This window comes from Hakea prostrata, chromosome 1 (genome assembly GCF_041222555.1).
Source record: "Hakea prostrata isolate BN-2017 chromosome 1, UWA_Hpros_2, whole genome shotgun sequence".
Lineage (NCBI taxonomy): Eukaryota > Viridiplantae > Streptophyta > Magnoliopsida > Proteales > Proteaceae > Hakea > Hakea prostrata.
The window spans coordinates 26,274,113-26,418,291 of NC_142600.1; the positions used below are offsets into that span (position 1 = coordinate 26,274,113).

General features: G+C 38.2%; 8 protein-coding genes and 1 long non-coding RNA gene across 11 annotated transcripts; 8 read left to right on the plus strand and 1 right to left on the minus strand.

The window, feature by feature from the left end:
* Nucleotides 1-29,967: 29,967 nt before the first annotated feature.
* On the plus strand, nt 29,968-30,473 carry LOC149028504 (uncharacterized). Its single transcript, XR_016172193.1, has 3 exons — nt 29,968-30,013; nt 30,139-30,225; nt 30,411-30,473. It is a non-coding gene; the product is annotated as an uncharacterized LOC149028504 (long non-coding RNA).
* Nucleotides 30,474-34,376: 3,903 nt separating this feature from the next.
* On the minus strand, nt 34,377-39,890 carry LOC149028505 (peptidyl-prolyl cis-trans isomerase CYP19-4-like). The gene is made up of 6 exons (XM_089154484.1): nt 39,821-39,890; nt 39,652-39,699; nt 38,032-38,055; nt 37,672-37,933; nt 37,516-37,546; nt 34,377-34,526 (listed from the first exon to the last, which is right to left on the minus strand). The coding sequence occupies exons 1-6, from the start codon at nt 39,888-39,890 to the stop codon at nt 34,377-34,379; spliced, it is 585 nt and encodes a 194-aa protein (XP_089010610.1).
* A 3,040-nt stretch (nt 39,891-42,930) lies between these two features.
* On the plus strand, nt 42,931-51,014 carry LOC149028506 (mediator-associated protein). Its single transcript, XM_089137191.1, has 5 exons — nt 42,931-43,141; nt 45,956-46,112; nt 46,245-46,323; nt 46,448-46,531; nt 50,073-51,014. The coding sequence occupies exons 2-5, from the start codon at nt 45,987-45,989 to the stop codon at nt 50,489-50,491; spliced, it is 708 nt and encodes a 235-aa protein (XP_088993317.1). The 5' UTR covers nt 42,931-43,141; nt 45,956-45,986; the 3' UTR covers nt 50,492-51,014.
* A 1,858-nt stretch (nt 51,015-52,872) lies between these two features.
* On the plus strand, nt 52,873-63,918 carry KAPP (kinase associated protein phosphatase). Its single transcript, XM_089137201.1, has 13 exons — nt 52,873-53,129; nt 54,955-55,144; nt 55,297-55,449; nt 55,602-55,777; nt 55,878-56,036; nt 56,548-56,688; nt 56,767-56,828; nt 57,560-57,695; nt 60,379-60,473; nt 61,313-61,428; nt 61,523-61,652; nt 62,621-62,675; nt 62,761-63,918. The coding sequence occupies exons 1-13, from the start codon at nt 52,998-53,000 to the stop codon at nt 62,920-62,922; spliced, it is 1,707 nt and encodes a 568-aa protein (XP_088993327.1). The 5' UTR covers nt 52,873-52,997; the 3' UTR covers nt 62,923-63,918.
* A 1,921-nt stretch (nt 63,919-65,839) lies between these two features.
* On the plus strand, nt 65,840-87,451 carry LOC149028508 (methyltransferase C9orf114 protein). 2 transcript variants are annotated; one of them, XM_089137218.1, is made up of 11 exons: nt 65,840-66,221; nt 66,312-66,359; nt 66,551-66,727; nt 66,839-66,905; nt 67,949-68,013; nt 81,504-81,582; nt 81,933-82,048; nt 82,516-82,595; nt 86,153-86,222; nt 86,685-86,762; nt 86,879-87,451. In XM_089137218.1, exons 1-11 carry the CDS (start codon nt 65,985-65,987, stop codon nt 86,942-86,944), a joined length of 1,083 nt encoding a protein of 360 aa, XP_088993344.1. In that variant the 5' UTR covers nt 65,840-65,984; the 3' UTR covers nt 86,945-87,451. The 2 variants fall into 2 exon arrangements, with proteins under 2 accessions (XP_088993344.1, XP_088993339.1); XM_089137213.1 differs by having other exon boundaries at nt 65,843-66,221; nt 86,855-87,449.
* A 3,966-nt stretch (nt 87,452-91,417) lies between these two features.
* On the plus strand, nt 91,418-95,042 carry LOC149028509 (uncharacterized). 2 transcript variants are annotated; one of them, XM_089148608.1, is made up of 5 exons: nt 91,418-91,598; nt 92,626-92,994; nt 93,086-93,190; nt 93,289-93,360; nt 94,628-95,041. In XM_089148608.1, the coding sequence occupies exons 1-5, from the start codon at nt 91,557-91,559 to the stop codon at nt 94,823-94,825; spliced, it is 786 nt and encodes a 261-aa protein (XP_089004734.1). In that variant the 5' UTR covers nt 91,418-91,556; the 3' UTR covers nt 94,826-95,041. The 2 variants fall into 2 exon arrangements, with proteins under 2 accessions (XP_089004734.1, XP_089004743.1); XM_089148617.1 differs by lacking the exon at nt 91,418-91,598 and adding an exon at nt 91,716-92,100 and having other exon boundaries at nt 94,628-95,042.
* Nucleotides 95,043-108,667: 13,625 nt separating this feature from the next.
* On the plus strand, nt 108,668-116,700 carry LOC149028510 (chloroplast stem-loop binding protein of 41 kDa a, chloroplastic-like). Its single transcript, XM_089137227.1, is given in 9 exon segments — nt 108,668-108,931; nt 108,933-109,095; nt 109,193-109,314; nt 110,012-110,114; nt 110,947-111,085; nt 111,389-111,666; nt 111,917-112,842; nt 114,280-114,435; nt 116,218-116,700. Coding segments are annotated over 7 exon segments (1,215 nt in total). The 5' UTR covers nt 108,668-108,704; the 3' UTR covers nt 112,100-112,842; nt 114,280-114,435; nt 116,218-116,700.
* A 2,985-nt stretch (nt 116,701-119,685) lies between these two features.
* LOC149028511 (putative ATP-dependent DNA helicase CHR12) lies at nt 119,686-131,887 on the plus strand. The gene is made up of 3 exons (XM_089137238.1): nt 119,686-119,775; nt 125,200-125,568; nt 131,134-131,887. Exons 1-3 carry the CDS (start codon nt 119,758-119,760, stop codon nt 131,353-131,355), a joined length of 609 nt encoding a protein of 202 aa, XP_088993364.1. The 5' UTR covers nt 119,686-119,757; the 3' UTR covers nt 131,356-131,887.
* LOC149028512 ((-)-germacrene D synthase-like) lies at nt 131,468-133,225 on the plus strand. Its single transcript, XM_089154514.1, has 3 exons — nt 131,468-131,590; nt 132,555-132,803; nt 132,932-133,225. The coding sequence occupies exons 1-3, from the start codon at nt 131,468-131,470 to the stop codon at nt 133,223-133,225; spliced, it is 666 nt and encodes a 221-aa protein (XP_089010640.1).
* Nucleotides 133,226-144,179: the final 10,954 nt, after the last annotated feature.

The following is a 144,179-nucleotide window of genomic DNA, read 5'->3' on the forward strand; positions in this document are numbered from 1 at the left end:
GGCTGGTTCCCTTTAAAAGGGAATTGGCCCATTTGCTCTCTGTGTTCACGGGACGAAACGGCTGGTTCCCTTTAAAGGGAATCGGCCCATTTGCTCTCTGTGTTCGCGGACGAAGCGGGCTGGTTCCCTTTAAAGGGAATTGGCCCATTTGCTCTCTGTGTTCACAACGAAACGGGATGGTTCCCTTTAAAAGGGAATCGGCCCATTTGCTCTCTGTGTTCACAGACGAAACGGGCTGGTTCCCTTTTAAAGGGAATCGGCCCATTTGCTCTCTGTGTTCATCCAGACGAAACGGGCTGGTTCCCTTTAAAAGGGAATCGGCCCATTTGCTCTCTTGTGTTCATCGGACGAAACGGGCTGGTTCCCTTTAAAAGGGAATCGGCCCATTTGCTCTCTGTGTTCATCAGACGAAACGGGCTGGTTCCCTTTAAAAGGGAATCGGCCCATTTGATCTCTGTGTTCATCAGACGAAACGGGCTGGTTCCCTTTAAAAGGGAATCGGCCCATTTGCTCTCTGTGTTCATCGGACGAAACGGGCTGGTTCCCTCAAAGGGAACCGCCCGCTCTCGGGCTCTGTGTTCACAACGAAAGCGGGCTGGTTCCCCTTAAAGGGAATCGGCCCATTGTCTCTGTGTCATCGGGACGAACGGGCGGTTCCCTTTAAAAGGGACGGCCCATTTCGCCTCTGTGTTCACAATAAAGGGGGCTGGTTCCCTTAAAAGGGAATCGGCCCATTTGCTCTCTGTGTTCCATCAGACGAACGGGGCTGGTTCCCTTTAAAAAGGGAATCGGCCCGTTTGCTCTCTGTGTTCATCGGCCTCAAGGGCTGGTTCCCTTTAAAGGGACGGCCCATTGCCTCTGTGTTCACATACGAAACGGGCTGGTTCCCCTTAAAAGGGAATCGGCCCATTTGCTCTCTGTGTTCCCAGACGAAACGGGCTGGTTCCCTTTAAAAGGGAACTGGCCCGTTTCGCCTCTGTGTTCATCAGATTACAGGGGCTGGTTCCCTTTAAAAGGGAACTGGCCCATTTGCTCTCTGTGTTCACATACGAAACGGGCTGGTTCCCCCAAGGGAACCGGCCTCATCGGAACGGCGGCCCAAAAGGAACCCCCATCCCCTCCCGTGTTCCCATACGAACGGGCTGGTCCCCCTAAAGGGAACGGCCCATTTGCCTCCGTGTTCCCAGCCGAACGGGCTGGTTCCCTTAAAGGGAGGCTTTGCCTCCGCCCCTCTGTGTTCACATACGAAACGGGCTGGTTCCCCTTAAAGGGAATCGGCCCATTTGCCTCTGTGTTCCCAGACGAAACGGGTTGCTGCCGTTTAAAAGAGAATCATTCCCTTTGGTATGTGTTCACATAACAAAATGGCGGTGAATTGATTTGGGTTCGTAGTCAAATTAATATGTTCCATCACACTGTTATAGTCACTGAAATTATAAATTGAAGACTTACAGTAATGTTTAAAGCCACAGATGTAACACTAATAAAAGGGAATCAATAATTTAAAAAATTTAAACCATATATGGGTTGAATTATGTGTTTCATCACCGCTTAACTCTCATATGGACAATATATATCAACGTATTATATAATTGATTCGGTACAATATCATACATTAGAGGTGAACTTGTTTTGACAACTACTTCCAACCCTTCAAATACATTGTGATAAGTGTTTGACATAGATAGAGTACATTTTTTTGAAATAAAGTACTGAACTACCCATCCAGTTTACTATTGTCCTACCGTATATGTTACAGTAGTGACATTGAACGTACGGGGGTTAAATGTTTCTTGAATAAAGTACATAACAAGAAAGTAAGAATAGCCAAACACATAAGAACAAAATTACAAGATGTTCCAATGTAATTTTGTCCAACAGTCTTTGATTTTGCCGTTGATGATTAAGGGTTCGCCTTGCAGCATCCAAATTCATCGGATTGCGACGTCGGTCGTCAAATTTTGGTGGCAATCTCACCTCATGTCCTCGACTATTCACACTTTCGTAAGACGTTGAAGCTGTAGAATGTACATACGTTGCTGCTTCACTGCCACACATCTGATCTACCCAAATAAAAGAAAATGGATGCTTTACACCATTTGGGCACCTATAAAATCTCCGACCTGGATTTTTTTGTATTTGAAGTGAGGAGCAACATCCTCCTTGCCCGCAATAGCATAATGGAGTGGGTTGCTCCATACTTGTAGATGACCCATCTTCACAATAGCATCCACCCATTTCGCTGTTTCGTATCACTGAACTGCAGCAAAATGAATATTTGAAAACACATTAGTTATTGAGTTTTATATAGACCTATACAAATGTTGCCCCTTTGCGAAGACAATGTATTATTTTAAACGCAGACTTTCAAGTACACATATACGTAGATATTGCGAGTAAACCCAGTGTGAATTGTTACAGGATAGTAAGAAGCTGAAACCAAATGCAACGGGAGTTGGTTTACATTATTCAAAAAGCATACAGATTCACAACGGAAAGTAAGGGAAGATTGTTTGTACCAAAAGTGGATGTGATTGGCTCTGATATTGGTAGACTCATAATCACAGGTATCAGGAGAAGTGAATTCCAAGTAATTGTTTGAGATAAATTACACAACAACTTGAACCCTCATTGAATGTGATATGCTAGATTGGCCTCTATTGAAGCATTTAATTTTTGGTCCTGCCCTCATTTACCCTGAAATCCACTTCAACTATGTACGAAGAACATAAATACTAAACCAACAAGGGGAAGTTTAAGAACAACCATGACGGGCATGAGTGAACTGGTTTATAATTATTAGTAATTTTATTATTATTATTATTACTATAAAATTCATCCAGAACAAAAACACTTTTTTTACAAATTTTAAACCTACCTGACTTTGGTTCATACTGATTAACTTTGTAATCAATTAAAAAGTAATGGGAATTAAAGAATGCTATGTACAACTATGCTGGTGGTACTTAATAAAACATGCTATTTTACAGCAATTCCCATACACCAGATTCCATTTACTGAACAACACCCAAAATAATTTAGGTTAACATTCCAGAAATTCTCAGATAAACATGTGGATTGATAAGGTAAATCTTACCTGTTAACTGAACAAAATATTCTTAACAAGTGAGACACAGAAGAAGCAGGAAGTAAGAACTGCAAGGAAAGATGGAAGAGTCGAATCTGGAAACTGTGGAGAGTGTTTATTCTTCTTCATAACCTTAACACCAGATACCTGGAACGTTTGCTCTAAAACGTTCCGACCCCTTCTTCATAACCTTAACACCATTCTTCTTCTCCTTGTATATGGTAACCGGGAATATTTCTCTTAGCCTCCTCGTTGCTGCTTCTAGGGCTGAAATCTGCAACTTTGGTGAGAGAGAGGATACGATTGAACTTGATAATTCAAATGGAGAAGGAAACATTAAATGAGCTATTTATTTGTTGTAAATATGGGCTAGGCCCAGGCCCATATGAATCCTGAATCAAATTGTTCATGTGTCCACATACTGTGAACTCTATTGAGCCCAAATTTAGTCCAGCCCTGCTCTCTTTTACCCTCATCAGACTGGCCGACGGTGATTCGATCAATTTGATTGGGTTTCACTAACCATGGTAAGCCACTATTACAATGATGTGAACAAAAAAATGGCGCCAATCTGGGGAGCCATTACTTGTCAGTTGTCACCTCAGAAGCAAAATTGCAATTTTTGGTCTTGGTTTCTGTATAATGAAAATTTTCTTCTCTGTCTGTATAAGCACATTAGTGATTTTCCATTTGCTCTCTGGAATCGATTGAAGCACTGGTTTTGGTTATCTGGGTAAACTTGTATTCGTTGAAGCAAAAAAGAAGTGAATGCAATGGGTGGTTATTCAGGTGTCACTCTGGATTTGGAAGAAAGTTTTACACAACAAAATCGTAGATAGTATCAGCTGCTCTCACGTTTCTCCCACAATATTATTCAAGTACCACTAAAATCTTAACAGAACTCCATTTGAGCCTCTGTTTTGAAGCAGAGCAAGACTGTAACAACTCAGTGGTGGCGTTTACCTCATTCAAATTGCAGTTGGTGAGTCCGATCATTTTGTTTCTGTTATTTGGTATAGAGAGTGGCTTCGTTGTGATATTTGAATAACAAACGCCACTATTTATGCTGCTCATATTTATATTTGTCTTTAATCCACATATTATGAAATGTGACCCATGAAACTTCAAATATCCATTGATTCGTTGGTCCACAACATGCCCAACTTTTTCACTTCGTCTATTCACATGAAATGATTGGACATGAAAATGATGTGATTTCTGGACAATAATATATGATGTGATATATATATATATATATATATATATATGGCTTGGTTTAAGGATTAAGAAGATTAATTTTTTTTCGTAGATAACAGAAGTAGACCAAGTTGATGTTGCATGTATTAGTTTAAACATCACTTCGTTTAGTTAACATTGAACAAAATGATATGGTTTGTTATTTGATTGAATTTTATATATGTGTATCCTATTTTATTGATGTTGAATACACATATACGTTTGCACCTAGTTGTATTTCCGTCCAGATCTTATTCTGACCATTATTGGTATGTTATACTTCCCTGCAAATCTCGTCATGACCAACAATTTATATATATGTTCTGTGGGAATTGTTTGTATGACCATTTTGTACAGTGTTTTAATTCTTTGTATGACCGTAAATTGTATCAGTAGGATTGTTTATACATCTATTTGGATTTTGTGTTCAACATATCTGTACTGGTTATTCTACTTTTACTCTTTCTACAACCCAATTTTGTCTACTACTATATCATGGTTAAATGGTTATATTGTAGCTGAGCTACCATTATAAAGGAAATTTCTCATATTAGATAATTTGATATTTATAATTCTCATGCATTTCCATATTTATTGTGCACATTACATATGAAAGCGAATGACTTCTATATTTTCCTGGTTTTGGGTCCATATGTACTGTGTAAGTCGTTGTTATTCAGTTTATTAAATCAATTTGTGATACGATTTTAAATTGCACCGTTGTCTCATCGACTTAATTACTTATGAGTTTTATGCATCGGGAAATTTGTGTTCCCGGATGTTGTCATGTCATATTGTACCTTAAGGCTTCATCTTTGTTGTTTATGAATCTTAAATCTTCGGGCCATTCCTAACTTTTATTAATGTGTACTTGTGGTTTACTATGAAAGTTTCATCAAACAATGGATGACAATGTGACACCTCGATTAGGCATGGAATTTAAATCATTTGATGAAGCGTATGACTGTTATAATAAGTATGGGCGCATGAGTGGGTTCGGTGTTCGGAAGAGTTATTTACAGGGAGCACGACAGATAAGAGTGTCATCGTGCAACGCTGTTTCTTGTGTAGTAAAGAAGGATACCGAATAGAAAGAGAGGGGAAAGGGAAACAACATCGTCCTGAAACTAGAACAGGCTGTTTAGCAAGGATGATTGTAAAAAGAGATCATGAAGGACGATTAGTAGTTGACAAATTTGTGGATGAACACAACCATGTTCTTCATGTTGAAGAAGCTGCACATTTGATGCGCTCCCAGCGTGCAATATCAAGTACCCAAGCCACGGAAATAGCAATGGTGACAGAATGGAATGGGAACAAGAATGACATTTAATTTGATGGGTTTGCAAGCGGGGGCAATGAAAATCTTGGCTTCACAAAGAAAGATTTGCAAAACTATTTGAATAACAAACGGCAGCGTGATTTGGCATATGGGGATGCCGGGAGCTTGATGCTATACTTAGACAATCAATGAAACTTAAACCCTGCATTTGTTTATTCTGTACAGATGGAACCAGTGAGGACAAATTGACTAATATATTTTGGGCTGATCCACAGATGCAATGTGATTATCAACTATTTGGTGATGTGGTTGTGTTTGATACTACCTTCTCGCACAAACAAAGAAAATAGACCATTGGGTGTGTTTGTGGGATTTAATCATCATAGGACTCGGTCGTATTTGGAGCTGCCTTGCTATATGATGAGACCACCGAGTCATTTGTATGGTTATTTCGAACTTTTTTTTGGAGTTAACGGTGATAAGAAGGCAATTACAATCTTCACTGATCAGGATGCTGCAATGGCGAGGGCACTAACTGAGGTTGCACCTAATACACGCCATGCATTGTGCACTTGGCATCTATTGCAAAATGCAAAGAAACACCATGGATATTTGATGAGTGACAAGTCACGGTTCTTCAAAATTTTGAACAAATGCATATACCATTATACAGAAGTTGATGAATTTGAATATGCATGGACCAATTTAAGAGAAAATCAAGGGGTTCTAAACACTAGTTGGCTAGATAGAACATATGAAATAAGGGAGAAATGGGCATGTTGTTACATGAAGAACCTGTTTCACACTAGGTGTGAGGAGCACACAGTTGGCTGAAAGTTTTAATGCTGATTTGAAACAATGTCTTGGCCGCAAACTTGATCTTCTAAGGTTTATGAGACATTTCCAGGATGTTGTGGACGCAAAACGTGCTGAAATGAATTGAAAAAGGAATTTGATGCACGTAACGAAGTTCTTGGGGGTGCACATTCGTTGAAACCTATGTTGAATCAAGCTTACCAGTTATATACTCCAACTATATTCAAAGAGTTTTTGAAGGAGTTTGAGTTGGTGGATAGTCACGCTATCAACAGCCAGAATGTCGCAAATATGTATGTTGAATATGTGATTTTGAAGGCAGATGCAACTGGTTCCTTTACAGGGAAAGCATACAGAGTATTGCGTAATACAGAGACCGAAAGCGTAACATGTAGTTGTAAGAAATTTGAGACTGTTGGGATCTGTTGTGCCCATATGTTAAGAGTTTTCCATTATCTCCAACTCATGTGCATTCCGATAAAATATTTTTTAATGAGATGGAGAAAATCAGCCCGAGATGTGCACATACTTGACGGGACACGAAGAGAAGGGGTTTCAAGGTTTGAGGCTGATGGAGAAGTAAGTTGCTTACAGCGAACTAGGCTAATTACTCCGTCATTTTTGAAAGTCATTAAGCAAGCATGTGAAACAAGTTTTGGTTATAACATACTATGTAAGTTTCTGAATGGGATTGTCAACGATCTAGAACATGTAGACGTTCCTTCACATACTGACCAACCCTCCGAAGTAAATGGTGAAGCGTACAGAATTTTACAGTTAAAACCAAAACAGTCTCAGAAAAGGGGATCCGAAAAAAGAATCAAGCCCTGGCATGAAAAAAGTAAAAAGAAGAGGACTGTTAACCTAGTTGAAGGACAGGGCTCCATACAAGTATCATTGCCAGAGTCTGATTATTTGTCAATGTTTGACGGCTATAACACATGCTCAACTCAGGTAAATTTATTTTATTTTTCAGCCAAACATTGATATTGTTCATATAATTTTACTGATGTTGCACAATTACTCTTAACTATTTGTGTTGTTGGATTATACAGCACTTACCTTCCTCCCAATATTCAGTTCAACTTGGTGTAAGTACTGATAATTCTTCATCTAAGGTAACTGCATTAAGTGATAATCTCTCCTTTCTATTGCTCATTTAAGCAAATAATTTCAAACTTATTATTTGCTTCTATTTTGTCGTTGGATTATACAGCACGTACTTTCCTCCCAAAATTCAGTTCAACTTGGTGTGAGTACTAATAATTCTTCATCTAAGGTAAATGCATTAAGTGATAATCTCTCGTTTCTATTGCTCATTTATGCAAATAATTTCAAACTTATTATTTGCTTCTATTTTGTCGTTGGATTATACAAAGACGTACCTTCCTCCCAAAATTCAGCTCAACTTGGTGTAAGTACTTGATAATTCTTCATATAAGGTAAATGCATTAACTGATAATCTGTTGTTTGTATTGCTCTTTTATCTTAATTTCAAACTTGTTATTTGCTTCTATTTTGTCGTTGGATTATACAGCACGTACCATCGTCCCAAAATTCAGTACTGCGTTGGTGACATTTGAGGATGCAGAACGAGTGTCTCATTTTCAGACAATGAGGGACATACATGGGTTTATCATATTCAAACATTTTGTATTCCCCTTTATTTTGTATATGGATAGTGGTAGTACTTTGTATCAAACAATGACGGACATTATCTGTATCATTCAACTATATTGGTTACAACACCACTTTTTTTTTTAATATGCATAGTGGTAGTACTTTGTATCAAAGGATGAGGGACAGTATCTGTATCATTCAACTATATTGGGGTTGGTTCACAATTTTTTTTTGTATATGCATAGTGGTAGTACTTTGTATCTAAGGATGAGGGACAGTATCTGTATCATTCAAACACACTGTTAAAGCATTCCGATGATCTTTCGGCCTGGAATTTTGGTTACATCTTATCCAGCTTAGCAATGTCAGCAAAATAAATTTGATATCCAACAAGCTAAAGGAAGCACTCATATTGATTTTAAGATTCTTGATCCATAAAAGATAAGTAGAGTGGAGGAGACATCATGTCATATTGTACCATGTCTCTTCATTGAATAAAGGGGTTGGTTCCCTTTATAAGGGAATCAGCTCATTTGGTCTCTGTGTTCACAGATGAAATGGCTGGTTCCCTTTAAAAGGGAACCGGCCCGTTTCGCCTCTGAGTTCATCAGATTACAGGGTCTGGTTCCCTTTAAAAGGGAACTGGCCCATTTGCTCTCTGTGTTCATCATTTTAAAAGGGGCTGGTTCCCTTTAAAAGGGATCTGGCCCGTTTCGCCTCTGTGTTCATCAGATTACAGGGTCTGGTTCCCTTTAAAAGGGAACTGGCCCATTTCCTCTCTGTGTTCATCATTTTAAAAGGGGCTGGTTCCCTTTAAAAGGGAACTAGCCCGTTTCGCCTCTGTGTTCATCAGATTACAGGGTCTGGTTCCCTTTAAAAGGGAACTGCCCATTTGCTCTCTCGTGTTCATCATTTTAAAGGGGCTGGTTCCCTTTAAAAGGGAACCGGCCCGTTCGCCTCTCGTGTTCATCGGATTACAGGTCTGGTCAAAGGACCCAGGCGCCCATTGCTCTCTCGTGTTCATCATTTTAAAGGGGCTGGTTCCCTTTAAAAGGGAACCGGCCCGTTTCGCCTCTCGTGTTCATCGGACATAGGTCTGGTTCCTTTAAAAGGGAACGGCCCATTTGCTCTCTGTGTTCATCATTTTAAAGGGGCTGGTTCCCTTTAAAAGGGAACTGACCCGTTTCGCCTCTGTGTTCATCAAATTACAGGGGCTGGTTCCCTTTAAAAGGGAATCGCCGCCATTGCCTGCCTCTGTGTTCATCGTAACAGGGCTGGTTCCCTTTAAAGGGAGCTGGCCCGTTTCGCCTCTGTGTTCATCAGATTACAGGGGCTGGTTCCCTTTAAAACGGAATCGGGCCATTTGCTCTCTGTGTTCATCAGACGAAAGGGGCTGGTTCCCTTTAAAAGGGAACTGGCCCGTTTCGCCTCTGTGTTCATCAGATGAAAGGGGCTGGTTCCCTTTAAAAGGGAACTGGCCCATTTGCTCTCTGTGTTCATCAGATGAAAGGGGGTGGTTCCCTTTTAAAGTTCCTCAACGTATTTATAACTCTCAACACAGAAGTGGAAAATGGAGTGATTATGTTTGAAGTCTTGTTTCAACCCCAGGAGTTTTGATGGAAAGAGGGAGTATCTTATTGATTCCCTTTTCAACGGAAACAACCATATTAATTTAACGGATCACAGAGACTGGAGGGGTTAGTTCGTTTAAGAACGGAGCAATGTTAGTGTTAACTACACAAGTTTAAAATAAATTCCATTTCCGAGTTCATGCGTATGAAGAAATAACACAACGCATTTAAGAGGAGGAAAAAAATTCCATTTCCGCGTTGACGCGTCTATCACTATAAGCAAAACATACAATTCTATGGAGAACAGAATTTTATTGCAAATAAATTTGAAAAAAATCGGACAAATCGCTTCGAAATTAGACAAGGTAGTCAAAGTCTCATGTTAATGCACAGCTTTCATCACTCGCCAACCATACGAATTACCAAACACCACTTGAACCTCGTAACAAACCCCAACTCGCCTAAAATTACTTCATACATTCCGTATGGGGAGATAAACTCAATCAACCTATCTCATTACATTTAATCTTAGCTTAACAGAATTTTGGGTGTGTATATGGATGTAATCCATGAATTCCACACATAGTATATTCAAATATCAAAATATAAGAAATATCACACATAGTATACTCAAATATCAAAATATAAGGAATATAAAGAAACAAAGAATCGGGAACCTTACTACAACTTGTTATCTGTCTATTAAATAAGCATTGTTCTAAGGATTGAAACAAAGAATCCCATTCAGCAAAACATCCAAATTAGATTTAATCTGAATAGTCAACCTATTCGTATTCAGATGCGGATCCTTCAGCCTTCAGCAGAAGGTGGTGAGGAGTCCGGAATATCCGGGATGCCCACTTATTGGCGACTTGATCCACGCGCCGAAGAATCTTCCGCACATGTCTTGAGATAATTGAAAATTTGTTCTCAACACGCTCAAAATCATCTCCATCATGTATGGATCAACAGCAGGATGTGCTCCTACACCTGGAGGCTGCACTCCTACATCCGCCATCTCAAGATGGAATTTTTTTCCATGGATTTTAACTTCATTGTTCTTCTTCTTATTCTTCCCACTTTCACAATCCTCTCCCTCAAGATCAATCCCATAGGTAGTAAAGATTTGGGTAAGCAGCCGACCATATGGGAGAGCACGATTGTGGGCATCTTTTGCATACTTCATCATTCTCGAGAATAATGTACGGCATGTTGAGCCGCTCTCCCGAATGAATGCAATGGGTGACATAGGCTTCAAAAGAACTCAGCCGTTCACGGTGACCTCTTCGTGGGATAACGTTGTGTTGCACTATGTAAGCAATTGCATGAGGAATTGGTTTCAGGTCCTTCAACTTCACGCTGGTGTTACCCATGTAGTGAACCATTATATCACTATAAGTCCGACCAACATCAATGAGGTGATCAAACTTCTTCCTAGGCTCCCAAAAATATAATTGTCCTTCACTTGAGACTCCTAGCCTTTCACCCACCTCATGAATATTCAAGGCAATCTCCACCCCTTTAACATTGGACAGTGGCATATAAGTTTCCCTCCTCCTCCTTGAATCTCAAATTGGAATAAAACACTTTAACCAACCGGTAATAACACTTAGGAGGTAACTTTAGGATGTTATCCCACCCAATCTGCTTAAACCTATCTCGCTACACCTCCTCTCTCGAAAGAAGGGATGTCTACATCCCTTCCTTCTTCTATACTTAGCTTATTAATCGGAATAAATGACGCTTTTGCTTCGTCATCCACCAAATATGAAGCCTCGCCTTGCTCGTTGCTTTTGTTTCCCTTTTTAGCCCCTTTGGCCTTCTCGTTGAGTGGTTGCCTTAGGAGCCATTTCCAAGTGAGACTTATGGTGCTTTTGCTCGCATAGATGCAACAAAACATATTAGCTAAACAACATATTATTAAGATGAAACTAAAGTATAACAAAACAAATACTAATTATACGAGATGAGAGTCATGAGACAACATTAAAGAGAGAACACAAACAATCTAAGCATGAAAAACATTCAGTCTAGACATTAGTTATTCAAAATTGGATGCCAACCATTGGCCTGGATTGAAACCTAGCCCGAACAAGTCATATTATAGACAAACATTTCCACGCCCATGTGCCAAGCGTCCACCCACACTCAACACATCACAAACACAGGGAAATAACCCTCTAATGTTAACACAAAAAATGCTTCAAATGTACAAACCCTACCAAGTTAAAATAAAACCCATTAACACAAAAACGGGTTTGATCACAAAATTATCAAAGTGAAGTACTTTAAGTTCTAAACATTAACGAATGAAGTGATAAAATATCCACAGATTGCATAACAACATCAGCATTTGAGTATCTTAGGCCGAGGCCCCACTTCTTCAAGGATTCCACATGATACTAAAGGTACATCACTATAATTTGTAGGTCATAAAACATTTATTCGCACTTATAATAATCTTAACCTAGGCCAAAGTACATCCACAGCATCATCACCTATCAAAAGCAAATAATAAAGGAAGTCCAAATCACAAAATCAGTATGACAACAAACAACCAAATTATTAAATGCCACAATATCATCAACATTGCTCGTCACCACCATTTTTATTGCTCCCCCCATTGGGAAACCAACTTATGTTTGCCCAATAATGGATGTTATCATTGTTTCAAATATTCTGTTTTCAAAATTTATTCATAACCTCGTCATTGTAAATGACTCCATTGAGAATTACGACACTCCACTAAATAGTTGTATATCCAAAATAATAAAATGCATTGGTTTGAACAATGAATATGCTAAAGATAGGATCTTATACGAAGGTATGCATTAACAGTAAATCAATTATACTATAGCCATCGACATGAAAGGACTTCATCCAAATAAAAATTTCGAATATGAGTGCATGGGTGATGACCAAGGTCCCTGGGAATGAAAACCACATATATCTCAATATTGTCCTACAGAAGTTGCATCATCAAAAGGTTCAGTCATTTCGCTGAAGGGCAAGATGGCAGGATAAACCGAAATTTCGAACCTTGTTAGTAGCACACATCAAAAGCCTACATCTTTTTCCCCCTCTCTCTCTTAACCTCTTTAATTATGAGGTATGTCCTTGCTAGATGAGCTAATCCCTAGAAGTTAAGACATTTACATCAAGACTTAAATAACTTAAATAACTGTAAAATTTTTCCAATTTGCAGAAATTGATGGAAAGATTTCCAAGTGCCTAATCACAATAAATAAGTCAAGGTTTTGCATCCAACAATCTCAACAGCTTCTTGCTTTGTGCAATACAACAGTTCAACTACACATTCAAGGAGGCTGAGATAAAAGTATTCCCTATTAAACAACACACACTTTTTTTGATTCTATTCGAGAAATGCCAAATACAACCAACAAACAACAAAAGAATGGATACAGCCCACAAAGGGGTTTCTTCTTTTTCTGATAGAGTAACAGACAAGGGCCAGAAAGCAAAGATGTCAACCTATACATGAATACATGAAATGCAGTTAAATAGACCCCATAAGGAGGCCATGAATTTACATAATACCGTAATGCGAAAAACAAAGACACCGCCCACCGCATACAATTGGATCCCACAAAAGTATGTATATCCGCCCACCCTTGCTCGAAGTATGCTAACGATTTTGACAACCTCGGTTTCCATGAAAATGACATATTCCAGTTGTTCACAATGATGCCTACCTCTTCTTATTAGGTAATTCAATGGGAGTAAATTTGGAACCAGAATTGACTTTTTAAAACAAAAACCAACAAAAACCAAACCAAATACAATTCATTATAGATTCAGTATCTAAGGCAAAAGCCAAACCGTAAAGTACTAAATTACTTATTCCCTAACCAAACCATGAAGTATAGTGATTTTAAGTAGAACATACCAATATATATGTTATAAATATGGTCTATTAAACTGTATAAACTCCAAATAGAACAAGAAACTGTTTATGAATCCAACAGAAGTGTACTGAAACCAAACCTACTCAACACACTTTTTGTAAATGAATATGCGTGGGTTGGGAGGAGGAGCGGGGTTGTGGGTTACGCCCATTGACAAGACGCAACACGGAAGAAGCCCGAGAAGTTAGATAGGGTGTTTGAGAGAGAGAGAAAGGAGGGATGGGGGAGCAACAATAATCTTGCACGAACCTTGTGGCGGGACCGAGGATTGCAGGGGCGACAAGGCCAACATGATATTCTTCTTTGAGGTGGATGACAAGGGTACAGATGCCAATGGAGCATCTATAACTAGTGCTTCGGTCAAAGACACAACGATGTCTCATAAGGTAGAACCGATTTCTTCGGAGGGAGAGCTGAAAATTGAAATTGCAATAGATCCTACGAGATAATTAATAGCAATATGGTCTTCCCGAAGGAGAGTAAAGGCCGGTGACTCGCTGGTGTCACAACCTACAAAGAGATAAAAACACTTGTATCGGGGGAATCGGCAGCAGGGGCGGTGCAATCCGGAATCGATTGACCTCAACACTTTGCAATAAATCATTTGCAGTCCAACCTTCTATACAAGACGCTAGAGGGTTGTTTTTAGGGATACGTAGGGAGTCACTGAAGAGATAAGGCCCTATGGAGCAATGTCGTGGGGTAGCAGCTAATCATAAGCAATGGTAGAGTGGCCATGCATTGTTTCTAGCCATGGACAATGACTCGCTGGCATTAACGGTGTCGGTGGCTTCCCCTACTCGACTCTCCGATAGGGAAGGGGTGACAAGTAGGCGGGAGATTCCGAGTGGGTCTACAGCAGTGAAGGGAGTGGTTCAGTGGAGGTACGGGGAGGGATTAATGGATTTTACGGGAGGAATGGTTTGTAGTGGCATCGGGGGCCAAGGGACTAGGGAGGAACAGTTAATTGCCAGCCTTTACTAGAGCAAGCAAAAGCGGGGTGGATCAAAGACTTCATAGTAACGACAATGGGGAGGAAGGTTTTCAAAAACGATTCGGGTTGAAGCTCCAACCTTCTTTTTCCTAAATAAGAATAGAGGGAGGCAAAAGTGAGGCGGCAAAGCCTTCCATACTAATTCTCACATACAACAACTTTGGTGGAGCTAATTGTGGCTTTGTGCGAGTGAAATATAAAATTTTAGACTAATTCAACCACAAGTCGTACTCATTTAGGAGGTCTAAAAACCACAAACAAATTATATTTGTGAACATTGTAATCGACTCAACAAAATACACCGTCAATCGCTTAAACTTAGGTCAAAAAATGAAATCCACATAAAAGAAAACACAATGAGAAAATCATTAACACACGTATCTCGAATCACACTCAAGAAAAGTAGAATAACCTCTACAACTTAACAAACTAACATAGACACAAAAGTAACCACTTCTATATTTTGAGAAACCAAAGCAGCCGGAAGTGAACAATTTCAAATGAACAAAAAAAAATTAAGAAGAAGCAAAATTAGACCGAAAACAAGCAAAGCAAAGGAAATAGAACTTGTTAGGGATAAATTCGCAATCGATACAAAGACCCAGGATGATACAGCTCTATTCCACTCAAACATTCTCGACTTCTAAGCCCGATAAGTTTTCTATTCTTTGGTGGAAGGGCAGGGAGCAATACAAAGGTGAAAACAAATCCTAAAGATTGCAAAGACAAGTGAACCACATTCCTTCAACAACATGGTTAAACAAGACACCACATTAAAGAAGAATAAGAAAAATATCACAAAAGTAAGAGATCTTGGAATACAATATATAACAACTACTACTTGACAAAACAGGTTTGATCACTATCAACTCATATTTAAACATCTCGTAGAACGATGGCAATCAAGAGTGGTAGGAAAGGGCTGTCATTCAAAGGCTGGCACCATAAAATTTTATTCATAGAAACAACCTAACCATGTGCATCAACCATACATAATAGAATTGGCAGCAAATCTCTCGGGTATCTCAAGATAAGCCGATCAAAGCTTCTTTCGGAAGGGACCACAATGATGCTCCATTAAAGATGATGCAGAAAATTATCCCCAAAAAGGTAATCTGTACTTTCGAACATTTTAAGTTGGCTAATCACATTCAACATGCAAATCCAAACTAATTGGCAGCATAAAACTTCATCAATAATACCAACTCAAACTAATTGGCAAAGATAAAACTTCATCAAGCCGCAATAGATGTCTGTCTCTAAGGAAAAGACTGTTATGCTAGTCATGCACAAGTGTTATTGACATACTTTTAGAAAAGGAAATGTGCCACTAACCACACCTATCAAACAACTGACCCAGGGGTAAACTTGTTCAAGACAAGACTTACAATAAATAGATAAACAAATTGCACCAATTAAACCCACTTGAACAAGGAGACAAATGACAACCCAGATACACCCAAAGTGACCCTTCATTATACAAGGTCACCGTTCAAAATAGCAGCTCGAAAAATTTAAACTAACCATTCTCTCTACAGGATTTACCAATTGAAATGAGAACCATTAAGACACTCTAAAAGTTTACCCAAATGCATCAATTTTATGCAAGACACAGTAAAGGTGCTAGTGTAATTGGATTTCGGATTCCATTTACAACAATAATAGAGTACCATATGACCTAGTGAAAACCATGACAATAGTTTTGGATGTACAATATAGATTCCAACCTCGTTGTCCAAAGAGATGATGAACCGATTATAAGTCTCGAAGCATGGCTATGTTTTGGTTTTTCGATCCAGGTTAACCATTGCATTCCTTCCTATGCTAGTGCATCTTCATGAAGATCAACTTGATTTTCTAATCAACTTCTTTGGGGGTAAAGGATCATCAAGGGGGAAGGATCATCACGGACCGGTCTCCAAATGTGGCTCGGGATTTTGATGAGTCAAAAATGCCTCCAGAGAAGACAAGTCAGTTTGGTGGGGAGTGATATCGTAGAAGAGGCATTGCTTCCTTATTTCCGGGTGGTTTTATATGTTTCTTTTTCATTGTACAGTCTACTAATGGTCTGCACCTACGCTTGAGAATATTGAATCATTGGTATTATGACTAGTATTTGTTGTCTATATTTGGAGTTCCAATATCCATTCCACACATTAGTGTCATTATTTGACTTACAAACTTAAAGTTACCTTGCATTGATAAGGAATCCTTGTTTGATCAAGAAAAACATTAATGTCTATACTTACAGTTGAAGGCTAAAAGAACAACAACATTAAACCCCTCCACAACCCCACAAAAAGGTAAAACAACAAATACTAAAAGAAACCGACCAAATCAAGTTATTACAGAGCATTTTTCATCTTTAATCAACGACCAAATCAGGGTTTCGACCACATCATCAGGAATTTCCATGGTAAGGGTTTTATGAGTTGGTTATTACCTTTTTGAAAGAAGAATCGCAGAGACGAGACGAGACGAGACGAGACGAGACAATACCAGTAATCTGAAATCGATTTCTCTAAATCGCAGATGGAGCTTCTCCGTTGCTTGTTCTTCTTCTCCCGCTTCTTCTTCTTCTTCTTCTCCGCCGCTTCTTCTACTTCTCCGCTGCTTCTTCTTCTTCTCCGCTTGCTTCTTCTTCTTCTCCGCTTGCTTCTTCTTCTTCTCCCGTGGCTTCTTCTTCCTCTTCGATCTCAACTAACGATGCTTCTTACGGAAGCTTCGGAGTAGCCAAAAAACGAAAACACCCTAACAGGTCTTCTTCTTCTTCTTCTCTCCTACGATTTCTCTCAGTAACTTCAAATCAGCCAACAACGAAAATAGAAATGAAAATGAAATGGGCGGGTTGGTTTTTAGCTTCGTATATTTGTTACGATTTTGAACTGGTTGTATATACGGTTACCGTACAACCGTATATACGTATAGGCTGGTAGTATGTAATACACCATTAATAACATATACTATACCCAGTCGAACCGCCCAGATGGACCGGTTGGTTTGCATCAGACCGAACCGAACGGATGGAACTCGTTCACACGGTAAACGTATATAGGTAAAGGGTTTTTTTCATTATTTAATGAGAAGGATCATCCGAGCCGAGTCCGACTCTCCCCCCCCCCCCCCCGCCCCCCCTCCCCACCGTGCGCGCTTTGCACTCCTGCAACCCACAAACACAAAAATAAACAAAAAAATTAAAAAAAAAAAAAACGGGCCGGTTTATGTGGATTTTTTTAAAGAAGGAGAGGTGTTAAATAAAAATAAATTTTTTCACTACAAACAAAACCCACCCCCAACCAAAAACCCCCCCCACAACCAACCCACACTCCTCCCTCTCACCCCCCCGCGAACCCACCCAACCCCCCCACCCCCCTTTATTACTTTTTTTTTACATCAACCAACCCCACCACAACACAACACACCCACCACCACGAACACCACCACCCACTCTTTGTGTCTGGTGTGTGGGGGGGGGGGGGGGGGGGGGGGGGACCCCCGCGCCGCGCACGGTCCCTAGCACTACCAAAGCGCCTAGACAGCGAGGTGGCTCCTTGACAAGTATGATCCATGCCCAACTTGGAATAACCTACGAGGAAAGCCGGACGAAAAATGCCCTGCTAAACATATCACCAAGTTGACTTTTAGATCCAATAAAAGCCATAGTAATATCCATGGAACAATATTTCCTTGAAACAAGCAAAATTTTCCATTTTGAAAATGTCAAAACGAAACTTGTGGACACCGAAATGAAATCATAGGTTTTCATCGAAACTCGAGAAATTTTGTCAGAATTGCTCGAAACGTGCAAAACCTGGTCGAAACCATTCAACCAAGTGGTTTTTTTCACTTAAAGTCATGAGTTTTGATCGAAACTTTGGGAATTGCAGAGTTTAGAATGAAACCCAAGCGGAACCTTAAGTTTCAACCCTTTGTTTTCTGTTTTCTCTTTTATTTAGACCTTTGTGAGCCCATTTCAAGTGATTTTAAGCCATTTTCTTCCTTCCTTTGGGCATTGTTTGTTTGCAATTGTGGGGTGGAAAAAATAAACATGTGAGACCCATATGTAGTGGGGTGGGGGAACATGAAAGAAAATGACAAGATTTTGTGGAAAAGATTCAAATGCGGGTCCCACTTTGTTGTTTTTCACATTTTTTCACAAAATTCCACCTATTTGGTGGGATTTTGAAAAGGGATGGGGTGGAAAAGTTAGCATGCCACCTCAGCAAACAAGTTTCCTTAAATTAAGGAAGTTTGTTTGCCAACTTTCCCAGCCTAGTGAACCAACCAAGCCATTCTTTGGGATTTCATGGAAAAGTTAATTTTTCTAATTTTTTCCCACCCACTTCAGATTCAGCAAACAAATGGTGCCTTAGTGATTTCTATAGTTCTTGGTGGCTATTTTAAGGTTTTTTTCAAGGCAATCAAAATTTCTCCAAATTTTTATTTTTTCTTGTTTCATGCTCAAATAGTGTTGGATTCTTTGGAATTTAATATATCTTGTCCCTAGTAGTTGGATCTACAAATGTATGTTGTTAGATTTAATTTTTGAACTGTGTTATTATTTCTTTATTTTTCTGATTTCAAAAATTACCTACAAAATTATATTTTTCAAAATAACTTACATATACATGATGTAGTAGGCTTTGTTTTGATGTTTGTGAGACACCATCACTCAATCTACGTTATGAGTGTCCAAGTTATTTTAGGTTGCTTAATTTTGATTTCATGTATTTAATAGTTACTAATAATTAATATTTTAATTATAAAAATATTTTTTAATTAGCAAAAAAATCCCCAAAGTTTGGGAACATTTTAGGTTATAAGTAATGTGTCTTTAGGCTAAAATTAGTTACTTTGTATTTGAAGTTTTGAACTTAGAAGTCATATATTGAATGTTAGTTTATAATGTATTTATCAGAAGCCTTTCTATATATATTATGACTTTGAATGGCATATCTACATTGATTTTTTTTAAAGCAAAATGCATGTGTTGATGTGTTATTTTTTGCTCTAATTAGCTTATATGCAAAGTCTCACTCCCAAAATACTCCCTAAAACCTGTCAAAACTTGTTGTCGTAACTTGCAGGAAAAGAGTCCCAAGTTTCCTAGGTTTCAACTTAAACTTTCCATTTTCAAATGGTCAAAACCTGAGTTTCTCTCAAATTTTCTTCTATGGTAATATCACAACATCCAATCTCTGAAATGGCCAGTGAATTGGCAATTCTGTTTTCAGCATTAACACAATAACACTATGATAATTCAGATGTATCATGGGTTTTTTCATTTGATGAATTTGAAATTGGTTGTTGTTTTCTTACTCCAGTGACCAATGTGTCTGGTCTTGGTCCCATCTTTGGGCATGGAAGCCTATGTATCTCTTTGCTTTTAAATCTATTATTTGTTGATTTTCTTTTAAATGTCAGATATTGGGAGGTTCTCGATTGCATAGTAGTTTTTTCGTATGATTTTCATCTGGAAAGGGAATCCGTATGCGTGTCTACGAATCAAGTCACCTTAGCCCAGTTTTGTGCATCTATAAGTGGTGTCAACAATACAGACAAATTCAGCAAACAACACGGCAGATTGTCCTGTTCAATCGTGTCCTGAAAATGAAGGATACAAATATGTTCCTGCAGCTCCTTTAAACTGTTCCTGTGCAGCACCACTTTGGGTTGGATATCGGTTAAAAAGTCCTGGGTTCATAGATTTCCGTCCATATGAGATTCTGTTTGATCATTACTTGTCCTCAGGCCTTGAGTTGGCTCTTTATCAGCTGGCCATTGATACTTTTATCTGGGAAGAAGGCCCTTGACTCAGGATGTACGTGAAGTTGTTTCCTGTTAATTATACATTTAACACCAGCGAGATCAAGAGAATCAAGGGCATGCTCACAGGTTGGAAAATTCTTGACAGTGATATATTTGGACCATATGAACTTCTCAACTTCACTCTCTTGGGACCTTAAAAGAATGGTACGTAAGCTGATAAACAAGAAATAGGCTTAAGTAATTGATTTTGTGTCTCGCTTCCTAGGGGCAGATTTGGTGACTGGCTTTACTTGAAGTACACAGAACTTTAGTAGGTAGCACAAATCCTCCGGTTCTGTAAAAATTGGCTAGCACTCGCATGACAGTAAACATGGACCTTGTGCAGAACATATCCATTCGTCATTCCTACCGAGGAGAACCCTAGGTCTAGAATGTTCCTGTTTGGTTAGTACTGGGCATTTGAGCTCCTGTCCTTTTTCCTTTCCTGGAGTTTGTCAGACTTATCTTGTCATCCAAAAGCCAGTGTGCTCTCTCTCCTCTGCGGGAACTCCATTAGGCCTTTGGACACAGTGCCTACAGACTCCAATGGTCACGGTGTCTACATAAAAAGTCTTCTCTTGATGTATCATTAAGATTCTTGGCTAAAGTTTGATCAAAACTTTAATCTTGTGGTAGTATGATGTGATTGAGCATTATCATTTAGCATCTGGTCAATGATTGTTTCCCTTCGTGGCCAGTGAATGTTGCTAGCCCTATCTCTGGGCTAAGCAAGGGTGCGCTTGCCGGAATTATATTAGAGGCCATTGCATGTGCTGCTGCATTAGCTGCGATTATTCTTCTCCTTATAATGAGAAGAGCTATGAGAAACCAGCAGGCATTGACAAGAAAACGCCAATGTGAGTATCTCCATAAAGATTTATAAGTTCATCTCAAATGTTTTGATTTTTTAATTGTGGTATCTATCCTATTAAGGTGATCATGGATCTTGGAATAGATAATAAATTGCCTTTTGTATTGCTAAATTAAAAGATTTTGCCTTTGGGTGGAGTGTTGTGGGTTGATACATTGTAATCACCTGCGCTTAATAGCTTGAGCTTTTGGACAAACAGTTGTAACAATGTATTGAAGTCAGTGATCGCTGGTAACTATGAGGGGTTTGTGTTGTTTTAGGTTAGGACTTGATGATACCCATTAACTTCGCTTATGAGGTAATGAGTTTAGTGAATGTTTAGCAAGTCTTGAAACAACATTCTCCAACTTGTTCTAATTAAAAATGGGTATGGTTGATCTTTATATTACATTGTTCCCAATCTCGACCCTGCTCATTGTTATATCAAGACTGACAAACATGAGTATGCAAGGCCCATAATAAGATTTACAACATCAACTAATTAATTCAAAGTGCCCACCACAAGTATCTCATGGCATATCTCTTGACATCAATAAGTCCAGTGTCTTATATAACAATTTTAGACCTGGAAGAACCAAAAGTTATAACTAGAAGAAAGAAAAGAAAAAAAAAATTAAATAAATAAAAAATGAAGAAACAAGATTTTGAAAGCAAAAAAAGGAAGAAAAAGAGAGAGAAGAGAGGATAGGGATAAGTGATTGGTTGTCCATAGCAATATCTATCTGTTGGTTGTGATTGTTGTCAACGAAGTGCTTGGTTGTCACTGGGCAACACAAGAGAGAAGAGAAGAGAGGATAGGGATAAGTGTGGCTATCTATTGGAGAATATCCAATATTTCCATTCAATAGCATTTATTTTTTATTTTTTGTTAAAAAAAGAAGCTTAATATTTACTATTTTACCCTTAATTTTGTGGTATGCCCATGATACATACATGGTACTCATTTAGGAAAAATTAAAAGACAATGATGAGCCATATGATTGTATAGTGAATGATTTCTCATTCAGTTGGCTATAGTTAACTTCGTCATGAAATAAATGTGTGTAATTCATTAATATTCATTCTACCTACATGAAACTTGAAGTACAAAAATTGAGAAATCAAACTTGAGAAATCAGTATACATTTTTTATTTTCATATAGAGTTTGTATGAACATAAGTTTGAGAAATTCTGAGGGATCGGAGGAAACCAAGAAACAAGTAAGTTCTACGCATGATTTATGCGTGTAATGATGTTTTACAATATTACCCCTCCCATAAATATAGATGGAATAACTACACATGCATGGATAAATGAGCTGATCTGAAGATCTGCAGCAGGACTGAAGAAATCCAAATAAATGTTCAGCTATGATCATATGAAGTTTCCAGAAATATTATGCTTTTGGAATTCGTTGGACTATTTTTAAGGAGCACAATAGCCTTCAGCACATAGCTAGAAACACAGACATAACCTTCGCTAGTAACTATATGAAGTATCCATAGTACCATTAAGTATCATAAACCGTGACCGTGTTTCTTCTCTTATCCATTGGCCCCAAATTTATATAAGCTAGCGATCAGTATGATCTACATCGGTCCTCCAACCAAGTGATGATGGGAGCTTCAGTATATCACACCAGTGTTCGAGGAGATAAATTTACCCTGGCTAGCAATCAGTATGATCTAAATCAGTTCTCCAACCCAGTGGATAATCAGGGAGCTTCATATATCACACTTGTCAGCTCATAATATAAACTTCACAATATTTTCCCATATTTCCACTGTCATCTGGATCTTATATAAAATAAATAGCCAAACTAACTACAGTCAAGTCGTAATGGTGTATAGACCAGTACACATACTGGTGAATACTGATTGCAGGTGCCAAATCCAATTATGGTCTTGAGATCATTTCTAGCTAATTAGTCCTATAAAGACATTCAATCCTTTAGTTACCAATAAGGCCTATAAAATCCTCATTATACTACACCTAATATTTTCAAATGAAATCCTGAATTATAAGAGCATTAATTTATTCTCCAACTATCAAATAAGCTTTTCAAAAAACAACATCCAAAATAAATAAGCCACTCCAAACTTAACCAGAACTCAAGAAGAAGAAAAAAAGGGGGGGGGGGGGTGGGGGAGTACTTCAAAGTTTGAAGGTTTTACTCAGCCAGAAATATAAAAAAAAAACCTATTTAATTCAAATCAAATTTCCTTCCTCTGTTAATGACTAAAACCAACATAAATTGTTCGTGTGCAGAGTGATTGGTTTTCGACATTGACAACAGGGAGAAAACCTATTCTACAAATCAACCTTTTGCAGAACTTTGATAATGCTTTTAAATCTCTATATATAGATTAGTTAAAAGTTAGTTTTTGTTATCCCTTGCTTTTCTTGCTGTTACTTAAACTCTGGTTACCCCTTGAGCTTGCTCAGCTGGTTTAGGACAATGTGCTTTGGCCACAGGGTCCCAGGTCTGAGTCCCCATGAGTGAAGTGTCCCATGGGTATGGAGACAGTTTTGTGTAACTGAGGGGGCCTGAACTGTAAAACCAGGCAGGTTCAACGGTTTTTTCATCCACCAAAAAGTGGGGTTGTTCGAAATCTAGTTGATTGCATATAAGAAAACTAATAACTAAAATAAAAATGAAAGAGAGGGTAAAATAAGAATTATCTTCATTTGATAGAGTATGTACCCTCTAATGGTCTTCTCATAGTTCCACCAGTGACCAGTATTGAACACAAGTACATCTGCATCTTTCCACCGTGCAGAGCTCCAATCCAGTTGATCCACTTTTAGGGTTGTTTTTACCTTCCCTGCAACTCTAGCTGGTGGACGGCCATGCAACACAAGAAATGGAGCTCTGTAATACTCCACAGTGCAGTTGAAGTCCCTGAACCTAAACGACAAGAACCCATTGTGCTTTGTGATTGGACTACCATTCACTTCATAAATTGAATCCTCATTAGGAATTGCTGCTGAGAGCAGACAGAGCATGGACTCCCATTGATTTCTACCAACTGAATCACCAACAAATACCAGCCTTCGGTTCCGAAGCTTCTCCAACATTTCCTTTTCGTCAAATCTTAAGAAAAAAAGGGGAAATCCAAGTCGCTACTTAATTGCAGAGCAAATCCAGAATCTCACGGGTAAAGCTAACCAACACAAGAGAACACTGAAGAATTGTTCAGACAAAATCAAGAACTGGACAAACTAGGCGTTTACTTTGGACGATCAGTCTCGGAAAAATTCAGAGAAAATTCAAAATTTTACAGACAAAGCTAATGATTTCTACACAAGTACAGAGAACTAGATAAAAACGGTGACAGAAAGAAAGCAGGAAAGTAAAGAAGAAGAAGAATTATCCAAACTAATGGAATGAAAGAAACACCTGGAAAGCACGAGGTTGATTAAAACATTACACCGATCTAGTTTGGAATCCTGCTTCATGCTAGTATTTATAGAATAAATATTGATTCTATTGGTAATTAGACTCTCTTACAAAGGCCAATTACACCGTTAGATCGTAACTAATCTGATGGCCTATATTAGAACATAAGTTGAGTATTAAATTAAATACCTCAACAATAAGTTGGATATAACTTGAGTACCTCAACTTAAGTTGGGTATAACTCAAATACTTCAAATTCTTCTGAGCGAAGAAGAAAATTGAAAACTGAAAAGGTATACATTTGAGAAATAGGAGAAATGTTGTAGGTCTACAGTTCTACAGTTCTACAGTTCTACGACAGATCCATCCAACACCCTCGCCGACAGCCCCAACTGTGTCGCAGGCCCTCACGTTGCAGAAGACCTGGTTTCCTTTCATGTCTACTCCTTTAGTTCTTTTCTTTTCTCGAGCATGATCGCTTTGGGTCTCAAGCAAGCCATCAGGATCGCAAGGACCAATGGAGGCCCAATCATACTTCTACTGAAGTATCAGCGATGTCGAACCAGGCGAACCCAACGAGATTTCGTTCCTTGGTTACTACCCATACATGCCTTTCGTGTTTATCATGCTAGCCTTTTATTTCCTACTCCAGCTGTTATATATTCTAACGGATCCGTGGCTATAAATGTCAGACTACAAGAGAACTGTGTGGTGCATGCGTTAAGCTCACAACAAGTTTTTTGGTTGCGACATGTGTGCGTAGATCAAAACTAAGTGTTTGTGTGTTAAAACAAAGAGAGGACCGGAGCCATATATGGGATCTATGCTATAGGTTTTTCTTTTTCTTTTTTCTCTTTGTATTAGTATGGAAATTAACAAAGAAGAAGCATTTTGCAGGTTTATGGTGCTTCTCAAAATGATAGACTTGAAAGAAGAGGTAAGAAGGATGCTAAGGGCTGATGCCAATGATCCTGCCAAGAAGTTAAACTTGATTGATTCATTGCAACGGCTTGGTGTGGCATATATACCATTTTGAAGGCGATATAGAGGAGGTGCTACAACAAATGTAAGACACCCCACCTGATGGTTGTGTTGGAAACCATCTTTATACAATTTCTTTGTGGTTTCGACTAATGAGACAACAAGGCTATAATGTCCCTTGTAGTAAGTACTATATTATATACTCCTTAAACATCCTTTGACTGTTTGGAATTAAGTAGACAACCATCTGCTTCAATACTACTTAACTATGATTAAGCGTCGGACCACCGTGCAGGTGTTTTCAATAGGTTTATAGATGGCAAAGGTAGCTTCAAGGAGGAGATAATTAAAGATGTGCCTGCCTTGCTATGCTTGTATGAAACTACGAATCCAACCATGCAATCTGTGTCTTTTAAATTAGTAAGTCTTACAAGTCATAATTACAAGGGAAGATGGCTTCTGCGGTCTAAAGGAGCTCGCCGTTGTCCACAATCATGATTTTATGTTTGGGGCTCTCGAACCACTCCCCCTCCGATTCAATTTGTCTAAGGATTTCCATCCCATCAATGACTTGGCCGAAGACCACAAATTTGCCATCCCACCTGAAAAAGTAAATCATTTAAATCATGTATAAAGAAATTAGCTTGAGTTGAAACTATCTTATTGGTCGATCAACACATAGTGGATTTTTCAACCCCTAAACAAAGAGTAGATTGACAAGTGTTTTTCATATACAATTATCTATAGGCTGTAGATCTTAATACAAAATCCCATCAAATATGTGGGGTTTTAAAAAGCAATGGGGTGGGAAAATTGGGCTGCCACCTCACTAGACAAGCTTCCTTGAATTGCTTCTTTGATTCAAGGAAACTTGTCTCTCACTTTTCCACTCCAAACAACCAAATATTCTACAATTTTGGGATTTAAAGGAAAATTAAGAAATTTACACTTTTTTCAAGAATTTTTCCACCCTTTTTTTTTCACCCACCTTTATTCAGCAAACAAACACAACCTAAAAGTTAATCCAGAAAGAGAATTAAATAAGATCAAACAGCTCGATGGAGAGAGATTAACCTAGTGGCAGTGGCAGCTCTTCATCCAAAGAACTTACTAGGAATATTATATTCAAAGAGATCAAATAGGAAGCTTCCACTAGGTGTTCAAAAATAATACCTTTATCCCATTGGTTTCCTTCAATATCTCAATTTTATTCTCTTAATTTTCATCATCATACTTAGCATCAAAGTTGGGGAGAAAACTGAAAAAAATAAGTCAAATGAATGGAGATTAGCTTGAGCGATAATTTTTTATGAACAAACATCACGTTAACAATGTTTATGAACCCATGATTCATGAAAAATGCATGATATTTTAAACTAAAGAAATCAAAACACTTGACTTAATACAAACAAGAAATTATATGGATAATTTGTGCAGTGATCTGTCACACAACAATCTTCATGGACCTATTCCTAGTAACTTTTCGGGTCTGCCTCATCTCCAGATATTGTGAGTATACTTCAGATCTTCTTTTCCTTTATTTAGTCTAGTAATATTTGTTGACATCATTTACAGCTCATAGTTCAAATAGCTTATTTATCTGGGTTTATTTAGTAACTCATTTCTTGTTGCAGTCATTAGAAAATAACTCATTGAATGGTTCTGTTTCATCCACTATCTGGCAAAATGGGAATTCCAGTCATACTGAAACACTTACTTTGTAAGACTTCTATACCACAAAGCACACTTCTCTTTCTCTACCACTGCCTTTTCTCTTCTCTTTGATGTTAGTGTCTTCTGTATATTACCAAGAATCAAGGTCCCATGTGTTACACAATCATGTATTAACACTTGATGTTGACTAGAACTCTTGCTGAAACTTGGTATTTGCATTTCTTTTTTCAGGGATTTCCAGAATAATGAACTGACAAATATTTCTGGCAGTCTTGATGTCCCTCCAAATGTCACCATCAGGTTGGTGTCCGAATTTGCAACTGGATTTATTAACTGCATGACTCAATCTTCTTTAATAATGGTTTTTCTGATTTCAGGTTGTATTGTCATGGGCTTAACAGAATGCAAAATAGTCCTACCAAAAGCACAAACTATTAGTTGGACAGACTCAGATATATGAGGAGACAAAATAAGGCTGGGTTAGCTGATGAGAGACTATTCTCCCAATATTACCCCTCCCATAAATGCAGATGGAATTACTACACATGCATGAATAAATGGAGCAGATCTGAAGACCTGCAGCTGGACTGGAGAAATCCCACTCTGTTAGCATGAAGATATCCATCCCAAAAGCTAGCTCAAACCATTAGGTGGAGAGACTCACGGGTAAATGAGGGGGCATGGAATGCCATGGGACTAATCTCCCAACAAAGAATTGATGTTCCATGCCAATACAGAATCCGCAAGGAAGAATAGCAGCGGATGGATAATAAAAATCACAAAAACCTTCCAAATAAATGTTTAGCTATCATATGAAGTATCCAGAAAATATTATGCTTTTGGAATTCGTTGGACTATTTTTAAGGAGCACAATAGCCTTCAGCACATAGCTAGAAACACAGACATAACCTTCGCTAGTAACTATATGAAGTATCCATAGTACCATTAAGTGTTCATCACGGCTACAAGGTAAACAGTAGCATCAACTCACACACACAAAAGGAAAGTGCAGTATGAAAAAATAACGTGCTTTCCTAAAGTATTTGAATTATACAAAAAACCAATGACACAAGTCATCCAAGATCAACATATTGAACAGGCAAAAACTTCTCTTCATCTGCCAGATTGAGATAACAATTTTGTTATCGCCAATGCCGGTCCATTTCCCCACTGTTTCAATTGTAACCACAACATCCGTTCCTAAATCACCTTACCAAACACAACTCAGTTGCCATCCAACCTGTTAGAGAGTGGGGTAAAAAGGCAGATTAAAAGGTAAATCATTTAAATAATGTAAAATGAAATTAGCTTGAGTTGAAACTGTCTTATTGGTCATCAACCCACATTGGATTTTTCAACCCCTAGCTAAACAAAGAGTAGATGAGATTCACCACACTTACCAGCCAGCTGAGTCTAAAGTGATCAGGAACTGGGAACCGCAGGTGCTACCTTCACCGGCATTTACCATTGAAAGAATCCCTCTTCCACTGTGCTACCTTCACCTGCCTTGCTATGCTTGTATGAAACTACGAATCCAACCATGCAATCTGTGTCTTTTAAATTAGCAAGTCTTACAAGTCATAATTACTACCTTTTATAGGAATTCATCATGGAAATTAGGCACCAAGAAATAAATTCAACACAATCGCCTAAGAAAGGATGTGTATGGACAAACAATTTTTGTCAAACAAATAATAGAGAAAGGGAAGATGGCTTCTGCGGCCTAAAGGAGCTCGCCACTATCCACAATCGTGATTGTATGTTTGGGGCTATTGAACCAGTTCCCCTCCCCCTCCGATTCAATTTGTCTAAGGACTTCCATCACATCAATGACTTAGCCGAAGACCACAAATTTGCCATCCCACCTGAAAAAGTAAATCATTTAAATCATGTATAAAGAAATTAGCTTGAGTTGAAACTATCTTATTGGTCGATCAACACACAGTGGATTTTTCAACCCCTAAACAAAGAGTAGATTGACAAGTGTTTTTCATATACAATTATCTATGGGCTGTAGATCTTAATACAAAATCACATCAAATATGTGGGGATTTAAAAAGCAATAGGGTGGGAAAATTGGACTGCCACCTCACTAGACAAGCTTCCTTGAATTGCTTTTTTGATTTAAGGAAACTTGTCTCTCACTTTCCAACTCCAAGCAACCAAATATTCTACAATTTTGGGATTTAAAGAAAAAGTAAAAAATTTACATTTTTTTCAAGAAATTTTCCACCCTTTTTTTCCCACCCCACCTTTATTCAGCAACCAAACGCAGCCTAAAAGTTAACCCAGAAAGAGAATTAAATAAGATCAAACAGCTTGGTGGAGAGAGATTAACCTAGTGGCAGCTCTTCATCCAAAGAACTTACTAGGAATATTATATTCAAAGAGATCAAATAGGAAGCTTCCACTAGGTGTTCAAAAATAATACCGTTATCCCATTGGTTTCCTTCAATATCTCAATTTTATTCTCTTAATTTTCATCATCATACTTAGCATCAAAGTTGGGGGAAAACTGAAAAAAATAAGTCAAATGAATGGAGATTAGCTTGAGCGATAATTTTTTATGAACAAACATCACGTTAACAATATTTATGAACCCATGATTCATGAAAAATGCATGATATTTTAAACTAAAGAAATCAAAACACTTGACTTAATACAAACAAGAAATTATATGGATAATTTGTGCAGTGATCTGTCACACAACAATCTTCACGGACCTATTCCTAGTAACTTTTCGGGTCTGCCTCATCTCCAGATATTGTGAGTATACTTAAGATCTTCTTTTCCTTTATTTAGTCTAGTAATATTTGTTGACATCATTTACAGCTCATAGTTCAAATAGCTTATTTATCTGGGTTTATTTAGTAACTCATTTTTTGTTGCAGGTCATTAGAAAATAACTCATTGAATGGTTCTGTTTCATCCACTATCTGGCAAAATGGGAATTCCAGTCATACTGAAACACTTACTTTGTAAGACTTCTATACCACAAAGCACACTTCTCTTTCTCTACCACTGCCTATTCTCTTCTCTTTGATGTTAGTGTCTTCTGTATATTACCAAGAATCAAGGTCCCATGTGTTACACAATCATGTATTAACACTTGATGTTCACTAGAACTCTTGCTGAAACTTGGTATTTGCATTTCTTTTTCCAGGGATTTCCAGAATAATGAACTGACAAATATTTCTGGCAGTCTTGATGTCCCTCCAAATGTCACCATCAGGTGGTGTCCGAATTTGCAACTGGATTTATTATCTGCATGACTCAATCTTCTTTATGTTGTGATTGAACTGTAATTCACGTTGAGCCAAGCATCTTCAAAGCTGCTTACTAAATCCTAAGTAACAATAATCTGGGCTTTGTAGCAGACCCAAAACAGGTTAGAACAGTACTGAAAATAATGGAGTAAAAAAAGAAAAAAATGAGAACTGATTAGAAACAAAACCTTTGCTCAGTTGAACTGTAAATCACTTTGTTCCATGCATCTTAAGAGTGGCTTCCTAATTGACAGTCATCTGGGCTTTGTAGCAGAACCAGAGCAGGTTAGAGCAGTGCTTCAAAATAAGCGAGTATAAGTTAAAAAGAAAGAGAATCAGTTTGCGGTACTATGTGGATGTTTTTTAAAGAGCAGGGAAGCATGGTATTGAATAGATAATGAATCCTTTAGGTTCATCAACAAATACATCCTACACTAATATAGGACCCCCCCCCCCCATCCAGTACAACTGGATTACACTCCTTAAATTTCACCGTGGATGCTAAACATCACCAAGTATGCCTAAGTATACTTAATTGTCATTACATGTACCAAACATCACCATACATAACTATATCGCAACACTCTTCTGGTGGAACATAGACGTCAATCCATGCTATAGTTGTCTTGGTGTCTAGGCAATGAGGGGGGGGACAAGGGGGTGTGGGAGAAAATCAACCAGACATGGCACCTAGGCTACAAGGCGACGACACCTGGGTCCCTAGCACTACCAAAGCGCCTAGACAGCGAGGTGGCTCCTTGACAAGTATGATCCATGCCCAACTTGGAATAACCTATGAGGAAAGCCAGACGAAAAATGCCCTGCTAAACATATCACCAAGTTGACTTTTAGATCCAATAAAAGCCATAGTAATATCCATGGAACAATATTTCCTTGAAACAAGCAAAATTTTCCATTTTGAAAATGTCAAAACGAAACTTGTGGATACCGAAATGAAATCATAGGTTTTCATCGAAACTCGAGAAATTTTGTCAAAACTGCTCGAAACGTGCAAAACCTGGTCGAAACCATTCAACCAAGTGGTTTTTTTCACTTAAAGTCATGAGTTTTGATCGAAACTTTGGGAATTGCAGAGTTTAGAATGAAACCCAAGCGGAACCTTAAGTTTCAACCCTTTGTTTTCTGTTTTCTCTTTTATTTAGACCTTTGTGAGCCCATTTCAAGTGATTTTAAGCCATTTTCTTCCTTCCTTTGGGCATTGTTTGTTTGCAATTGTGGGGTGGAAAAAATAAACATGTGGGACCCATATGTAGTGGGGTGGGGGAACATGAAAGAAAATGAAAAGATTTTGTGGAAAAGATTCAAATGCGGGTCCTACTTTGTTGTTTTTCACATTTTTTCACAAAATTCCGCCTATTTGGTGTGATTTTGAAAAGGGATGGGGTGGAAAAGTTAGCATGCCACCTCAGCAAACAAGTTTCCTTAAATTAAGGAAGTTTGTCTGCCAACTTTCCCAGCCTAGTGAACCAACCAAGCCATTCTTTGGGATTTCATGGAAAAGTTAATTTTTCTAATTTTTTCCCACCCACTTCAGATTCAGCAAACAAATGGTGCCTTAGTGATTTCTATAGTTCTTGGTGGCTATTTTAAGGTTTTTTTCAAGGCAATCAAAATTTCTCCAAATTTTTATTTTTTCTTGTTTCATGCTCAAATAGTGTTGGATTCTTTGGAATTTAATATATCTTGTCCCTAGTAGTTGGATCTACAAATGTATGTTGTTAGATTTAATTTTTGAACTGTGTTACTATTTCTTTATTTTTCTGATTTCAAAAAGTACCTACAAAATTATATTTTTCAAAATAACTTACATATACATGATGTAGTAGGCTTTGTTTTGATGTTTGTGAGACACCATCACTCAATCTACGTTATGAGTGTCCAAGTTATTTTAGGTTGCTTAATTTTGATTTCATGTATTTAATAGTTACTAATAATTAATATTTTAATTATAAAAATATTTTTTAATTAGCAAAAAAAATCCCCAAAGTTTGGGAACATTTTAGGTTATAAGTTATGTGTCTTTAGGCTAAAAATTAGTTACTTTGTATTTGAAGTTTTGAACTTAGTAGTTATGTATTGAATGTTATGTTTATAATGTATTTATCAGAAGCCTTTCTATATATATTATGACTTTGAATGACATATCTACATTGATTTTTTTTAAAGCAAAATGCATGTGTTGATGTGTTATTTTTTGCTCTAATTAGCTTATATGCAAAGTCCCACTCCCAAAATACTCCATAAAACCTGTCAAAACTTGTTGTCGGAACTTGCAGGAAAAGAGTCCCAAGTTTCCGTGAAGTTTCCTAGGTTTCAACTTAAACTTTCCATTTTCACATGGTCAAAACCTGAGTTTCTCTCAAATTTTGTTCTATTTTAATATCACAACATCCAATCTCTGAAATGGCCAGTGAATTGGCAATTCTGTTTTCAGCATTAACACAATAACACAATGATAATTCAGATGTATCATGGGGTTTTTTCATTTGATGAATTTGAAATTGGTTGTTGTTTTCTTACTCCAGTGACCAATGTGTCTGGTCTTGGTCCCATCTTTGGGCATGGAAGCCTATGTATCTCTTTGCTTTCAAATCCATTATTTGTTGATTTTCTTTTAAATGCTGTATATTGGGAGGTTCTGACTGCAGTAGTTTTCTGTATGATTTTCAGTCTTAAAGGGAATCCTGTATGCATGTCTACGAATCAAGTCACCTTAGCCCAGTTTTGTGCATCTATAAGTGGTGTCAACAAGACTGACACAAATTCAGCAAACAACACGGCAGATTGTCCTGTTCAATCGTGTCCTGAAAATGAAGGATACAAATATGTTCCTGCACCTCCTTTAAACTGTTCCTGTGCAGCACCACTTTGGGTTGGATATCGGTTAAAAAGTCCTGGGTTCACTGATTTCCGTCCATATGAGATTCTGTTTGATCATTACTTGTCCTCAGGCCTTGAATTGGCTCTTTATCAGCTGGCCATTGATACTTTTATCTGGGAAGAAGGCCCTTGACTTATGATGTACATGAAGTTGTTTCCTGTTAATTATACATTTAACACCAGCGAGATCAAGAGAATCAAGGGCATGTTCACAGGTTGGAAAATTCCTGACAGTGATATATTTGGACCATATGAACTTCTCAACTTCACTCTCTTGGGACCTTATAAGAATGGTACGTAAGCTGATAAACAAGAAATAGGCTTAAGTAATTGATTCTGTGTCTCGCTTCCTAGGGGCAGATTTGGTGACTGGCTTTGCTTGAAGTAAACAGGACTTTAGTGAAGAAAATCTTCATTTTTCCTTTGCCCACGAAAAAGATAGACATCTACAGGAGATTCATTTAATAAAATCTTCATTTTTCGTCTGCCCACCAAAAGGATAGACATCAAGAAGAAAAAGATATTCTAAACATGATGGCCTATTTTAATAAAACTTAATTGAGAATATAAGCTTCTAAAACATGGCCTAAATTTTGGACAAGCGGTCACCTGGACCTCATGCTAGCGTAGATTTTTTTTGTTTGGGTGTTTTATGAGTAGTAAAAAAGAAGCAATAGAAAAATAAAGTTAGAAGAATAAAACGTCCAGAAAAGCTCAGTAACTCGAATCATAATTTTTAATGATGCAGGTATAAACTACTTGAAATTTTAACTATATCCAGTACTGATGATACTCTCTATATGTTCATTTTATTTTACTGTTAAAATTCAAGGTATTCGAATACACAGTAAAGCAAACTTGAACGACAAAAAATGTAATGAATAGAAAAGTTTCCCTCTTCAACTATTATTGCAACAAAACAGAACCTGCGAAGAATATAAATGGCACTAGACACAAGTCTATCAAATTTCAACATATTGAATAGGGAAAAGCCCCTCTTCATCATCTGCCACTGCCACGCCACTATCCACAATAATAATCTGGTTATCCCCTATACCTGTCCATTGTCCCACCTCTTCAATTTTATTTAGTACATCAATTCCATTAATCACCTTACCAAAGAAATTTGGAATCATTTCTTTTCTTTATACAAATCCTCAGATCCTCTTCCCCCTTATGACTTTCTAGAGAGCACCCCACAATGCATTAGTGACCAAGTAAATGATTCTCTTTGTAGCCCTTTCACAAATGAGGAAATTAGAAAAACCTTATTTCAAATGAAGGGCACTAAAGCCCCTGGCATTGATGGTCTTCCAGCTCGATTTTTTCAGAGGAATAGGGACACCATTGGAAATGATTTGGTTCTTGGTATTCAACACTTCTTTGAGGGGGGCCATATGCTTAGAAGTTTGAACAAGACTGTGATTACCCTCATTCCTAAGAGATCTAACCCCCAAGATGTATCCCATCTAAGACCTATTAGTTTATGCACTATCCCCTACAAGATAATTGCCAAGTGTTTGGCTAATCGCCTAAAACCCATCTTAGGGACCATTGTTAGCCAAACACAAAGTGCTTTTGTCCCGGGGAGGGCCATTTCTGATAATGTGTATTTGGCCCATGAGTATTTGCATTTCATGCGAAATTCAAGGTCGAAGAAGGGGTATATGGCACTTAAGCTAGACCTTTGCAAGGCTTATGATAAGTTAGAATGGTCTTTTATTGAGGCCTCATTGTGGAGGTTGGGTTTTGCTGAGAAGTGGATAAGGTGGACGATGCAATGTATTACCACTGTTGAGTATCAGCTTAAGATTAATAGTGATTTGACTGAGAGAATTATTCCTCAGAGGGGGATTAGGCAAGGGTGCCCTTTAAGTCCTTACATATTCATTCTATGCCAGGAAACTTTTAGTCAAAGATTAACTTCTAATATTGGGTTTCAAAGATTACCTGGATTTAGAGTGGCTAGACAGGCTCCAGAACTGAATCATTTGTTTTTTGCTGATGATTCCATGCTGTTTTCTCCTGCCACTATTCAGAATGCATCATTAATTAATGTCTTATTGCAGAAGTACGAATCGGTATCAGAACTTCACATCAATTCTGATAAGTCCAAAGTGCTCTTCAGTTCTCATACTCCAACTAGTACCAGATCTGAGGTAATAGCTATTTTGGATATCCAGGAAGTGCACTCACATGGCATCTATTTAGGTCTTCCTACCACCTTTGGTAAGTCAAAAGCTCGGACTTTCTCCTTTATTTTGGATAAGCTTAGTGCAAAATTGACTGGATGGAGGAAAAAGTATCTTACACAAGCAGGTAAGGAAATTTTAATTAAAGCAGTTGCATGTGCTCTTTCCATGTATACTATGTCTTGTTTTTTAATTCCTCAAGATCTTTGTAATCGGATCCATCAAAAAATCAGACATTTTTTGTGGAAAAACAATAAGGGACAAGGAATTAAATGGGTCAATTGGGAAACTCTGTGTAAGAGAAAGGTGGATGGTGGTTTGGGTTTTAGAAATTTAAACTGTTTTAACAGAGCCCTATTGGCTAGACAAAGTTGGAGACTCCTCACCTGTCCTGATACCCTTTGGTTTAGAATTATGTCAGCAAAATATCTGCAAAATCAGGATTTGTTAAGGGTAGAAATACCTAGGTCCTGCTCTTGGGGATGGAAAAGTATTCTGGCTGGAAGAGATTTGTTAATTTCAGGAATTGGGAGGAAAATTGGCAATGGGCAATCCACTTTGATTTATAGAGATCCTTGGATTCTCTCTCTTCCTACTAAATGAATTATGAGTTCTCCATTACATAATGGTCCTACCTTAGTAGGAGAGTTAATTGATTGGGATACAAATACATGGAACAAGAATCTTCTTGATTCCCTATTCTCACCTTTTGAGGTGCAGGAAATTTTAATGTTACCCATTCTATCCCAATCTACTTCAGATGCTTGGTTTTGGACCAAACAAACACAAGGAAAATTCACTGTGAAGTCAGCCTATTTCCTTAGTTTAACATTATCTCCCGAAGTGGGTAACATTGCCTCTCCCTCTTCATCATCTACTTGTTGGAAAGAAATTTGGAAGATTCCAAATCTTCCAAAAATAAAGCATTTCATATGGAGGGCGGCTAGTGAAGCTATTGCCACAAATAAGAATCTATTCAGCGGACATTGTAGCCCTTCCCCATTATGCTTGTTATGTGCCTCTTCTGTGGAATCTACTATGCATGCTGTCGCTCTTTGTCCTTTTGCAAAAACTTGTTGGAAGGTTTCTCCTCTTAGAATTGATGTGTCTGAATTCTCGGGTCTATCTATGCATGATTGGATTAACTTTATACACTCCAAGTATAAACACACGAATGACTTGGAATTAGTAGATATGATTTGGAGTACACTTTGTTGGCTTATTTGGAATGCCCGCAATGAATTTGTTTTTGAAGGGAAGCAACCCCATTTAGAAGGATTGATGAATCGTTTTTGGGCATTATATAATGAAGTGCAATGTGTACAGTTGAATCTTTCATATGAAGAGATTGGACACACAATATCTGGCTCCAACTCACTAGATGTTGATTATCATTTTCAGGTTTATGTGGATGGCGCTTGGGATAAACAAAGTAAGAAGGGAGGACGAGGCTGTATCATCTGGGACTGGCATGGAGATTTCCTTGCAGCAAGGGCACATTTTGGTCTTAGCATGTCGGTAATTGCTGTGGAATTAGAGGCGATAAGGGATGGGATTTTGTTGGCGCAATCACTTCAAATTACCAAGCTGGTTATCTTCTCAGATTGCAAAGGTGCAATTGAAGCCCTAAATGGTGGGAGTCATTCATTAGACTGGACATGTTGTTGTCTTGTTGAGGAGATTTTGAAGCTTAGGATGTCTTTTGAGTCTGTGTTTTTTACTTTTATTAGTAGGTCCAACAACACTTATGCAGATTTCATTGCTCGTGGGGCTAGACATTTTAATATCTCTAAAATTTGGTGGAATTGCCCCCCGTATTTCATGTTAAAGAAATCTTTTTTTGCCTCCAAGGATTTTCAGCTGTAGAGCTTTATATAAGCTTACTTTTGGACGGAAAAAAAAAAATCACCTTACCAAAGACAACCTGGTTGCCATCCAACCTGTCAGGTTAAAAGCAGATTAAAAGCAGGTAAATAATGTAAAATGAAAAAATCATGACTATGAAACTGGCCACATTGGATTTTTCAACCCCTAAAGTAAGATTGGATGAAATTACCACACTTACCAACTAGCTAAGTCTAGTGTGATCAGGAACTGGGAACCACAGGTGCTACCTTCACCGGCATTTACCATTGAAAGAATCCCTCTGCCACTGTGTTTCAGTTTGAAGTTCTCGTTGGAGAAATCTTCATCATATATGGATTCTCCTCCGCTTCCGTCACCATTTATAATGTCACCTCCAGAAATCCTTGTTCCAGAGTAAACCTCGTGGAATCTGCTACCTTTAAAGTGAACAAGTTTACCACTTTTCTTACCCGTATACTCCCCTAAAACAAAGAAGAAAAAACTTCTAATACAAGATTCAAGCACGGAAACATCTAGGACCACAAGCACTGAGGAACACACAGCTGGATAGATGGGATACCTGTACAAAGCCCTCGGAAATTCTCTGCCCATCACAGAAAGAATATTTGAAAAGATTAGTTTCTATTCATGCATTGTATTGCAGACTATGTTGGTATTCCTCTAGATTTAGAAGGTCATTTGAAATTGACTTTTGCAGATTGTTTACAGCAAGGGGAGTGGATATTTCCGTCAGTGGACAATGCCAAATTTCAAGAGGTAATCTCTCTTATTATGTTATATCCTGTACCTTGTGCTGGTTTTGTTGATGTTTGTCATTGGCAAGGTTCAGTGGGGGGAGAGTTTAGTTTTTGATCGGCATGGGATCTCTATCGTAGAAAAGGAGAACAACTAGAATGGGCTAAAAGTATTTGGAAGACTTCTTTGCAACCTAGACAACAAGTTTTCTGTTGGAGACTTTTTCATGATAGGCTACCTGTTGATGCCTTGTTGACTCGGAAAGGGATTATGCTGGCATCTCGTTGTAATCTATGTGGTAAAGCTTCAGAGGACATAGGACATCTCTTTCTTCACTGCTCATTTTCACGTGGATGTGGAGAAGCTTTTGCAGCAAAGTTTGGTTATAGTTGGACAGTAAAATATTCGATTATAGAGTCGTTCAAGGCTTGGAAACACCAGGCTTCACAGTCTCCTTTCTGATCGCTTGGATTAATGGATGTTGTTTGCTTTTATACTTTCTTTGGATGGTCCGCAATCAAATCCGGTTTGAAAATTTAAACTTCAGGACTGATGAGGTGATGAGTTTAATTTTTTCAGACTTAGTACAGTTTGACTTTAAAATGGATGGAAGAAAAGTAACTCCTACCATTTTTTCGGATGCAAGAAAACTGGGCCTTCACTTCTCTGTTTTTAGTGCTGCTCCTCCAAAAGAAATTGTTTGGTGTCCTCCTGCTGTAGGTTGGGTTAAACTAAATTTTGATGCGTCTTCTTTAGGCAATCCAGGAAGGTCTAGCGGTGGAGGAGTCTTTCGAAATGAAGTTGCTGCGGTGGTTTTCAATTTCAGTATTTTTTTAAATGTTAAAACCAACTTTGAGGCTGAATTGGAAACTTTCATTCACGGATTACGTTGGGCAAGGCATTTACAAATTAATAAGCTTTGGGTAGAAAGAGATTCAAAAGCTGTGGTGACTTTAATACAGCAGAAGAAAATACCTTGGTATATCTTTCATATGTGGAGAGAGTTACAAGAATATTTGTTGACTATAGATTGGAAGATTTCACATTGCTATCGTGAAACTAATACAGTGGCAGATTTTTTGGCAAATTCGGCAGCTAGAACAGGAATTTCTGATATTAACATTCCTTGGTCAGCTTCAATCCTTAATGAACTTGATATGGATGCCTCTAGACGTCCTAGATTTCGTTTTATAAGTTAGTGGTTTCTAATATGAGCAGGAACCAGTGAGGAAGGGTGTATTGGGGGCAACAGTTGTTGCGGGTAAGGGAGGTTGTTTCTTTATACGGTATTAATTGATGTATTTTTAATATTTCTTCTTCGCTTAATATAATGATCCTTTTAGCTGAAAAAATTATAATAAGAGCCTAAAAAGGATAGCACCATGTAATCTGTTGTTTCCAGATTTTAGTATTTCAACATATATACATGATCAGACAAACATACCTGCGGTTTTAGGTACTATTTTCCCAAAGAGGCCCATGACAATACGACCTGAAATCAGAAAAACCATGATGGCATCCTATCAGCAACTAATTCACCAATCGCATTTAACCAAAAGAGATTATAGATCTGTTGACAACACGTTAAATAACAAGAAAACAGAAAAACATACCAGCACGCTTTCCATTAATCTCAACATCGAAGTATACTTTGTGAGTTACTTCCGCTAAGCTTTCGTGCATCCTTTATTTCCGCTAAGCTTTCATTATTCGTCTTTTTTGTAGCCAAAGAATAGCCAATACGATAAATCCATTAGTAGAATCTAATTTAACTGACAGTTCATGTCAAACCAGGCAACAGAGCATTACATGGGAGACGAAAGATTATCTCTAACTAGGATTTCCTTTTTCTTTTCTCTCAAGATAAAGCAAGAACACATCATCAGCCATGACCAAGCTTGGAGGACAGAAGAAATCTTGAAATCATGGGACTCAAAACTTGTATCAAATTAAGATACACTAGAAAGAATAGCAAAAGCGAAACTGTGTAGAACCATTTACTCACCTTATTTAATGTACCATCAGTCGCATCTAGTGTTGACAGAATCTCAGTACTTTCCATTTCAATCTGCAATAGAATGAATCCCGATAAAGAAAAAGGGAAAAGAAATCTTGCAGAAGAAAGCAGATAAAGAATCGAATTTCGACTGAGGTTTTTCAAATTCCGACAGGAAGAACTATGAAGGTTCTTCGTGCGGGAGAGATGAATGGAGACAACAGTTAATTGTTTAGTCACATATCTGCTGAAAGTAAAGCCTACTTATCTAATGTGTGATAGAACCGAAAGAGGAAGCAAGGAAAGCAGGGAATGGAAAGAGAAGGGAAGAATACCTGAAATGCGCAGTGAAGAATGGAGCAGAACGTCTCCTCTAGCTTCTCCCCCTCTGAGCAACCAACGCTTCGTGTAAACTCCTCACACTCTCGATCGAGTCTTGATATGAAGCCAACGAAAACAAGATCAAACATGGAGTACATCAACTGATCTTATATTACCCCATAAATGTAAACGAGATCATATCAAGTGGGGACCACTTGCTCAACTGTACAAACAGAATCAGTTGAAAGAGTCTCCTATTCACTGTCAACTATAATTTCTCATTCTTTGATAGGCTTTTTCAAGTACTTCTTATTTGAATTAAAATAATAGAGAGAAAGACAACCCATATAAATTATGTACAAAAACAACAATCCTAAACAATTCTACTTAATGTTTACGTGGCCATGTGTTTTTATGGAACCTCTTGGTTCTTTAAGATTCATGGGAAGTTCCAGATAATATTTTATTTGGGTAAATATCACTTACCTTCCCTCTTACTTGGACAAATAGCACTTACACTCCCGATTAGTTAGATAATATTACTTTATCTCTTCTCTTACCTAGCAAATATATCAAACACCTGTTAATTTTTTCGGTTAAATTTAACTTTTACCGTTAAATATTTTTTCTAAAATTCCAAACTACCCTTGGAAAGACAATGCCAATTAGCCTACTTTTACAAAGAGTCAACAACGTATGTCGCTACGTGTTCCTTGAACTTCTTCTTTTGCCTAGAGCAATCTGTCGGTGAAAAACGTGAGCCAATGATCGACAATGAATCCGGTGGTTGATGACATGAGTTTTAAGACTTCTGGAAGAAAAGCAGCCTCGTTTCCTTTCCTCTTCTTCCCTAGTATCTTTCTCACTCTTATGCGATGCAGAGAGCCAGAGATTAACGAGTTGAACCAAAAGCTGTAATGGATTGCCCGAGAAAGTAGGATTTTGCTTGGGGGGGGGGGGGGGGGGGGGGCGGGCCCCCCCCGGGCGCCCGCGAAGGGGGGGAGGGGGGGGGTGAAAAAAAAACCACCCATTAGAGGCAAGGCCAAAAAAAAAAAAAAAAGAGGGAGGGGGGGTGCCGGGGCGTCTCCCCCCCCCCCCCCCCCCCCCGTTCCTCTCCGTCCCAACCCCAGCTATCGAAATCTTCTTTTCATACCCCTCTCTTTGGCTTGAAATCTCCGCAAGTTCTTCACCCGGGGGGGGTCAAAAAGGGGGGGGGAACACCCCCCCGTTGGGGGGTTGGTGTGGGGGGGGGTTGTGTGGGGGGCCCCCCCCCCCCCCCCCGCTGGCGGGGCGTTCCATGAGTAAACGCGGGGAAGAATCCCGCCCCCATGATCGACGAAACGGGAAGAATCTCAATCGCTCCATGATCGATCGATGCCAAGAAAAAGAAGAAAAAGAAAGGTCTATATGTAATTTCGTTTTTCTTACTACTATTCTAATATTTAAGATGACTCACCCGAATGGGTTAATCCTACCTCAACCTATAATCGTTCTTCAAGCTTGGCTAAAACCCAAATGGCCAAACCCTAGCCACCCTGCCACTTCTCTGCCCGACAACCAACCGTTATTCCTTGGTCTTAAACTTCTCTGTTCTTAGATTAACCCTTGACAACCATGACTAAAGATCTCTATGGCTTTTTCTAAGCTGTTCTTGGCAAAGTTCTGTACTCGCTTGTGAGATTGCGAAGGAGCGGAAGAACTTGAAGTCGAAAGGTGCGGGTATAGTAGAGATTCTGTTTTGAGCCCCCAAGCAGCCACTGTACTTGTTTCGTTTGGTTGCTACAAAACCCAGGTATTGTTTTTTTGTACCATTAATTCTTTGCTTTCGGTGGCTTAACATTGTTTATCTATCTGCTTGAATGATGTCCTTACTCAGATACCTTCTTCTGTTAGTTGCTGGTTGTGTTACTTTGTTCTTCACTCAGAACACTTGTTGTTTTTTAATTTCTGTAGAACTGTTCCATGATTTGAATGTGAAATTGATTATGTGAAGTTGAGAAGTATTTTATGAGCTACTAACAGTCAAAAACAGCTCGTCAAACTGATTAAGGTAATCTTAACACAATAAACAAACCCAAAGTTATATGTTTCACCCGTGTATTATAGATTTATAGTATTGTTACGAACTCATAGGCAATTTTCCTAAATCTTAAGCCATCACAGTTGTTGCAACTTGGTATACGTCTTCTCTCTCTCTCTCGCAAGGTGTCAACTTGGCTGGCCGCATCGACCGGCCCGCGTGCCTAATGCCGGACCGTTTAAAATCCGGTCCGGTATGGCGGTTCGGTTCGGTACCGGTTTCAGATGCACATAACGATGGTACATAACCGAACCGGATCCGCACCGAAAATCATGGTTAAATTGTAATTTTACACCAGGCTCCAGTTTAGTTTGCCCTAGGGCTAGGCTGCGAATCTGCAATTCTCATTCACGCTTCGCCTCTTCGTCGTCTTCGAGTCTTCGGTGTCTTCGCTCATCTCTCATCTCTCAATCTCTCATCGTCTTTGTCTCACATGACTACATGAGTCTCATCGTGCAGATCAGAAACCGTGAGCCTGAAAATTGAAGTTAAGGAGGACTTGCTTGGGAAGCTGAAAACAAAAGTCTCATCTTCAATGTACGCTTTCTTCTTCCTTTACTATGTTTCTCCTTCTTCTCCTTCTTCGCCTTCTTGAATGATTCATGTTGCTCCTGGTTTCAATTTCATTTCTTTCTTCTTCTTTTTTTTCTCTTGGGGTTACTGACAAGATTTTAGTATCACCTGGTAAACATTACGAACCATTCGATTAAACGTTATCCGGCTTTCCTTTCATCAAACTTCTAAGAACCATTCGAGTCGCACTTCAACATTAGTTGGTTTTTGGACTTGCCCGTACAATAATGAAAGCTTTGGGTTAAAAAATAAAAATATTAAAAAAATTCAATGTTGTGGGGGGAATGATTTGTATGGGGTAGATTTTTGAAGTGTAGGTGTGGAAACAATATTCTCTCTCTTCTCCTTGCTAGTTGTCTGCCCTTATTTTTAATATTTAACCTACCATCTGAACCCTTTCGCTTGTTCCCATGAATCCCATCTAATTCAATTTGGGTTTCTTCAACGTACAAATTCACAGAACCATACACAGAAGTCTAGGAGAAAGATTTTGGAAGGAGAGAACAGAACAGTTTGGTTAAATATACCACTCTACTAAGGAAATTAAGGTGGTTGAGTTGATTCTCCAAGTAGTTTTAGGTGGACCCAACAACCCTATCTAGAGTGCGGTCAGATATGAAAAGGCTTATTGGGTTAGACAACTCCTTGGATGCATTGATGTACATAACAAAAAGAAATAGGGCAAGAGGACTCTCTCTGATAGAACTCTTTTTTAGTGTCCTGAGTCTGCTGATTTATAATGAGGTGAAATATCTATCTCGTCTTGTGTTCTAGTGTTTCAATATATGTTTCATTAACTTCCACATATAGGTCGCATTCTTAGCCAGAAAATTTTATTGTTTAATTTTATAGTTACTTAGTTTACGTCTTACAATCCATTCTTATCTACATTAGTATACGGTAGAAAAGTTTTTTCTGCATAAGGTAAAACTAAGTAAGCAAAAGACATCTAAAGTAACATGGATTGGAGTTGGGGACTGTATTTCAAGATCCCCTAAGAGGGTTTTTCGAGTTGTTTTAACTCTAAATCATCTTATAAGAGCATAAGGTTCTATCAATCTCAACTCAGCATGGCTGGAGATGTACTTCAATTTGAGGCTTTAGACAAAGTATGTCATTATCTTGTCTAAAATTGTGAACTTCATGGAAACATCACAGCACAACATCATGAGATGCGCTATTGAATAATTGCTCCCATGCACGCTTTTCTGACTCTTTTGAGTCACCTTATGGAAGACCTAGCTCATAAAATAATAAATCTCCTTTTTCTTCTACATGGAATATGCCTTCCCATAAAATGAAATTTTTTTATGGTACTCAATTCTAAATGAAATGTGGTGGATTCCTTGAAAGCAAGCTAGCCTTTGCACCGTGTATCTGATCCATTAATAGAGTTGTTATATATGTGCAAATTTAACTGTGGGATATGTCGGCTTCTGTTTCCCGTTGATCCCCCTTTTGAATGGGCCTAGACTGTTGTTCAGTGGATTGTTGCAGGTTTTACTTGCTAAAATGATTATGCTTACAAGTCATTATGTTTGATTTATACTTCTTGACATCTGGATGTGCAGCCATAGTAATTTCTACTTCTGTTCTAGATAGTAATCATTTCTGTGCCTGAGAAACCTCTAACCTAGATGATTGACACTGATAATTCTCCTTTTCTAGTCCTCTTGTATCTGCTCTTTTCTACTTAAAATGTCTACTCTTTACATTTTATCTATTTATTGTAAAAAATAACACAGTCGATTAAAGCGGTAAAAAATAAAGGGTAATTTGGCCATTTTGAAATTATCATGGGAGAAGGAGAGCTTATAGTTCACTTTCTTGAGGGAATCGGAGGTTAAACTTTTGAGAGGCGAGTAAGAACAAATAGAGAATAAGTACAGGGGTGAGATGAAAATTTTCCCTATTAGATTTTATTTAGTTTCTATTTTACTTGTTTCCTAAGTTCTAAATGTTGGTTCCTATTTTAGCATTCAAGTATGTGTCTGATTATAAAGCTTAGATCTTAATATTTAGTTGTAGTAACTACCTTTCTCTTTTTTTTTTTTGGTTTGTTTGTTTGTTCATGAGAATATTACCTAGATCAGCAAAATATTCTCAGCCCATAGTTTCTATATTATATGCAACTTGGAGAGTAAGTAATAGCACCCTATAAATACGTAAGAGCCTCTTCTCAGCTGACAGATTTATGAAATTGGTAACTGATGCTTTGCTTTGAGTCTATTATCTCTATTGAGTAATAAGAAAGGTGAGAGAACCTTGCTCTTGAGAGCTAAGTCCATCTATCCCCATTTCCCATCCTCATGTCTTTTTTCTGTTTGTTACTTCTAATTCTCTGAGTTGTGGGTTTAATTGGGGTAAGTCATCCTTGATCTTGGCTTTACATTAAGAAAAGGAAGATCTCACCCCTGAACCGTCGCTTGATTCGTAAGCATAGATTGTCTTTCCTTTAGCATAAGTTTGAGGTTTAATATCTATCTAAATAACCCTTGTTTATTTCAACGTTTTTCATTCAGTTCAGGGTATTTGTAACTTTGCATACTTATTTACCCCCCAAAAAAGAAGAATATATTTTGGGTTTATTATTATTGATTTTGTAACTATAATTTACAGCATTCTAGTGAACACATTTTTTTGCAAAATATAGAAAAAGCCTCAGTTACAGCAACACATATTACTGCAATGTTCCTTTACATTGCATTTGATATTATCGTACTTTTTTCTTCTATAAATAAATGAATAAACTTGACTTATATTTATTAAATTTTCCAGTGGATCTGCTGATTTGTTGAAACCAGTGCAAATGGGTAGTATTGAAGAAGGTTACAAACCTCCTGTGGAATTTCAAGTGGATTCCAGGGAACCTCTTGTTGACATCTCTTTGACGGATTCAACTGAGCTTTGGCTCATCCAATGGCCGATTAATCAAGTAAAAGTTTCCTTTATAATCATAGTTTTTTCCTGTGAGGGTTGTTGAAAACTTGAAATCAGTTATTTTATTTACTGTGAATACTGATTTAGTTGTCATCGATCTTACTCCATGGAATTGCTGGTTTTGTAGCCTCCTGATTTTGATGGGCAAGAAGTGTCACTAAAGCTCCATCATGATGGACGGTTAGGCAGCTTTGAGAGTTCCTCAGGTAAACACAGCTCATGTTGAACAGCAAAGAAAGACTCAAAGAAAAAATAGTTTTCTTTGTTTACTCATGATACTTGTCTATGGATTCTTTGATAATCCTGGTTTAATGTTATGAGTTATGACAGGGAAATCATATAAATTGGTTAGCTTTGCAGCGCAAGAACCAGATGCTACAGTTTTCCAGTCATCTCATTCAGATTCAAAAGTTGGTAAGCATTAGTGCTGTCTTCCTTTTCCCTTTTTCCTTCTTCTTTTGGTTGTTTTTGTTCTTATATGGTTTTAACTTACGTTCATTTATATTTATTTTATTTGCTATTCAATTCATGTTTTTTTGTTTCCTTGTTGAAATCTGGATTTCACTTTGATTATTGAAAATGAAAAAGATAGAGAGATGGATATTTGTATTGCTTCTGAAATGCTTCCGAGTGCAGTCATCGACGTTATTGACATGTGCAGGGCCCAAAAAATTGCAACAAAATTCTTTTTTGTATCAATGTGAGTTTTATTTCCTTTACTGACCATAGAAGATCAAAGAGGGAGAGAGAACCCTTGAGTTGACAGGTATTGTAGTTGTTTAAGATGTAAATCTTGAAAAGGCAGCCCCTCTTAACTCCTAATCTATTCGTTTGGGTGACATTCCCTTTTGTGAAGTCAATTCCCAAGGGAATAAGGCATTGATGGTCTAGAATGGTGGAGCCTGCCTGAGGAGATTAGTGTGGAACAATTGAATTTGACAAGGAACTCCTCAATTGACTAGGTAATGAAGACTGAACCCAGGGTTGCTGATGGCCTAGCTGAAGAACTGAGATATGTGATTGAGAATGGGGCAAGAGTTGCTCCAACAAGGATACATCTGATGAGGTAGTGAAGGTGGTGGGGGGCACTGGTGTTAGTATTTTCAATGCTGCTGGAACACTGGATGGGCTTTCTGATAGTTTCACTCATTTTAAAAAGGAGGTGCACGAAAAAGGATTGTTGCTACAAATCACTGTTGGAGTGACTTAATGGAGTATAGGGAAGCAGAGACACGTGTTTCATTGTGGCTTTCTTTTTTTTGGAGTGAAGGTGGGTTCGGGTGATGAACTGAGTAGTAGTTGTTGTAACATAGAAAATAGCTCAATTAAGAACTACTTTATATCAGGATCAATGATAGGTTGCAGCAGGGTGCACATGCACACATGCAAATTAATTGTATAGTTGAACTAAAAGGTGGGAGAAGATGGATAGAAAGATGCGATTGGAATTTCTGTCCTGGGTCTGCCACGAAGTCCAGTATATCTTTGTCAAACTTTTACAAAGGCTGCCTATTTAATCCCTTGGGATTAGCTCACAAATGAAGCAACAACTAAAGGCCTAATAATCCAGCCTTCTAATCATGCAGTAATAATCAAATTAGAAACTATGCATGGCCTAGGACAGCCCTAGACTAGGGTATTCTACAAGACAAAGGATCCTAAATCATGAAGGGAGTGGGTTTGGACAGCACACATTGGATTCCACACTTAGAGAACTAAAGGAAATTAAAATCCAGCAAAGAAAAATACAAGTACCATGCAAAAATCAAACGTAAAGCTTAAGGAATGAACAAACTAAATCCATTCATTCAATCCACAAGACTAGATAATGGGAAGAGGGCATTGCATCAAAGAAATAAAATTTCAGCAACAAATGATATGCTTTATTAATCCATTGGGGTTCAAGATACATAAACAATATTAATCTCACCCAAACCAAAACTAAGCCCAACCCCAAACACCAATAAGACTGACAAATAATTCTAAGAAAAAAACTGTAACCAGCAGCAAGTATGGAATGGCAGAAATAAGAATGACGTAATATATGTTGCACTAGGAACAGAACAGCAGTACTATGTCGCAGCAGACAATAAGGAGGCATAGAAAACGAGGGAAAGAAGAGCAGCAAAGCTACGACTGTCGTGGGATATTTCTCGGAGAAAGAAACAGAGAGGGCTAAGATAACTGTCGATTCTATAAGAAGTGAAACTGATTTTTTTTTTGGGTAGGGAGCAAAGAAGTTACGAGAAGAGAGGGAAGAAGAAGAAGAAAGAAAGAAAACTTTTCTGCAGAAACAGAGCTGCCGTGGGGATGGGGAAGGAGGAAAAAAATTCCAGGACAGAAAATATAGTTTCTTTGGAGAAAATAAGTGTAGATCTTTGTAGAGGAGAGAGGGGAATTTTTCTAGTGGGAAACAAGGGTGAAAGGAGGGAAGAAAACTTACCTGGAGAGAGAGGGATGAATTGGTTCCGCGAGGTGAGAGAGAGAGCAGCAAGTTTCTTCTTCTTTTAATTCTTTTCATTTGTGCCTTCCTCTTGTGGCTTGTTACATACTTAAAAGGAAATAAATAAATGAAACTACCACAAATACCCCCAATAACTCAAGGGAATAAAATAAAACCTAATAACTCGTAACTGTGGAAAGAAAGTCTAAAGTACCCTTACAAAACAAAATATGAATACTAATATATATATAAAAAAAGGTGGCATGCGGACCACGGTCCTAAGGTTCCAAATGACCCTTTCTAGTAGCTGAACCACAGGGAAAGGTTCCGCTGCCTCCGCCTCTAGTAGAAACAGGTGGTGGGCAGTCGTGGTGTGATGTCCCCATCAATGCAGCTCGGATTTGACAAGTCATAAGGCCAGCTTTATTAAAAATCTTACAGCTCTTTTATAATAATCAAATCAGAGGCTGGTATAACCCAGTTCGGTGACAGCCCAATATAACTTTTTCTGATGGGCTGTAGCATTGTTAATCGGGGAAATATTATGGTCTACATCAAGTAGTGGTTTTGATGGAAAGTGTCACAAGTATGATCTCACTGCCTCTCGTCTTCACTTACACCCCATGAGGGAGTGATATAGCATATACCTTTATTGAAGGACAGGACTGCCTAGTATTTTCAGAGTAGTTTAGCCATTGTGTTGGACCCCATGATAATGGAAGTAGAACATGTTAGTCTTGATTCTTGAAATTTGGCATATATGAACATGGGAGATCAGGACACAAGGAAACATCTATTCCCTGGAGAATTCTTAGACTTCTAGCTGTATCTTGCAGCTACAGGCCTATTTGATATTTGTGAGGATTTCAACCATACTGCATATGTACCATGCAAATAGTTTCATGGGTTAAATATATTAAGTTTTGCTGTTGAAGCTTCTTTCACTGATCTGTAAAAATTAGCAACTTCTTAGATCCCTAAATAACTTGTGTCAGTTTTGCTGGGCTGCATTTGTCTATGCTTCAGACAACAATTTGCGTTATGCTGAACCTTTATCCATTGCCTCACTATTTTAAAGGATTGGGAGAGCTCTTGCTTACAATTTTATCTATCAACTGTTGGGTACTGTTAAATATTTTACCGTGAAGCCTAGTGGTCTAAGCTAAAGATGTACACGTGTGCAGTCTCTCTGCAATGTTTGATTCATTAAATTGCTTTTTTTTGCCCCCTGACTAAACTCCCTTTTGGTTCAAACTTGACATTTGACTGGGGAACTCCAAGAGTTTATCTGCGTCCAAGTTTTAGGTCATCCTGACCTGCCACATGGTGTAGCTAATTGTGCTGCCCATAGATTCCATGGTGGGATTGGCCATCCAGCCTGCGTTGCCCTTATCCTGTTGGTTAAAGATACCCAAGAAAGTATTATTATCATAGTTTAATGCATTCTGTTTTATCTTTGCCTTGCAAAGTATTGTGGAATGAAAAGTTTATACAAATTTTTGTCTTATGCAGTTGGAAAGATATCACGGCGGGTTTCTTTAGTCCATTACCCTGAACCTGCAGAGTTGGAGAAAAAATCCCTTTCTAGTCATCAAAGCCGATTGAGTCAGAGATCAGGGACTTCCTCTTATGTATCCCATCCTATGTCAACTCCAACCCATAGTCGGAAAGAGAGAAGCCCACACTCGAGGAGTGGAATGTCACCTAGTACTGCAACACCATCGCTTGGTAGTAGACAAAACATTTCATCACTCACTGAAACTGAGGTTCCATCACAAAGTGCAAAGAAAAGGCGTACTGTGGAGTCTACAACATCTGTGGACAGATCAACTAGAGATTCGGGAGCAGGTCGGATTAATGTTACTTCTTTGGGTTCTGCTGACAATTCTCATAAGAGAAAATCAAAGAAGATGATTAAAGATGAGCAATGATTCTTATTTCCCCTGTGTCCTGCATGGTGACAATGGAAGGATAACCTATGTACCTTGGGGCTGTGAAGAAAAATGCTTCTCGGAGGGAGCTGAGCATTGCAGTGCCCTGTTTATTAAGAGGTATGTTATTTAGGTGGTTCCATCTTCAGTTTTCAGTTGTATCAGATGATCTCGATGGGAGTTCATGTTACTTGATACCAGTATTCTGGTGAATCAAGAAGAATTTTGTTGCTATGGTGGAATCAAGAGTAATAGCAAAGACGCCTGTCTTATTGCCTGCAGTTTTATTTAGGGGAATACATGTTTTGAAACATGTTTCTTGGATATATTATTCGGAGTTGTCTCTTCTACATAAAAGAGAAGTTTGTATTTCTTTCAATGAGAGTCATTAATCATGCTATGTTAGAAGATGCATAATAGTATTGTTAATCACTTCTCCGGCTTCCTACAAGAATCTGATCCCTCTGTGCTATTTGGAGTTCTCTTTCTAGGAGTTAACAAATTGAGCTTATTCATAACCCTATAACATACCCTAAAAGAGGTGCATGTAATCATATAAACAATGAGTCGGGATCATCTTCCCGTCGGCTTCCCGACCACAAAAACAGTGGGGGCCACGGGTGAAATTTTGAGTTTTTTCTTTTCTCAAAAAGTGTCTTTCACCTGTGGGCCCCACTGTTTTTGTGGTCGAGAAGCTGATGGGAAGATGATCCCGACTCATAAACAATGGGTGCATTTAAAAAGGGACAAAATATTCACACAATTTACTCAAGAAGAAAATATAACAAGTATTAATTGAGTTTTTTCGAGAGAGGACTTTTGTCTTTCACCCCTTCTAAATTAGGCTGCTTCTCTACTCTTGGTTTCTCACCCCTAAGGCCCTAACGTTACGAAAGTGGTAAGAGTATCATGTGGCACTGGAAAATCTTACCGAGATGCAAGTTTTCTTTTGGAGAATGATTAATAAAAGTTTATATTTGAATTGTGTCGTTTTTTGTTGGTTAAATTGTTCCCCTAATGCGATGCTGAATAGAAAAATATCTTAGCAGAACCTTACAAGTCTTTTGGGCCCCCAAAAGAAAAAAAGAAAAGAAAAGGCAACCTTGCAAGTCCTTTGGCATTAGCTTCTTCATTTTTCCGGTAGAACTGAGCTTCGCTTGGGCCTATTTACATGCACCTTGACTACTCCTCAGGAGGTAGATATTACATATATAATTGTGGGTGATGCATCTGGATTTTGCTGAACCACCACCAGAACCAAGCTTCGTGCAAAACAAAGTTTGATGCGGGTCAACCTCTGTGGTTCGAAAGTCACCTCCGACGATTTGCAATAAGTAACACTTAAGGACTCTCTGAATGCATAGAATTTTTGGTTCATGGTATTTATAGTGTTTACCTCTAGGAGATGACTGTGGGATATGATGGGCTAAAGGATCTAGGTATACTGTTTGTTTTCCGATGGGAATCCATTGGATTTTTTGTTTTCTATTCTGGGTGGATTTTTTCCTTAGTCAGTCTCTTACTTTTGATGATTCCAGGAATTCCCATATTTATGGGATTCTATCATCCGGTTCTTTTGGGGAAAGGATTTCGTTTTCTCGTTAATGTATTATTCTAGGCCCGGTTGGGCCATTGGGTCAACCAACATTAGTCGGAGGGTTCCCTCGACTAGGTTAGGCATATTTTTGGGACTTCGTCCTTGGCTTGAGGGAATTTAACCTTTGATCTTCCTTCGTAAAATGGTTGTTTTTTTTCGCTTCTTCTTTTTCCTTTCCCAATTTAGCCTTTTCTAGTAGTTATTTTTCTTCCGATATTCTTGAGCCTCGTGCCGCTTTGGTAACATGGAAGTCTAAGAAGTGGGCCGGCGGCCGGCCTAACGCTACCCGATTTTAAACCATTGAAAAATTCCAAGGTGTTCGGTAGTTTCGGTTCACCTGAAAGATCTTCATCGTCACCCACACACACACGCAGTTTAGTAAAACAAAAAGTAGAAGACGTTCCAATTACGTCACGAGCAAGTGACACGTGGATCGGTTGCTCTACAGCATATGGCCATATCAACGGTTGTAATTAAACAAAGCCAATCATATACATGGAGGCCCACAAATTTATTTACTAGGACTGGAAATCGTTCTTTATCCGTTGATCCTGCGGTTAACAACGATTATTCACGTAACGAAGCTCCCATCGACGGTTGTAATTTAGTTATGTCCAGGAAAGAAAAGGAGAGTAGCGTTGTATGTGAACATAATCATACGGTCCAAACATCGGACATGCATGTATTCGTCATCATCGATCATACATGTAGATGTAATGACATGATGATTGCTCTCTCTCTCTTGAATCTTGAAATCAAGAACTCGAATCGATCAATTATTATGGGGTTAGTATAAGTAGTAGCGAGTCTTTAATTGCTGAACTCGTTGAAAGGTTAAAAAACAAATGCGACCAGTTCAAAGCGCCCTTCTCGGCCTTCCTTTCTTCCGTCCTGCCTTTCCACGCTGCGATGGCGATGGCGATACCACTGAGCATTGTCGCTCTGATCGTCCTTATGCTGCTTGTGATCGTCGTTATCATCTTATTGGCCTGTAAGCCATGGCGTTTCTTCCACACTCCTTCTCGAGCTCGCACAATCAAGGTAACATAATCCATTTTACTAAAACCGGAAAGCTTATCTTCCCATTTCCTTTATTTTCTTTGATTCTTTTAGATCTCCGCATTTCTTCAACTTTTCCCCTTGCATATCTGCTTCCTCTCTCCTCTTCTTTCTTTGTCTCTCATTTTGCTCCCCCTGCGGTTTTGATAATTTGTTATGAAATGCATTTTCCATTCTTGGAGAAATTCGAAATGGAGTTTTTCTGATGATATCGGCGATTGTTAATGAGGAATGTTTTGAGTTGATTTCATACTGGGGTTTTCAGGATTAAACATAGAATTTGGTTGCTGCTGTTATCACGACTGAAATCGATGCTTTGCAATTCGCATATGCACATTATTAACCAATATTAGAGATTCGCACAGCACTTGATTCCTCCCTGATTTGAGCTCCCAATCTACTGTCTGTTCTTTCTTTTCTTGCTTGCATTTGTAACCGTGGATATCCTTGTATTCTTCACCGCGAACCCTACTTGCTGGTTGAATCTATGTTGAGTTTTCCAAAATGGCATTGCTGATATTAATTTTAGTTGTTTAATTCCTAATTTTCAGTTGGTAGCCTCTACTGTCTGTTCTTTCTTTTCTTGCTTGCATTTGTAACCGTGAATATCCTTGTATTCTTCACCGCAAACCCTACTTGCCGGTTGAATCTATGTTGAGTTTTCCAAAATGGCATTGCTGATATTAATTTTAGTTGTTTAATTCCTAATTTTCAGTGGGTAGCCTCTACTGTCTGTTCTTTCTTTTCTTGCTTGCATTTGTAACCGTAGATATCCTTGTATTCTTCACCGCGAACCCTACTTTCTGGTTGAATCTATGTTGAGTTTTCCAAAATGGCATTGCTGATATTAATTTTAGTTGTTTAATTCCTAATTTTCAGTGGGTAGCCTTTTAATTTTTTGTGTACAGCGTATCATTGACATTGGTCGGTTAATTATGTTGGATGTTATCATTCACTTCATTCGTTGTGACTTACCAACCGGGGCCGTACAGGCTAATTTAATATCTAGGAGGTTAATTATGTTGGATGTTATCGTTCACTTCATTCGTTGTGACTTCCCAGCCGGGGCCATACAGCTTAATTTAATAACTAGGAGGGATTTGGAGAATTTAAAAAGTGAGGAACGGGCTTTAAACATTTTTAAGTTGCTGGTTTCAGACTGAAGAACCATTCATTCCTGCAGAACAGATTTGGTTGAATCCTTTCTTAGGTAGGACAAGTTTTTATTTGAATGCAATGTGGATCTTTCCGTTGACTCTGAGAAATCCTTTTCATTTTTCTTTGATCAGGAGAGGCAGGGTCTAGTCCAAAACTAAGAAATAGAACCCCTCTAAGCCTTAAGAGAGTCTACTGGTATTTTTCCAGACAAGAATTCTTTCTTCTTGAGCAGTTACTTATTGGAGTTCATAAAGTCCTTGTGGAATCATCCTTTGCAAAGAAAATGTAAATGTCTTCCAGCTGAAGCATTGCACATCTTTTTTTCTCATTCTAACTTTATCATGTACAAGTTTTTCCTTGTGACCCTGGGTCTCACTGTGAACATCTACCTCCTTTGGCTGTAGTTTCAAATTTCTATTAGGGAATTACTGTTTCCATCTTATATGGAGGTACATCAGAGTATTACATTATCTGTTTATCGGTTGGGTTATACGCAGAAATCATATTTGCTAACTAGTGCTTGCTGTACATGTTTTATGATTGAATTTCTTAAAAGTTCCAACTGTAGGAAGAAGTAATTTCATGAGACATGCACACCAGCGTTTACTCTATGACTGACTATGCTGTTTCTTGGTTCTTTTCTTTTTAGGTTGGTGATTTAGAAAGGCCTCTCATTTCTGATGATCCAAATTTGGACCAAAATCAAAGCAATGAATTGGGAAGAAATTATGTTTCACAGGGGTCACATCTTCAAACTGAAGGAAGTTTTGGCTCACCAAGAGCACATGGCCTTGTCTTCAAACACAGACTTCCATCAACTGATGAACATTTGGCTCTAGGCACGTTCTTTTTCCTGTTGTGTTCTTTTTAAAGATTATCCTTATGTTCAGATGGCATTTTCAGCCATTCTGCTTTCTCATTCAAGTGGCAAACAACTGGTGATGCTGAAAATTCTCTTTTCTTAATCAACATGCTGCTGCTTTGCTTCTAGGTATAACTTCTGATCTGTCGGAAGATGTTCTGGTTGGTCAAACGCTAAAGCGTACACTGGTGTCGAACCGCTCATTTGAAGAAAGAAAGAATGCTAGAAAGGAAGAACCAAATTATGATCTCTCAGCCATTTCCAAGTCTAATGGATATCAAAGTATTCTGTTATTCCTTCATCTGGAAAAGTCACTAATTTTGTCTTTTGAATTGTCTTCTTTGTGTCATCTGGTTTTCTTTTGTGTTTATTTGTTTTCAATTTTCTCTGCAAAATGTAAAACATGTCATCCTATCTTTCTGTGAGAAGTGCAGGAAGCAGCCTGACTCTGGAAGTTATATCTGGCGCTTCTTGTGGGCTTCGCTTCTCATTACAGTCAACCAATGCTTCTAAACTTCCACTGACCCTTGGGAGAGTGCCTCCCAGTGATATGTTACTGAAGGACACAGAAGTATCAGGAAAGCATGCAATGATAAATTGGAACTTAAATGTAAGCTTTTGCTTTCAAAGTCAGTTTGGATTGCATGCCTTGTGAAACTGTTGGGCTTTGTTTATGGATTATTTGCTGTTTCAATTTGTACATTTGGCAGACACTGAAATGGGAGCTTATAGACATGGGTAGTCTAAATGGAACCCTTCTGAATTCTCTAGCGATCCATCATGCTGGTTCTGGTAGTAGACAATGGAGTGAACCTGTTGAGCTTGCAAATGAGGACATAATAACTCTTGGCACAACATCAAAAATACTTGTGAGTAAATATTTCGGTGTGGGAATTATGGTTTGACATGCTGATAGAATTATAACAGAATAGTGTCAAGTAGATATAGTGACACTTTACCATTCTTTTCTCTTTGTTGTCCTTTTGGATGAGAACACCGGTTGCAACAATATTAAAATGTTGTAGGGTAACTGGTGGTTTTGTCTTTTAAGGTTGACATGTTATGGTTTGAGTTGTTTCCTTTTATTGTATGATCACTCATGGTGCATAGGGGAAAGCATCTGCTGCCATGCCATGTTCATACTGTACTATTTATTAGTGAGTTGAGCTGGTTTGAGAAATGAATCTGGATTCCATTCGACCTTTTCTTTAAGTTTATTTTATTATGCTTATTACAATCTTGCTGGACTTCAGGTATAAGTTTACCCATTTTCAGTTTTTACCTTTAGTTTTTTGTTATCTGGAATTTGCTATGTATTTTCTTCTGATTCTTCCATTTGTTTAGTTTTGGCTACTTTTTAATTCTTTTTTCCTCTCGCAGGTTCACATTTCTCATGCTGAAAAGAAAATCCCCTTTGGGGTTGGAATGGCATCTGATCCCATGGCCCTCCGTCGAGGAGGGAAAAAGCTTCCCATGGAAGATGTCTGCTATTACCAATGGCCTCTTCCAGGAGTTGAACAGGTTCCAATGTTAGTTTTATTGTATAGATTTTATTCATTTCCTCAATGAGCTAATACCATTTAGGCTTATATTGTGCAGTTTGGACTTTTTGGGATCTGTGATGGGCATGGTGGAGCGGGAGCTGCCAAAGCTGCTAGCAAGTAAGTTTTTCTTCCAACTGTATTTCTACTTTTTTTTCTCTTTCGTAAAATGGTTAACAATTTGAGGAATGTTAGTCGTGGGATATATTCTATGCTGTGGATGTTAATTTTTTTTATTTCACTTATAGTTCTTGCAGAAGGTAGGAGCATTGCCCATTTAAACTTAAATGAGGTCTCAGATTTGCACTGCTTCAGCTACCCAGAAACTGTAGTCCAGTTTTATTCTTTGCTCTAAGTTAGATGCAATTAATGCATTTATTTATTACCAAAAGTGACCCACAACATTTTGATGCATTGGTACTGCTATATTTCAAATATGTGATGATTTGTGTATTGTTGCTATGATATTTGGCAGATTAAGCTAACAATGGTAACATATAATCACTTTGATGTTATTCAAGTTTCACTCACATTTGGAATTCAAGTTTCAATAATGCGAAGTTATTTTGTCCTCCAAATGTGCTCAACATGGTTAGACAATTTCTGGTTTCTGGTTTTGATCAGAATCAGTGTAAATAACTGATCAATATGAAAACCATTATCTTTAATAACATGCTTTTCGTTATCAATGATGCCGTTTGGTTTTCTTCCATTATTGTAAAGGTCCCAATGTGATTTTTATGTCTGTATAATAAAAACTTGCCTCTCACGTTGTCACTAGTTTAGTGATCCTCATATATGGTATCTTTAGTTGTTTTAACTATTAATAGGCCTAGTATTTTGATGTCCAGGATGCTGCCTGAGATGGTTGCAAACATCTTGTCAGTTTCAGAGAAAAGACAGAGAGTTATTTCCCATTGTGATGCTTCAGATGTGCTTAGAGATGCATTTTCTCTCACAGAAGCATCTATGAATCATCAGTATGAGGTTTTCTCCCCTATCATTGCTTTTGTGAATATTTTTGTGATAGATTGGATCAAAATTTATGCGTGAAAATATGTTTGCCAATCTGTTGACATGTGTTCGCGTCAATCTTCTTTTTTTTTTTTTTGCCCTTAATTTCCGCACCACCCATATTTGGGAGATCCAGTTTTAAAGCTCTCATAAATAACTAATACAGAGGCATAAGAAATTTGGAACTATAATTACATGTGTTGCTGATGTGTTTCTGCTACTCGCAGCTACTAAAATCTATAATTCTCTATTCCTGCAGTCTTCTTGGAGTTAATTGAATTCATATAACTTATCACTTATCTTCATTTAACCATGGGTTTTTGTGCTTTCGGATAGTCATATTGGCTACTGTTGGTTGAACTAATATAGGCTTGGAATACTAAATAAGGTAAAAGCAATTTAAAAAACTTATGGTATGGCCATGTTCTTTCGCATGTAGATTATGTTCTAAATTCTTTAGCTCTGACACACAACTGCAGCACCCATTATAGGGCTCCTGTTGTTCAGAGACTGAACCAGAGATTACTCTGGGGGGTCAGAAATGCCTATCCAAGTTGGCTCAAAGGTTATGTTCGCATTTCGGCTTGTACACCTTGGTTGAATAAGTGTAGTTTATTTTTCTTTGAAAAGATAAGGTGATTTTATTGGGGGCCAGAGTAAAAAAACCACTAAACATCTGGACTGGGAGAAACAAGAACACTGAATGTCTACAATGTAATGCAGAATTGGCCATCTGCCCGGAAAGAGGGTGGGGAGCCGAAAAAATCTCACAACTGTCAGTCACATCTCTCCCATTCCCTTTACGAGCTATAGCATCTAGTGAATGATCATCTGTTGCTCTGGCTTTCTGAAACCAATATGGTAGCTTCCAAGGATAGTTAAAGTTTATGGACACCCACATTGTCATCAAAGCCAATTCCCCCATGTTGAGGCATGTCCAAGTCTGTTAGCAGAAATGGTTAACTTGAAAAAGAGTTCCAAATTTTATAATTATAGGACCCTTTTTTTAATTGGGCTTGGCATACTCTTTGAATTCCCATTGGACCAGATTACTGAAGCCACTCCCATGATCCCATCAAACAATCACATAATGCTCCGTAACTTTCTTGTTAATTGATCTTATGTGCCTTTGCACATTGGATGGCAACTTGTGTTCGTCTCTTTAGGTTTATGATACATGGTGATAGCAATTGAAGTGGTTAAATGGGCCATTTGTCACTAATGGGGTCAGTTTTGTACAGTTATCAGTCAGGATGTTTTGCTTATTATATAGATCCATGTTGGTTTCAGTTGCTAAATTATGTAAAGCTAAGATAAAAAATGACTTAGCTCCATCTAGCTTACAAATAAAAAACTTGGACGGAATTAGTAGTGTATGGTGCAATGACCAAACCAGACAGAAGCTCAATTAGTTAGTGTCATTGTCTAGACATCAAGTAGAAGAAATGCGCCTCCAAAATCTCATTCTATCCCAGTTGATGGATTTTGCAAGTTCTGGCTGGTTTGCTTGAAGCAGCAGCAGATAGGTTGCCTGGGAGTCATTGAGTGAAGTAAGCGCAGTTTGAAGGCATTCAATAGTAGCAGATCATGGTGGATAAATTCAAGTACTTTGATAGTCTTCTTGAGTCTGGATCCTCTACCCACATGGGAAGGAAAGATTCCAATCCGCATGGTTGGATTCTTGACACTTATCGGATCCAAAGTCCAAACACAAAACCCTCGTTTTTAGGAAAGGAGAGAGAAGATTTGGTTCCTATATTTTTGGAAGAGAAAAGATTTGGTTCCTACATTTTTGGAGTTATCCTAAAAAGGTGATTTTGTCTTTGGATTGGACATGTGTCAAGCATCCAACCATGTGGATTGGAATTTTCCTTCTCTATGTGGGTGGAGAATCCGAACTTGGTCTTCTTCAATCAGCACAACAACAGTCCAACTCCTTTGCTTCTCACAGCATTAAATCTCCTGGAAAATATTGATTCGAAACTAAGAGAAATTTAATGTGCTAGGCTTTATAGCCACATGCGCAAATACTAAATCGAAACTAATCATATTAGAAAGTAAATAAAGGCTAGTAAGACTTCGGTCTTCCCCATCTGCAGATGCAAGAAAATCCCACCAAATCTTCTAGTAGTATTTTCATTGAGACCCAAAGAAGGAGCTGTGAGTCTGTGACACTGTTCGTGTTTCTGTACACATGAACAGTATTTTGACACTCTTACATTGTCTGGTTTCACTTGGCCCAATTGGTCCAAGTGGGGCTGGTTTAATTCTCCCCAGATTCAAAGAAAGTCTGTTTTCTTCTTTATTTTCTTTCTGTGGACACCCATTTGCTTGTTTTATGCTTTCCCCTTAGTTCTTTATTCTGTATATGTTGGTTTCTCCCCTTGCCCAGCCTTTACTTGTATAAGTGTAAGCCGTTAATAATTTTTCTTTTCTCTCTTTCTTTCTTTCTTTCTTTCTTTCTTTCTTTTTTTTTTTTTTTTTTTTTTTAGGGGGGTTATTATTCACCATCTTTTCTAGGATCCATGTAACTGAACCCTATTAAGTTGGGACAAGGCTTGGATGTTGTTGTAGTATCTTATCATCAAGAAAATTTTGTGCTTTGGAAGTTTTTAATGGCAATGTTTTACATATTTTAACAAATAATTCCTTTTAGGGGTGCACTGCAACGTTGCTTCTGGTATGGGCCGATGGCGATGAAGAGTTTTTTGCGCAGTGTGCTAATGTTGGGGATTCTGCTTGTGTGGTTAAGTATGTTATCCTTTTCCCTTGACTGAGCGTTAATGTATGTTTGGTCTTTTACTTAAGCACAGTTTGTTTGGTGAGTTTGTAGGCGGAATCTTTGTGCCTGTTAAGATTCTTTAGTTATTATCTCATTCATTAATGAAATGAGTCCATTTATGTGTATGTACCTTATTTTTCTTGGAGATCATATACAGCTTCCTATATCATACCTATTTGGAGCATTTGCTTCTTTTTTTGTCATGTCTTTTTTTGAGGTGGGCTTAACCTATTAGCTGGTTCTGTTTGTTTAGAATTTGTTTCTTTACCTTAGCTTCTTGTCACTCATCCAAGACTTCAAATTTTTTGCTTTTATGTCTGCTCTTTGGAGTTTTCAAGAAAAAGGTTGAGGTGGTTGAAAATATTTTTATATTTCCCTTATAAGGGTATTCATTTGTGGTCGAAAGTCTAATAGTAAATCTTGTACCAAAAAGGAAAAGTCATGCCATTAAAAGTATTCTGCATGAATACTCATTAACAACTAGAACTTAGTTGTTTACACAAGATGGTGAAGATCGTCAAGTGATCCATTTGTACTTTCAAGCAACAATCGAACAAAAAGTTCCAGAGTTGCACTTAGGGAAACATCGGGCAGCAGTTCTAGTCAATTCAGAAGTGAATGTGCTGGGGCTTCTTAATAGTCTGGACTGTGGAATACTAAGTAAAAGGCATTCTCAACTGTGCTGCTGCCTCTGTGTGATATTTTATCAAATTTCCGAGTTTCACTTCCATTAATATGGTTAGAGTAATAGAATAATTATTGGAGTTATTCTTACATCGACCCATAAACTGATATGTTTTTTTGGCAGCATTGACAACAAGCAAATCAAGATGACAGAAGACCATAGAGTAACTAGCCAATCTGAAAGAACTCGCTTGAAAAACACAGGAGAGCCTCTGAAAGATGGGGAAACCCGGTTATGTGGTGATGCTTCAAGTTCTTGTATCTCAGGACAGGTTTCATGGCTTGCATCATTGATCATCCGTTAACCGTGTAAACCTTTGACTATTTCGCTCAGGTCTGAACCTTGCGCGGATGCTTGGAGACAAATTTTTGAAAGAACAGGATTCCCGCTTTAGTTCAGAGCCTTACATAAGCCAGGTTGTGCAGATAGATAAAGCGAGCAAGGCCTTTATTCTAATGGCAAGGTGATTTCAGTTTTGAGTCTTCTGATAAACTTCTTTGCTTCTGGCTTTAATTATGGAAAATATTTTTTTTTATAACCATGTGGCCTAGTACTGCCACAAGACTAAGTTTACTTCATCATTCTTTGGCTCGTCTTGGTTCCTGCGCAATATTTCTTTGCTTCTGGCTTTAATTATGGAAAATGTTTTATTCTTGAGCCCCAGTTTTGCACATTCAGTTATAATGCCTCTTTTAAGACTAAGTTTACTTCATCATTCTTAGGCTCATTTTGGTTCCTACTCGATATAAATGTAGATGGAAAAGGAAAAAAAAGGAAATGGAGACCACCTGGCAAATCATGAACTCTGGTTATCTTGTTACTGTGTTGGATATCTACATGTTAGGTTAGGCTGGACTCAGGGAAAATCCTGAGCTTTTTTCTGGGATAAATATAACTATTCTGAAGGGTAGTTACAACTTAAAGAGTTTGAACCTGATTTGCCTAGTAGGGCCACGGCTGCAGCTGTTATTTCCCTTGATTATTCTTCTGGATTTTGGCAAAAGAAAAAAGGCTTCTTCTGGCTTATGTGTTAGCATTATATTCTTGAGAGAGAATTAGTTTCATCTTTTGCTTTCCCATCCAAACTTCCCAAGCCTATATTATTTTGAGTTTATACTTTTGAAGTGATTGTTCTTATTTGGATATTGTTTCCCAATTTTTATTTTTGAAACCATAACCAAATCATAATACTTCCTTTTTCTGAGCCATTAAGTATGTTTATTTTCTTAGCTTTTAACCTGATTCAATGCACAAGTTTCCATGACTAGATGAAAACAATATGCTATATGCATCCTTGAATGTTTGCCCTTGATATTTTCCATTATAACTTTGATTGCAAGTTGAAAGTAGGGGAAGGGGCTGAATTGTTTTCTGGGGTGGGGAATTGGTAGTATAAAACTCTGATACTCTGTATTTTGTGCTAATCTGCAGCGATGGCCTGTGGGATGTCATTAGCATCAAAAACGCCGTACAGCTTGTACTACAGGTATGAGTGCTGGATGGGTTCTTAGTCAATTGTTTACCATAGGGTCCCTGATGTTTAAGTCCTGACAAACTGTGTGGATGCACAGATGAAGGAGAGAGATTCTGGTGACAAAGAGAATTTGGCGGAGAGGATAGCAAATTTGGTGTTGAGTGAGGCAAGAAATCTGCGGACAAAGGATAACACATCCGTTATTTTCTTGGATTTCAATACAATCACTAGAACCGCTTCTTGTAAAACGGATTCTTGAACAGATGGTAACCATGCTTCAAATTTTAGCAGTAGTTGCCGCTGTCTTCTTTGATTCTCATCTCTAGTCAATGCAACCATAGAAAATATGTGTTAGTTTTGCCTCTGCTTGCTCATTTGTCTTAGCTGAGAGGTGTTGATAACAAAATCATGAAGTGACTTTAGGGCAAGGAAGGTAGTTGAATAGGGTGAGTCTATTAATTTGTGTTGTTAAGTAGGGAATCAAAGGGTTGCAGGTTAATTCAATTAACTCTCCACTCCCATTTGAGACAATACTACAGACTACAGTTACTAACTCATAGATCAAGATCTATCACAGCGAGATGGGAATGAAGTTGACCTGAAGTTGACCTGAAGTTGACCAGGCAGATCATGAAAGCAACTGCCACATAGAGATGAGTGCAGCACACCGGCAGCTTAATCCAATCATGGTGCAGATTCAATGCAATGCAGTGTAATTATGTAAATACCTTGGACCACTCTGCATTTGCAGTTCTTTTTAGTGATTCAATTGATGTTCTATCTTGCATTTTGAATAGTGGGAAGCTTGGATGTGGTGCTTAATCTAGGATAGGCAAATGGTTCGAGGATGATTAAATTTTTTTTTCTTTTCCTTTTTCATTCTTGGGTGTATGAATCGAAGCTGCCACTTGCTTCATTTGGCCAAAACATTGCTTTGTATTTAATTTTTATATGTATTGGTTATGGACCAACAGTGCTGGTGGGCATGTTGGCTAATTAGGGCTTAAATTATCTTAACATGCTGTCAGTTTCGTCATCTTCTAGTCCAAGGAATTCAGTATAAGTTAACTGCACTTGCAATGCGAATGCAATGATTTTAAATTGGATCAAAAACTAAATTTTGTTTGAAGAAACAATTTGACGAGTCATAAATTTGAGTCTTGCGATATTTTAACTGTAATTTTTAGGGTGATAGCCGTTCAAGTTTTATATTTATCCAAGATGAATGAACAGCCAGAATCTGCTTGTTGTCATCAACCAATGTAGTAGAGAAGACGACGAAATCTTGATATCATTGGACAGAATTTGGAGCCATGGTTTCTTACGGCGTGTTGTCTATGAAAAGTCCTAGTATGGCACACCTTCCTGGCTAAGCTTTTATGGAATCAATATCAACCAGCTGAATCTTCATCTTGTTTGTCCTTTTACTGGGGAGTGGACCATTATAGGGGTGTAAGCCTGATAATCCAGAGATTGATAGAGGTTTGTATTCTCCTCATATATTTTCATCTTGTATTAAGAAAGGAGATTTACTTTCGTGTTTTGACAAAATAAGTCTTATGGGAATCCTCTTGTAGTCCCCTTTTAAGTTTTTTTTTTTTTTTTTAATGTTGGTGGAGAAGTGTGAAGGAAAACACAAATTCTTTATCCTTTAGAGGATTTATACAAATCCAAGGCATGGTTTAGTTGTTTTTTTTCTTTCTTTTCTTTCTCGGATAAATAGGCTGAGTCTAGGGCTAAGTTTTGTAGCTAGAGGAATGGGTATTCATGGAAATCATTGTACCTATCAAATGGCTTCTGAAAACATATAGGTTGACGAATGATCATTGGTCTGGATCTGCTACACCCAAGAGGAATGGAGGAGAACTCGAATTTTTATCACTTCCAATCCTAACATGCTCCTGTTTCATGCAGTTGACTGTTAAATGATGAATACATATCTTATTCTAGTCTTATGGTTGAAATTTTTTCAATCCTTGACCATTTCATCCCTAAAGTATCTTCTCTCCTCTCTCGGCTCTCTGTGCCTTTTCCCTCTTTAACTTCGGCAGCCCACTCGCCACAGGCACCACCTGCTATCTCATTTCACTTTTCCCTCTTTGGACAGCAGATGACAAACCCCATCCAAAAACCCAAAACATTGAATGAAACCCGTTAGAATGGTTGAAGGTAGGAAGTTGATGTTGTTGAGATGCTTAAACATCAACGCTAAAAATTAATGACCTAGATTTCAAGAAACTTCTAATCCATTGTCCACAAAAGCATCAAACAATTTTGATCTTCTTTACTCAACTCTCCATATAAATGAAAATCAAACTCCAAAATAAAAAAAATCATTAAAGATTTTAAGCAGGTGAAAAAGAAGAGGCAAAGAACGGCATTGATGTTCTTCCTTTCATTTTTTGAATTTCAGTTTAGATTTGATGTTGTAATTTGTTCTTTTAAGGGGAAATAGAAGGGAAAAAGAAGAAGAAATATTTCGGCATTTTTCCCAAAACAACCTCAATAGGCTTTAAGATCTTCCACATGACCTTGCTGAGTTATTTTCTTCCCATACCCTCAAATTTTCGGGATTTTCTGTTGAATGTACACTAAAAATATGTCATTTTCTCTTCGTTGTCTTTGATTCGCTTGTTAAATATTGGATGAAGACGGAGACGTTAGCCACTTGTTTTGCCTTCTCCTTTTTTGTTGTAGACCTGGTGTGTGGTGACTGTGGTGAAGTGGTGTTGCTGGAGTTGAAGAGGGAGAAGGTAGAGAGATTCAAGAGAGGAGAGAAGATACGTTAGGGATGAAATGGTTAAGGATTGTAATATTTTCAACCATAAGATTAGAATAAGACACGTGTTCATTATATAACGGTCAACTGGATGAAACAAGAGCTTGTCAAGAGTGGAGGTGATAAAAATCTAGAGAACTCAGAGCATTTATATTGGGGTCCAACTTCTGAGATATGGAACCCATGATCTTGGAGATGATAATCGTACCATATCAATAGGGTGGGGTCATCCTCCACCACCCCACCCCACCCCACCCCCTCCCCTCCCCCGGAAAAAAAACCCACTATTGGTTTGCATATGGTTTGGTGGTCAAATCTTGCAGTGATCAAGAACTTATGCAAATGGTGTCATTACCATATGGTTGAGGTATTTGGATATCAATACGGTATGGTTCATTTTTGTAATTTTGTGAATTTCAATACGGTATGGTTCATTTGTGCCATTAACAACGATTCCTGGTCCTATAACCGATTCGTCAATCTTTAAACCCTGCGCCCTCGGTGGCGCCTTTGTTAGATGAAGGAGAAGGAAGACAAAGACAATGGGAAAAAAGAAGAGGAGAGAGAGAGCCGAAACCGATGCAGAGAATGGAGAAGCGAAGAACGAGTTTGAAAATGAAGATATCGTTAAGCTTTCCAGTGGAGAAGCAGACGAGAAAAAAGAGAAGAAAAGAAAGAAGAAAAATGGGGAGAAGAACAACAACGAGATACCAACCTTCAGCATCGCTGTGTCTGGTTCAATCATTGACAACGCACAGTCACTCGAACTCGCAACACTAGTAATCTCCCCTAGTGTTAATGCTTTAGTTTTTGTTCACGATGATGCTTCAGTCTTTCTATCCAAAATCTTACCTCAATTTCTTTTTCAGTTGGCTGGTCAGATAGCTCGAGCTGCTACCATTTTTCGAGTCGATGAGGTCAGTCCTAGTTACTCACTTAATTTCTGTTGTCATTTTTCGAGTGCTGTTTATACCCTTTAATGTTGTTCGAGTTGAGAGAAGGCGTTGCCAATTCACATAAATGAAAATTTTGCCTTTTATTGACGTAATAAGTGTTGAACTTCACTGTGACAAATTCATGGGAGGGTTTAGATTTCCTGCTTTGACAGGTGATAGTATTCGACAACAAGAGTGTGGTGGTAGACGATTCTACTCTTACAACAGCAGGGGATGCTGATGGCAATGAAAGTGGTGCTCTGTTCTTTGTAAGGATCTTGCAGTATCTCGAGACACCTCAGTATCTAAGGCGGAATCTCTTCCCTCGGCATAGCAGCTTAAGATTTGTGGTATCAGTCCCAGGGTCTTTGCAACTTTCAATACTTTGATGGAACATTTTTTTTTCTTCCATTATTTGAGTGCATATATCACTGTCTACTCTTTCTGTCTGGATTTGGCAGGGATCGTTGCCACCTCTTGATGCTCCACACCATGTACGAAAGCATGAATGGGCTCCTTATCGTGAAGGTAATATCTTTCTATATGCTGTGTTTTGTCACTTGAATGTTAATGACAATCATTTCATTGACTAGAATTCGAACAACATGTATAGGGTGACATCATTTTAGATAAACAACGGATTAGAAGCTTAATAATGAATGGGGGAATGGCTGAAACCTGTACCTTGTGGTGGTAGATAACCCTTGTCTTATGATCAGGCTTGGTAATGCACCTACAACTCAAATCTTGAGATTTGTATCCAAGTTAGAAGCAAGATAGTTGCTTTGGAAAAATCCAACCCATTAGCCTAGAGAGAAACCATAAGTTTTGTGCCGAAAAGACTTTTGACCGTGTCCTTGTAAGGTTAAAAGTTAACCCCTAAATATTGAATAGAAAAAATTCAAAACCCTGGGAACTTGCTACTTCTCCCCTAAGCAGCCTATACTCTACTGATCCCAGGCCCTTCTAGAAAACAGTTTTAAGAAAAGGAAAAGAAAAGGTGCAACGGGAGCTTGCGAGTAGAACAGAAGGAAATGGCAGGCCTCCTTTAGAAGAAAATGGCAGGCCTCCTTTAGAAGAAAATGGCAGTAATAACAGTATTATAAACTAAATATTAATAAATCTCAGTAATTAATCTGCAGTGAAGAAATATAATCTGAAATTAATTCTAGAAATTTGTTACATCCTAAAAATCCATGAGATGAGTGAATAAATAGTATATAAACCTGAAGGTTGAAGGAAGGAAGAAACAATGCTAAGAATTAGCAACAAGAAAGGAAAGCAAGCGGAGAGAGGGCTTGGATTTCTTCTACCTTGAAAATTATTGTGAGGTCTTTTTCCTACCATAGAAGGAGTCTGTGGTTGGAAGGTATTCTTAGGTGCCCACATGGGGATATCCATACCCAATGTTCCCATCCCTATGATAAAAGTAGCATCCCAAGTAGGTGGACTTTTTAATCATTTGGAGTTTAGCTTCATAAAATATTTTCACCCTCCCTTGATTGTGCATTCATGTTTTAAAATTATTTCCTTTTCTTTTTGTTGATAATTATCGTAATTTTTTTTTGCAGGTCTGACATTGAAGGAGAAAGCTGGAGACTCTACGAAAACACTAGTTGATGTTGGTCTAAGTAAGGTCTGGTTGCACTTGTCAAGATCTGTTTATTATGAAGAGATTCTGTAGGGTATTGATGGTAACTTTGATCATGTGGAGGGTAATTGTTATACCTGATTACGATGACAACTTACAAGTGTAAGTTTGATTCTAAAGCTTGTAGTGCATTGTGAATTAGTCATTAAATATCTACAAAGTACATTAACCACATACCTGCAGTATTAGCTCCATCCCTTCGGTCATGTGGACAGTAAGCTGTGAAGTGGTCAGAGATGAGTGGTAAAGGCATTATCATGCATTCATGTTATTATGCATTTGCTGAAATCTTTTTATGATTAACATATTCTATTCAAACAAAAGAGAGCTATAGTGTACCGCAACAATGGTAAAATCCAGGAAGAGCACCACCTATTTGATAATACTGGTAAATTTTTAGATCATTTCGGAAGGTGTAAACATAAACCTGAAAAGCTCTGCTCGGTATTACTGCAATTCATTTTGTTTGCCTGTTACATCAATAAAAGCAACTATGCATGCCAATCATATGATAAACCGTAATGTAAACCAAATTCTTGGGTTCTGAGTTTTGATATTATGCCCTAGAATTGGGTTTACTCGATGATCGTCTTTAATGTAACCTTGGATTTTGAGCCAGTCTTCAGGATCTTTCTTTACTTAGAACCAGCTTATAAATAGGCTTACAATAAGGTTAGGGTTACTAATGGGATGGGATGGGTGTCTTATGGGATAGTTTCGAGAGGAATCTTGGGTAAGTATAAGTTAACAAAATTTTGGATGGGCTAAAGAATTATGTTTCTTTGGTTTTGGGAGGCTAGGGGATGTTTTAGGGTTTTAATGAAATCAAGATGGGCTTGTGGTTTTGACAAATGTTAAAATAGGCTGGTGGTTTTGGGATCAGTTAGGGTGTAAACAAAACTAGTTGGGATGGAGGCTTTGGGTTTTGGTTGATCCAAAGATCCTATGGGAGGAGGTGTGCAATCAGGTTTTGTTGATGGGGTTGTTTTGAGATACCCAGACTTACCCAAGAATGATCAGGGAATTTGGCGGTTAGGTATGGGATGGGTTCTTGAGGATTTTCATGAATTTTGATTCTTGATCTTGCCTTCTTCTCTCTTTCTTGCTTTTCTTTCTTCCCCTCTCCCCCCCCCCCCCTATTTCTCCCTCCCTCTCTCTCTCCTCTATGCTGCCGCAGGATCAAGATAGGCAAGAAGGGGGAATGAGGAAGAGGAGTAGGGGATGGATGCTGCAGGGTGTGGGAGGGGTGCAGGAGGTTTCTTGGGGATACTGCAGGGTAGGGAGGGCTGTAGTGGGCTGCGATGGAAGGGAAGGGATAGAGAGGTACTTGCAGATCAAGGATGCTGCTGTTTGCTCTTGAGTTGAAGAAGATGGTCACCAAGATGAAGATTTATGCTGGAATTTCAGAATACTAATTCAAACCTCTGTGCCCAGGTTGTGTGGTATACTGCTATCTTCCCACGACTCCAAGCCTTTAAATTATTTTACCTCAACTAATTGTTACATGAGAGGGTGTCTCTATTTATAGCCATATTACGTTGACACTTGGACTCAAACTTAGGATTCTTAACTAATTAACAAAGATGGACTCTGACTAGGGAATTCACTTTGGGTTAGAATTTCCTTCACAACTCAACAGCAATCAAAAGGAATCTTTTAAATAACTTGAAAAATAAATAAGTAATTATCCAGAAAGAATCTTTTTTAAATAATATTCCCATTGGGACTCCTAACCAGACCAGGACTCTAACCAGTTGTCCTATCAAAAAACAAAGAGTACATCCTTGCTCCTAAAGTTATTCTGGAGTACTTTGGAGCCCAAAAGAGGTCGGAAAATGACCAAATACCCCTAGGGTAATTCGGCATATTTTTGGCGTCACATGCTTGTGGGCTGAGTTTGGGCCTAAAAAGGCCTTATGGTTGCCAAACCTGGTTACATCACTCTCTCAGGGAACCAGCTGTATTCTAGGAGATTTCATGGAGGAAATAGGGTTTCTGATCCCAAACAGTACCCAAGATGGGTTCGGCCAAGCTTGCAAACAGTGAATTGTTTGCTGAGAAGCTTGTACCCGTGCTGTATTATCAGATTCAGACCTGGGAATGAACTTAGGTATAAGGGCTTTTAAGGCTTGGCAGGGATGATACCAAGGTTTGGCTGCTGCTGAACTTGAGTTCCAAACTGAATATGTAAGTTAGGCTTAGGGAAGGCTGCTGTTGGGTTTTGGTTGGTCTTAAATGGGGCTGTTGTATTATTTTATGATTTCAGGTTTAGTCTAATAAGTTTAGGTCAGTCCTAGATAGATTAGGATGTGTTTGAAGAGTCCTAAAGGATTTGGGATTCTTGGATTAGGCTAGGGTTTGGGTCGAGTGTGAGAGGAGGGGTGGGGATGCTAATCCTAAAAGGGTAATGTGAATGGAGTTGGGGTTGGAGAGATATAGGAGTTCTAAGTCAATTAGGGTTTAGGGTTTTCCAAGGTTGAAGATGAATTGCAGAATTTTAAAAGGCTAATGGAGATCCTAAGAGTCGGACTAGGGTCTAGGAAGGGTGCCATCCTACTGGGGGTGAAAGGAGGGGCTAAGGGTTATGTGATGAAGTTTCAAAGGGAGGGGGTGGGCTGCTGTTGCAGGAATGAGAGGGGAGGACTGGAATGGGGAAGGGGGAGGGGCTACACTTACTTTGGGAAGGCTAGAAGTCTGCTGTAGTGTTGAATTGCTGCTGTAGATTGAAGAAGTAAGCTGGAAATTGAAGAAGAAGATCTCAAACTGCCTTGGCCTTCCCAAGAAGCCACAACTTGACTTGCCTTCAAAATAAGATTTCATTTCATTCAATTCAATTCAACTTGTGATTACATGGTTTGCAGAATTTATTTATAGCCTCAAATAAAGAAATAAAGGACTCTTATGTTGGAAAATCAATTAGACCTCTAATTGGCTTTACCAACCTAATTACTAATTGACTAGGACTTTAATTTGCACAAGAAAACTCCATAACTTACTCTAGAGTCCAATCCAAATTCTAAGAGTAGATATGGAGTCCTAATAAAAAGGAGAATCAAAGTAGACTCAAATTAGGGATTCCAACATATTTGGGAATCTCACCTAGACTAGGACTTTGCAATAACTTTCAGAATACTAAGCCAAATAATAAAACAAAAATAGATCTAGGGTCCAGACGACAAAGGGGAGTCACTAGAACCCACCCAAATTTTACAAAATTACCAAAATGCCCCTGGTTCGAATTAGGGGTCCTAGATTTTTTTTTTGGGGGCGGGGGATCAACCCCTTGGCCCTGTGGAATCCCTAGAGATAATTTACATCACTTAAACTCTGATTACTCTGCTTTTTTTGGGCTTACGTGTTGTAGGATATGTATTGGTCTCTGTGTCTCCTATGGGCAAGACCCAAGTTTATGGGAGGCAAAACTTGATTGAACTGATTTATATAACTTATTAGGGAAAGTTACTGTTGCCCCCCTGTATTGTTGTGGAATTACTACCTTATCCCTTGCACTTTTGAAATTATCAATCAAACCTTGTATTTTGCCTACTTTTACTGTTAGAAGCTGCTTGTTAACTGATAATGTGGCATTTTTTATGTTTAAAAATGCACAAACTACCCCTGGTATGAGTCTTAGAAAGTGGGTGAAGGCATCACCCCCCTCACTCATCTTCTTTATTTTTCCAATATAGAAAAGAATTTCAGAGTGTGACTTAATAGATTTTCCAAAACAAAATTTAAACATGCTACTGATTTCAAATTATGTTCTCAAGTTCTAAATTCAGATATTTATTCCAATTGACTAATCGGAATTTTTGTCTTCAATTGTATCTTCAACCTGAGCTTATTTAATCAGTATTCTGAAACTTCACTAAGATCCAAGAATATGTGTCCTTGACAGTCCCTAAGTTCCTGTGGTACTGTTCCAGTGAGGTAGTCAGCAGGTAGGTCTAAACTTTGCAGTTTTGATAACTTTCCAATATCTGTTGATTTATCATTTGAGAGCCCATAGCCACTCAAATTAAGTCAATGAGTTGAATAGCTGTGATGGAATCTATGCTGTTAGTTGATTTGAAGAGAGGCTACACTTGCAGAATCAATTCAGATTTAAATAAGCAGTTTCGTACTAGAAAATCCAAAAAACTTCCAACCATTGAGATGGGGGGTCAAAATGGAAAAAACAAAGAAGTGACAGTTGATGGAGAAGGGATGGAAGGAGACTTCAGTGGCTAGAGATGGGATTTAATCCAAACTAAAATCATTTTTTTGGATGAATAAACTAAAATAAATTAGAAAAAAAGAAAAGAAAAGAAAAAAGAACTGAAATGAGACCTTCAGTTTGACGGGGTGAAAGATGGAGCAGCTTGCAATCTAAAACCACTCGCTTGATACTTAACAGAAAAAAAAAAAATTCTTATCCAATATTTGGCCAAACAAGAAAGAACAATCATGCTCTATTTTAGAAGGTCTTTTCCTCCGCCGATTTCTGGGAATATGTCTTAATGTTTCGAGGATCTGTCAGTGCTTGAGCTTCTGTTCCTTTTTCCTTTTTTGGCTTGGTAAACCAATAAATATTAGAAGCACTACTTGCCTCTTCCCAGCTGCTGTTTCACATATGGTAGCCAAAAGTATGTTGTTCACTACTGCTTGATTCTAGTATAAGCTGTGAAGGTAGAGCTGTGGATCAAGAAGTAGCAGTGAAAGCTTTGGTGTTGTGTGTCAATAGGAACATCAAGGGTGGTGATCAGTTAGAAAGCAGTCAGAATACAAGTCTTTAAGGTGATAAGTAACAGTATAAAGAGAAAGTCATGGTGGTTTTTGGGAACTGAAGAAGATGGGTGAGGGCCGTATGTCCTCATCCATCTCTTAAAAGCATATGGTTTTTAATTTAAGCAATTAGATGAAGTATATAATGAACCTTTCACTCTTAACAGACTTGACACTGTTAGGCATGAGGGGGCAATAGTTACTTTGTAGACCAGTTGTCACATCCCGCTAAATCCACCAAGGGAGTACCCTATCTAGATTACTTGGGGAGTGATCTACGGTCCCGACGATCCAGTTTAGGAACAATCATATCCACTTAGCACAGTAACTTAATCAAAAGCAAGAACAAATCTTTATATTCAAATAATTTAATAATAAAAGTCAAGAAAGGATCTCAGAGGGATCACAAAAGAATATCAGAGTGCGGAATAACACGATACCAAATAAAAAGGCAACTGTAGAGTATAGCGGAAATATACCCCACAACATGCGCGGAAGGTAGATCGAAATCTAAAGCACTGCTCTAAGTTAATACAAGTAAAACAAAAGTCTAGAAGAAACAAGAGAATCAAATCAACATCTAGCACACAACCCCATCGGCAAATGAGACGATGCTGGCTACCATCAGGAAGAGCCAACAACATAGTCCAAATCTGAGTATTGGTCACCTCGCTGTTCATTACCTTGTCCAAGGACTCCTGGAGCTGCATCATATAAGGAAGGGTCCTCCATACTATAGCACGGGTTCTCTTTCGATCTTGCAAAGTCATCTAAAAACAAGTCCCCCAAAGGGTAAGCTCAAAAGAATTTAGCAAGTATATCCAAACACAATAAGCTTCTTCACACACAATTAAGGCAACACAAATGTAGTGATATAAGACGATATATGCAAGTATGCTTCTAACTCTATTTATGTATGCTGGTCTTTATTGGCAGACACACATTAAGTCTTACATCAGTCTTCTTTGGGCGGTCTCATCACTCTTCCTTCACGGCACTCAAGTATGTCTGTTGGGTAAAGTCTCATTGAGCCATGGTTGGGAATTAAGTCACCACTCTCTCACATCACCATTGGTCTAAGATCTGGCGCATGTAAGGGACAAACCTAAGCCCAGTGCAAGGTCATACAATCTCGTACTACAATGGTCCGGATATCTCCCCTCACGCCTAGTGCTCTGTTGGTTCAATACCTTCCCACCTATGAATGGAATCCTCAACGAGAGGCATCTGTTGGATTACATCCCTTAACCCAGTGGTCATCCACATATAATAGACATGATGATCTCCATATCCTCTCACAGGTCATTTCACCAGTCTTGAGTGCCCATGAACCCTTATCTATTATATGCAACCCTACCTCTCTATGATGATAGTGGGCCTGCTCGATACAGGACCCAACCACTACCATCACGGGTTAACCCGCTTCAATACCCCTGCCGGAAGGGTAGTAGTACTCAAGAGGTCACCTAGCCAAACACTTCTAGACATGCCCTACATATGTCAATCAATAATCAGGGAAAGCGCCAAAGGGCACCATAGGAATGCGTCCCATACCGCCTCCTCTGGTATCCTATGGCAGAAATGCCAAAAGGCATTCCCCATTTCATGACCATAACTTAGGCATTCACAACATAGCACGATTCCATACATATTTCATTCACATTCATATTCTCATCATAGTCCAATTACATTCACATAAGTCCATAGTCAATTCTAATATTTAAATCACATCATATGCATGCTACTATAGTTACAGAAGTAATAAAATGCTAAGAAAGTAAAGCAACAGTAGTTAAATCATGCGTTCAAGTCATATCGCAATAAGCATACAAATAAGCATATTGTGAGTTGGAATACTCACATCGTAATCCGAATAGGAAATCTTCAATTGAGATATGGGAGACCAAGACCAAGGTTAGCAAATAACCCTTAATTCGAATTGAAGATAGTCCAAGATCAATTAACCTCTTTACGCGCTCAAACTTCCATATCACGATTCCACCCGGTCAAAATGTTGGGTAATTTATACCCACCGGATAGGGCAATCAGCAATAAAGAGAACGCAAATATTTACGTGAAAAACCACGAGACAAAAGAAAACTCCAATATTTAATTAAATATAAACAAGGAGAGGATAATCCATTAATAGGATATTCCTTTCTTTTAGGATGTTATTCTAAGGAGGAGGAGGCTTCCTTTTAAAGGCTTCTCCTTACCACTCTTGTCCCTCACCAAGCAATGTGGGACTAAAGGTTACAACACAACAAAAGCACCAAATTCCTCCCCAAACTTGCTCCACTAGTTCTCTCTCCTCTCCCACTAGTTTTCTCTCTTTAAAATTCAAAAATCTCAAATTTGGGTGATTGGGGAAAGTTAACAAGCATTAAGGAGGTGAAATGGCCATTTTGCCATTTAGAAGAGAGAACCGGTCCAACTGTCTAGTCCATGGTTGGACCCCAAATGATCTCCAATTCAGGTGATTTTTGGCTTGATGGAAAGGTCTTTCGACGATCTTCGATTTGATACCTTATTCGCATCAATCGGATTCTCCATCGTTGATCTACGTACATTCAAAAATTACCCTAAGAAAAAGGTTTGACACTGAATATACCCCACATCACCCAAAACAGATAGGGTGTCCTGGCTAGGTTTAGGGCTGGATTTCACATTCTCCCCCCCCTAAAATAATTTCGTCCTCGAAATTGGGGAGTACTTAGCTTCTAAAGAGATGGAGATACATCGCTTTTATCTTGACTTTCTTCTCCCAAAATCTACGGAAAAATAACACTAAGTATTTTGTAATAAAAACAAAGAAGTAAATCTAACATGCTTTGAAAAAAGATCGAAAGTATGATCATAGCTTCATAAAGATTTCACAAGGATCATGGCAAAGATCAATATGAAGATCATAAAACCTTAAGAATGAAAGGAGATTGTAGAAGAGATGGTTGCAAGGATGCAACATCTTCTTCATAGTCTCAATCACAAAGAATAAAACATAGTAAGAGTAGATCATTACAACATAAGAGAGATTACTAACCTTTGATTGAAGAATAGGAGATGAAAAGCTTGAAGTCTTAAAACAATTAGAAGGAATAACAAATCATGAAGATCACACTTGATTTCTCTTCAAAATCATCATGTGGAGAATTCACAAGGTTATAGAGTGTATGGAGATCCACTCTAGAACAGAAGGGATAGAAGGATCAGTCATGGGAATGACTTAAGATCGCTCTCCTATCATAGGGAATAGAGGCACAAGAAGAAATCGTAGAGAGAATAGATCAGCTTCGGGGTAAACTTCTATCAAATGAAACTAGGCAACTCATATGACAGAGAATAAATTGAATAATGCATGTGATATGTATACATTTGGCACAGCAGCAAGGTTAGGGTTTGGTGGGATTTCACAATGAAATCCAGCCCTAAACCTAGCCAGGACACCCTATCTGTTTTGGGTGATGTGGGGTTTGTTCAATGTCAGACCTTTTTCTTTGGGTAATTTTTGAATGTATGTAGATTGACGATGGAGAATCCGATTGATGCGAATAAGGTATCAAATTGAAGATCGTCGAAAGACCTTTCCATCAAGCCAAAAATCACTTGAATTGGAGTTCATTTGGGGGTCCAACCATGGACTAGACGGTTGGACCGATTCTCTCTTCTAAATGGCAAAATGGCCATTTCACCTCCTTAATGCTTGTTAACTTTCCCCAATCACCCAAATTTGAGATTTTTGAATTTTAAAGAGAGAAAACTAGTGGGAGAGGAGAGAGAACTAGTGGAGCAAGCTTGGGGAGGAATTTGGTGCTTTTGTTGTGTTGTAACCTTTAGTCCCACATTGCTTGGTGAGGGACAAGAGTGGTAAGGAGAAGTCTTTAAAAGGAAGCCTCCTCCTCCTTAGAATAACATCCTAAAAGAAAGGAATATCCTATTAATGGATTATCCTCTCCTTGTTTATATTTAATTAAATATTGGAGTTTTCTTTTGTCTCGTGGTTTTTCACGTAAATATTTGCATTCTCTTTATTGCTGATTGCCCTATCCGGTGGGTATAAATTACCCAACATTTTGATGGGGTGGAATCGTGATATGGAAGTTTGAGCGCGTAAAGAGGTTAATTGATCTTGAACTATCTTCAATTCGAATTAAGGGTTATTTGCTAACCTTGGTCTTGGTCTCCCATATCTCAATTGAAGATTTCCTATTCGGATTACGATGTGAGTATTCCAACTCACAATATGCTTATTTGTATGCTTATTGCGATATGACTTGAACGCATGATTTAACTACTGTTGCTTTACTTTCTTAGCATTTTATTACTTTTGTAACTACAGTAGCATGCATATGATGTGATTTAACTATTGGAATTGACTATGGACTTATGTGAATGTAAGTGGACTATGATGAGAATATGAATGTGAATGAGATATGTATGAAATCATTCTATGTTGTGAATGCCTAAGTTGTGGTCATGGAATGGGGAATGCCCTTTTGGCATTTCTGCCATAGAATACCAAAGGAGGCGGTATGGGGGGCAACAATAATTTTCCAATTTATTATGTCTTTCCTTTTTCAGGAATTTAACTCCCCTTCTTAATCCAGTACTTGTTCCAAACTTTTCAATCCCTTAAAGAAAGAATGACACTCCAAGCATCAGACTAAATCTGTGAAGATAATAGTTTATTCTGTGATCAAGAAGTCAGAAATCAATTCCAATCGATTAATGTCATGTAAAGGGAGAAGAGTGAAAAGTACTTGTGAAGATAGAAACTGACAGCATAAGCTCAGTTCTCTCCAAGCTTGGTTACATGTACAAAGTTCACCCTGTGGTATGTTGAAAACATCCATTTGTAGCTGATCATGTGGTACAGTTCTCCCTGTATAGCAGAATTAAGTTTGAAAAATAGCTCAAACTAATCAATATTATATGTGGGAATTCATCCCACAGAAGGGGAGGAAGGAAAAAAAAAACACTATATGTGGAAAGTTCAGAAGAGAAAGCAATTGATGTTGGTTTCTGAAATCGGAAGAGTGGCTAATCCAGAGACCCTAGCTATCCGACAAGCTGAATTGTTAAATCATCTTGATGCGACTCAAGTCAAGAACTAACATTACCAATCTTAGCTAAGTGACCTAGGTATGAGGAATTGAGGATAGATCAGGTACAGGAGCTTTCTTTATTTTCCCCATCTCAAGTTACTTCTGTTTGCAAAAATTATAATGCTGGCTTAGGCTGATGTACTCCTGGATTGATAGGAGATCAAACAGGAGCAGTAAACATGATCTCCAATGAACAAGTAGGATCGAATAGGCCAAATTCAGGTTTCTACTCAGTTCTAGGGTTAGGGTTTAATGTTTTGGATATGATAGGAAGGTGTAGGATAAGCTATGCATTAAGGTTTTAGGGTTTTTCTGAGAAAGGAAATATTGCTGGAATTGAAGTTCAGCAATTTGGAATTAGGGTTATGTGGAAGAGAATAATTTGGAAATTCTAGGGATTAAAATTCAACCAAACTTGAGTTGTTTTGTTAGGAAGATGTGGGGACTAAAACTTGAATTGGCCAGATTTGTAGATTATTCTGACGGTTTGGTCTAGCTGAAAACTAGGGTTTTCCAGCAATTGGATGAGATAATGTTTGATAGGGCCATAGGGTCTTAAGAGATAGAATGCTCTGAGCTTTGGATCAATCCCTCCAACGGGGTGAAGGAGTATTTGATCCAAGTTTGGCTTTCATGGCTATTTGGATAGATCTTGCCAGAATTGAGGTGTTGGGAAATTGAAAATAAAAAGGGGAAGTGAAGCTGACTCTGTGGCTGTAGAGGATTAGAAGAAGAATGTTTTGTTGGTATTGGGGTTTCATAAACTCACTGGTTGCAGTAGAACCTTGACAGCAGCTTTTTTTTTTTTAGTGCTGAAACTTCAATAAAAATCAGAACTTGAACACTAACTTGAAGAAAATCTTAAAGAAGTTGGGAGAGCTTTATTTCTAACCTCCTGAGCTTCAAAACATCAAGGAATTGATTGGATCAAACACCAAGCCCATCATTGGACTACCCTATTATTACTAATTTCACCCAAGCTGTCAATTGTATCAAACACCAACCCCACCAGCCTTGATCGAACACAAGACGAAATCTTCACCAGAGAAGAGAGCAGTAGAAAGCTTTCATTAATATCAAAATTCATATTCAAATACCTGTCCTTGTTACAGCCTTGGATAAAAGACTCAAAGATTGCTCTCAATTACTGTCAACTTATATTGAACCTCAGAGTTGACTCAATCAATATAACCCAAAACAAATTAAAAATAAACTGAAGAAAGTAGGCACCTAACTACCTAGGTTTTAGGCCCATTAAAGTGCCCTAATACACAAGAAACCCATAGGATCAAAGGCCCAAAGTATATAGAACCCAACTCTAAACTTGCTCCTAATAACACAAGCCTATTTGGGTGATGAATCTGCATTATAGGGTTGAATCCCAAGTTGAGAGTTTTTTGTTCTTTTTTTTTTTTTGGGGGAGGGGGAGTGAGAGGTGGCGAATCAGTGTATCTTAAAGTTCTTTTTTGATCTAGCCACGCTTTAATTGCAAGTCAAGATTGGCCAGGGCAATCCTGTAATTACCAACCACACAGAGACACATCCATGACAAAACTGTGTTCAGGTCTACTTGACAGTGTATCACCATTCTACAATTCAAGTACTCCAATATATCCAAAAACATGCAAAGTAGATATATAGCACCAAATTTATGTGGTCTGGCCAAACTGCCAACGTCCACAGAGTAATACCCTACTTAGGGTTTCCTATATTTCCCAATACACTTCTTAGTGTTTTCACTGCAACAATGGTTTAGGAACTCCAATCCCTGTTTCATTCCGACGTACAGCTCAGGAAAGGGCAACAACCCCAAGCCCTAGACAAGGCCCCAGCTTGCTAGGTTTACAACTTAAAACTAGAAAATCAAGTTCTCCTGAATTACATCGATGGTCTAGGTTTTTCTTCATTAAACATAACCTAGGGGGAAAAAATAACAACTTGCAAATGTGAATTACCTCAGCCTGTGTAATCCAGCAGATTAATATCTTACTCAATTGCTGGTATCATGGTTGTCAATGCAACAAGGCGAGGCGAGGCAAGGCAATAGAGGGCAACGAAAACCAAGCGACACCAAACAAAGTGAGAAGGCAACACCTAGGCCTAGGCAAATGCTTTGACAACCATGGCCTGTATTGCAGGAAATTAATTTGATTAAAACATGAACAGGAGCAGCAATAGCTTCTCTTTTTTTTTTTTTTTTCTTTTTCAAATCTAGTCTGCTTTACATCTCTTAAGCTTTTCTTAAGTTCTCACTTATCTGCTGTGGTTCTTTTGGACTCTCAGTCTCTCTATTCTTTCTCAACTATAATCAATGCATGGTAGTAGACCCTGCAAATAATACTTTTAGACCTCACAACCCTCTTCTCTGATTCTCTATTTGTCATGTGATTGTAAGAGTGGTAATTCTGCCAAAAGAAAACCTTTTATAGTCACAAGTCTGTAAGAAAGGTTAACTTGTGTCTCTCCTTTTGCTTTGCTTAAGGATGTAACTTCCCACTTAAGAGTTCTCATGTTGATCGGATTCCTAGCAGATTTCCCGTTTGGTTTATACTAGAGTGACGTGGCTGCTTCTAATATATAGACCCTTGATTCAATTAGATCCTTTCCCATCTCCTAATTGGTTGTGATCAGTTGATCCCAGCTTGCTCCTTTATGCTGTGTGTGTGTCTGTCTCTCTCTCTCTCTCTCTTTCTTTCTTTCTTCTTATTTTTTTATTATTTATTATTTTAAATCTCAAGCTGTTTTAGAAATCCATTTAGTAATGGATCCTTGTTCATGTATGAAACCTGCTAGAGTTGCCATATTACATCAAAATCTTATTCTTTGTTAATCTCCTTATCCTCTGTATTAAGTTGCTATCCCACAAATTATCTTGTTACCTCTGCACCTATGTCTCATGGGTTCATCTATTTCCCAAAGTATGCTGCTACACCGTATCAAAACCAAGAAGCAGTGAAATAAACTGAAACATTGAACCGGTTCCAATAACTTGCTGACCAACTTGCTGACTTAATCCAAAAAACCCTTTTATTGAACTGTATCCAATTAAAGATGTCTAGATTCATCTTTAATAAAACCAACATGTTATATATTATAGTTAGGCCCTTGGAACCAAGTTAATGTATTGATGCATCATTGAAGAACGGCTCTATCACCTCACTCAAGTTGCTTACAATGGCAACCTATGGCCCGATTGCCCAACGATAGCCATCTGAGCAGATGGGAAATTTTTGAGTGCAGAAATTTAGTTTTTAAGTGGCTTGTCCTCCTGAGACTGGTGATAGGTAAACTTTTAAACCCTAAGTTCAATATCTCAGTAGTTTGTTCTTTTTGTGGCTGATTTCACCAAGTATTTCTTAAGACTTAACTTTTCCGTTTCCTTATTGCTATGATACTCAACATATGATACTCAACATTTTGTTTTTTATGAAACCTGAAAGCAAAACCTCTGAACTTCAATAATTTCAGTTTTCATAGATCATATTGGGGGCATTTTCCTATTACTTTGTTATATTCATGACTCCTTTTCATACCTACCTATTAGAAGTAATGACTGAATCTGAGAGTATTTGTCATTAATTTGGTTATGGTGCATGCATAACTGTGCAGAACGTTGCTGTTGACCAAGTACTTGAACCTGGGATCCGAGTAACTGTGGACATGGGGAGCAACCGCCATTTGGAACAAGGTATGGGAACTGGGAAGTACTCTGTTGTTTTACTCTGCTTCTACCAGTTTCCTCCTTCTCCCTTCCTTTTCAAGAATATGTTCCATTTAAAACTGAATTTATGCATTTCTTCTTCCTTCTTTATTTCTCATTTAGGCACTTAACCTTTGTCTGCATGATAGTGAAGAATGTTGGTTAGATTTAGTGGCTGGTTTATTTGAGAGGAAGAATTCTATAATACTCTTAATGCACAACTGGAACTCTTGAACATTTTAGATGAACTATCTTAGCATTTTCTTAGTGATTGTTTGATATATATAATTTGCTGGAACTTGCATCCCGGTATCTTAATCCTGTTATCTTATACGTAGATTATTCACACAAGGTTGTGCCATCGTCCAAGCCCAGGGAGATGGGATTTTACTGGGGCTACAAAGTGCGATATGCTTCCAATGTTACCGCTGTGTTCAAGCAGTGCCCATATGAGGTACCTATTATTTCCATCTCATCCATTTCTTTCAAAATTCTGGGAGTTCAGTTATTAGCTTATAAGGAGTGTATCCAGTGCACGGTGCTCCTGTCACTATGATAAAGAGTTTGTTTCCAAACTCAAACCCATGATCGCTTGGTCACCATGGAGCAACAATGACTACAACAAGAAGAAGAAGAAGCACAAACCTGTCCAAACTAAATGGGACCTGTTACATGGATCCCTGCCTTCTAATGAGCTGTATTTGAGGCCATACTATATACAAGGCCCAAACCATGCATACCCAAATGCATATACTTTCTCACTACTTTCCCTAAGGTTAATTTAGGTCCGCCCCTAGCTCTTCTAGTTCCTTCGATCGGGATTAAATCACTCCTCTATAAAGGGGCATTTAAAGGCCTCCGTTGATTGTGGCCGTGCCACCTCGACGGAGCAACCTTACTTATAAGTTTTATCATTTGTAGGGTGGATATGATCATATCATTGGAACATCAGAGCATGGTCTCATTGTTAAATCATCTGAGCTCACTCTACCCAAATTCAGGTACCGTTTATTTTATTCAATTGCTAAGTTTGAGAATGAATCTATGGTGTTTGAACCAGACAGTGTATTAAAACTTTGCTTTGTGTACTGCTATTATTACGTGTGGAATACCAGTTTATGAATCGTGGGGGTACATGATCTATATGTACCACGGTTGTACGTGTGTCAGGTACACACTTATTTTATTTTCTAGTGTAGGATCTATTTTCTATTTTCTGTTTTCTAATATGCATTTGTTATAGGCTAGGATGCACTTTCTTTTTCTGAGTGATCTTTAGGAGAGATTCATTCCTGAACTTCTATTTTCCCACTTGTTCTTCACCTTAGTTTATTTACTGCTTACTGTTACATGGTATCAGAGCATTAGGCAAAGCAGGGACTGGAGCTCCTACTTTTTGCAGTTTTCAGAGTCTCCTCCAGATTTCCTAGATTCCACTGCAGCAATGTGCTATCTGGTTCCTAGTTAGTTGGTGAAGTAGGGAGAACTCTTGGGACTAGGGGTCCTACAAGGACTGGTTAGGTGTACTCTAGGTGGGGGCAAGTCCTAAAGCAAAAGACTGAATACAGGTGGGGCAGGAGCAGATAATTAATAAATATGCATGTAGACATAATAAATAGAATAATGGTCAATGTCATCCTAAAGTAATATGCAAGACCAAACAAAATTCAGTTGGAAGACATGGGGGCGGGGATCATGGTAACTTAACTCATAATTGAATGCAAATCTATTAATTGTTCTGTAAATAATAGGTGCTATCCTAGCTCCTAGAATATGCAACTAACAATAGAAAACAGAAAAAGAACCAATGTAGGAAAATCCTATAATTTTAATGCAAATAAAATCCTACTGTAGAAAGTTGGGAACTAATCTTAGTTAAAAAAGAAAATGTAACAGTTGCTGGCAAGCAACCTGTGCAATGATATTAGAAAAACATAGGCAGGGATTATCTAGTAAAACAGAGAAATACGTATACCTGCTGATTTCTGGGGATAACTCCAAAACAGCAATTGATGAAATAATAAACTAAAAGAGAAGACACAGCAGCTAAGGCATAGGGAAGAAACACAATGACCAGGGGTGGGGGAAAAAAAGGCTGCCATGAGAGATAAAAGGGGAGGGTTAGGGCTGCTTTAGTAGGATAACAAAAAGAAAGAGAGAAGAAAATTACTACTGTAAGGTGGTGTGAAGGTTTCATCATGTGAGAGAGAAGGGAGAAGAGAGAAAAGAAGAGACTTACTGTGAGAGGAGAAGAATTCACGTCAAGAGAGAGTCCTCTAGCAAAAATAAATTTTCTTCTTTCAAACTCATTCAATATCCCCAATTTCTTGAGTTACATATCCTTTTATAAGCAAAAGGCAGAAAAAATGAATATTTTCCTAATAATATTTGAATAACTAAGGCCAAGTCTAGAAATTCAGAAAAGGGACACTTACGTGAAAACTATCTGATTATGACCCATGGGTTGGACTAAAACCCAAATAGGCCCTCTAGGACTAATTGAAGCTATTGAATCAAACAAGCATCCCATCAATTCAAGGAAGAGATTATATAAATTCTGCTTATCCATGTAGAAACACGGCAACCCAATAGGAGAAAAATGCTGTAGTTAAGGGCTATACTCATCAGGGGTTGTGCTTCTCATCAAACCAAAGGATGCTAGTCCAATAACCTCTAAATTTGTCATCCATCCATATATGTGCTGTGGTAGGTTGATCTCTATGCTGACACCAATGACAAACTTGAAAATGTCATTCCATATACCTAATGTCCTCATTAGTTGGCCTTCTAAACCATGAACTGAACCTGTTTCTCTCTCCTGCATCCTGACATGATGAGCACAGTAACACGGATCAGCTTATCCCACCTTAGGCATTGCCATAGGGTAGACTGATCAACAAATTGAATTTTCTATTCCTTTTATCTTAACCAATATTGAGGACTCAATCTAGCATCCTCTGAAGATCAACTTGCGTAGGCATTAGCCAACTGGCCTGTTGAGACGAGCATTGCGATTTGGCAGTTGAACCAGCTTATAGTTCACTATTGGGTTAGCTTTTCTGAAACTATGTGTTATTTTTCCATTGAATTTCGGAAAGACGTGACACTACTACAATTCATCTTTGCTTTGCAGACCATAGAATTCACTGGTTATTTATTAACACGAGATCTAATTCTAAATCACATTTAGCTGTGGTCAAGCATGCCCTAGTCTTTCGCTTTTTCCAAACCTTACCACATGAGCAAAAAATTCAGCGTCAAAATGCCTCTTGCTCCTGCGTGTCCTGGGTTTCCCAATGAACTACCATCAACATTTAGCTTTATCTACCCTACCTCTGGAGAATCTTCAACTGTTGCTTTGGCTGTAAAGACAATGTTCTCACTTCAAATCTGCTGGCTATCATTAATTCATTTTGAGACAAGGATCTTCCTATTTTGTAGATCAGATGCAACTTCAGCTCTCTTAAATTCTTCTTGCTGGTGGTGTTTTGTTGTCAGGAAAACTTTTCATATCTTTCCATCCACATAAAATACGGAATGAGGAAACTGCCGTTCAACCGAACTGCCCTTAAAGGGGTTTCTCTCAATTTTCTCCTTCACCACACGTATAACTCAGAAAAATGATTAGAATTTAATCACAAGAGTTCAAAATTCTGCAGAAATTCCTCACACCTAGGAAGTATATTCACACTATATTAAGTTATGATCTTGCAACTCCTCTTTAAGGCACAATTCAAACCTAGATGGGAAAATTGCTTGTTTCTCACAAAAGCTAATCCTGACCATGGCAGAGCTTCGGACCAAACAATCCTCTTATGGCAATGGTGTACTTCTCCATACTTGTGGAATATGTCTTTGTTGTCTCTTCCTATGACAGCTTGATTAAGAAGTTTTACCCAAGGGTTGCAGTCTCCGAAAGCATTCATCACCATGGGCTTTTAGAATGTTTATCTTTTTTATTTCTTCAAAAATCTCCTTAAGAAGGTGAGTGAGTATGTGGGGCAAACCGCTAGTGTTTATTAGAAAGTCAGCTATACAAGTGTGTTTATCTGCAAATAAGGAAATATCCGGCTTGAAATTTGTAACAAAGTGGTATGTTATGTGCCTAATGGGCCCACTTTGGTTTATGGGCGCTAGATTGGGTGGAGCTTTTGGTGCATTGGTCAAGTACCTAACACTTGGTATCAAATCTGGCATCACATGAAGGGTTCAAATCCCCAGAAAGGGCTACCTAGGTGAAGAGATATTTGGGGGAGTAGAGTGAAAGCTACCAATAAAGGGCTGCCTGCTGCAACCCCCACCGCTGACCTGCCCTCACCGCGCAACCCCCCCCCCAAAAAAAAAAAAAAAAAAAAGAGGAGCAGAAAATTTGTTTGTGAAATTTAAAATTAGCCACAAGCGCATAGTATCACGTAGACAATGGGTTGATCATAGGGAGATAAAAACTTTATGTTATCTTCCTCTGTTTTTTGTTTTTATTCGTATTTTCGTCTGGTGTTCAATACCATCTCTGATTTAGTTTAGATGATTACTTACTTGTATCCCTATGCTTTCACAGGCACTTGTTAATTGCTTTTGGTGGACTTGCTGGTTTGGAGGAAAGCGTTGAAGAAGACAGTAATTTAAAGGTAATACATTAAATGGAGCATTCTTTCGGCATGATTAGACCTTTGTTCAGAATCTGATAGCCATCTGGTTTGATATGAATGTTTGATGGAGTTTCTCTGTTTAAATTGTGTTCAGCAAAATTTTAATTGCCTAGTATCTTTGCTGCTTCTGAAGTTCAGACATCATCTTTTTTGGTTATCTCATATTTGTCATCATTTTTAATTTATCTCTAGGGATTCCTGCTGCAGTTTTCCTTTATTTTGAGAACCATCACTTCCCTTCTTGATTCTGCTATCAGGTTATGTCCCCATTATCTAGGAGTGGGGTTGTTTGTGTTTTTTTTTTTTTTTTTTTTTTGGGGGGGGGGGGGGGGGACGTTGTTTGGGATGATTAAATGTTGGTGTTGTGAAGTTGATTACTAACCCAAGTTGGAAACTATGTGGCTTCGATTTTGCTTGATGTCTAGTTTGTTTCTATTTTAGGGAAAAGATGTTCGTCAGGTTTTCCATTCATACCTAAATACATGTCCTCATCAAGGGAGTAGAACAATCCGAACTGAGGTATTCTTCTGTCTTGCTCAGTGATTTGTTGATATATTACTTTTATCTGTTCAGCAAACCTGGCCCTTAAACATTGCAATTGTTGTGCACAGGAAGCCATTTTTATATCCCTACAGTATTTTCAGGAACCAATTAACCGTGCAGTACAGAGATTTGAAAGTCAGAATCTGTCTAGTCCATGATACTGAGTGCAGAGAATTGATGAATCTAATCTCTATGACCCCTAATATTTGGAAGAAAAAGTCAGCTCTGATGTTCCTTCCCTAACAGACAAAACCAGGAGGAGAATATGAAGAGAAGCCTGCTGGGTTTGAAAATTTTCCTGTGGATGCATCCTGATTAAGCAACATGGGCTACCTTGTAGGCTGGGTAATTGCTTTTTTCCCAACCAAATATACATTTCACTTGAATATTTTTAGGATGAAGCATTTTGGATGTGCAATATAAGGGATAGGGTTTTGTTACTGAATGTATATTGTCCCTTAATTTGTGGTTTTATGGTTTTTAAGAGGCCTTTAATGACTATCTGGTGCGGCACAATTAACTCCACTATCGCTGGGCATATAAATTGTCTTTTGAACTTTCATCAAACTATTGGGAAAGTATTTACACCATCTGAGGGATGTAACGGTTATCTTTGGTTTTAGGGCAAATTACATATAGATTTTCCTGTATTATTACATTTATTAATCTTAAAAAAATTTAATTATAGATGTTCCCTTACTATAGCAAAGCTATCCATTTATGGCTTTCAATTCTTAGGCGATATCTGTAATTGATTTTTTTTAGTTGTTGATGTAATTGATTATAAACACAGGAGGTCTATATGTAATTTGTCCTTGGTTTAGCTTGCAACTTGCATAATTGAGGGGAGATGCGGCTGAAGGTCATTCATGAAGAAACTGAATTTTAATTGTCAGTAATAGGTTTATGGTAGAGGAGAAGAAAATTCATTAATTTTTAGAATGATTGCTAATTCTTCCGCTGGAGGTGTAGGATAAAAGAGAACAGGGAGAGCAGTTGGTTGCGAGAAAGAATATTTGAGTTAAGGAGTTCCATCTTCAGGACTATCTACATTTTTGTACAAGAACTAGCGCATAAAAAAAATTCAAATGTAGGGCTGTAGGGTAGGAAAATAAAATTTCAAAACAAAATTTATATATTTATTACAAAAAAGAGAAGGTGAATGTCAATCTCATTGGTAAATTTAATTTAATTTTTTTATTTTATTTTATTTTTTTGAGTTTGGATAGTCTATCCACGGATAGAAGAATTAATTTTAATCCACATAAGTGGACGTTTAACAAATGCCTTTTTAAAAATACGATCAAATTTTGTAAGAAATTAATAAAAATGGGTTGTGAGTTGTGACCCGTTAACCACCATATTTTATCCTAGTTTTCATATTACCTTAATTAAATCCAAAAAATCCCATAAAATTAGCAATAAACCATCTCTCTACCTCACAAACCATCTCTCTGTGTTTGCATTCGTTATCTCTCTCTTTCCCTCTCATCTTCAATATTATTAATTCTCTTCAATGTTGTATGAATTAGTCAAAATAACAACTTATACAAGGTATGGTTCCTTCACTTGAGGTTTGCAATACGGACCGGAAACATTGTAGACTTTTAAATATATAAATAAATCAATATATATATATATATATATATATATATATATATATATATATATATATATATATATATATATATATATATATATAGGGTTATCTTTACACTTGTTAATGATAGTCATTTAAATTGTGCATTTTGTATGGTTTTTTTTAAAACATTTTTTAGTGTAAAATATTATTCTTATGTTTCAAATTATTTATTGAAATCAAATAATACATATTTTATTTCTTAGCGAAGGAAGAGTTTAGATCACCAAAAGCGATAGGGGTAGGGGTGCAAGTTTGGCCCTGGCGGCCCTGAGCCCACCCAGAGCCTGAATAGGGCTTGGGCTAAAGATTTTGGCCCTAAGAGTGGGTTAGGGCCAAAATATTCTAGCCCTGAACTAGGGCCAAGGGCGGGCCTGGGATTACTCTCTGGCCCGCCCAGCCCATCCCGGCCCGTCCCTGATTTTTTGTCCTGATTTTGGCCCTAATCCTAGCCCTGATTTTGGCCCTAATCTTGGCCCTGATTCATCGGCCCCGATCTTGGCCCGATCTTGGCCCGATTCCGGCCCCGATCTTGGCCCTGATCTTGGCCCTGATTTTGGCCCTGATTCTGGCCTTGATTTTGGCCATGATATTAGCCCTGATTCTAACCCTGATCCTGGCCCTGATTTGAGTCTAAAGACTCTAGACCCTCCACCCACATGAAGAGGAATTAATTGTAATACATATGGGTGGATACTTGACATGTGTCAAATTTTATAAACATGATAATGTTTTGTAGAAAATTAATAAAAATAAATTATAACCTCATTACCAATGTAATACGCATCTATTTGATTTTGGGCCTGATCCTAACCCTAATTTTGGATCTAATCTTAATATTAATTTGACGATGATCATGTACTACAGTACTAGATTTTTACCCTGATCTTCATACTAACATAATATTGATATGAGTCTTGATTTTAACATTTAGTCACTTTGATCATATTAGACTATAAATTCACTTTTTATATTATTTTTAAGGTAATTTTTATTTTCAGTAGGGTATGGATAATGAAGCCTGCAAGGTTTTGAATGATAAGACCTGTATCTATGGTATGCCTTCAGAACTTATCCAGTAGGATTAAATACATATTTAACAAATTCCATGTCAGAGTCTAGGAAGGCCGTGCCAATATCACTTGGGTCTGATTTTCTTTGTCTACAGTGTTTTCTTCCTTCATTTTTATGTATGATTTCTGAATTTTTAATTTTTAGTGTGGTGGTTAACTACATCTCAAGTAATTCAATAATACCTCAGGCAAGCTTGAGGAGTTATATATCCATTTAAGTTGTTTATTTTATTATTACTTTTATGAGTCAAAAGGCAAGTTAGGTTAGTTGGACTTCTATTTTGTGCTTTTTTTTTTCTTTCTGTTTTATAAACAAATGTATGACATCAGAATTCATGCATTATTTGGAATTAAAGAATGGTGTTGTTTTAGTTTCTGAAAAGCGAGTTGTTTGCTCTCTCTCTCTCTCACTCTCTCACTCTTCCCCTCACCCCCTTCCCATGTTTTTCCCCATAATTTCTTGATCATTGTATTGCTACCTGTTTTACATTTGATATTTACGACCAAAGATATGACCAATTAAAGCTAGGGCCAATTAGGGCTAATCAGGGCCAATCAGGGACATGGCCAAATAGGGCTAGGGCCAACCCATCCCGACCCGGCCCAATTAGGGCCAATTAGGGCGGGAATGGGCTTGGCTTGGCCTGTAGGGCTTAGGGCCAGGGACAATAATCATTGGCTCTGAACTAGGGCCAGGGCGGGAATGGGCTCAAATTGTACCATATAGGACTGGGCTTGGGATTGCAAAAGCCCGGCCCAGTCCGGCCCAGTTGCAGCCCTAGATAGGGGAGCACATTATTTTCTCTTGACAGAAAATTGGTCTGGACCGGAGGGGAAGAGGGACAAGGAGTGATAATGGATTCCAAATTACCTCCCTCTTAGGAGAGAATAATAGGTTCTTCTGATGTTTTTTTATTAAAAATAATTAAAAAAATAATGATAAAATAACAAAATGTAAATAGAACTTATCTATAAATATTAAAAAAATAAAAATTCCATTGGATTCCCGTGGGGCCGGCCATTCCCTGTTCTGGGGTTGAAAACCGTCTTCCCTGATGAGTCATGGTAGTAGTGATGTGCTTTTATGCGGTTGTGGGAGAATAAATTGATTCTCTAGAGTGTCAGGCAGGTTTTTTGGAATGAGGACATTGAGGAGGAGGAGGAATTAGGAATTTGGTGATTTATTTATATTATGGGCAGCTCCTTGATGATACCATTTTTTATTTATACAAGCTTTCACAATAAGATGACAACCAACGAGTTGAGATTCCATCTATTCTGAATCTGTTAATCCCAGAATCAAGGAGCAATCGATATAGGATAGATACTCACTTACCAACTCCGAGGGGTCAGAGGGCGGGGCTTTGCTTATGTTAATTATATAAAAAACGCCTTGAGGATGTATTCGAGGTGTTCGCAAACTGACCTGGATAAACCTCATTTCCGAAAAATTAACAGAAAATAGATAGTCACTCACCGCCGATATCCGTATCGGAGTTGATGCGGCGGTTTCTTTACCGTTGTTCGGAAGCACACGCAAAGACGCGGATCACCATAACAGAGATACCGATCTAACGGAGACTATATATGCTGTATTGTTAAATCCTTAGTACGATCTCCTCGAAGCTTCGAAAACTTAGAAAGTAAAAAAGTAGCCGTTGGTGTGTCCTTGCCTAGGGTAGGGTAGGGTAGGTACCATCATGGCCATTTAAGGTCTAATTCAAACTCCAACGTGAATGAGTTGACGCTTTGGACACGTGGCACTCATGCAAATGATCAATCACGCGGTACGAGAGTGTTTGCTCAGCGCCCCAGTACCGTAGAGCAGCCCGAAAATTTCTAGATTTACTAAAATACCCTTGGATGCTTTTTTCTGATCGTGAAATTGGTCTGGTGCAAATGCAACACTTCCTTCTCCACTGAGCTGTTCATGTATTTATCGTGGGTTGTTTCACTTGAAATCGGTCTTCTTCTTCCACTTGTGGAGTGTTCTTGCCTGTGGCTGTGGAGCAGCATCCTTTACCTTCTTAGAGACTAGAGAGACAGAGAAAAAGAGAGATGGGTAAGAAAACCAATTCCGATGGTATGAAGAACGATCAGGTAATCCTCCATTGCCATTTTTAGTTTCTTTATGGTAATGTTTCCCTTGTTCATCTCTCTGCTTTTGTGCAATCTGCTATTTCTGTGTTTTTTTTTTTTTTTTTTGAGAGGTTGGGGTTACCAAGTAAAGGGTTTTCTTGCTACCCTTAGCGGTTTTTTCCCCTTTTATGCCTTTGAAAGAAGGGAAAAGGAAAGTAAGTCAAGAATGGGGTTTGGAGACAGTCGGCATGGTTCTTGTTGGAGTGGGTGATGATAACAAAATTCCTTTGTGGCATTGCATTATAGATAAGTACCCCACATATATATTCTCTGCAACTTTCTTTTGTTAATGTGTGGGGTTTGCTAGAATACCTACTTATGTTTCCCTCAACTGGTATCCTAGTTTATGCATGCATGGGACTCTTGTTCTCTGGTTACAAGGCAAACCCTTCTCTATATTAACCTTCAAAATTTGTTGGTTTAAATTTTACAGGAATTGGCACCACTGCAGGTGGTCCCCCAGGTAATTAAGAGTTTAAAGGCTAGGGATTTCATTATAATATGCATTATTGTTCTTCTCCCCTCTTGTCTTCTTTACCGAGTCAACTCAAGTTGCATTTTATTGTTTGAACCTAAGCTGACATAACCTCATGTTAGTTGTTAAGCTTTTTATGGTCCTGTGTTGGTTCTCTGTGTGCTTGACACTCTATCATGTTAATTCCAGGTTTTCTTTCCAAGGTTAAAGATAGATTTACACTTAATATTCACTCAAAGTAGACCATGCTATGGCATTTTCCAATTGCCTAAAATTTTTCATATGTATATGTAGTTCATGAAGTTCCTATCTTGCTATGGTTGTCTTGGTTTCTATTTTTAAATGTTATATATTCCTGAACAAGGTAAGTTGGTCCTAAGATCATTGATTAGTTGGAAGTGCAGTCAGTTTATTCCATAATTTTCACAGATGTTCACTGATTTCATACAAGTGAAAGAATTTTTAGGATCTTTTACATATCTAATCAAAATACTGGGTACCATGACCATATAGTCTTGCAAGAATGAAATGCGAGCTGCTTCACCAAAAAGAGTCAAATCAAGTTCCGAGGTGGAATCAGAAGTGACTAAGACAGCTTCAAGAAACAAAAAATTTGCAAATTCAAGAACTGTCCTGAGGCGATCCCAACGCATCCAGGGAGAAATTTCGTGTACTCAATTCAAGGATATCGAGCCTGTGGCTGCGAACATAGATTTAAGTTTAAGTGACGAAGAGGATTCCCAAGATGGAGTAAGACATCCCCCTATAGAGGAGGAAAAAATGAAGGAGGAAGACTTGGGCATTCGAAACTTGGAAGGAAAAATCACTTATCTGACTTTGCTTTTAGAGGCTCAAGAAAAATATCAGGAAGCGAAGACCATGGTATTTTTTCTACTATATCTTCAAGATTGTTGTTTGAATACCTTTGTTCTTACTCATATAATATTCTATTTTATATAATGTTATGACGCAGGCTGCTGATATGGGCTTTCAATCCCAGAATGTATGTTGTGCTAACTTCAAAGCACTGGAGAAAAAGGACAAGTACAAGCTGATGTACATAGACTCTCAAAAAAAGGTTATTTATAATCAATGACTAAATATTATTATTGTCTTGGCATATGGTAGATTATTTATTGATTTACTGTCATATGGATGTCTTTATGTTGTGCTTAGATTGAGAGCTTGCAAAAGGAGAACCATCAACTAGCTTTGAAGTTGGAAAATGCTCTCGGCAAGCTTCAAGCTGTACGTCTTAAATTCCTCCAAATCTGTGTTTGGGATTCTTGTCTAGAAAATTAATGTAGCATCATTGTTCTCGTCTGAAGCTAGTGGCACTATTGTTCTTAAGGAATTTGACAGAACCACTGTGACGGTCTCTCAATAGTCCAACCCCATTGCCATTGGGAAGATGCTTTTGATCTCCCTAAAATTTGCAATCATTCTTTCCCCAAAAAAAAGGACTAACCTCAGGCATTCCAACCCCAAATTTTGCTTAGACGGTCCTCTCCTGATCGTAGTGACCTTTGCATATTTCAAGGGCTTGGCAGGGTCCTTTTTTTCATCCTAATAAAATCCATTTAATTCAGTGTGGGGTTGTAACATGGTGGTCTAACCACGGAACTATTGACCTCCACCAAACAAGGTGCAAGCCAAATAGAGAGTTAGCTGATTGTAGAGCACTCTCCCCCAGTGTTACAACCTGGTCTACTATCACCCTCTCCCGGTGGACAAGCAGATCTAAAAGCACCATTGCCTTGATTCTGTTACAAGTGTAGTATTTCAATTGCTGAGTCCAAGGTGACTTGTGCAGTCAGTTGTTACAGTTGCTTTGGTTCTGTCATGTGACAACTGACCGCTCAAATAGGGCTGAAACATTGCGGACTGGCAGAAAACAAGGTCTCCCTTCTCACATGTCAAAATCTAGACCAATTCTAGTTTGTAGGTGGCAAAAAAAGGATCAAACATGTCTAGACTACAGAGAGGTGTGTAGGACTAGAATGGGTGCAAGGACATATATCAGAGCGTAGCTAATAATTGAATTTTAATCTGAAACTCTGCATCTGGTTGACATGGATCTCTTGCAAGATATCAATAGTCAGATTTACCATATTACTATCACTGGTATAATACGTGTGTCTCAGTTAGTTTCCATGTACTAAACCTTTCACCTCTTAATCCAAAAAGATACTAACAATTTTCTTGGGTAATTTTTTTCTCCTTGTGGTGTTGGGTGCTAAGCAAAGGAGGTGCTGCAGGTAGTATCTAGATGCACCATTCTTAGATAAATATTTTGTTCACAGTAGCATGCACTTCGTACTGGTTACCTGTGAATCTAGTACAGCTAGTTTAATTGCACATAATTTTCTTTGAATTTTCAAAGCTCTGGGGCTTCTCTCCATAGTATATCATTGATTCTCTTCCTTCTTTTCTTTCACTTTTTGTTCTTCTTCTTCTCCTCCTGTTGAGATTTTATAACCATTATACTTACCTAAATCTTTCTTGGTTATTGCAGTATGAAAAGGGACACAATTTCTTCTCTGAAACAATTGAGAAGCTTAAGGATGCAATGTTGATATCTACAATTACAAAAACAATTGAAATGATGCTTGGTGTTTCATCTCCTGGGGCAAACGATCATGATTCGACTGCTGTAGCTGAAGCTCCAGAAGCTAAAAGAAAGAAGACTACAAGATCTAGTGGAAAGAAATGACCATCACTAATCCCGTGAAACTTTCAGCCTACTTACAGTGTGTTATGTGTTTATAGTTGCCATGAACTAATTTGGTTTGTTTGTACAGCTATGATTATCAGACTGAAATTTTCTTTTTGGTAAATAGACTACGAAAACTGAGAAGTCAAATTTTTTGTATTTAGATTTTCTAATGTTCCGTTAATTGCCCTTTGAGCTGTTTTGTGAACATGGAGGTGCTGTACTCTCCATCCAGAAAGGTAGGGTACCCCAAGATTGAATGCTTTTCAACATCCAGGTATTTTAACCCAGTGAGGATACAAAGCCACTAACTCACTGATGAGTTGGGATTCATCTCCCTGTCGGCTTCCCAACCACAAAAACACAGTGGGGCCCACAGGTGAAGATATGAGTTTTTTTTTCTTTTCAAAATGTGTTTTTCACCTGTGGTCTCAATTGTGTTTTTGTGGTTGGGAAGCCGTCGGAGAGCACTCTGTGCTTGGTATGAGACGTCACAAATTTATATTTCCCTCATAAAAAATTGAAACCAGAAAAATGGTGGAAACTGGGTCTTCAAGTCTTCACAGGTGCACTCATGAAGTGTGGTAGGGAAGAAATGTTTGAAACTGATGGGTTGCATGAGGTCAAGAGTTTTTGAAATTTTTTTAAGCCAGTGGTGAAGTGTCATTGTATATCTAAATTGTATATAAAAATGATCTTGAGGATAAAGTTAAGGTATCTGTAAATTGAAAAATGATCTTGAGAATATAGATAAGGTATCTGTTAATTGATTCGGATGAAGCTCAAATCTGAATTAAAAGAAGAAACTACGGTCTAGTTTTCTGCCTGAAAAAAGGAGTGGGCCTGGAGGTATTTCATTTCAGTGTTGGTTTCCTTTAACACCAAATCAATTCAGACAATTAACCCTAAAAAAAAAATCAATTAAGATAGGTTTTGAATCTGGGTTGGCCATTCTTTCTTCTCTTCTTCAGTAAAAGATTTTTAAAAAAGCTACCCCAGAAAAAAACGAGATCTGTTGACATGGATTAGGCTAGTAGTGGAGATTTAACTGATATCAACACAAATAAATCAATGTAGCAAGTCTGATACCAATCCCAAAAAGAAAATTTGATGGGTACTAGTGAAAAAACCTATATTACATATACGGGGGAACATAAGGGATAGCTCTTTGCATTTTCAGAAGTTTTTATTTTTCTTTTTTTTCTGTGTGTGTGGATAAACCAGTGCTTTATTCATGATGAGCAAGAAGAATGGCCAAGTATAGCTCTAATAACTATGGGGTGAAACCACAACAAATGCGGGACATATCGCGACACAGGGGAAGGCCATGCGCGGGGGGCGACGACACCCCGCGACACCGACATCGCGAGAAGTCGGCGATAAATCGCCGACTCCGCGATATATCGCTAACGGCGAAATTCGACCGTTGCGATATATCGCGAGATCGCCGACCGGCGATAAAAAAGGCGAAACAGGCGAATGCCCAAATCGTTCGATTTTTTTTAATTTCTCTCTCTTCTCCGAGCTTCTCTCTCATTTTTCGCACTTTCACTATATTTTCGTCCGATCTTCGACATCTACGGACATCTTGCTTCCTTGTTGCGGATATCACGTTGTGGATCGAGAGCGTGGAGATGAGAGTTTCGCAAACAGGTAACCATTTTATCCAAGTAATTTTCACAAAATGCATGCTATATGATGTTGGATGATTTTGAAATTAATATATGTTGAATACCATGTGACGATCTACGATTCACGGAGTCGGAATTTTTCCAAAAGTATTTAATTTTTTTATTTTTGTGGGTAAAAAATGATATTTTGATTATCTTGTATGATTACTTTTTAAGTGATACGGTGGTTGTATGATGATAGAAAAAACATATGTGGAACTCCGTGAGCCGATCTATGGACTCAGGAGTCGAAATATTTTTGACCCAAAAATAAGTTATTTTATTTTTCAAAAAATATCCGATATTAATAAAAATATCAATAATTATGAAAAATGCAAAAAATAGGGGAAAATGGGGGGGAAATGTTTTGAAAATTATGGAATAATTATATAAGTATTTTCAACTGTTGGTTGTGTTGCCATGTGGCTTCATGGTTTGATATGGGAGCTATTTTTATAATTATATCATACATGCAATATTCATAATTTCATATATGATTGTTTATATGTGTATAAACAATTATAATGATGTTGTTATTTGTTAATGTTATTTGAATGCAACAGATCATCATGCGCTAGTGGGAGTCGAGGGGAACGGGTCTTCCGGGGTGGACGAGGACGAGGGGACGGGGAGGGGTCAAGGAAGGCGGGACAACGAGAGATCGCAGGAGGAGGGAGGAGACCGGATGGCAATATTGTACGACTATTGATGGAGACAAAATAAACGAGTGTAATTTTGTCACAAAAGAATATACTCGGTGGCATCGGAAGTTCAAGGGTCACATCAGGGAGTTCAAAGGATGTGACTAAATGACAGAGGCCCATCCGGATGTAATCAAGTTACTCGGGATTTACAAAAACAAAAGGGGAAGAAGAAAGATGATCGGGGAAAGTCAACGAGCACTAGATGATGCGGGGGGGCCGTCATCATATGTGGATGATTCAAATGATGATAGGGATGTTGATCCGTGATGTGGACGAGAGATCGGGAGGAGAGGGATATGCGGGGGCCATGGCGAGAGAGCGACGAGCACCACGGGGAGGGGAAGGGAGCTAGAGCCGGGAGCTGGTCCACTAGGCCACGGGGCTAGACCCGATTCGGGGGGAGGGGGGATCCATGGTTTTAGTCTATCAATAATAATAAATACAAATACATGAATCAAGAGCAAGAATAGTACAATAATCAATAAAAAGGTTACAGGAGTCCAAATACTCCAATAAAAATCCAAGAACGAACGAAAGAAGGAAGATCAAGAATCAAAAGTAACATCGAGTTCAGGGAAGCAAAATAAGTAACTAAATAATCTTCATCTTCGGAGGCTTCATGCTTGCAAGTTCATGTATACGCACGGCCACATCGGCTTCAAACGAGAAGGCTCTTTCATACGAATCATCTCCAACTCGACGTTGTGCAACCATCCGTACAGTTTATATAATACATACAATGAAAGGAATGAGTTCCAACGAACTCGATAAGGAACAAGCAATCTCATATATATGTCAATACAATCCACGAATGCACATATGAAATGATATGGATGATATGCGAAATATGAATGCTACTAAGATCTAACTATGCAAGTCTCTAATGGCGACATGCTTAAGATATACACAGCCCTCCTTTGGGTAAGTCTCATCACTCGATCCGGCAAGGACAGGTTACCTCGAGGGATCCGGGCAAAGGGGTAAGTCCACACACGGCTCTCAAAACCGTGGTGGGGGTTAAGTCAACACTCTCTCACCACGACCATTGGCAATGAGTCGGCGCATGTCGGGGTTTCTAATCCAATGCAAGGTCATAATGGTAACATACTATATGAAGTCCAGATACTTCCCCTATGGCACCAACCAACTCGGTTCAGTATCCTTCGCAACCTAGGAGTAAGAATCCTCACGGACTGGCTACCTCGTTGGACTCCACTCCTTAACCCTATGGTCATCCACATATATTTGGGGCGGATGCTCTCATGACTCCTCGCGACACCCGGTCCGCTCCTTGGACGTCCATGAGCCCAACCCTAACATATGCAACCCTACCATTACATGACCAATAGTGGACCACTGAGTCTCCGCACGGACTGGTTACCGCTGTTGGATGAAACATAGTCACGTCACCATTGTCACGGGTCACCCGGCTCAATTCCCCGCCGAAAGGGTAATAGCATGTGGGGTACCTAGCCATGCAATTCTAGACTCCCTAAGTATGTCATCAAGTAATCATGATAGTCTTGGAGACATCAGCGGGCATGTGTCCCATTCCGACCTTCGATATCCCAAGCCAAGATATCCCAAAGGAATACCCCTTCCATCACAACTACACTACAATCACTCTTTATCATACCATGAACAGTTGTGCAATATCATGAAAGATGAAGTACATCAAGGAATACCACAAACAGCAAGTGTACAATAAGATTCACATACTTTATACAATTATAGCAAGTTACATGATCAAAGAATAGTAAATAGAACAATAGAATCATCATGTATATGTAATTGCATATAAATAAGAATGCATGTCCTTACCTGTAATTTAGTAGAAGTCCTCTAACTTGCAATCCAAAAACTATTATAAGACTTTTATTTGAAACAGAGAACACCTAGGCATAGGGTTACAAGAATGTATAAGAGTCAAGAGTCAAAACAATTCAAAAATCAAACCTACACGATTCTTGGAAACCAGCCGGTTGCTTGTGGCGGTTGCTTAAGTTAAGCGACCTCCACAAGCGACCGCCTATTCAGACAGCTTCCAACTCCGAAAATCAGACTTTTTATCATCCGATTTCAATCCGTTTTGGGATGATCTTAGTCCGAATTTCAAGCTTAATAGGTCTAGAACAAGGGGTAACAAGAAACCCTAGAATTAACAAAGATTTATTACCCAAATCATTCCCTTGATGGGATCCATCCATTAAACAAATGCGGGGATTCGTTTTACGGACAGGATCTCATCAAGAACATTGAAAAGGGAGATACAACAAATCAATTGGGTAACCACCAACAAAAAGGGGATGGGTTCAAATCAATTAGAGGTTAAAAGAAGAGAATTGCAGATGGAGATTCATTACCTTAATCGAATCACCAAGAATAGAAGAGAAAAGGTTTTATATCACTAACGACACTGGACCCGAATCCGCACGATTCCACCGCCCTAATCGCCCAAAATAGCAATCCCGAACATAATAATGCGTTAATAGGGCGAGGGATGCTATTTAACTAACGAAGGGGGCAAAAGAGGGCATTTTCCCGCAAGAGAACCGGGCGGTCGCTTAAGGGGTCGCTTGGTTTAATCAACCGCCACTAGTAACGCCCCCAAGTATATTGCTATACAAGGGTGCTTTGCTCATGGGGTTGAAGACCAAGTACAACCTAACCCAAATGAAGACATGGGGGAGATCATAGTCCGAAAAATCAATCATAATAGGTTTGTAACAAAGAGGTTAGGGTTTCATATAACATATGACTCATGAAAAGGTTATGATCACGGAAAGAGAGGGAATGATTGTTATCAAGAAAATAACAAGAAATCATAGGAAATCTAGTTTATGTTAAAGAAACATTACCCATGAGGTTTCCCTACAGGAAGGTTACAAGAGGTTTCCAGAAAGATCATTCAAGGGTTAGGGTTTCAAGGAATTTATTTGGCTAGGGTTAAGATCATGATGATGATCATAGATCTCAAAGAATAGAATGAGATCATGGAATAGATGGTTGAAGAATGCATCATCTTTTCCGATCTCAAACAAGAACAAGAACGAAGAAAGAATAATTAGAAATCCTAATTAGGTTAAACATGGATCATGAAGAAAATATAGTGTGATCAAGGATAAACAATTAGAGAATGATAGGTTACAATTTTAGTAAAGAAAACACATTGATTGGGTTAACAAGATCAAACTAAGGGTTCTTGGTTTGATCAAAGAGGTTAGGATTTCACCCTTTTTTGGCTCCCAATGAAAAGGTTGAGAGCAGGATGAAGGGAAATAAATTGATAGCCAATAAAACAAGAAAACATAGATGATCAAGTTTAGGTTAACACAAATATCACCAAGGGAAAGAGAAACAAAGAATCAAGATTCACCCATGGGAAAGAGAAACAAAGAATGCACAATCTGAAAAAGTGTTGGGGAGTTTCAAACAAATAAAAGGACAATAGGGTTTCATATATGGTTACCTCTCATGAGAGTTGGTTACCTCCCATGAGAGTTACCCATAATTAATTCTCATAAAAACAACCAAAGATAGATAAAGGAAAATCTCATTAGTATTTCAAAATAAAGAATGGAATTAGAAAGGGTCTACTAATGAGAGAAAATAAGGTTCTCAATTAAAGTGAAGGGAAACAAATTCAAATCATACAATTAGGGATTTACTAACAAGAATCCGTGTATCCCACGAAAAGACTAAGGAGAATAAAGATTCACCCTTAGGGCAAAGAATTTACAATCAAGAAAGGTTTTGGGGAGGGTCCAATGAATTAATAGAAAATAAAAGGGTTGCCAATTGTTCCAAGGAAAAACAAGGATCAACTCCTCAATCATGAGGACACAAGGGAAGGTCATGGTAATAATATGAGACCTTCCCCACAATAATAAAGATAGGTAGGAAATTAGGGAAAGTATCATTAAGAGCTTTGGTGGAATCAAATTCAAGGATCATCGCCATATGGCTTCAAGATCATAGAGTGAATTGGGGGATTCACTCTAGGGCTAAAAGAATTAAAGAAGAGGTCATTACAGTAGTGTAATACCCTTCTCATGATCAGAAGATCAGAAGTAGAGAAGAAAGAATGAATTAAAGAAGAAGCGAATTGAATACCAACCTTTAGAAGAGAAACGGAAGAAACGAACGGATGCTTGAGGATCTTTCTTGGCTTCGAAGGAGAGGATCTAGGGATCTTCCCACGTTCTCCAAAGACTTAGAAAAGATTGAGAGTGAAACATATGGAGTTCCCCCTTTTAAATAGCACAAAGAGTTCAAGAGTTACTAGGGTTTACAAAGACAAACGACCCGTTGGTTGATTGGTTGCCAAAGAGGAAGTTCAAAGGTCGATCCCATGCTATCAAGAGGTTTAGAAACATGGTGGGAATAGTTTACCACGAAATTAAAAGAAATAAAGCTTTGAAAACCTTCAAAACAGATATTTACCAAAATGCCACGCGGACAACTTGTTCAAAAATAGGGATTTAATGGGCCTAACTTCAATATTTTTGGATGGGCTTTAAACACATCATACTACTTACCTAGTATGGAGGGATGTCTTCAAACTAGGTCCAACTAAGCTTAGGTCCATCAACCAAGTTCTTCTTCACAAATAAATAGTTCAACACCAAATCAAATAAGGTTCATAAGGAAACACCATCATCAATATCCATGGGTTTTGGGTCAAACACCATATCTCTACGAGATGGCCCACAAAGACATCTTCCTAAGATTTTAAAAGATAGTAAAACAACGTGACCGGCCGAGAGAAAGCCACACAACCAGGACGGATGAAGAAGCCTCTGAAATCGGGATGCGGTAACGAAAGACCACAGATATATCAGGGTCTCGCAGGATGTGATTGACCAGGTGGTAGGAAAAATGTGGGCAAATTGAGACAATGGCTCCAACTATAAGAAGGCGGGAAGTGTTGATGGCTCAGATTATAACCTATGTGGACACGGGCACATTCAATGACCAACGAAGGACATTGGAAAAATCAGCATTGTCCACAAAGTGATAGGCAAGAAGAACCAACTCATCTACAATCATAACGTGCTTTGGCAATGATGCGGAGATCATGTGGAGGTGAGTTGGGGACTGCGACAAGATTGGACAAATTCGTGGAGCAGCATGCAAGATAAGAAGGGGCCTCGGATCCATGTTTGCATCGCAGAGTGGTTGATTGGGGGATCCAAGTAAGATAACTATCTACTATTTCATCTTATAAATTATTATATTTATATTATGAGTTTATGATTATCTTGTATGATATTTATTGTCATTGACTTAATGAGTTGTGATAATTCAGCAGACCAAGGGGGCCGACAAGACACAATATCATCCGATGATTTCGGAGATGTGTTAGTAGTGTTGGGACCATAGATCCTATAGTAAAGGTCTTGCGTATGGTGGACTCTTCCTGAGGGGACCCACTATGCCCCACTTGTATGCATCCCTTGAGCGTATGAAGGATGCTATAAAGGCAGCAAACCCTAGAGGACATCGGGCTTTCTTAGATATTGTCGATGCACGATGGACAGCTCATCGATGCATCCTCTTCATAGGGCCGGTAAGTAAATATTCGGGTTGTTGATTTGTAGTTGTAGTCTTGTAGACTTGTGGGCTTGTAGCATTGTAGGTATTGGTATTTTGGTAGTTGGTACTAATTTTAAGCTTTTTAATTATGCAGCATATTTTCTAAACCCTAAGTATCAATATAGTCAACATTTAGGGTTGGACACAAACCTATTGGATGCTCGATACGAGGTGATAACGAAGTTGGAGCCGGATGAGATGGTCCAATCATTTTGCCACAATGAGGTGAGACATTGGGAATTTCAAACGATTAGTGAGTTGTATTAATTGTTTAAATAATTTAGATAACCAATCAATACTAATGATTGTATTATTGCAGATCAAATTGTTTAGAGATGCATTTGGGTCTTTTAGTGGAGCGGCGGTGGAGGCAGAGAAACCATGGATCCAGGTTAGATACTTATATAGTTAGACTTAGGGCTTAGATGCATAAATGTTTTGAGTCTTTTGACTTTTGAGTTTCTAACTTAATGTTTTTGTGATAATGCAGCTGAATGGTGGTATCTCTATGGCAATAGTTCATCAAACTTGCGAAGATTGGCAGGGATCGCTCGGACTTGCTCGCCTCGGATGTGAGAGGAATTGGAGTACATTCAGCATGATCCACTCCCGGAGGAGGAACCGGTTGGGAGGCGCCAAATGACCTCGTATTTATTCACTATAATATGAGGTTGAAGCCGCAATATGCCAGGGAGCAAGCCCGAATGAAAGGCAATACATCAATCTCGATGATATATTTGATGTTGTCGAAGATGACCAAGATCCCCTCACTCGGTGGATGTTGGACAGGGGTGAGCCGGATTGGACCAACGGAGGGAGGCCCGACCCGAACAGCTCAAGCGCAGGGGTTAATGTGGGTGATTATATGGCCACCGAAGAGGGTCAGGCACATGCAGAGGCAGCTGCCACGCGATGAGGATTGGATGATGGCACCAGGCACGGAGGAGCCGCAGGACAACAATCCCGATGACACACTCTCGCCTAGTCGACGGTGGAGATGATGATGGTGGTGGTGGTGGTAGTGGTGGTGGTGGTGGTGGTGGTGGAGGAATTGGAGAGCGTATACATGTTCCACTACCGGAGACACAGAGCCCCCACCCGATACACCGGGGAGAGTCATTTTGATCATGCCACTCGGGATTATGATCATGGTGGTGATTATCGGCGTGGCGCAATATCCCGATACGAGGCCGAGCCACCATCGGAGGGGAGCGGCCATGACTATGTTAATCCTTGGGATGCGGCGATTGCGTCAATGGGGTCCATGAGCTTGGATGAGTCCGTAGGCTCCACACCAGGTTATTGGCCACGGGAATAGGGTCCCCCCCCCCGGATGGACAGATGATATGGGAAAGTAACCCCAGTCTTCGACAGGGAGCAGGGTCCCCTAGCCGACAGGGAGCAGGGCCCCCCCAAAGAGACGACCAACAAGGGCAGAGGAGAGAGGCCACCACCCCAAAGGAGCCACGGAGGGAAGAGAAAGAAGAGGAAGAACAGACAAAAACGAGAGAGGGAGAGAGGAAGGGGGGGCACAAGGAGACAGCAGGAGGAAAACCACAGGCAGGAAGAAAGAGAAAGGGGATGACATGAACAAAGACAAGAATGTAGACTTATATGATTTGGTTTATGAGTTTAGGTTTTAGGGGGCTGCAAGAGGACAGGGCGATTAAGAACATTAGTTTAGGTAATGTTAGATCAAAATAACATACCAATGTGTTATTAGCCTCAAATAGGCTACACATCAAATTTGGTCAAAATGACCAAAAAACCATCGAAAAGGGGTTGATATCGACCCCTACCAAAAGTCGCCGATTGGGAAATCGCCGTGTCGACACGGTTCGAAATTTCGAACTATGGGTGAAACATGGCTAGTCTTTTGGGTTTGAAATGTAAAAGGTCTTTTGAGCTAGGAAGTCCACTATTGTGTTAGCATTGTTGGAAATATAAGAGAGTTTACAATTCTTAAATTTAGACTCCAACACAAGAATGTCCAGTATAATCAACTAGTCTCTTTAGGGCATGCATCTGAGTCCCTTTTAAGACTTCAACAAATTTCTGGTTATCCAATTTTACAATGACCTGATCAAAACATTCACTGAAAGTATACATGAGACCTTCTCTCATAGCTAGGGCTTACCCCTCCATAACTGACTGAAAAAGCAAAGGAGCTGACTTGGAAAACTTAGGATTCCCTGTACTATCTTTGATGACAATCCTAGCCCACCTTTGTTCTCTTTTTGTTTCCATGCTGCATCTACATTCACCTTAACAAAAGGGGATTGGACTTTAAAGCATTATGCTTCTTTGAGAATTTCGTTCGGTGGAATTCTAAAAGGGAATTGGACCTTGCCTGATGTCATGCAATTCAATTACGGAATATTGTTTCTTGTGAGTAATTTTATTGTATAGGTACGTTTCTCATTAACCCTCCTCTTAGAATTAAAATACCAATTAATATTTTGTTCATCTAGATTTGAGGAACGATACTTCCTTCTTGGTACTCGAAAGGAAAATTAAAAGGAAGATAAAATTAATGACAACTGCCTTCCCTCTTTTGTCAAGTATGAATAGTAGAAACAATTCGGTTGGTATATGGAATCTGATTTTTATAAGATTATTATTTATGTAACCGAAACCAACACCAAGCATGATGTTGGCTATAGTGATGGAGCCAAAGCTAAGCCTGCATTCAAAGAGAAGAAGAAGAATGTTGGAAAATGCCATGTCAACATTTGCACATCAGCCTCCATTAGTTTTGATGATAACAAACACGAATTACTAATGTCTATATTAAGTCATGATTGTCCACTCAATATGAAAGCAAGTGGATCAAATTCAACTCATTGGACCTAACTCATAATGTTCAAGCCCAAGTCAAGTTGAACAAGGAACCTAAGTCAAAATGAGCATCAAGATCAAAGCACAATAAGATGCAAAAATCAAGTCAAGTTCACGACTTAGAAAAAATTCAGGACTTAGGACACCTCCACATGTACTCATATGTAATTGCACTTAATTATACACATATCATGTCATTAAACTGACCTAGGACATGTTAGGAGAGTATGAGGCTTAGAGTTGACTAGAAATCCCAAAAAAACCCCCTTCAAGTCCCTAAATTCACTTTTATGTGCACTCTATGCTACAAATGAACATCTGTCTGGGCCAGACAGTTGTCCATTTGGTAACACTAATTCAGAAGAAATTTTAGCCTGACTAGATGAATGCCTGTCTGGTTTAAAAATTGCCTTAACGACTACTTCCTAGACAGAGCTCCATTTGATTCAGACGAGCGTTTGTTTGGACGAAAAACTGGGTGAAAAATTCTATCCGTGGGAGGTTGGGCCAAGAAATTGAATGCCATCTTTATAAGTCTAACTAACCTTGTGCTGATAGAGTCATCACTACTCTAAAACTCTCAAACTCTCAGATTGTGAAAAGAACTACTTGCTATTTCCTTCCAATCTCACTCAACTTTGAAGAACATTACAAAATTGTCAAGCAAACTTATTGGAGTAAAGCTTGAGGTGATTTAAGGCTATTGGTGGTGCATTCATTTTTCATTTGAGCATTCATTCTCATTGCATCACACTCACATAAGGGGTAAAGTGTCACACCCCTTTTTTTGTAATATATTTCATCTCTTATATTGTGGTGTTGCTCAATTTTAGTCTAGGTTGATTAGAATTGATAGAGGGTGCGCTTGCCTTATTTAGAACAAAGATTTTAAAGGGTGTTCTTGCCCTATTGAACATAGATTGTAAGGGTTTGATCTCTACCCACTATATTGAAAGAGAATCACTAGTGAAATACTCTCTTCAGGCTAAGAGAGGAGTGGATGTAGAGTTGCAAAGTCAAACTACTATAAAATCATTGTCTTGTGGTTGATTGTGTTATCTTAATCTCATTTAAATTTACAATTTATCTTATATTTGCAATTAAACTGAAAAATTAGACAAATCCACTAGCTGCAACCTATTCACCCCCTTTAGGTTGCTTTAGCAAAGAAGAATGTGGTCTCATCCATAAGGAAACAAAAAGGAGTGGTTCTCTAAGATGACCTAGAATGTTGTTTAAACTCTCTTTTTAGGAAAATCTTGAGTGACCCAAAGATAAAGGAGATGGTCAAGAAGTTTGAAATGGAAGGTAAAGTTGTTAACCAATCTATCAAGGCTAACACTATAATTTTCAAATCATTATCTACTACAAGCACAAAGGGAAGAAATAAGTTGCTGCCTTGAATGATATTGAAGGAAACAAGGCTAGTGGGGAATGTGGGGAGAAAGAAGACATATGTGCCTCTCATCCCAAGCAAAGAAGATTTTTTGAACATCTATCTATACAAAATGATGCTCTTCTAATCTTAAATCCAATTGAAATATTCATTTGTAACCTTGAGACCACTCTCATGAACTATTATGACTCTTCGTCCTTACCAGTTACTGTAAAGATATTGAGTCACAATATGGTAATGTCATTGTCCAGGATAATGAATATGCTACTGCTCGAGATGTCATATCTCAAGCACCACAATCGGTCAATGGCCAGGCTATTCACATTGAGATGACAAAACTTGCTCCAACTACCTCAGGTTTTTCCTTATTACAAATACAACTTTTTCTTCGATTTTTGTATGGTTTATTTTTGTCTCCATTCTTGCTAATCTTCATTGTTGGAGCAGCAATATTCCTTTCATGTGTAGGAATAGATTTTCTGCCTCATTGTGACATCATGCTTTTTAACTAACTTTCTACCCATGATTATGGAGGAGGCAAAAAAGAAACTTACGATGAGGGGTCTTGAGTTCGCACTCATTCGGCGGCATTAATTATATAAAAGCTCACTTGAGGATGTAATCGTGGTGCGCGTAAGCTGGCCCGGATGAACCTCATATCCAAAAAAAAAAAAAAAAAAACTTACGATGAGGGTAAAAGGTTTCGAAAGGTTTGGAAAAGAACGAAGGAGCTCCGGTGACATTTGCTGAAGAATTCTTGAGTTTTAGAAATCACAGTTGTAGTAAAGAGGATAAACGAAGGAAGACAAAGGTTTTATACCCTAGTAACATTTGAATGGACAACACAGATCTTTCCAAATCTAGGGCCAGTATGGTGCGACGTTTTGGTTACAAGTAACATTGAAGTGGAAAGTGAACGTGGCGTTATGGGGGGTGCCTCGGGAGCAAAAATGTCTTTTCAGTTATTAACAGGCTGTAATAAAAATTAATGCTCCATTAGAGGAGTCACCTTGATGATTATAGTTCTCATAAAGAAATTCAAAATGAGAGGTTTGAGAAGTCACTCTTCAGACTTGCTTCACGAAAGTCGACTTCGAAGACTAGGTAGGGGGCAAATGTTATGCTAAAGAATTTTAGACCTCTGAATTAGTACCAACCAATTTGAACCAAAGGTAACCAATTTTGGCTTACCCAAATAACCAGCTGAACACTTTTTGGAATTCAGTTCTCAAAATAGCCTTTGTTGGTTCTAGGGGTCATGTTGAGAACAAGCGCCCAATGGACTTCGAGTTGAACCCTAACCTCTTCACTATGACGTGTTTGCCAGCTTTTTTTTATGCGTTGCTTTACCCTGGAAGGAAAAATGATTCATTGCCAGCTGAGCCAACCCTTTCGGTTGTTACATCACCACATTCGGCAATTTAGAAGCGACCAGAGATTTGGTAATCTTGATCCTATCATCAACTTAATCCAACGGTTGCTAGAGATGGGTTTAGGCTTTTTCAGTTAGTGGTGGCTGCGTGGAATCAGGACTCATCTTTAAGTTTTCAACCGTAGGCAGGTTTAAACTTTACCGGGCAAATTAACGACAAACCCCAAGTGCTATTTAAAGGAGTGGCTTTATCTTTGCATCAAAATTTCTGGTTCTCATACAACGCAAGGTCAAGCAGACAGGGATGGCTTCTTTTGCTTCTCCTTCGTCTCTGCTTTTCTCCTCTTCAACATCTAATGCTCCTTCATCATCGCTTTTTTCTCATCACCGTCTCTCTGTTTCCTCTTCTACACACTCTTTCTCACAGTCTTCTAATCTTTCGTCTTCTCTCTCCATTTCTTCTCCATTTCTCACATACAGTATAAATTCCAGAGTCTTCTCTTTCTCATCTTTTACTGTCAAGGCTACTTCAGAAGAAGAAGGTTCTTATTGTTAACACTAACAGTGGTGGACATGCGGTTATTGGATTTTACTTTGCTAAGGAACTTCTGGGTTCTGGTCATGATGTCACAGTGATGACGGTTGGGGATGAGAACTCTGACAAGATGAAGAAGCCTCCCTTTAATAGATTTTCTGTTAAGTTTCTTTCTTTATTTGGGCTACTTCCTTCGATTTTGAGAGTAATGGTTTTCTTTTTGGAATATTTTGTGATAATGGTTTTTTGATTTTCAGGAAATTGTGAGTGCTGGAGGCAGTACAGTGTGGGGAGATCCAGCTGAGGTGGGGAAGCTTGTTGGAGGGGCGAGTTTCGATGTTGTGTTGGACAACAATGGCAAAGATTTAGACGCCGTGAGGTTTGTTCTTCATGATTCTCTTGGATTTTGAGCATATGAATTTAGGTATTAGGTTGAAATGTAAAACAATTTCAAATGATTGATTGCTCCAGCAATATCCTTTTTGGTACTTCCTCAAATAGGGGTAGGAAGAAATTCGTTCATTTGATCTGTTTCTGTTATTTAGGGTTGAACATGGAGAAGAAACTTTTTATATGATAATGGCAATTGAAGATTATCCCCCCACATATTGAGAAGCTGAGTCATCGATCTCTGCAAATCAGTTCTCTCACAAGAAAAAATTGTCTATGAAAAGTGAATGAAAATAAGGAGAAGCTGCATTATTGCTACTCTAATTTTAACTGAATCGTCAATTGGTAAAATTTTGTATTCAGGAATTAGAATAAATCACTGTTTCATGTTAATTCCTCAGCAAACTCTTTCTACGTTGGGTAGCAGAAGTGCATTACTGTTGGACCTTCGTAATTTTTTTTTTCAAAATTTTAGTTTGTGAGAGGATTAATTCAGTATACCTGATGTCACAGGCTTCCCTTGATAGAGATACAAGTAGGAAATTTGCCCATCCCTCAGAGTCTCTTTGAACTCTTATTCTCCTTTTGACTGTATTACCACAAACATTGACACAGGCGCATACATCAGTGTTATTCATGTATGCATTATTTTGTCAAGTCTCCCTAATTTTGAGCCTCCAACACAGGCCTGTGGCAGATTGGGCCAAGAGTACTGGTGTCAAGCAATTTCTGTTCATCAGCAGTGCTGGAATTTACAAGACAACTGATGAGCCTCCTCATGTTGAAGGAGTATGTTCTATGATTTATTTTCAGAAGCATCAAAATAACTGTTGAATTGCATGATATACATTTTGGATCGTAAATCAATTTTAATTGAGTAATATTCAGATTTTTCATTAAATTATACTGTTCCTGCGATTCTCAGAGGGTTTCACAACGGTGTGTTTTTGACTGTTATTCCTTTTGTTAACTTGACTGAAATATTATAGTTCAAGAACTGTCCTGCTTCTCATTCTACGGCTGAAAACTCAAAGTCTCATATTATAATTTAGTGATGTCATGCAACTTCTGTTGTAGCAGTGATATTAGAATTTCTCTATTTTTTATGCCTGTGCTTGGAACCAAATGACAATGTTGAGTCATATGTCAATACAGAAACTGTGAAACATGTTAACTTGTATGAAGGTACAGTTCTATTTGAGCTAAACAGAAAGGAGGGGAAGGGGACAAGTTTCCCTAATCTAGTAAGGTATTAAAGAGTACGGATGCCTGAAATTTGGTGCAGGGTTGGAGGAATACAAGATTTCTCTTTGGGTATGTATATGGTTGGTATATCTTATTCGATGTAGACCTTGCAGTTGATCCTGGTTTTAATTTAGTCATATGATCTCTATCCCATCCTTATAACCAAGTAAGTTGTACAATATGTAAGATTTATGCTTGCACATTCCATTAAGTTGTAAAGCTTCTTCTTTTCCTATCAAGGGAATTCATGGACACTAGTGGTCTTTATTGATAAACTCTGGCTTGCATTCTGTTCCCTCTACATGAGCTAAACAGCTAATTGTAAGTTGAATTTATCTTGATCTTGTCCCCTCAACTGTTTTGTCCTATGATACAGGATCCTGTTAAAGCTGATGCAGGTCATGTGGTGGTGGAAAAATACATATCAGAGAATTTCAGTAGCTGGACTTCATTCCGTCCACAATACATGATTGGATGTGGAAACAACAAAGATTGTGAGGAGTGGTTCTTCGATCGTAAGTAGCAAGCAACAATATGATTTTTTTAATCTAGCTAAAATTCAGATACTTCAACCAGCATAAAATTTGTTGCTACTGGGTTGCTATCATTTGCAAGGGGAGCAGGTATCAAACTTGGACAGCTGAATTAAACTCGCATGAATTGTTGCGTATTAGTCTCATTTAAATCAGTTCTAAATTATAAACACATTGTACATTATTGTTCATTGTTTACAGTGTTACATAACCAATAACAATTATAGCTGTTCATGTGTTCTTTCCTGTTATTCATGTAATCTGAAATGGAAGAATTTACAACAGGTATTGTTCGAAAGAGACCAGTTCCAATCCCTGGCTCAGGAATGCAACTCACCAACATCTCCCATGTTAGGGATTTGTCTTCCATGCTTACCCTATCTGTCCAGAATCCATCTGCTTCAAGTGGAAAAATTTTCAACTGTGTATCTGACCGAGCTGTGACTCTGGATGGAATGGCTAAACTCTGTGCTAAGGCTGCAGGTCTTCCTGTTGACATTGTTCATTATGATCCAAAAGCTCTAGGCATTGACCCAAGGAAGGCATTTCCTTTTCGTATTGTGGTAAGCTTTTCCACTTTTTCCACTTGCATTGTAAAGGAAGAAAAGGTTAAAGCATCTAATATCAAAACTGGAAGAACTACACCAAATAGCTTATTGACACAGAGAGTTGATGCCATGATAATCCTATACATAGAAAAGTTTGTGCGGGAACTTGATAACTTTCAATAGAATGAAATCTTCATTGGCTTTTGCTTTGACACTTTGATCCTGTACAATGAGAATTGACTTTGCATGGTGGTTGGTGGTACAGCACTTCTATGCAGAGCCAAGAGCTGCCAAGGAGATACTGGGGTGGAGCTGTACAACTAACCTCCCTGAGGATTTGAAGGAGAGGTTTGATGAGTATATAAAGATTGGTCGAGACAAGAAGTCCATCAATTTTGACATTGATGATTTGATATTGAGTTCTCTTAAAGTTGCAGTACCAGTGTGATGGCCAAGGTATCAATGCTCAGTGATTTATTCTACCTTGTAAGATCGCACTCTACAACAAAATAAGCTATGCGGCCCACACTTACACTCTCTTCTCTAGTGAAATGTGAACCCTTATGAACGAATCCATTTCTCACCTTGACGTTTGATGTATTTTTTTTAGTTGGAGCAATATATCTTCTCAATCTACAAAAATAATATGAAAATATTTCTAGAAGAAAAGAGTCCTAGGGCTGATTTTATGTGGGAGAAATATCTTTCTAAATGCACTTAACTGTAGTAGGTGCCACACATTACAAATGTATAATTAGGGAATGTTTTCGCTTTTATCTTGCTGACTAGCTCATACTGATTGTGGTTACTGGATCAGTGGTTACTGGTGAAATAATTGGATTATCGGATGCTACCGATTATCTTGTTTGTAAGCAGAGGGGGAGAAAACCGTTGGTGTTTTTATAATTTCGAAATCTAAACTACTGGTCTGGTTACTATCCGTTCTGTTTCTTTCCCGCCATGGTGGCTCTGGTGGAGAATAGAGCTTCCCTTGATCAGGTTCAGAAGACCAGGACCTTGATCTACGCCCTCAATCTCATCTCCAGAAACCTTCCTCTTCCTCCCGAGGTGTTTGATACTGTTTCTTCTATTTACCTTATCGACGATGATGATTCCAACGACAATGTGGAAAATGGCGTCGCCGTTGAAGCCCAAATGGGCGATGGCAATCTTGTCTCTGAGGATGATTCGGTACTTATCCTTTCATACTCTTCTAGATTCCTTTTTTTTTTTTTTAATTGTTTTCTTTTCTGGGTTCAATTAGATTATGTTGTTTGCTCCGAGTAATGGTGTTATCGATTATATTGTTCCGTACTGCGTTTCATTTAGGATCGGGAGCCCTAGAAGAGCCTAGGTTTTCTTCTAGAGCTGCTCTGATTCTATACGCAAGATGGTATTGCTCGGTGGGGGACCATTTCGTTGGCAATTTTCCTTTGCTTCCCACGGGTAGAATTCTGCAGGGATTGATTCATTGTACTTTCGCCCCTTTCTGCTTTCTTCTCTCTCTATTCTTTGAAACCGTTGACGCGGTATTTTCTTTTCAAATGACTGATGGGTGCCGCGGAGTCATCGGTTTTGTTTGTGTTTGTTGTTCTGGGTTAACTTTATAAGTTAAATGGTAGGGATGAAGAACATGTTTTCTGCCACGTTGATCTTTTGGGTTAATTAGGTATTTCCTTTTTTGGTTTCTGTACTAGTTGGGGTTGGCCGCGAGCAGAACTATTCGAAGACATTGAAGAGAGCACAAATTACAGACATGGTGATTTGTGAAAATTTGCTGCTTTAGATTGGATGAAATACTGAAATGGGTTGAATTCCGGTTACCCATCGCAGAAATGAATAACATCAAATTGGAATTTGGATTTCGTTGGGATTTCTAACAAAGATTATCTGGCTTCATCACTAATTTCTTGTTCCAATACTTCCAGGTCAGCCACGTGAGTTCTTTCTGAGCCTCTCCCATTCTATTATGACTAAAGTAAATGGGCTTCAGACTGGATGTCAACATCCATTTTTCCCTTTCCCCTGGCTGCCCTCTCCTCTTGGAGCTGAGATGCCACCCTGGCCTGTATAGCTGTCAATCCTTGTTGCATATTGGCCCTTGGTAGTATCTGATTGGAACCTAAAAATAAAAAGGTTTACTGGACTGAACCTGTTGGGCTGTCGCCCTTGTTGACTATAGTCCCTGGGTAGGGATTTGACCAAAAAAGAAAAGAAAAGAGAGAGCTTTTTTCTTTTGGGATGAATAAGAAGAAAGAGTTTACTTGAAGGAAATGTCAATCCATTTGTTCGTGGGGTTGGATGACGAAGCTGAATGAATCAGCCTGTGTGACTCAAACAAAGTTTTGAACCACTTGTTTAAGTGCTTTCTTTTGTTCAATTTGTTTTTCTGTCCAAAACACGTGTTATTCCCATTCTGTGAATCAATTAAACCTCTTTCATCATTTAACTTAGCTAATGAACATGAAGGACCGAATTGTTTAGATACTTGTTGTCTACTAGTAAATGTGACACTAACTAATTTGGTAGTGTTGAATTAGTTATTCTTTTGTGGTTCAGTAACTTATGTTCTAGTTTTCAATTGGGCTTTAAATTTAAAATTTATCTATATGGACCATTATGTGGCAGAGTAATCATCAGACTTTTAATGGAGAGGCTTTAATCACAGAATTTGAGGATGCACTGTGAGGCAACGTCCAAATTGCTTGTCGGGTTCAAAGTTGAGAGACTCGAAGGAAAGTCGTCTGCAGAGCCACATCCAGCATCATTTAACTGAACTTGAAGGTTGCTTTTTTCTTTTTCTAACCCCCCCTGCTAGCCTGCTATATATTTTTTCCCCCTGGGTAAATCTGCCTCCTATAGTTCTCATATCTGGGGTTCTCTATTTTTCTGTTCATGGATAACTTGAAGCATATTCTCTTTTCTGTTGATAGCTAATCTTCTGCTGAGTGTTGTATATCAACTTGCATGTGTGCTTACTCGGTCCATTTAGTAGGGATGGATGTAGATACAATTATTAGGCTCCTTATTTAAGCATGTATGGAAAATATTCTGTTGATTGTTCAGCTGATTCTTTATGGTTGTCTTCTGGGTATTTACGAAACATTTCTTAGCTTATGTAATATTGAATATCCAGGCTACTTTATTTTTTGCCCTTCAACCATTGGAAAAGCAAAGGGATGCACCATCCAATGAAAATGTCTACTGAATAGAAGTTATGGTTGTTAGATTGTCTAATACCTTGCGTTGGAGATCTCCTTGACAGGATTCTCTGAATATTTGGTAACTAGACACAATAATCAGGTTGCATCAGCGATTGGATTTCGGCCCTTAACTGTTTCCACTTATCTTGTGTAAGTTTACTGATATTGAAGATGAGATTCCTTGGTGCTTGCTTTTGGTTGATGCCATTGTTTTGGTGGAAGATACAAAACTTGGGATTAATACAAAACTTAATCAAAAGGTCTTTAGTAGAATGAAGACAGAGTATATGGTTTGTAACTTCAGTAACTCTGGTACAGATAATGAGAGGGTGACAGTTGATGAGAAGGAGAACTGCAAATTAGCCATATTGGGTATTTAGGATCTATCATCAGTATGGAAGTTGATGTCTCGCAGAGGATTAAAGAAGGGTGGATGAAGTGGAGAGGGGCTTCCAAATTGTTGCCTGATAAATGGATATAGCTTTAATGCTTAATGTGAAGTTGTATAGGACAGTCATAAGACTGGTTATGATGTATGGTGTGGGGTATGTATTGGGCAGTTAAGAAGCATGTAGGTAAGTTAAGTGTGGTGAAAACGAAGATGTTGAAATGATTGAGTGGCAAAATAAGAGGTTCAAGCAAGGAGTGACCATACTAAAGCTTGGTTTCAGAGAAGCCCTAATTCAAGATAAGATATGAGAAAGTCATTTGGGGTGGCGTGACCATATTCAACAGAGGCCTTCAGATGCTTCAGTTCAGAGGAGTGACTTGATTGAGATTGCAGGCACTGAAAGAGCTGGGGACAGTCCTAAAATTATCCTAGGATAAGTGGAGAGGAGACACATGCATGGTTGAGGTTTTTTTTGGTTAATATTTTGTCTTTGCAAAATTGCAAGGATCTGTGTAGCCAACCCATTTAATTTTGTGCAGAATGCTATTCCCATCTGTAGACAATGTTAGGTTTCTTTATACTAAAACCTTGATTTCTGTGTTGGTAATGGATGCATGCTTTGGCAGATCCAGTTGATGCCTGCGCCTCATGTTTTGCTGTTTCTGCAGGATGTTTGATCTGGATTAATCTTTTGCGGTGAAACAAAAGTAGGCCAATATTGACTATGATTATCTAAGTTTTACTGTTTGGCTTGTATACTTAACGTAATCTTTACCATCCCATGCTTTTCAATCGTGTTTCTCGAGTGTTTCTCCAGCATCAGGAAATGATTATTATAAAATGTGTTTCTTTAACTTTCATGCAAATGTGAAGTATCAAAAACATAACTTTCCACATAGAACTATATATTCTCTATTTCCAGCTTTTATATTGGCATTTTGTTTCCAAAGCTAACATGGACGTTATGAACAGAGTTGCCTGCAAATAGAGGTGAGATCTTGCAAACAAAGTGCCTGCTTGAGCTCTATGGGCTAAAGGTAAACCTTACTTTAGACTTCTGGCCAGACTTTACTCCCACTCATTCCAATCCTCATCCCCCAAAAAAGTAAATAAAAACAATAAAAGCAGAGGAAGATACACGTTAACCTTTCTGTCAAGTCTAATTTTCCCTGATTCAGCAAACAAAAATAAGATATATTTTAATCCTCCTATGAATCTAATTTTCCCTGATTCAGCAAGAGAGATGTTGAGTATTGAATTTCTATCCCTTTTGTCCAAGACTCCAAACTTTTGTTGACTTTCTAAGTGTTTTTCTAGTTGACAAGCATTGTTGATATCAGAAAGCGGATTGCAAAAACAGACTGTTTGATTTGTTCATCACACCATTACTGCTTCACCTATGGCAATATGGTAAACTAAAAAAAAAAAGAGAGAGGTGTTTTTCACTATAGTGAACTTCCAAATAAGGTTCACAATTCAACAAAATATTACCAGAAAATGCTTAAACTCAAGAAACCAAAATGAAATGGAAATAACAAATTATATGCAGAAGTTATTGAATTTTATGGAAATGTTTTGGTTTTGTAAGAGAGGAAAACGAGGACAAAGTCCAAAATTCTGAACCTTGCTTCCATATTGTACCTAAAAAAAGGGGTTTGAATGCTTTATGTGATGGTGTTTTTTTGTTCTCCAACCTTTTTCCCCTATAAGGACTGGAGAGATGACTTGGGTTGTGTCCTTATGGGCAAGGACTCTTTTTCTACCAGCCAGCAGAGTTGCAAAAGAAGGTCCGAACTGATGTGAATTCAGAGTATTGGCTGCGTGAGAAATGTGCATATCCTGAGAAGCAATTGTTCGACTGGGAAATGATGAGATTGTGTCGCCCTTTTATCATGTATGGCATGGCAGATGCTTTTGGAATGGAGACTGATGAACGTTTGCGAAAGAAACGGGATGCAGAGGTTAGTGGTACATGCATTAGTTCTTTTCACATGGATTCTGTAGTACTGGAGAGCTAGGCTGTGATCCAATGGAAATAGTTAGAGTTGCTCTTATTGGTGTCAATTGATCTTTCTTGTGAACTTTGTCCTGCTTAAACAAGATTAAGTTTGTAATTGATCTGATTTATCATATTGTTGTGGATGTTGAAAAAGAGCTCAACAGATCCATATCTTGATATAGGGGTGTCAACTGTCAACTATTTGGGCTATAATCAATCCGGTACAGCTGAAGCCCATGATAGAAACAGACCTTTTGCGTCGGTCTGCAAAGCCTAAACCAAAACCATTGATAAACAATTTGTCAGTATTCAGGTTTAGATCTTGCTTTAGGAGAGTCAACCAGTTGGTGCCTTGGTGCACGGGTTGAGTTGTGATATTGCAACTATTCGGTTGTGGGTTCAAAGTGTGGAAACAGCTTCTCTGTAGGGGTTAAGGCTTCTTAGATTTGCTGAGCCTCATGCAGCAGGACAATCTTTCTCTCACGGCACCCCCCCGAAGAAAAAAAAGAAAAGAAGAGAAAGAAAAAAAAAAAAAAGAAAAAGAAAAAAAGAATATGGTATCAGGCTAATCAGTCATTGCAGTTTATGTCTGTAAGTGTCGGATTCCAAGGTATGATTGTCTGAGATGAGAGAGAGGTGCACATACCTAGTATTGAGCCTAAGATGAGTTCTTTGAGGTAGTGATTCTTCTCCAGAAGCCAGTATTCAAAGATTTTGTGGAAGCTTGTGTGCTTGAGAGTGCTGCTGGGGGTAGCTGAACACATTATTTTGTGCTGCTCAGGAAGACAGATGGTGTGTGTAGGCTGTGCTTTGTGTTCACCTTTCAGGTTTAATATATATTTCAGTATGAGAGTATTGATCTGTCGTTTGAGTCATGGAACAAAATTCGATCGAAACCCTCGAAATTTCATCGGAAAATTTCGCATTTCCAGGAGCTCTAAAGGAAACCATGAGGGAACAAAAAAAAGTCTCAAGTTTTGATCAAAACTTGGGAAATTTCTGCCAACTGGGTTGAAACCCGGTTTGACCATCCAGTTCATGAGAAGAAATTCGAGGGAAACCTGGGACTTTTTCCTGCAAGTTTCTTGGTTTTTCCAAATTTTTTTTATTTTTTTCTTTCTTTCATGTTTCCCCAAATACCATGACCAATTCCCCTCCCTATCCAAATTGTGTATTCCCTCAGACCGGTTATCTTAAGCATGTTGATGACCAAACTTATAAAGCTATAGTTGTCAATTACCTCGACAACCATAGGCATAACATGTCATGGGGTATCTATGTTCGTTGGTCGGAGGAGAGGATGTTATAGGCACAACACTACTCGGCTCACAGGATAGATTCACTGAGGCACTCCTCTTGGCGCTGAATTGTACTTCCCTTTTATTGCCAGTTACTTTGTATTTGACGTTTTGAACTTAGAAGTTATATACTAAATATTATGTACTTTAAGTAGTTAAGTTTATAGTGTACTTTCGGACAACTCTACATTGATTTTATGTACATTGAATGACATATCTACATTGACTTTTTTTAGCAAAATGCATATGCCAATGTGTTCTTTATACTTTAATTATCTTAAATGCAGTCCCACCCTAAAATACTCACTAAAACATGTCAAAACTTGCACAAAAAAGTCTCAAGTTTCCTCCTAAGTTTCCCATTTTCACCTAGTCGAAACTTGAGTTTCCCTAGAATTTTTTTCTATGGTCGAGTGATTAGGGTTTTGAAAGGGGAAGTGAAATTGAGGTGAAAAGTCAGAGTGGCAAGTATAGAGGAGGAAGATCTGGTCAAAGCTATTGAATCCCATCCCAGCATGGGACACTAGAGAGGCATGGGGAGGAATGGTGAAGAGGTTGAGGCTGGACTTCGTCTTGGAACACCTCCCGCGCCCCCCCCCCCCCCCAAAAAAAAAATAATAAAAAAAAAAATAAAAAAAGAAACAAAAAGAAAAAGCACATTTGACCGTCAGTTTCTTAGGAACAGTTGGACTGTATAGCCATTGCAACCTTTTCCAGGATGTTGCCGAAATTATTGGTCCTTAAGAGTTGGTGTACCAGTTTACTTGGGTTAAGCTGAGACCAATTAAATGGCAGATCTGGTTTCAGGTTTACGTGGTCGATTCAGGTCAGGCTAATTAGTGCAGTTCTTGTTTGGCATCCCTATCTTGATGGTTGTAACCATCTGTCTGCTCTATTTTTGTCTTAAGAGAGATTAATATTTACTAGGATGAACAGCAGTGGCTCCTTTCTGGCTATTCCCATGCATATTATGGCTGTGAAATTGGGACTTGGGCTTTGTCCAACCAAAATTTACCTAGTTTTGATGTTGTCTTCCTCCTATATATTATTGTGCACTCTCATAAATCTCCTTGCTGCAGAGGTTTTCAAGGATAGAAGAGGAGGAAAAGAATCTAGTGGAGACAAAAAGAAGGAAATTTTTTGCGGACCTTCTTAATACAGCTCATGAGTTTCAATTGCAAGCACAGGCTGCTCTGAAACGGCGGAAACAAAGGAATGATGGAGTCCAGGCATGTATATTTTTAGCTTTCTCCATAATCCTGTTTTTATGTTTTTCATCAAATTGTTTAGTCTTACAGTCTCCTCCATTTTGCTATGTTTGCAATTAAAAAAAAGGTACATAGTGAAGGATTTAGTAGTTTATGACCTATCTTTTCTGTATTTTTGTACTTATCAACTCTTTGTTATCCTTAGTGATGGGATAACACCAAGGAACATAAAACAATCAGAACATCGACGTGACAGACTTGTACAGTGAGATGTTCTTCTACTATTGCGAGAAGTACACTACTTTACAATTTTAATACTTCTGTTGGAGATACTGAAATAAATACATAATAGATAGCAAGGTTCAAAATCTCGGTTTCAGGGATGGTTTGGCCAGCCTTGAAACCGAGATATGGCTGAGATTTTGGCCATCTCGGCTGAAACCAAGTACTTGTGCCTGGAAATTTCAGTCCCCGGTTTCAGCCCTATTTTGGTGGTTCTTTGACCGGGTTTTTGCATGCACTCACTTTAAAGCATAGTTAAAAGTTAAAACAATGGAAGAATATGTTACATAAGAAATCAAGGAAAAGGATTCAGTCATATCCTTTTAATTGAGAGACATGTGTGTCCGTTCCGACAAATACAAAGAGTTGTAAATTATAATAGAAGTACTTCAAAAGTTTTATACAATCAAATGGAATGTTAAACAATATGATGGCCACAAACTAAATAAGCAATAAACACCATCATTATAAACCACATCAATAATGACATGCATACTTGTACTGATATTTCACTATTTTTTAAGTATAAAACAAAAAATAATTGGTACCTTTTTTTTTAATCAAATTTTAAATAAGCACAACAACTATTTAATAAATTTCAAATAATTTAAATAAATAATTAACAACTACCAAATAAATTTGACACCATCAAAGCATAGATCGAGTGGTGGTGTCTCACATATATTATCAGATTCAATGCCATCTTGATTTAAACTTGATTTTAGAGTTTTGAGATTAGTAAGTATCTCCCTAAAATTATGGTTAGCTTAGAATCCTTTTTTTGTATGAACTAGCAAATAAAGCGTCAAACTTGGGAACTAGAGATTCTTACCAAACCTCTATGGGATGGATCTAATGGAGAAATTTGGGAAATTTGGGTTTGGGGAAAATTTTAGGGTTAACAAAGATCAAGATGGATTGAACTTGGGATACCCAGACTAATCCTAGGATGGAAATGAAAGTCTGCGGTTTGGTTTTGGTTTGGTTAAGGTTAAGAAAAGCTATATAGTTAGGTATTGGTGGGGTTTGAGATAAATTAGAGTTTTAACAAATGTTAAATGGGCTGGTGGTTTGAGGAAACACAACACAACTCATGGAGGGGACAAGAGGGTAATAATTAGGGATGGGGGAATAGGGAAACTTGTGGTTGGTAGGGAATGGATTCTTGGAAATATTCAAGAATCTTGATTCTTCATTTGCCTTCTTTCTCTCTTTTCTTTATTTCTTTCCTTTTCTCTTTCTTCCTTTTCTTTCTTTCCTTTTTCTTTCTTTTCTTTCTTTCTTTTCTTGTTTTGAAATTTCAGAACCTGCCACAGATCCAAGAAGAGGGGAACATAAAGAAAAGAGAGGAAGGAAGCTGTTGCAAGGTGTGGCAAGGGCTGGGAGGTATGCACAAGAAGAAAGAGGGTTGGGCGAGGGTTCTTATAGGGCTGCAGGGTAGGGGGGGTTTGTACTTACTTGACAAGGATGGGGGATGGGTTGTACTTGATAGGGAAGGAATGCTGCTGTAATCGATGAATGCTTGCTGAACTCTCATGATCTCTTGCTGAAACTGACGCATATAGCCTTGTAAATCCGCCATGGCCCTTCCAAGAGGACCACGACCTTGTTTGCCTCCAAATAGATTTTTTTTTTTTTGGATCAATTCAACTCCCTTTACAATGAGGCAGGGACTATATATAGCCTCACACTTGGAGGGAAAAGAATTAGACTCAATCTTGAAAATCTAAGTTGACTCAACTAGGGAATCCTTTATAGACTAGGATCTCCTTTACTATTCAATTAAATAACAACCACAAATAAAAGAAGGTAACTTGCTAAATAACAACTAATTATCCAAAAGGAATCTTAATTTAAAATATATTTCAATTGGGACTCCAACTTTAACTGGGACTCAAAATGCTAACTCAATTAAAGAAATAATTAGATATGGACTCGCAATAACAAACAAAAATTGCTGGACTAAAATAATAATTAAAAGAAGTTGGAAAATGACCAAAATACCCCTAGTAGGGTTCGGCCAGCACACTAGGTGCACCACTTTGGCTTGGTTCGAGGGCCCAAATTATTGGTTTGGCTAGGGGGAGGAGGCCTGCTTGCATCACATCTTTTATGTATAAATTATTTTTCTTTTCAAATTACATTATATAGAAATTAACTTCTATAACTAGAAAATTTAAAAGAGTATCTGTGGGAGGAGATGGAAGCTCTAGGAAATTCGGAGGTGCCTAGGGAATCGGTCTTCCTGCGTTTGAAGCCTCCAGAGGTGCCTACCAATGGGGATAAATCTTATGCGGGAGTAGTGGGGAGTTCGTTGTTGCCTGAGATCGATTCCCTCCCTTCTCCTATACAAGCGGGTAAGTTTCGCAGGATTGTAATCCCGCAACAGGAATACGAGCTGCAACGAAATCAGTTCCGTTTTTCGTTGATTGGGCGAGCTAATTTTCGCATCACTACCATGGATGAATTGCGAGAGCTAGCTAAGGGTGCTTGGAAATTGTCTCAAGGGGTGATATTACATTCATTGGGGAAAGGGTTTATCATCTTTCAGTTTCATAGTGAGGCAGATATGATTGAGGTGTGGCGCAGAGGTTTTTGGAATGTTGGAAAGCAATACATTCGTTTTCAACGATGGAGGCTGGATTTTAATATCCACTCTCCTCAACCAGCAGGTAAGTTGGTGTGGGTTTGTTTCCCTGATTTACCTCTTGAGTATTGGCATGAGAAAGTGCTTCTTTCTATAGCAAAATCTGTTGGGAGACCTATTTCTCTTGATAGACGAACTCGTCTTGGTTCTATTGGTCATTATGCTCGAATTTTGGTTGAATTGGAGGTCGATGCTGTTCGAGTGAATGAGGTTCAGATTGAGAGCCTTGAACCAGGAACTCTTCGAGTTTTTAGTTTTCTTCAAAAGGTAATTTTTTAGGATGATATTCTGTGGTGCTCACGGTGTAATCGAGAAGGCCACCTAGGTCTTCATTATAGGTTTGCTTCAAACGATTCTGTGGATGGTTTGCAGGTTCAGCCCTCTATCGTTCCTGCAGAAAACCTCCCAACAGATAATCCTATTGTGGATGGGATTCCTACTGACGGTGTGAGAGTGCAGACTCCAAGCTCACTCCAACATCAGATTCGTGTGGCTCTAGAGGTGGCGGGTTTGGAGGACTCTATTTCATCCAATGAGGGTGCAGCAAATTCAATTTCAAATTTCAAATCTACAAGGTTGGTTCCCTCTAATGTGGTGATCGCGTCTAGCGAGAACTCTTCTCTTGATCTTTCTCTCTCTCAAAGTGATCCTTTTCAACTTCAAAAAATTTTAGATAAAGGCAAGAGTTCGATGTTGGTTGGTAATCTTTCAAAGAACGTAGTTACCTCTGTTGGTCCCACGACTAACCAACTTCCACCTAATTCGGCCACTAAGGATATTGGCTCTTTTGAACGGTTTGAAAAGCTTCATGAGAGGCCTTGTGGGGCCCTGCTGAATTCGGTTAGAGTGGAAGACTCTTCCATGGAACAGAATTCGGTTTATGTGGAAGACTTTTCTACGCAACAAAATTCGATTAGATTGGAAGAAACTGCATTGGACGTGAACTCTAGTTTGGAGCTTCAAGTGGGGTCATGCGGGGCCCAACAGAATTTGAATAATTTTGAAGCAGCTTCTTTGGCCGTGGACTCTAGTTTTGAAATTCAAAATTCCTTAGATGCGGCAAAGTGTTTTAATTCAATTGGTAAACTTCCTTTGGGGAGTTCACTAGTGGGACCTACAGATAAGCTCGAAAGTGGTTCGGCCACTCCTTTTGAATTTCAAAAAGTGCTTGTTGCACGTAAGAGTTCTATGCAAATTGGAAACCCTTCTTTGGAGTGTTCATTGGTGGGACCTGAAGTTGCAAATATTATTAGAAGTTCAGCCATTGAAGGAACTACGGAGGATGATTTGGACTATTGTGGGGCCGATCAGAATTCGGCTAGGCTGGAGAGTTCGGCCAATGATGAAACTTTGCAATTGAAAGTAGTCCACTTTCGTCTTCGTCTATATCAGTGCGGGCTGAAGGTTCTCCTCGTCGGAAACCTGGTCGTCCGAAGAAGAAGGCTCACGCAATGAAGAAAGTAGTAACAAGTAAAAAGGTTTCTATAGCAGAGGAATTCAAGAAGGTAGATGCAGCTTTAGCGAAAGTATCCACAGTGCATCAGAGCCTCCCATTGGGAGAGGATAGTGCTGCTATGTAACTATTGTTATGAAGCTTTTCTTAAAGATCTTGATTTGGATGCATCTAGACGTCCTACATTTTGTTTCTGATGACTTAGTTGTTGTCAATTATGAGTAGGAACCAGTGAGGAAGGGTGTATTGGGGGCAACTGTTGTTGAGGGTGAGCAAGGTAGGTACTAATTGCTGTATTTCTTTTCTTTTTCTTATTTTCGTTATAAAATGACCATTTTAGCGAAAAAACTAGAAAATTTAAAATATACTAGGACTCACCAAAAAGAAAATTTAACAACACAAATTCATTGATCGTGCTTCTAAACTATATATATATATATTGATTTGAAAAGAAACAAACATTTTTTTATGCATCAACTATCAAGAAAATCAAAATTGAGGGAAGATTACACATATCTAAATGCCAATGATGTTTAATCTTCAACAATCCAGCAAACTTAGGGGTGCTCTAACAAAGGAGTGGAGGGATTTGAGAGAGAAAGAGTGATTTGAAGCAAAAAACTGAGTTTGGGAGTTGAAATGAGCAAAACCTAGCTGGTGGTATCAAAAAAAGATCGGTGAAATGTGTAGATCTCGCTCAAAACATGGTAAAAATAAGACTGGTTGGATCATGTCAGTTGAAACCAAGTTTCGAGTCAAAATCTTTTTTTTTCCTTTCCCCTCACCGTGCACTTCGTCATGGTTTTCATAGAATCAGAGTTTTCACCAAAATCTCGGGCAGATTTGAACCATGGTAGATAGTGAAACTCCTGAGGCATTCATTTCGGAGGAATTAATCAAACAAACTTATTCACTACAAACGAGAGAATGAGAGAGAAAAGATCTTACTTTTCACAAATAAAATATCTTATGAATTAAAGAAAACTACTAAATGGTTTTTAGTTTTTTTATGTTTTTACTTATAAATAATGGAAGAAGTCATTATACATTCTCAAACTTCATAACAGGCATGGCATGGAAGGCAGAGGCAACGTGCTACAAGGGCGGAGAAATTGAGGTTCCAAGCGCTAAAAGCTGATGATCAAGAGGCATACATGCATTTGGTGGAGGAAAGCAAGAATGAACGACTGACTACACTTCTAGGGAAAACGAATGAGCTTCTTGTTCGTCTAGGAGCTGCAGTTCAAAGGCAAAAAGATGCTGAACATACTGATGGCAAAGAGTCTCGGAATTCGCATTTGTCTACCCCTGGGGATTCGGTCCCTGATGAAGACATAGAGCTGGTTGATTTGGATTCTGATCGGGATGTCAAAACCACTGATTTACTTGAAGGCCAGAGGCAGTATAATTCTGTCATTCATTCTATCCAGGAGAAGGTAAAGAACAAATCCTTATTATTCTTCCTTCTGTATCCTTTTAGGATTTTTAGTTATGTTACTTTTGTGTTGTATGCTTTTAACCTTTACTTCAAATGCTTTTTTATTACTTATTTTTCCATTATTTTGTAAATAGAATTGAGAATCCAGCTTGCTGAACCTTCATGGCCATCTAACTGGCAATTGCATTAATATGAATAACATGGTAAAACAGGAGGTTGAGAATTCAAGACCTCCCATGGTTTTAGCTATAAAATTAGGAATAAAAGGGCGCCCCTAAAGAGGGGGAAAACAATTTTTAGTGATTGCTTGAATTGGATATACTTTTGGTTGATTACAAGGGGCATACCTGGTCCATGAGGCTCCTTCCACTGCAGGGTCCAGGGGGGCACAGCGCCGCGGACCCCAACCGGCACGGGGAAGCAAGAACAGCGAAGGGAAGAATTGCACAAAAAAAAAAAAAAAAAAAAAAAAAAAAAAAAACGGGGGGGTGTGGCCGCGCCGCGGGGCGCCATGAGGAGGGGAGCCTTATTAGTAGGTGGAAAGTAAGAGACCCTGTTAAATCTCTATCTCCTGTAGGAATTTTAGTAAGTCGTATAAGAAACATCATGATCGAATACTCTCTCAAAGTTATGTTTGGTTGTGCAAGGAAAAAGCAAAAGAAGAAAACTTGATAGCTGTTAATAATATTACTGAGCAGAATATAATCAACAATGTTTTCTAAAACTTCTTTATTTGTGGTTGGATTTTATATAGTTAAACTCTGACTTAGACTTCCTGAAAGAAAGTTATGATTGGATTCTCTATTCTTCAGAAGTGAGAAAATTTGGGTGACATGCAGTTTCTTTTTCCCTAAGGTATGTATTGCTGTTACAATGAAACCTGTATGTATACAATGTTTTTTAGGAAATATGTACTTTCCTCATTTGGTACCCAGGTTCTTTATTTTGGTCCTACATAAAGTTTACTAGTAATCATTGTAATTAAAAACATTTGTTAACCCACATTGGTAATTTTTTGGAAGAAAATTTTAATTGAACTTAAAACACCCCAAATATCAAACCAGAAAAAGATAGAAGAGAGGGAGAAAACGCTCTGCCGTAGAAGATAACCGTAGCCAACTTATTTATATTATGGATGAATTATTACATTGTCAAAATAAAAAGTCTAAACCTAAAGATAATGGGGAACTAAAGCCAAGTCTAGTTTCAATAGGAAAGAAATAATAGTTATCCAGTGTTGTCAAAGCGTCCGCCTAGGCGGCGAAGCGGTTTTTCAACCGCTTTGTTTTGAAGCACTCAATTGACGCACTTTTTTCCCGCTTTTTCGCCTAAGCACGCTGCTGCTTTGTCGCCTTATGCACCTTATTGCCGCCTAGACACTAAAGCAGCCACTTTTTTGACATTTTGTACATAATATTTTTTTCTCAATTTTTTTTTAAATTAAAATTTATTCTACAAAACCATTTATAAATTTAATAGCTTAATCATTTCGAAATCGAGTCCCAAATTGCAAAGGAACTCCGAGGCCCAAAGTGACATAGGACCTCTACAAGCTCCGGGGGCACTGCCTTTACACCCCTGCCGGGGCAGCCTCCCCAAACCATGTCCCCGTCGGCAACAAAATGTGAAGCATGAGCCAGACTTAACATCGAGAATCAATAAATCATTTAATGGAGAATGACTTGGAAATCGGAATAATGAGTCTATTAATTTATCGTGTTCGCCCTATTAGTACATAGTCATTGTTATGATGCTTGATGAGATGAACTTATGTTTGTGTTATTTTTATTGGATAATTTTTCATAATTATGATTCTTGAATGCTTTCTTTTTTGGATGACTGTGACTATTGAATGTTTTTTTAACTTATTATAGAAAGTAGTTGTATTGAAAAATTTTGACCCAACCACTTTGGTGGCCTTATTGCCGCCTAGGCACCACTTTGTCGCCTAATCGCCTAGGTGGAGCCCCAATTGCTTTGGTCGCCTTGCCGCCTTGACAACCTTGCAGTTATCTAAACTACTTTGAAGCTATGCCGACAACACAACTCCATAGTATAGAGGTCCCTGGATATACACTCTTTTAACTCCCTCACAAGCTGGAGTATATATATGCCCTGTAGCCAGCTCAGAACAGGCATCAAGAAACACAGGTCAACACAGTGCCTTTGTAAAGATATCACCAAGTTGACTAGCTTGGTTGACTAACAGAGTTGAAATAATCCTTTCTTTAACTGCAGCCCTCATCAGATGACAGTCGACATTAATATGCTTGGTTCTATCATGGATTGCAGCTTGATTATTACAATCATGAGTCCAATCAGCATCCTAAAAATTAATTCAAAAGGCAGATCATAAACACATCAATGAAGAACAGCATCCACAGAAGTATTCTAAGGCTTTGTTTAATCAGCAATTATTGTGGCATGGTATCTTCTATTAAAATTAAGAATCCCAGCAATAGTCTGGAATGTTGGTAGTTCTCAGATTCAGGGAAGTAAAATACAGAATACACGCAAAGTAGAAAACCAGTAGAGGACTTGGATGTGGTAAATGAGTACTTTTGATGATTCAACTGAGTTGAAACCTGAACGGGAGAATGGGTTTATGATTGATCAACTACTGCTAGGTTATCTTGCTTCGAAAAAGGATTGGTTGAGAATCCAACTCTCTCATGGATGGATGTCTCAATGACAGACTCCCACAGCCGCTAAAAATCTTTAACCAAGCTCTTTTGTTTTTTTCAACTCAACTCTGGGCTGTATTCAACCCTTGTTCTCTATTCAAAATAGTAACTTTTTACAACCAAAGTGTCCTAGAAATAAAATAAAATAAAATTTAGTAACGCCCTAATTAAATAAAACTAAAGGATCGATCCTGAAAATAGAAACTACCCATTACATTAGAAAGAAACTCTTTCTTCCATAGAAAACAAACAAGTTATATATGCTGGACGATAGGGGGAATTAACCTGATCAGGTTCTTGCTCATATTCCTTTGTAATATGCTTCTCAAAAAGAAATCTGGTCCATTAGACCAGCCAAGAACCGGGCTACATCATCAGACCAGGCTGCCTCTCCCATGGCAGTTGAACCCACAACTACATTAGGTTGGGTGGGCCTTGTTCCAATGTGGCGATATATGGACTTGTAACTCTACATAAAAAAGGTCATGAGACTTTCAAAATCCAGAATCAAATATTGCTAGTAAGTAGGCTGCATGTAGCAAATGTGATGCCTTGATTAATTGCGAGATCAGTACTTATAACACAACAATTATCTGAACCAAAGAAAGAGAGAAGGAAGAGAGGAAGAAGATGAGAGACCAAGACGGGGAGAGAGAAAGAAATAAAAACTGTACTTTAGAGTACTTAGGAGCTACTTAAATAATACAATCGCATGATATAGAGTGCATGAACAACCATGTACTCCAACTGATACGTGCCAAACTAGGCCCATATGTCTTTCTGGTTATACATAGATGCTTGTTATAACCATTTTGAGTCTTGAGAGACATTCTCATGTGGTATTTATTGACTTAGAAAAAGTGTATAATAGAGTTCCTGGAGTGTTAATTTGGCAAGTACTAGAGAAAAAAAAATGTTGCAAATAAATATGTGGACATAGTTAAGGATATGTATAATGGTACAGTGACTTGTGTAAGAATAGTGGGGGGAAAAAGTAATGAATTCCCAATTATAGTTGGGCCACATCAAGAATCAGCTTTAAGTCCATATTTATTTGCACTTATAATGGATGAATTAACCAAAAACATTCAAGACGAGGTTCCTTGGTGTATGCTTTTTGCTGATGATATTGTGTTGATAGATGAGACTTAAGAAGGGATTAATATCAAGTTAGAATCATGGAGAGTAGCTTTGGAATTAAAAGGCTTTAAACTAAGTAGAACAATGGTAGAATATCTAGTTTGTAACTTTTGTTATGATCAGGTAGACGATGAGGTGGTGAAACTTGATGATAAGAAGATTCCTCAATGCGATTGTTTTAGGTACCTAGGTTCAATCATAAATGAAAAAGGTGATATAGAGGATGATGTTTCCCAAAGAATTAAAATAGGGTGGATGAAGTGGAGAGGTGTGTCTTGGGTCTTGTGTGATCGACATATTCCTTTAAAGCTTAAAAAAAAATTCCTTAAGACCGTCATTCTACTGGCTATGATGTATGGTGCAAAGTGTTGGGTTGTAAAAAAGTATCATATAGATAAGCTCAGTGTAGCAGAAATGAGGATGCTAAGATGGATGAGTGACAAAATTAGGAAGGATAAGATAAGGAATGATCATATTAATATTGGTTTGGGAGTAGCTCCGATAAGTGATAAGCTACGAGGAAGACGTTTGAGGTGGCACGGTCACGTTCAACAGAGGCCTGTAAATGCCCTTGTATGGACAAGTGATCTAAATTAAAGGAACTAGAAGAGCTAGGGGCATACCGAAGATAACCTTAAGAGGAATGGTGAGAAAAGATATGCATAACTTAGGCTTTGTATCTAGCATGGCCTCAAACAGAGCTGATTGGAAGGCAATAATCCATGTAGTCTACCCCATTTAATTGGGAAAAGGCTTCTTGTTGTTGTTGTTGTTGTTGTTGTTGTTGTTGTTGTTGTTATATTGGTAAATGTATATTTTTCCTTGATGGCATCTTAATGTAATTGCACATCCTTTCCAGCATCAAAATACTTCCACAGAGTTTTCATTATTCTAGATATAATTCAGTGGAAATTTTGTAAACCCCAGTTGAAATCAAAATTTTGTAGACCAACATTTCCCTCTCTTATTCCCCACCATGTGCCTGGAATTCCATTTCCCTTTATAGTCCAATACAATCTATTAGGGTTCCATTGCTCTATTTGTGGTCTTATCAATTAGGTTCAAGGAAGCCCTGGTTATGGATTTTGGTAAGGGAAAGAATACAGATCCAGGAGTGGTTTTGGACATCCACCTTATAAAAAATATAGGCGGTAATAGAGTGATGGAAATGGAAGACTAGGCTAAATCTCTGGAAAGTCTATTTGTGTGGACACTGAATCGCCATGGCTGTGTGGCAGGCATGTGAAGACCAAGCTTCTAATTTTCCTTCACTTTGAGGACAAGGTGAATTTCAAAGGGCCAGCAGTGTTAGGGCCCTGGGATCACGCCACGTGGAGGGGAGAGGGAGAGAGAGAGAGAGGGTTATGTTGGCTGGTGGGTTATAAGTAGGGGGGAAGGCGAGAGGAAAGGTCATGGAATGTTTATGTGAGTGGTTTTGGGCAGTCTTTGGCTGAGGGGCAGCATATGCTGTGGGGGTGACTAGTACCATCATGACCAGATATCCTTGTTATTTTACTTGTTTTGATATTAATTTTCTTATTGGATTTGTGGGTTCTGATCACATTCCCATTATGATTCTCACAATGGCAAGTGAATTTAACATTCTAACCTGCAACCCTTAATACACTTAAGAGAAAATATACTGCTTGATATGCAAGATTTAATATCTCATAGTAGGTATTTGATTTAAATCAGAATTCAGAATTTCTGCTGCTGGATCTAAATTTTTTACTTTACAGGTGACAGAGCAACCAGCCATGCTTCAAGGGGGGGAATTAAGACCATACCAGTTGGAAGGACTTCAGTGGATGCTATCTTTGTTCAACAACAATCTGAATGGGATTTTAGCTGATGAGATGGGACTAGGAAAAACAATTCAGACTATATCATTGGGAACTTATGTGTATTATTTGTATAAGTTTTCACTTTTTTACGTTTATGTTAACTCAAGTGAAAAATAGGCGGTGTTCAATATAAGTTGAGACGATCTATTTTCTCTATGAATTTAGATCATTTACTTTGCTAATTTAAAATGAACTTCATGCCAAAAATTTTAGGTGGGATAGAAGTGCCATGGATCAGCTTCCCGAGTACATGAAGGTGCTTTATTCTGCGCTCCTAGATGTTCACGATGAATTTGAGGAAGTTCTGAGAAAGGGAGGACAATCTTATCGACTCAATTATCAAATTGAAGAAGTGAGTCACCCATAATGTGTTATATCCTTTCTTTCCTTTGGCAATTAATCCAGATAAAAATTAGATATACATCCTTGGATTTGAAATCAATTAAATCTACTACACTTGAAGAAGAAAAAAATCAATTATAAACACACCCTTGCTATTAAGGATTAAAGTTAAATGATGATAATTATCAATTTTACCCTTTTTCTGTTCAAGGATTGTTTTACAAACCAATTTCACCCTCATCTCTTTACACTATCCGCTTCCCTCTCTAGACTCTTGTTCTACACCTTTCTTCCTCTATTTTTCATTTCTCTTACTCATGGGGATGCAATCGATAATAGGATGGATTTCTGTTAATCCTTAACAGCAGGGTGTGATAATTGAATTTTTTTAAGGCATGGTAAATGTAATTAATTGCAAATCTAGAGGGTGTATATGATATTTGCTCATAACCTATCTCTAAAGTATGGCAACATAACCTATGATTCACAAAAATTCAGAATATTCACTGTGATCCTTCCCACATTTCTAAAATTTACTAAGATCAAATGAGAAGTCAATAAGACCTAATGCACCATAATGTCAAACTAGGAAGAAATTATAAGTACTAGTGTCATTTGGTTTTAAAGGCCATTTTTATGGTAAAAGAAAATTCATTTAGATAGAAGATATGGATTACACATGGGTTGGGTATAACGCATCAAACACCATGGAGTGGAGTATGCAAGGCTGGCTTACATGTCAGTGGAGATAGTGCCTTCTAAGGTAGGGAATGGTTGACACCAACAACGACCGTACAAACATCATTGCAAACACAACATTCCATATCAAGTGCGCACAAAGTTGCAAATACAACTTCCTATGACAAAAACCCAGCGCACCAAACACCACGAAACAATATTCCTGACAGACATTTCATTGAACACTTAACATCATGTCTAGTATGTTTTATATGTTCTATTTGGTTTTACTCTAGATGAAGAGACAAGTTAGAGCCTACTTGAAAGAAACCGTATGGTTTAATGAAGGATACACTCCAACATTTGAAGAGTACATGGAAAATGCATTACCCTCTAATGGTCACCGTTTGTTGACGATCACATCCTTCCTCGGAATGGGAGATACTGTGACAAAGGAGGCATTAGATTGGGTGATTGACGAACCTCCATTTGTTCAAGCTTCATCGATAATAGGCCGGCTCATGAATGATATGGTGTCCCACAAGGTAGATATATAAACCCTTGCACATAAATTGCATGCAAGTGGTAGGGTTTTAATTACAAAATTAAAGTCTCATATATTATGAGAATTGGTCAAATGACATCTAACATTTTAACATTATTTTAATTATAGATGGAGCAAAAGAGAGGACATGTTTGTTCAAGTGTAGAATGTTACATGAAACATCACTGTGTCACTGAGGAAGAGGCATGTGATGAGCTTCAAAGAGAAGTGGAGAAGGCATGGAAAGATATAAATCAAGGATTCATCAAACCAACTATAATTCCAATGCCACTGTTGGTACGAGTTCTGAATTTAACTCGTACCATGGATGTCATTTATAAGGATGACGATAGATACACTAATGCCTCAACTGGTTTGAAAGAGTACATCACCGAGTTGTTCATTGATCCGATTCCAATATGACTATTTTATTGGAGTCTATAAAACCATAGTTGTGGGCTGTTTCCAGTAATGGGCGGAGAAGACTAAATGAATTTAGTGTTGATGTGCACTATTTATTGTCAACTTTACCTGTAAGTTATTGTCTTTATATGTTATTTAATTTACTGATTTGGATTTGGATTTCCATATGTATCTCTTATCACGCCAGTGGAGGTTGAAGAAGATGATGCGTCTTCCTTTTTTTCTTTTAGATAATAAAAGTAAGATGTCTAGATCTACAAAGTAACGTAGAATTATTTTGAGGTTTTAACAATAAAATTAATTTAGGATGATTTAGGATTTTGACCCATCAACAGAGACTCACTAGTCAAAAACAAACACTCACTCTCCCAAAGAGACTCTGACTTTGGGACTTAAGAATACCATGGCTGTGCATTAGATTTTGAAAATTCAAAGTGTAAGCTCAAATTCAACACTGAACCATTCAAACTCTACCAAACTGTTGCGGATAGAGCTTGAACCTTAGCCCCTTTTCTCTTATGATTCCTAAATCAAAACAAACAAACCTTTCAAATGCTTCCAATGGTTACCCAGCATCTCAACATCACCTTACTCTGGAACTCAACTCACAGAATTTTCTTCTTTGGAAAACCCAATTGTTTCCCTACTCTGTAGCCAAGACTTATTAGGCCACATTGAAAGCTCCACAGCATGTCCTCCTGAAACAATAACTCCTGCCAATGCAACAGCTTCAACAATCAACCCGGCATATGCCAGATGGGTTTGGAAAGACCAACTAGTATTGAGTTGAGTCATCTCAAGCCTTTCCTCTGATATTCTCCCCTATGCGCTTGGATTGAACACTTCTGCTGCTGCATAGAATGCTCTTCAACCTGCATTGGGCAAACTATCTCATACAAGTGTATTCCAACTCCATGTGCATCTTCAGAATACCTATGAAGGTGAAAAATCAACCTCTCAGCATTTCCATGATGTGAAAATCATACCTGATCAGCTTGCAGCAGCAACTAAGCCCATTGGAAACACTGAAGTGAATGAAATTATATTCAAGAATCTTGAACTTGATTATAGTAACATTATGGCTGCTTTAGAAACCAAAGTTGAGCCCTTCAATTTTCACTCTCGGCTGCATCCTGCTCAGCCATGAGATGAATTTGAAGGCTGCTCATACCCTTGTCCAAAGTAAATATCACTCTAGCACCCACTTAATTATCCCTTAATCTCTACACCTAATACCCCTGCTGTGATTGAATATCAACTAACAAATAGTCATTGGAATTCTCAACATGGCGAGTGATGAGGATGCTGTCAACTATGTGTCAAGAATAGCCATAGTGCCAAAAAGTGCTTCTTCTAGTATTCCCAGTCTGCAAACAACAGCAGCAACATTGTAGCTCCAACTTTGACTGCAAACATGTTGGGTATTCTTCCTACAACAACTAAGTCAATACCTTAGTGGTACCTAGATGCTGCTGCAACACATCATGTAATGTCTGATCTTCCAACATGCAAATGTCAACAGTGCATAATGGTAAGCATGCTCTAAGAGTAGGTAATGGTGACAAATTGCGATTAATAACATTGGGTTTCTCCACTTTCGCTTCTTCAACTAACCTATTTTGATTTTCAGATATGTTACATGTTCCTCATACAACAAAGAATGTATTCTCTACCCATCACTACACAAGAAAATAAATGCTTATCCACAGTTCATCCCTATCATTTTCTTGTGAAGGATCAGGTCACCAACTAGCCAATGCTCTTAACAAATTCTTGAAAATGGACTCTATAAGATGAAGGGCCTTCATTGCGAGTCTGGATCATCACCCCTGACGGGGAGCACAAGCAATACCCTTGGAGGAGTTGCCTAGGCAGGAAACATCAAATCTTGGACTTTCTTCCCTTTTTCTAGTTTTATTTTTAGGTTTAGGATAATGTTGTGCATACTTCCAACTTTTCTGCAGATTTCCTACAAGCAAGGTGTTTTTTGTGAGTTTTCTTGTTAACTAGTGCCACCCCAGGCCCGGCACAGGGCCGCAACCCCGGGAGACCATGGTTTTAGCACAATAATAATAAAACAAATACGATAATCAGAGCAAGAAAGGCAATAATTAAAACAGCGGAGTCCAAAACCCGATAAAATCCAAGACGAACGAAGAAGGAAGATCAAGAATCAAAAGTAAACGAGTCAGCGGAAGCAAATAAGTAACAAATAGTCTTCACCGAGGCCAGCAGAGACACGAAGAAAGAGAAGGAAGAAAAAGCAGAAAAAAAACAAAAGAAAGGAAGAGAAGAAGAAAAAAAAAAGAAAAAAGAAGACAAGAAAGAAGGAGAAGGAAAAGAAGCAAAGAAAAGAAGAAGGGAAGAAGAAAAACCCGGGAAGAAGACAGGAGGAAGGGAGGAAAGGGAAGAAGCCAAAAGGGGGAAGAAACAAGACAGGAAGAGAGGAACAAGAAGGAAAGGAACAACAAGAAGGAACCAGGACCAACAAGGGACGAACAGGGAGAAAGAGAGGACCAAAAGGACAAAAGGGGAAGAAGAACCGGGCAGAGAGCAACAACAAGAACACAACAGACCAAAGGGAAGAGGGGGAGAAAAAGAGACAGAGGGAGAACAAAGGGAAAGAGGGGGACCAGAGAAAGACAAGAGACAAGAACAGAAGGGAGAAAGAGAGGACAAAGAAAAGAAGAACCAAGGAAACCAAAAAAAAAAAAAAAGAAAGAAACAAAAGAGAAGACAAAGGAAACAAAAAAAAGGAAAAAGAAAGAACAAACGAAGAAGAAAAGAAAGAAAAGAACAAGAAAAGAAGAAGAAAAAAAGAAGAGAGAAAGGAAGCAAGAACCAAAACAAAAGAAGAAAAAGAACAAGAAGGAAAGAAGAAAGAGAAGAGAAAAAAAAAAAAAAAGAGAGGAAAGGGGGAGGAAAAAAGCAAGAAAAGAAACCGAAAGGGAAAGCGAAAAAAAGGAAACAAGGAAAAAAACAAAAAAAAAAAACAAAAGGACACAAAACAAAGGAGAAGGAAAAGAAAAAAAAGAAAAAAAAAGGAACAAACAAAAGGGGAGGGAACAAGAGGAAAAGAAGAGAAAGAAGAGGAGAAAAAAAGAAACAAGAAAGAAGAGAAAAGGAAAAAAAAAAAAGAAGAACACAAAAAGAACCGAAAAAAAGAAAGGGAGGAGCAAAAAAGGGGAAAAGGGAAAGAAAGAAGAAAAGAAAAGCCAAGAAAACAAGGGGAGGGGAAGACAAACAACAAACAAAGAAGAAGGGAGACAAGCAAAAAAAAAAAGGGAAAAGGGAGGGCAAAACAAGAAAAAGGAACACAAAAGAGGGAAGAAAAGAAAAAAAAGAAAAAGAAAAGAAAAAAAAGAGGCCAAAAGGAAAGGCGAAAAACAAGAGGGAAGGAAGAAAAAGAAGAAAGAGAAAGAAAAGAAAGAAGAGAAGGAAAGAGGAAGGAGAAGACAAACAAGAAAAACGAAAAAGAAAAAGAAACAAAAGAAACAGGAAGAAGAAAAAAGGACAAGAGGAAAAAAAACCCAAGAAAGAGAAAAAAGAAGAAAAAAAAGGAAGCAACAAAAAAAAACAAAGGGAAAGACAGAGAGGGACAAGAGAAAAAAAAAAAAAAAGAAGAAAAGAAAAAAGAAAAAAAAGAAGGAAAAAAGGACAAAGAGAAAAAAAAAAAGGAAAAAAAAAAAAAAAAGGAAAAAAGAAGACAAAAAGACAAAGAAAAAGAAAGGGAAAAAAAAAAAAGGAGCAAGAAAAAGAAAAAAAAAACAAAAAAAAAAAAAAAAGGACACAAGGAAGAAAAAAGAGACCAAAAAAAAAAGGAAAAAAAAGAAAAGAGGGGAAAAAAAGGAAGAAGAAAAAAGAAGAAAAAAGAAAAAAAAAAAGAGGAAAAAAAAAAAAAGAAGAAAAAAAAAAAAAAAAAAAAAAAAAAGAAGAAAAAGCAAAGAAAAAAAAAAAAAAAAAAAAAAGAAAAAAGAAAAAAAAAAAAAAAAAAAAAAAAAAACCAAAAAAAAAAAAAAAAAAAAAAAAAAAAAAAAAAAAAAAAAAAAAAAAAACCAAAAAAAAAAAAAAAAAAAAAAAAAAAGGAACTAGCATATTTGATTATTTTGTAGAAAATCGTCATATCATGAATGCCTACAGTAGAAATTTATTACCACCTCATTTGCAGTCAACTATCCCAATTATTATTATTATTTTTTTGATATCTTATGATTTCTTTGTAGGTCAAATGGCAGCCATATGCAACACTTGCAAGTGCCCCTGTTGTTGCTCTTATAGGTTCATATGTGGGTTTGGCTCGCACTAACTTATTCATCTCAATGTGGTTGAGATGCATCTACCAAATCAATGCCTCCATCAATTTGGACTAGAGCAAGGTGTACAGTGCCTCAAACTATCCATGGCAACGTCAAACAGTGGCTAGATTGAGAATAGATTATAATGATTTGTTTCATCGAGAGGTGAGTGAGTGGACAACCTTCAATAATACATTTCACATAGTTGATGCTACTCAAGAGTCGAACCCAGGAATTAAACGATCATATTATCTTGAATGGTATTTACATGTGAGTTATGTTAGGATTCATCCACCCCATGAAGTTGATGACCAACACCCTAATGAGTATAGATTTAAAGGTTATGGAGATAGTGAAGCACTGGATTTGGTAAGTTTTCACTTTTGATCATTATAGAACTTTTTGATTGCCTTTAATTCTCTTTTATAATGTTGAATTATCTCATCAAAATTTCCTTTATTTATTTTACTATTTTAAACGTTATCTCATCCATCATGTTACTATGAAACTCCGACATCTATTGGAGCCACTTTGGGTTGATGATTCTAGTACGGAGGCTCTCGAATTATTAGAAACATTAACAAGGGAAGGGTATGAAGATTCTTGTGCTACACATCTATGAAATGGAATGACAACTATCTTCTCACAATGATGGAAGGTATTGAAGCAACATATGAATGTGATGAATTCAATGGATCTTGCAAACCACTCTCTAATAGTGACAATAGTACAAATTATTAATAATCCTCAATCACATCAACCACCGATTCAAGAAATTGTGGCAGCCTCTAATGGAAATGATTGGTACTTTGAACATTCCATTATGCGTCATACCGATACTGTCCCAATGCAAATTCCATTTGGTGAAATTTCTATTTCTATGTTTGTTGATGCTTACAACGACATTAAGTTTGGAAACATAGAATCAAGCAACACTCAAATGATTCCAAGTGGTATCGTGTCTAGAAGGTTGCCATTGTCGAACACTTGAACTCCACTATGGGATGTGAAAATACAACACAAGTTGCACCTCCATTGTATCAACATATCTTGACTCTATTGCCTATGACTTCAATAGCCAACAATCATTCAATGGGATGTGAAAATACAACACAAGCTGCCCCTACATTGGATCAATATATCTTGACTCCATTGCCTGTGACTTCAACAACCAACAACCATTCAATGGGATGTGAAAATACAACACAAGCTACCCCTACATTGGATCAACATATCTTGACTCCATTGCTTGTGACTTTAACAGCCAACAACCACCCTTGAAGTTTGTCATTGTTGAACTCCACTATGGAATGTGAAAATACAACACAAGTTGCCCCTCCATTGGATCAACATATCTTGACTCCATTGCTTGTGACTTCAACAGCCAAAAAAGCCACGATGGATGTGGTTAAGCAATCAATGAGCACGCAAGATGTGGCAAAACAGTTGGTTGTCCGTAAAAACCCTCCATGGTGCTACTAGTTCAGTGGAAAAGGGTTAAAGCTCTATGGCCCTCAACTTTTATCTATCAATTGGTAAATGCATAAAAAAACATGGAGATATTTTTGAGAATATGATATTGGTGATATATTCATAACATATTTCTAATATTTTTTGAATGCTACTTCATGACTTTAACTTACCCTTATATGTAGTGCTTCTTTTGTTATTGTTATAGTATGTTGCATTCCTTTTCATTGCAATTTTATTGTATATAAAAATCAACAGTGTGCTCAGCCCATAATTCAACAAAAGAAAAATTCCTACAAATGAGGCTATGTTGCTGCCTCTCTAATACTTGTTTTTAATCGGGTTATGAAATAAATCAAAATGTAAGAGATAGAAACCCAAATACTATATTAAGACAAACTTGTAGTAGTATTAAATTTCAAAAACCTTTAAAATATGTGTATGTAACCTACTGAATAGAAAATTGAGTGAACATCAATGGTATAAGCAAAAATTACTTATGATTAGGTAGCATACGTGCAATCTAGGAACACCTATTACTATTATTAGTAAACCAATAAATCTAGAAATGTTATGGAAACCTTCTGAAAATGTTAAAACCAATGCCATGAAATAGTGAATCGAAAAATAAACAAAATGAGAACACAGAGATTTAACGTGGTTCACACACCTGTGGTGTGCTACGTTCACGAGCGAAGAGGAAGAGCTTTCCACTATATAGAAGGAGTACAGAAAGAGATCTCCCAACCAATCACAAAAAACTATGTTACAAGAACTCTCACCCAAAATCCTAATTGAAAATCCAAGTCTCTCAATAATATCATACGCGAACATAAGATCTCCAAAAACAGGTCATTCAGATCGTCACCAAAATATGTTTATGCAGTCCATCTTCGAAGTCTGGTACAAGAATAATTTGAATCACGACGATAAGCTAAACTAGACGAAACAAGTCTTCTTATTCCAATGACCATTTCGTTTGTTGAGCTTTTGCTTGCGAGGTGGATCGTTCAACTTCTGACGGCAAGGTGGTAAATCCTTCAACTCTAATATTTGCACTCGGTGTTGTTTCTTAGCATTGTCGGCTTTTTCGTATCCTTCTTTAAGCTTCCTTTTGCAAACTCTACCTTACATCTGAAGTTTTCATTTTCATCAACCACAATAGATGGTGATGGTTTGACAGTGCCTTTTAGTACTACTAAATCTTTCGTTGCGCCATCTCTCGTCATTACCTCCTTTTTGGATTCAACCAAGCTTTCGTGGAACCTTTGCTTCCACTTTTCAACAAGGTATATTGCCATTTCATGGACTCTCATTGAACTGTGCTTCTTGAGACAATTGACAGACACACCTGTCACATCCTCCCAGCCGGTACCCTAACTGGCATACTCGAGAGTGTGATCCACAGCCCCGAAGATCAAGTATCGAGGAAATCATCCTCCCACACATACAATAACATAATCATAAACAGGAAATAAATCAAGGTTTAATATTATAAACAAGGTTCAAAACAAAAATGAATAATCAGTATAATCAGAGTGCGGAAAAGATACCGGATATCCAATGATATCAAAAAGGAGTAAAGTGAGGCGGAAACTCACTTCACCAAAATAGCGGAACGTAGTATGAAAGTCAAAAGGAATTACAACTGAAACAAATGTACTAAGAAATAAACTAAGATCAAGCGTCTTCTAGTTTATAGATAACGTCTTCATAAGTATGGACTTCGTCAATCCAATGAATCCATTCTAACTCTATGCTGTTTTCAAAAGTAGTACGCAGCTTGATCCGCCGGGGGATCATCAGAGTAATCTTGATCGTCGCCAGCACCTTGCGTGTAATACGCTTCATTGGCTTGTGCTTCACTGACCTGCTCGTCATAATAATCTGTACCTGCAGGATAATCTAAACAAAGAATATACAAAAAGGAATGAGTTTCGAAGAAACTCAATAAGGTAGTTAATCCATAACATCATAGATAACATGTGGCAAAACATAACATGATGCAATGCAGTATGAAACAGATAAAGTGTGAATGCATCTAACTCTATGTATGCTGGTCTCTATGGCAGACATGCATTAAGTCATAGCCTCGTACTTCTTAAGGAAAGTCCGCTCACACCCTCAACCATATAAGATATCTTGGGTTCCCTCAACCATATAAGGTATCTTGGGCAGCCGGTTGGTAATGGGTCCTGCATCCCTCTCGGACAAACCATGGTAGGGGTTAAGTCAACACACTCTCTCACAACCATTTGGCATAAGTACTAGCGCATGTCAGGGAAAAGTCTAGCCCAATGCAAGTCATCTACTCAGTTACATCAACTCAAGTCCAGATACTTCCATTCCTCGTCCCTGACGATCCTTTCCGGTATCCTTTCCACTAGAGTCCTAATAGTCCCTGACTACGGACTCATCAACCCTATTGGTTATCCACATATGGTAAACGGGAAGCTCTCATGTCCCCTCACGGATCATTTCACCGGTCTTGAGCGCCCATGAGTCCAAGTCTAGCCATATGCAACCCTCCAATAAATGGCCCCCACAATGTGATTCCCGTCCTCTCACGGGTTGGTTACCGGTCTTGAGCGCTCATGAATCCCCATTGCTACCATGGGTCGTTCGGTCTCAATACCTTTCCAAATCGGGTCTGATATAACAGGGGTATATCTTAGCCAAACACTGCTAGACATCCCTAGGTATGACAACCATTGATTCGGGAAAGTGTTGATGGGCAACCCCGGAAACATCCCATACTATTTCCGATAATGTCCAAGGACAGAAGTGTCAAAAGGACACCTCCCAATCCCAAACCAAACTTAATCAAACACATTCTTAGATCAGTCATGACATACACAACCAGTAGTTCATCATATAAAAGAGAATGTAAAAGCAAAAATCAGATTAAGCAGTAATAAGTAATTCATATATCATGAATAATAAAAAGACAATATAAACAAGTGCTACTGTTCTCACAGTGGGAGATCAGAATTAAAATACAACAGTAGTAGGTAATCTCATAGTTTCATAAAGTAGAAACCAGAGAACAAGCAATCTATGTAGTTAAGGAATTAACTGTCCTTACCTTCTAACTCGGATGGGATCTTAAAGAATCAAGTATGATCTTGACTAAACCTGAGAAGACAGTCCTTAACAAGTGCACACAACATGTTAGGAAAGATGCATAAAGGAAAAGATCATAAATCAATCGAAACAGACCAAGATTGAGGTTGTCTGTACTCATTGGTCGATTGATTGGTCCGTTGGACGATCGCCGACCAATGCAGACAGTGGCCTGCAAGAATCCGAATTTTGAGAATCCAGAACCGAATTCGATGGTTCAAAAGGGTACAAATCAGAGGGCAATTATCATGGTAGTATTCTAGGGTATAGAGAATATCAAATCATAAATCAAATCAAGTTCCCAAATTATAACCTAGGAACACAAAGGTTAACCTACTAGGTTAAACATAGATTATGAGAGAAAAATATTATAATCAAAGATTCAAGAATTAGGATATGAGGATTACAGATATAGTAAAGAAAACACATTGATTGGGTTACCATGATTAAACTAGAGGTTCTTGATCTTACCCAAGAATTAGGGTTTTACCCTTTTTGGTTCCCTCGGAAAATAATTGTGAGATCTGGATGAAGGGAGGTAAATTGTTAGCCAAGAATAACAAGAAGGGTCATTCAATGATGAAGTTTAGGTTAACACAATATTACTCAAGAAGATTTTCCTTCACAAGGGAGGTTACCAAAAGCTCTCCAGACGATCTCACAGGTTAGGGTTTCAAAGGATTAGGGTTAGGGTTTCGAAGATTCCATTGGCTGAGGTTAAGATCATGATGATGATCATGGATCTTAAAAACCAAGATGAGATCATGGAATAGATGATTGCAAGAGTGCATCATCTTCTTCCTTATTCAACGAAGAACAGAATTAAAGAAAGAAAATCAGAGGTAGAAGAGAGAGTGAGTGAAATCATACCTTTGCTGTAGGAAGATGAAGAATTCTTCAAGTCTTTGCGAGAGATCACCAAAGAATGCAAGGGAATGGATTAGATTAGGGTTCTAACTCGTTCCAGAGGCTTAGGAGGCAGAGGAGGCGGAGTATTCCCGAGATTGGACTTAAATAGAAGAGACAGGATTCAAATTTCAAAAACAGAATCAATTGGTCGATTGATTGGTCGATTGATCCAATCGACCAATGAGTCGACCAATCAATACAGCAACTTCAAAACAGAGAATTGAAGGCTCAGATCAAGTCCAAACATCAAGGAGTTTTGCACACACCTAGAGTGACATACCTAGGAGTTAGAAATGCCTTTGAATCAATACAGAGACCACTCCAAGACCATCAACTAATCCAATCTTCATCTGGGTGCAATTTCCACCATTGGGACACTGGCATCAACACTCATGGATTCCAATCCAGCCATCAAGTCTTCAACAGAAATGGCCCAAAGATGACTTCTTGCCTTACTTTGGGTCACTGGACCTACAAATAACAAAGTTTTTGGATTAGGGTTAGGGCTGGGTTTCACACACCAATGAGGGTTTGTTTCAACATATCAACAAAAATTACAGTAACTTGTAGCCTCCTCGGAGGTTCCTATAAAACCATGAGTGAATTATCAGAGTTGGCTGCTCCTTCTTTATCCTCAAAACTTCTTGAAGGATCACAGCCTCTCCCCCATGGTTGATTCTGCAAATACTACAAGGAGGTTAGTGGAGGAGAGCCGCTGGTCATTGTCTTCAAGAAATTCTTTGTTATCATCGCCACTATCATCATCCCTCTGAAAAAACCCATTCACATTCCTCTTCATGGCTGCCGAATGCTCAATCACTAGCTTACCCAGCGCGGTTGCATTCTAGACCTCCTAGGTATATCATCCAACAACCACGATAGTGCTGGGGTATCAGTAAACAATGTCCCATACCACAACCCCTGATATCCCAAGCAATGGATACCCTCCACCATAGTTGCAACACATCATAACTCATCATTACATAATCAGTCATTAAACATCATAAAGTAATTGAAATACATCTAAACATGATCCACAGTATATATTCAGCTACAAATCATTGCATCATACTTTTGCAACAAGTTATAAGAATAATGACTCATACAATTAATTTGACAGTTCAACATAGATCATATCTCATCATATATATAAGAAT

Coding starts and splice junctions, on each gene's coding strand:
- LOC149028505 (XM_089154484.1), bottom strand. CDS start 39,890: ATGCACGAAAGCTTAGCGGAAGTAACTCACAAAGTATACTTCGATGTT. Junction 37,547..37,671: donor ACACTAGACTTAGCTAGTTG/GTAAGTGTGGTA, acceptor TTAACCTGACAG/GTTGGATGGCAACCAGGTTG. Junction 34,527..37,515: donor ACCAGGTTGTCTTTGGTAAG/GTGATTTTTTTT, acceptor TTCTTTGGTAAG/GTGATTAATGGAATTGATGT.
- LOC149028506 (XM_089137191.1), top strand. CDS start 45,987: ATGGGTAGTATTGAAGAAGGTTACAAACCTCCTGTGGAATTTCAAGTG. Junction 46,113..46,244: donor TCCAATGGCCGATTAATCAA/GTAAAAGTTTCC, acceptor CTGGTTTTGTAG/CCTCCTGATTTTGATGGGCA. Junction 46,324..46,447: donor CAGCTTTGAGAGTTCCTCAG/GTAAACACAGCT, acceptor GAGTTATGACAG/GGAAATCATATAAATTGGTT.
- KAPP (XM_089137201.1), top strand. CDS start 52,998: ATGGCGATGGCGATACCACTGAGCATTGTCGCTCTGATCGTCCTTATG. Junction 55,145..55,296: donor TGATGAACATTTGGCTCTAG/GCACGTTCTTTT, acceptor CTTTGCTTCTAG/GTATAACTTCTGATCTGTCG. Junction 56,829..57,559: donor GCTGCCAAAGCTGCTAGCAA/GTAAGTTTTTCT, acceptor TTTGATGTCCAG/GATGCTGCCTGAGATGGTTG.
- LOC149028508 (XM_089137213.1), top strand. CDS start 65,985: ATGGGAAAAAAGAAGAGGAGAGAGAGAGCCGAAACCGATGCAGAGAAT. Junction 81,583..81,932: donor CAACCGCCATTTGGAACAAG/GTATGGGAACTG, acceptor TCTTATACGTAG/ATTATTCACACAAGGTTGTG. Junction 82,049..82,515: donor TCAAGCAGTGCCCATATGAG/GTACCTATTATT, acceptor TATCATTTGTAG/GGTGGATATGATCATATCAT.
- LOC149028509 (XM_089148608.1), top strand. CDS start 91,557: ATGGGTAAGAAAACCAATTCCGATGGTATGAAGAACGATCAG. Junction 92,995..93,085: donor ATCAGGAAGCGAAGACCATG/GTATTTTTTCTA, acceptor GTTATGACGCAG/GCTGCTGATATGGGCTTTCA. Junction 93,191..93,288: donor ACATAGACTCTCAAAAAAAG/GTTATTTATAAT, acceptor TGTTGTGCTTAG/ATTGAGAGCTTGCAAAAGGA.
- LOC149028511 (XM_089137238.1), top strand. Junction 125,569..131,133: donor TTCATTCTATCCAGGAGAAG/GTAAAGAACAAA, acceptor TTTACTTTACAG/GTGACAGAGCAACCAGCCAT.
- LOC149028512 (XM_089154514.1), top strand. CDS start 131,468: ATGGATCAGCTTCCCGAGTACATGAAGGTGCTTTATTCTGCGCTCCTA. Junction 131,591..132,554: donor TCAATTATCAAATTGAAGAA/GTGAGTCACCCA, acceptor GTTTTACTCTAG/ATGAAGAGACAAGTTAGAGC. Junction 132,804..132,931: donor ATGATATGGTGTCCCACAAG/GTAGATATATAA, acceptor TTTTAATTATAG/ATGGAGCAAAAGAGAGGACA.